Below are 142328 nucleotides of genomic sequence, written 5' to 3' on the forward strand. Positions count from 1 at the left end.
CTATGGGCAGGGAATGTTTTACTAGGGGGCGGGTGGTGTGTGCATCACTGTAAGCACACTGATCAGGATGGCTGTGCTGTGCACAGCCATCCCGAGCAGTGTGCCTGAGCTGACAGCGAGGAAGACTGTTTGATTTTGCGCCCCGGACCGCCATGTAGCAGTATATCTGCTGTACTGCTGCGGGAAAGTGGTTAAAGAATATACGCAACATTTCATATTTCTGATATGTACCTGCTGTACTATGTACTTGTATGAAAAAGTATCCTATTCTCTTTGTATTGCTTCCTTTGTGTAAAATCCCTGGTGTTCCTTTGCTTTCTTATTAAAAACTGACCACATCAGGCATAAGGGCAAAGCGTGATCAGTTCTCTGGCTGTGCTGGGAACTGAGCCTGTTCTTCTCCAATGATCAGACTTGTCCTGACACACACCCCTGTCCAGCCTCTCACTGGGAAATACATGAGCTGCTCTTTCTCCTCTCCTAGCTCTTATGCCGCTGAGGGAATGTGACCACTCATAAAAAATTAGAAAAAAAGGTGTTTATGATGTTTCTTATATCTACACATAAATGTTTTGCCTTTCATTTGTGGATGGATTGTTTTACAAGGCGAGGGTTTACAATCACTTTAACTATATTCTTACTATTTATGTGTATGTTCATCCTATCAGTGCATGCTATTAAGAAACCTTGTTTTAATGTATACAATAGAAATGCATATGTTCATGAAGCAGTCATAGTTGCTATTGTGTACAGTTACCTATAATCCATATTATTACTGCATAGCAATTTCAATTTACTCCTTTTATTACAATAAAGTGAAACACCGGGATAAAAGCTGAACACACAGTTAAAATACATATATGTTTACTGTTTTACCCACTAAAGGATTTGGAATTCTGTAAAGCCAGTCTTGTGATTCATGCACTTTGGCCACACTGCACAAACAGACAGTTGGCAACCCAATTTCCAACATCAACATTTCAGCTTCTTAGGAGAGAAATGCAGCATGGGATGGCAAGTGGAATTATCCTCCTGACAAATTTTAAATAACTAAAGGACACCAGCTTGGATTGATAATGGCCTTGTTTATTGACTTTCACAATCTTAACAAGCCAAAAATATAACTTTTTATTTTTCAAAAACCATAAATATTTTAAAATGCAGTAAACCACATCAGCCCAGTCATTAAGCTGTAATTTAATTTTTCGTTTTTATAACTAATCTTTTACCAGTCCTCTTTATGAAAGGGACTCACCACATAAACAGACCGCGACAAGGAAGGGAGGGTGGTGCGCTCCAAACTCCTCTGGCAACTAGCACAGAGCCCTCATTGACTCTCCCTTAAACAGGTTTAGGGGTTTCCAGAATGGTCTGGGGGGGGGGGTCAGGTGACCTTAATTGACCTATCCTCATTGAGCCCCCCAGAACTTCCAGAAGCTTCCCAGTCAGCTGACCTCTCCTGACCAATCATATAGCCTCCCATTGAATTCAATCAATAGAGGGCTAGAAGCTCGTCCATTACCATCCCATAAGGAAAAGGGGGGCCTGGAAACCGGCTACTCCCCCTTTTCCTTACATTCTCTTCCCATTCCAGCTGGCCATATATGGGCACAAATTTGGCTGGTTCTGCAGGAACCAGACGAATTTCGATCCATGTATGGACACTATGGTTGTACAGAAGTCGATCTACCTTTTGCCAATGAGGCACTTGATCAGAAAAATACAACCAGAACCTAGTAATAATGTGAAACTAAATCAGAAAGGAGGTACAAAACAAGCATGGTTTTAAAAAATGTAATTTGGAGTACAGGTTAACTTTCAAATAATCACAAACATATGAATTGTAAAAATACACATTTCACTTTAAATCACAGAAAACTATTTGGCTGGTATATGTTTCATTTCACTGCCTTTGAGTTGTCTAATGGATGGACCAGTTATTACAATAATCAAAAAGATCCTACAAAGTTCTGGCTGATTTAAAGAGAATCTATAATGTGCATGTGTTATTATTGTAAATTAATAATTCAGCTTTTACGTTTTTTATATGTATTCTCCATCAAATTTAATTTTTATAAGTAGAAACATGGAGCATTATAAAACATTCAGATCTGTAGCCTTTGACCTAGAGTAAGATCTGAAATAAACTGTGATCACCTAGCCTCTTTGAGTAACAAGTCTAAAGAAGAGATAACAGTCATAAAGGGAGTGCTCTATTTAAAGAGAATCAGACCCAGCAGAGAGTTAAATAGAGAAAAACCCTAAGGTGCACATAGGCAATAATGGACATTCAGAGGAGCAGTTATTCTCCAAATGCCCTTAGGCCCAGTGTCTACTAATTGTCATATAAATACAAATGCTACACTTGAATCATTGTATGTGTTTATAAGATGGCCATAGACAAGGTAGACATGCACAGACACTTCCAATGCCAGCTTATCTTTAAAGAGAACAGTAGAGATCAGACAAAGTATTCTAACATGCAATTGCTCTGAATCCCAAGAAGTGTCAGCTTGCTTTGTATGCACATAGAATTAGTTACATTTAGCTGATTATTCTCACATGAAACACTATAGTTTCCATTTTAATCAGGCAACAATCCTACTATTTTATTTAAAAATATATATATCATTGCATACAAAGTGCCCTAAGATCTTAATAATCCGGATGAGTTTACAGTCATAGCCATAAATAGGGTAATAATACACTAAAACTCAGTATAGTAAATTTCCTTTCACAGGTAAGGACATCATTTGTACATCATACATATTTTCTCAGTTGCTGTGCAAGATAAACTTTTTCTTTATGATTGTACTGAATAGACCAGGGGCGGACTGACAACTCATGGGGCCCCCAGGCAATAGGGGATCATGGGGCCCCTGTGTCCTTGCCCAAACTCAAAAAAGCCTATGAAAAAGGTACCAGGGGCATCTCATGGGGCCCCCTACTGACCCCGGGCCCTCGGGCAGCGCCCGAGTTTCCAAATGGTCAGTCCGCCCCTGAATAGAGATGAGTAAATGGGGTGTGGGAGCTTCCAGTTTGGAGGGATGTTACGTATTCTGCTTTCAATAGTTAACTTGTAGTGATTCGCTCAAATAACTGGGTATATCAGCAAATGCCAGTTATTTTTCCTCTGAAATGCTGGAGGCATTTACAGTGTGCCTAGCCCACTCTGCATCATATGCCTAAACGTAATGGCCACTTATAGTGACCGTTAACATTTAGGAAGACACCAGCACAAATGCCTTCATGCCTGATCACCCTCTAGTATATATGACCAAATTCAATCCTGCTGTGTTTTGTTTAGCTAGTGCTTTACAATTGTATTATGGGTTTTAGTAACCTCTTCTTTCAGTAATCCTGTACAGCAAACTGCAATGGATGTACAGTATACATATCTATTCTATATTCAACAAAAGGCTTGCTACATTATTACAGCATGTAAACCAAATGGTCAAGGTCGTGTTTTGGAATGTTGCAGTAGTGCTTCCGATAAACAGAGGGGGAACATTTATGAAACAATAAATCTCCCTTTAAAAATACACTGCTATCAGAGTTGTAAATTGTATCTGTATTTAAAACTAACTAAAAGATATACTAATTGAATAATCAGACATTCTGCTCTATTTTATTTTAAATTTTAAATTTGGATCTCTCTACCTGTTTGCTGGATATCAATGCCTTGCACACCTTTCTTTTAAATACAACCAAAATATTACTACATCTTCAGTGGAAATTCAATCAAATTCCTAGAATAAATTAACCGTTTTTAGAAATTTATAAACTTTTGCTATGGAAACAAAAAATTGGACATGAAAGTTACCAACATACAGGAAAGCAGATACAACCTAGAAAAAAAAATTTAAATTTTCTAAGACTGGAAGTAATAAATCACAGTATTTTTATATTGGTTTTCCCATAAACACTTACAGTTGTTGAACATTTGCCATACAATTGCACCAAAACTTCCTATACATCAGTCCTGGCCTCAGTATGTGCCCCTATATTTATAACACATAGGGAGTTATTTACTAAAACCAGAGCATGTAAAATTTGATGCATCTCTTCATAGAAACCAATCAGCTTCCACGTTTTATTGCCAAAGCTTAATTGAACAAGTTGAAGTTAGAAGCTGATAGGCTATCATGCACAGCTGCACCAGATTCTAAGTGCACTGGTTTTAGTAAATCTTCCCCAGAGACTGCCACTAATTGAATAATCAGACATTCTGTTCTATTCTATTCTATTCTGCCCTTTTAAATTTGGATCTCTCTACCTGTATACTGGATATCAATGCCTTGCACACCTTTCTTTTAAATACAACCAAAAAATTACTACATCTTCAGTGGAAATTCAATCAAATTCCTAGAATAAATTAACCATTTTTAGAAACTGATAAAACTTTTTAGAAACTGATAAAACTTTTGCAATGGAAACAAAAAATTGGACATGAAAATTACCAACATACAGGAAAGCAGATACAACCTAAAAAAAAATTAAATATTCTAAGGCTGTAAGTAATAAATCACAGTATTTTCATATTGGTTTTCCCATAAACACTTACAGTTGTTGAACATTTGCCGTACATTTGCACCAAAACTTCCTATACATCAGTCCTGGCCGGAGCATGCAAAATTTGATGCATCTCTTCATAGAAACCAATCAGCTTCCACGTTTTATTGCCAAAGCTTAATTGAACAAGTTGAAGTTAGAAGCTATCATGCACAGCTGCACCAGGTTCTAAGTGCACTGGTTTTAGTAAATCTTCCCCAGAAACTGTTACAGCCAACAGTCCCAATATACTTTTATATATTCACTGATGGACAGCACAGTGGCTCTGCCTACTTTATCAGCACTAGGCCTATCAGTTCCAATTACAACCACGGCACTACTTACCTGGAGTTTGCATGTTCTTCCTGTGGTTGCGTGGGTTTCTTCCAGGTTTGCTCTCACACTCCAAAGACATGCTGGTAGGTCAATTGGCTCCTGTCTAAATTGGCCCCCATGTGTATGAACGTGAGTTAGGGACCTTAAATTGTAAGCTCCTTGAGGCCAAGGACTGATGTGAATGCGTAAATTGTCAGCACTATATAAGTACCTGTAATAAATAATAAATAAATTGATTGAAGAGGGCAACTTTTGATTGTATCAGTAATTCACCTCGGGCATCCTATGCAGGACCTACTGTATCCACTCCCTTTCATTTCTATACTACTCTTTTGCCCCCACCCTTTGCCAGCAAATTTGCCCTAGTCAATAGGGAGGTGAAGAGAAAAGTAAGTGGTGGACTTTAAATCAACCATGAGACTTCTGGCTGTTTTTTTCATCTGGATGTTAAAACTAGTGTTGCATTTTCTGGGTAATTAAGGAATCATGTGCACTGCCTGCAGCTGAAGCTTCAGGTTGATTTTCATGGTAATAAATTTATAACACTTGCTCCAGACGTGTTATAGATGACCAAAAAATACCAGGCAAATTTCTGGCAAATGCAGCCAAATGTAGGCAGACCAAATGCATCCTCAGTCATCTGTATTTATAAATATGCCCTAGGTTGCTACCCCAATTTGTATCTTTTTTTAAGATATAGGTCCTACACTGGCTTTTTCATCCTTTCTTTGTTAAAAAGGAAGAAATTAAAATATATTTTATCATCTCTCTTCTTACAATATTTGAACTTTTACATATTTTGTGTCATTTCTAACTAAAAGGATTAAAGGCTAATCCCACTTTGATCAAACATGTTACACCTTATACTCATATTTAGGGTGTAACATAAAACATGCATTCCCCCCCCCCCTCCCTCATGCCTGAATTGCAATATTATTGTCATGCCCTGACCTGGCCACTACTGCGTACAACGACTCACTGTCAGCTGCCCTAGACTCCCTGGCACCCCTAACCACTCGTAACATCAGACCCCGACCGCTTCAATCCTGGCAGAATGAACATACAAAATGTCTCAAACGACGCAGTTGCGTGCTGGAGCGATTATGGCGCAAAACCAGATCCCCTCGAGCATTCTCCCTCTACAAATCCGCCTTCCTCACCTACACCACCTCCCTCCACGCCGCCAAGCAAGCCTATTTCGTAACCCTCATCAACACCCTCTCCACCTTTCCTCGCCGGCTCTTCTCCATTTTCAAATCCCTGCTCTTCCCCCCCCCCCCACCTCCACTCAGTACCTCACTCACCGCCCTCGAGATTGCCAATCATTTCCAAAACAAGATTGACGCAAACCGTAAGGACATTGTCAATTCACAATCTACCTCTCTACCTAGCCTCCCTCCCTCCATCACCCCCTCAACTCTCCCTTCCTCCGACCTCACAACCGCACTGCCCCCCACCATACCCAACGCCCCGCACACTATAACCTCGCCAACACTCCGCTCCTGCTACCACTGAGGAGGTCACTAAGGTCTTCACTGAAGCCTGCCTCACCACTTGCCCCCTGGACCCTATCCCCTCACAACTCCTCCAGTCACCCCCCTCCTCCATCATTCGCTCCCTCACCCACTTCTTCAATCTCTCCCTCTCTACTGGCGCATTCCCCTCCCCCCTAAAGCACGCACACATCACCCCCATACTCAAAAAACCCTCCCTTGACCCCACGGACCTAAACAACCTTAGACCCATCTCCCTGCTGCCATTCACTTCCAAGCTCCTTGAGCGCTTAGCCTACAATCGCCTAAGCGCCCACCTCACTGATAACAACCTCCTTGATCCACTACAGTCTGGCTTCCGTCCCCTACACTCCACCGAAACCACCCTACTTACAATCACTAACGACCTGCTAACTGCCAAAGCTAATGGCCACTACTCAGTCCTCCTGCTCCTCGACCTCTCCGCGGCCTTCGAAACAGTCGACCACCCCCTCCTCCTTACTAAACTGCACTCCTTTGGCATCAGGGACGCTGCTCTGTCCTGGTTCTCCTCCTACCTATCCCAACGCTCCTTCAGCATTACCTATAACGTTGCCACCTCCCCCCTCTCCCCCTCTCTGTCGATGTCCCCCAAGGCTCTGTCCTCGGACCCCTCCTCTTCTCTATCTACACCTCCTCCCTTGGCAAACTGATACATTCCCACGGCTTCAACTATCACCTCTATGCCGACGACACACAAATTTACCTTAAGATAACAACACATGCAGCGCTATAAATGGTTAATATAAAGTAACATATAAGGTAATACGTGATGGACTACTAGTGCTTAATGGTGATTGATAAGTGTCCTCATAACATAATGCAATAGTCCCAATAAACTGTGCAAAACGTGGTTGACTCCATGCTGAAAAGTGTCTAATATTATGCACTCACCAGAAAGCGCATAATATGCGCATTTGAGTTGTCAGACCACTCCTGGTCCCAGAAAGTTGAACCTGTATGGATCATCTGGCAAGCTGTCACTCTGATGAGAAAAAACTTTTCCTTGGCCAGCAGGGGGATTCCCGACATCCAGAGACCCTTATAGGACTGATCCAGGTTCCTTAACCAGGGCACTCATATGAAGTATCCACCTTAAGAGAGGGGGGGCTTGACCAAAAAGCCCACCCCAAAAAATACTGATAGTGTAGTATGTTTCAACAAAATCCTTTATTGTAGAGTAAAAAACACACAGGTCACTCACAGGGTTTCCCAGAGTCAAAGATGGCCGCCGGCCTCCACGAGGTACGGAACGGCGTGACGTCACCGGCTAGGCTCCACCCTGACGCGTTTCGTGCGGACGAGCACGTTATCAAAGGGCTTGCCCTTGCATATTATGCGCTTTCTGGTGAGTGCATAATATTAGACACTTTTCAGCACGGAGTCAACCACGTTTTGCACAGTTTATTGGGACTATTGCATTATGTTATGAGGACACTTATCAATCACCATTAAGCACTAGTAGTCCATCATGTATTACCTTATATGTTACTTTATATTAACCATTTATAGCGCTGCATGTGTTGTTATCTTAGTGTGAAGGTTTGAGGTTTGTGCCTTTCATGCCAGCTGCTTGTTATACATCTCCAAGCGCTCGTTAATTATTCTTTTTGCTGTTTACACAAATTTACCTCTCCACCCCTCAACTCACCCCTTCACTCTCCGCCCGCATCGCCCACCTCCTGAACGACATATCAGACTGGATGTCGCTCCATTTCCTCAAGTTAAACCGAGCTCCTAGTTTTCCCCCCAGCCCACGCCCCCCCCCATCCTCTCCATCACGACTAGCAACGCCACCATCAATCCCACCCCACACGCCAAAATCCTGGGTGTCACCCTGGACTCAAACCTTTCCTTCCAACCTCATGTCCAATCACTATCAAAGTCATGCAGGCTCCACCTTCGCAACATCTCCAAGATATGTACGTTCCTCACCCCAGACACTACTAAACAACTCGTACACTCCCTCATTATCTCACGCCTGGACTACTGCAACTCCCTTCTCACTGGCCTACCCCAACACAGGCTATCCCCACTCCAGTCTATCCTGAACTCAGCGGCTAGACTCATCCACCTCACCAACCGCTCCATTTCTGCCACCCCCCTCTGCCAATCTCTTCACTGGCTCCCGATTGCCCAACGCATTAAATTCAAACTACTAACTCTGACATACAAAGCCATTCACAACGCTGCCCCAAACTACCTAACCGACCTGATACCCAAATACCACCCTACCCGTGCCCTTCGCTCCTCACAGGACCTCCTACTCTCCAGCTCCCTAGTCTCCTCCTCCCACGCCCAACTGCAGGACTTCTCCAGGACTTCCCCCATCCTCTGGAACTCCCTACCCCAATCCATCAGACTGTCACCTACCCTTCTCACCTTCAGGTGCACCCTAAAAACCCATCTCTTCAGGGAAGCCTACCCCACCCTCACCTAACAACCGATCTCCTCCACTCCTCCTACCACTCCATCCCCTACAGCCACTTCCTCCTGTACCACTATCCCCTCCCTCCTAGATTGTAAGCTCGAAAGAGCAGGGCCCTCGAACCCCTCGTGTATTGTATTGTACTGTTTTGTCTCATTATCTGTCCCCCACGCTAATGTACAGCGCTGAGCAAACCCTTTGGCGCTATATAAACACTGTATAATAATAATAATAATAATAATTTTCCCAGACATCGTTTATTTTTATTTTCTTTTGTTGACACAAGTTTCACAAACACATCATTCATTCATAGATCCATTCACACGAAACTGTGAATGGAAGGACTACAAGTCCCATCTGCCATTGTGGCAGAGGAGCTCAGAGATATCAACAGAGCCGTAATGGCAAAGTACTTGTAGTCCGCGGGTTACTCTATGCAGCCTCATAATCAAAGCTCATTACTTCCATATGGATGTGGGGCTGGAGGCATATTCTGCGGTAGCAAGTGTATTTTTCCTGTGATGTGCTGTAATAAAGTTAATAAATGCACACATTTTTCTTTTCTTTTATTAATTTTTTTACAACAGGTGGAATATACCTTTAAGGTTAGAGGTTAGAGTTCTGCTACGTTGTATAGGTGCATTGAGCACACGGTGTTTCATGCTTTTATAGCATTTTACCATGCATGACTCCAACGCACTGGTGTGTATGGGCCCTAACTGAAATATGATTTTCTGGTGAATTAGCACTTAAAAAACTTGACTGTACATTATTAGTAATTCTTTTCTGAATGTAATGCACTTTGAAAAACATATAAAAAAAACAGGGAAAAAGGAGGTAGAGAATCAGGGAAAAGAGTAAATGCCTTCAAAAGCACTAAGATCTTTTGAAATGCATACATATATTACAAAGCAACATTCCACTAGATTTGTTGGAGTCTGTGCTGTTCTAGGCAGCTCTGATACACTGAAATGCTTTCCTTTATTTGAACACCTGCCAGTTCATTACATTTATGCAAATGTAGTTCCTGGAAAAGGAGTTTACAGGAATTTATTGTGTGATCCAGTCATGAGGATTACTAGTTTTGGGAAAACCTCCTTGATATTCAAAGATGGATTTTAATAAGTATCTCTAGTCAATGCTTATGTTTTCAGTTTTGGTGTGAGAGGTTAGAATCCCCGTCACCACAACAGCAGGTGTCCCAATAGGGAAAGCTGTTTTGGTAACTAGTCATGAACCAAACTGCACTAAGTTTGGCCAAACCCAAACCCCATTAAAATCAATGGTGGCCAAATCTGTCAAATTAAAAATGGCCATTTTCTTGGTTAATAGGCAGTTAGTTATGTATTGTGTGAACCCTTTGGAGGGGTCTGTGTGCTGCTTTTTTGTTGTAAAGCACATCCTACAGCAAGAATGACAAAAAAACATTTGCATAAAGCCCCCCTCCCTGGTACGCATACTAGATCCTTTGGGTTTATTTACTAAAGCTGGAGACTGCAAAATAAAGCTCACTTCTGCATAAAAACCAATCAGCTTTTAACCTCAGCTTTCTCTATTAAACTTTGGCAAAAAAAAACTAGAAGCTCTCCAGCTTTAGTGAATAAACCCCTTTGAGACTGACATGGTTTTTAAGAGGGAGTCCATGCAAAAACAAAAAATATGTGAGGTCCCTCTAAAAATCCATAGCAGACCGTTAATCTCAGCATGCACCCTGACTGGCCAGAAAAGGGAGGGACGAGCGTTTGCACCCCCCCCCCCCAAATCATACCAGGCCACATGCCCTCAACATGGCGGAGGAGGGTGCCTTGCCAGGGAGGAGGCCTATTGGAATCTGGAAGCCCTCATTAATAAGGTTCCCACCATTTGGCTTGCTTTTTCAGATGCTGCCGGCATTGAGTGGTGGTGCTAAGCAAGTGATACTAATGTAGCAAGTGAATGAATAAACCTCCCAGTAATGCAATTACTAGGCTGCAGCTAGGGGGAGCTCTAATGATTTGTAGTGTGACTGCAGGAGACTAAGAATCAACAAGCTCACATTAAACTTGGAATGAGCAAGTGAGCACATGTGTTTTATGTTCTCTTCTTGATACAGCTCAGTCACACTTGGTTTATGCTATTTTTGTTCACTTTTGTGCTTGTTCTGACATTCAGTTTCCCTGTTTAGTATCCTCTATGTTTGTAATAGTAACTCTCTAACACAAATTGATGCATTTTTCCATGTGACCTGCGCTGCCACTATAAAGAAAATAATTATCTGTATAGTGTAATTCATTTGTTTGTCATATTAAATTTGGAGTAAGCAAGTGAGCACATTTTCTGTTCTCCTCTTGATACAGATACTGCAGGTTGCATCTTTGTCATGCCTCACACTCAAATCACTGATAATCCTGTAACACTAAGAATAATGACATATTTATAAAAAATAAATAAATTGTGTTTATAAAATGAAATAATTGCCAGAAACCTCAACTGGATCTCCCACATTTAACACTTCTGCCTCGTAGCACTAGGGTCATCTGTTTAAATCCCAACTACAACATTACCTGCATGGAGTTTGCTTGTACTGCATACTGCAAAATTGTCGGTGCTATATAAATACCTATAATAAATAAAATTGCAGGAGCTGAACATGGAAGCAAGAGTAGTATAAATGGCAGGTGAACATAAACTCTGTTAGGGGATGGATAGAGAAGGCAGAAAGGAAATTTGGGTGAGATGAGCAAGAGTGATAACAAAAGAACTCAGAGGCCTAGTGCGTTACCACGTTAAACTTTATTGAAGAAAAAAAAAGTATAAAGTGCATACTCAAAAAAAGCAAAGGCTAATACACCATAATAGACCAGACCTGAGTGGTATGGTACACTCATGAGGTGATGTATCACCACAGCCCTGAGTTTAACTGACACCTAAGTTGTGGTGATACATTATCTCATGAGGGTACCCTGCCACTTCTCAGACATGCTTGGACAGTAGGCAAAACCCACCTGAGCTATCCCACCAAGAAGCTGTGAAGGCCAACAACCAATCATAAGCTGGCCAGAAACATGCAAGCAGAACAAAAGGGCTCAAAGGCCTAGTGTGTTTCCAGATAAACAGTATTGAAGAGAAAAAAATGTGTAAAGTGCATACTCACAAAAGCCAAAGGCTAATACAACATAATAGATCAGACCTGAGTAGCAAGGTGCCCTCATGAGATCACCACAACCCAGGTGTCAGCGAGACTCATCAGCAAATGTGTTACAAGGGACAGACCCTCTTCATCAGAGCCCTGATGCCCCCCCCCCCCCCCCAGCTCTGATGAAGGGGGTCTGTCCCTTGAAACACGTTAGCTGGCAAGTCTTGATAACACCAGCAGAACCCTGCCACTCAGGTCCGGTGTATTATGCTGTATTAGCCTTTGGCCTTTGTGAGTATGCACTTTACCCTTTTTTTCTCTTCAGTAAAGTTTATCTGGTAACACACTAGGCCTTTGAAGCCCTTTTGTTCTCTTTGCATGTTTATGGCTAGCTTATGATTGGTTGTTGGCCTTGACAGCGTCTTTGCTGGAAAGCTCAGGGGGGTTTGGTCTCATGTCTGAGGTCATCATTGATCAGGAGTAGACCAAGGAAAAACGATATCGGAGGCTGAGTTACTCCAGTCAAGATGGGTGAATCTGCTTGGGTTCAATTCCCCAAGGGTTTGGAGTATTCTTTTTGAAATTTGGTGAACCTAAACTTAGAGGAAGATCCCACTGAGATTTTTTTATTAAGCAACCATTCTTCATCATGTATCATTTAAATGATTCATATAGTACGGTGGTATCGATGGCTCCATTATTTCTGTACAGTGTCTCATTTATTATATATGAGCAGTCTATAAACTACAGAAATCAATCGCAATTCCTGATAAAGCTGATTTTGCTCATGTTATAAACTGGGAGTAGAGGCAGTCCCCGTGTTACAAACATATGACTTAGATACGACTTATACTTAGGAATGGAAGCAGTGTGACGTCAGGCTGGTCCCAGAAACCACCGGACGGCCACCTTGCTACTCACAACATGCTGCCACCTACTGTCCGGCGGACCAGTCAGCAATCCCACATCACTGTATGCCCAGTTAACCCTTCCCTATGCTAACAAAATTTTTTTTTAAATTTTGGCTAGAGTTACACTTACAAAATGTACCTGTTCCAACTTACATACAAATTCAAGAACTGGAACTTTATTCTCTCAATCAACAGTAAATATTTTGAATCCTAATACTGCTAGCCAGTGGCGTCCCTAGGCAGGTGCGGGGGTGCGGTCCACACCGGGTGACACCGACCGCACGGGGTGACACTGGACCCATGCCACAAAAAGATAAGTTGTAGAGCAAGCCGACGATCCCCGCAGGATGGATCCGATCCATCCTGCGGGGAGCGTCGGCTTGCTTTACAACTTACCTTTTCTTGGAGCCGATCCGGTGTCACCCCGTATAGGTAGCATGCCGACAATCCTGCGGGGATTGTCGGCATGCAACTTATACGGGGGTGACATCAGACCCACTCCAAGAAGAGGTAAGTTGCAAAAAAAGCAGACGATCCCTGCAGGATGGATCGGATCTGCGGATTGAGTATAATTGATCGAAGTCTGAACCATTATGCTCAAACTGCAGATCCGATCCATTCTGCGGGGATCATCGGAGGGGGTGTCACCAAGTGTTACCGCACTGGGTGACACCAACCCTAGGGACGCCTCTGCTACTAGCATTAGTAAATAGATAGAAAGGTAAGTCATATTTACTTATTTTAAACAGTTTTTTTACATAGTTACTGTACATAGTTCATTTACTTCCTGGTTTCCACTCCTAGGCAAATAATATCATACATCCCAGAAGTCTTCAGGAGGGGAGGAGGAGTTTTCTCAGCTAACCACACCCTCCCGCCTGCATGCCTGAGTTAAGGGGAGATGGATTCCAGGAAGTAAATGCTACAATCTGCGAGTCTTCTGCCCTTACTCAAGATGGCTAGAAATGCCGGGGGGGGGGGGGGGGTTTCTAAGTGATTTCTCAGCCAAATAAGGCATGGAGACATGGATGGATGGGGGTGTTTGCATTGAATATTAAGCCCTCATGCACAAAGGACATTTTTGCAGCCACTTTTAGGGGCATCAGGCGTTTTTTGGTTACTGCTTCCAAACGGTCTATGTTATCCTATGGATCCATGCACACAGATTTTTAGTAGCAGTAGCGTTTACCAGCAAGAAAAGAAAACCCAAGGCCAGTGTGTCCAGAAGCAGCAGCATTTTGGCAGAAAAAAAACGCTTTGCGTGTGTAAACGCTAGGCACGTTTTAGCACTTGAAAGCTAATTCATTTTCAATGGCCAGAATAACTTATTCTGGCCAAAGAAATGAATAATCCACTTGCCCTCCAGAGGATTTACCCCCCTTCCTGACCAGGCCATTTTTTGTGATCCACCGCTGTATTTAACTGACAATTGCGCGGTCATGCAACGCTGTACATAAGTTAAATTTATGTCATTTTTTCCCACAAATAGAGCTTTCTTTTGATGGTATTTGATCCCCTCTGCGTTTTTTTTATTTTTTGTGCTATAAATATTTTTTACTTTTTGCTATAAAACATATCAAATAAAAAAATTTCAAAATCACATTTGTTCATAAATTTAGGCCATAATGTATTCTATGTTTTTTGCTAAAAAAAAATCCCACTAAGTGTATATTATTTGGTTTACATGAAAGTTATAGCATCTACAAATGGCGGTATCTATACTGGAATTTTAAGGTTTTTTTTATACTAGTAATGGCGGCAATCAGAGACTTATAGCGGGACTGCGGGGGGCATTCTGACACTGGGTGGGAACTAACGGCCACTGACATCCCCAGTGACACTAATACAGTGATCAATGCTAATAAAAAGCACTGAAACTGTACTAATGACACTGGGCAGAAAGGGGTTAACATCTGGGGCGATCAAAGGGCTAACAGTGTGCTATGTTGTGTTTTACTAGGGAGACATGCTGTTTTGTATCTCTCTGCGTGCGCCCCCTGCCCGGTAATGCAAATCATGTATATTTACGTGATTTTGCGCATCGGTGCCGCCCTGTAGCAGTACTTCTGCTATAGGGCGGAGGGCAACTGGTTAAAGCCCAAAACACGTTAGACACTTTCACAAGCATCAGGCATTTTTTCATGCCAAAACACTGCTACCAAGAGGAGAAGCGTTTTTAACCAGTTGTCTACAGGGCACTTCTACCCCCTTCCTGTCCAGGCCAATTTTCAGCTTTCAGTGCTGTTGCACTTTGAACGACAGTTGCACAGTTGTGCAATACTGTACCCATGTGAAATTTTTATAATTTTCACACAAATAGAGCTTTCTTTTGGTGGTATTTAATCACCACTGGGGTTTTATTTTTTGCACTATAAACAAAAAATTAGCAAAATCTTTAACAAAAAGTTTTTCTTTGTTTCGATTATAAAATTTTGCAAACAGGTAATTGTTCTCCTTCATTGATGTGCGTTGATGAGGCTGCACTGATAGGCAGCACTGATGAGGTGGCATGGATAGGCTGCACTGATGAGGTGGCACTGGTGGGCATTGATGAGGAGGCACTGATGAGGAGGCACTGATAGGCAGCAATGATGGGCACTGATGAGGAGGCACTGATATGCAGCAACGACGGGCACTGATGAGGTGGCACTGGTGGGCACTGATAGGCAGCAATGAGGGGCACTGATGAGGAGGCACTGATAGGCAGCAATGAGGGGCACTGATGAGGAGGCACTGATAGGCAGCAATGAGGGGCACTGATGAGGAGGCAATGATAGGCAGCAATGATGGGCACTGATATGCAGCAACGATGGGCACTGATGAGGTGGCACTGGTGGGCATTGATGAGGAGGCACTGATAGGCAGCAATGATGGGCACTGATGAGGAGGCACTGATGAGGAGGCAATGATGGGTACTGATGAGGAGGCACTGATAGGCAGCAATGATGGGCACTGATAGGCAGCAATTATAGGCACTAATGAGGAGGCACTGATAGGCAGCAATTATAGGCACTAATGAGGAGGCACTGATAGGCACTGATGAGGAGGCACTGATATGCAGCAATGATGGGAACTGATAGGCGGCACTGACTGACGATCAAGGCACTGATTATCAGTGCAGATCTGCTCTGACATTTGCTGGTTGTAGTACGGTAGTAAAATGGATAAAACATCCGGAGTGCACAGGCCCTAACAATGAACACTAGTGTGTGTGGTTTGTGGTGCTCAGATACGGTGCAGCTCCGCTTTGAGAACAAACCTACAGAACCTATCCTGTTCATAACCTGGGGACTGCCTGGTATATATGGTGTGCCTGGGCCTTAGCCTTAGCCTTAGCCTCCAGAACGGTCTGTGGGGTCAGCTATTCTCGGACTAGGACAGGTAAACTAAGGCCCTCCTCAATCATCTTCTAGTGAAACATTTAAGCGGAGCCATTGTTAATAACCAGCCTGAGGCAGCTTTGGCCGTGAATAATTTACACCGCGCACGGAGCCCTGGCCGTGAACTTCTCCGAGCTCATGAGAAAAGTAAAGCCGACTTTTGATCAATCAATGGCCGGGCCTGAGGGGGGCGATTTATGAAGTGGAATCAGCTGGTGTGCATAGTGCCAGCAATCAGCTTTCCCGCTCCGACTGGAAGAACGAGTTCTCCATAGTTTAGTAATTAGGGTTACGCAGGGCGGCTGCTCTGTGAGAGAAGGAAGAGGACGAGCCGCTCGGGGGTGCTGAGCTTTGTACAGAGACCTGAGAGGAGGAGGGCAAGAGGAAAGAGAGAGAGGGAGAGCGCCAGCAGTGTGTATACGCAGGAGGAGTTCAGTCCTCGGGACACTCAGGAAATGGTGATCATGACAGAACCGTCCTGGCAGCCTGACGAGCCGAACAGGACCCCGAGAAAGGACTACAAAGGAGTGTCGTCTTTGTGAGTATAATACATAGAGGTGGGGGCGGACGGAAACGGTGGCTTTGTGTACTTTTAGGCCGGTCCTGTCCTCTGTACGGCGAAGTTTGTGTGCGGGGGAGTGGGCTCGCTGCTATACACTGCCATGTACTGTGCTGGGCTGCCATGTACTGTGCTGGGCTGCCATGTACTGTGCTGGACGGGGGCTCCTGCCTCTCTTCAGCCAGGTCTCCCGCCGGGCCGGACGGGGTCCCCTGCCCCCCTCTGCTCGGCCGGGTCCCCTGCCCCTCTGTTCGGCCATGTCTCCTACTGTGCTGTGGGGTGATATTAATCAAGGCAAACAGGCCGCTCGCTTTTAATGGGAATTTTTCTCCAGGGCTTGGTGGATGAGGTGAGGTGACGTTTCACCTCACAAAGCACACCCAATCACATACTAAGTAAAGTTTGTTTTTTGTTTTTTTCCTCTCACGTGATTGGATGATGGAAGTCAGCAGAGCTTCGCCTCATTCACTAAGCTGTAAGGAAAAACTTGCAAAGTGAATGGTTTTAGGCATTCCGTTTAAGTGTAGAAGTGTGGTGGGGGGGGGGGGGAGTAGTTAAAATTGCGCAGTTGTGCCTCCTTTTAATCGCCCCCTTAAGCAGCAGTAGGTGGGAGTATTTACTTGCTGCAGTTGTGATGCTTCTCTTTGTACCTGCAGCAAAATCTACCTGATGTAGCCCACTTAAAGCAACACATGGAAGCGCCATGAACACCACACAGTTGCACGATGGAGTTGAAGCGGGTGAAGAGCAGTGTTAGTTTCCATCTAAAATATTTTTGTTGATGAAATTAACAATTAATTAATACTAAAATACGACTAAAAATAAATGGCATTTTTGGTCAAAAGACCAAAAAAAACAAAATTTTGAAGTCAAGATGAAAGTGTTACTACACCCAGGGCCCTGCATTCACTATATCTGGTCTCCCACAGTACACACAACATGGAAATGCAATTATTTTAGTAAATATAAACTGCTAAATACCTTTTCTCACTAGTTAGAGCAGTCTTGTGACTTCTATCAGTGTTCAGCTGAGCACTGGTTACAGCTTGTAGTTTTTCTGCTCTAGGAGGATGCAGAACCCCTGACCTCTGTCTGGACAGTGCTGATTGCATGCACTCTCCCAAGAAAAAAAAAAAAAAAAACCTCTCTAGCAATACACACCAAACTGAGCATGTGCAGAGTGACTCCACATGATATCTTATCAGGAAATACAAGGGGGAGCACTGGAAGAAGGGGAGGATCAAAAAAGACAAGATCAAACAGCATTTTTACCCAATTTGAGGCATTAACCCCTTAGGTTCCACAGTGAATATAACAAGCATGCTTTACTGCATATACAGACCAGAGTGATTTTACTGTTGTGGGTTTAGTAACACTTTAAAGCGGTTGTAAAGGCTCAAGGTTTTTTACCTTCATGAGTGTGTAGAAGCCCTGTAACACCTGAGCCAGCGATGTCCATGAGAGCCTTGGTTCTCTGCAGACTCACTCCTGATTGGCTGAGGCAACAGTGGGAGCCATTGTCTCCTGCTGTCAATCACAGCCAGTGAGCTAATCGAGAGGGGGCGGGGCCAAGCCACGGCTGTGTATGAATGGAGACACAGCCATGTCTTGGAAGCTTGCCTGGTCAGGTGCCCCCATATCAACCTGTTTGTTATGGGGGCACCCATCAGGAGGGAGGGGCCAGGAGCACCGGGGTGGGGGACCCAAGGAGAGGAGGATCCGGGTTGTTTGTGCAAAACCACTGCACACAGTAGGTAAGTATAGACATGTTTATAAAAAACGTTATCGCTTTAAATAATTACAATTTGAAGTCAGAATTTAGTTGACTACAATACAACTAAAACAATTCAGATGACTAAAATACGACTAAAAATAAAATGGCATTTTAGTCAAGACTCCTCACGGTCTATCAGTCACCTCTGATGTGCAATCTGAACGTTTGGAGGAATAGGTAGATTTAGACACACAATGCTTATTGCCGGATTTAATCCTCCCCTGTGACTCCGGGTTGTGCAGCAATGTTTTCTATCAGTCCCTGCACACAGCCTCCTGGTGGTCTTTTGTAGCAGAACTAGGTTCTCAGAAATACTCCCCTTCACCTTTCAGGGATACAGTGGTTACATCCCTCATTGGTTGTAGTCATATTCTCTCCATCTACTTCTGGGTTGTCAGCGCCTTGATTGGCTGATGAAATGTCATCCTACGCATGCGCACAGTAGTCAGTCACTCTGGCCCAGTGGGAGTGCACGAGAATGAATGCTTAGGTGCACATTTGTAGCTCAATGTGTAGTCAACAGAAGACTGCAGACAAGGTAAGTGTTCTTTTTGTAGAAGAAACCTTGCATGTCTCTTCTGCAATAAAGCGCTGTCTGCTCACAGCTTTTCGGTTAAGTTCAGTTCCACTTGAAGTGAGCTTTAATGCCCACAAATAGGTGCAGCTTATCTACCGTGAATGCTGTGATTGGCTTTCACAGTGGTCGTGTGATCGGGAGCCCGCCCCTCTGTCTCCAAATCGGTAACCCGGAAAGGGAGTTCTCAAGGACAGCTCTTTTCAGTTTGCGTGATTGCGCTCTCAGGCTGCTGCAAACGTGTTGCGGATGAAAAGTTGTTAAAATATTGGACTGCGACTCCCCCAAGTTGTACAGTTTTTTCATTTTTTCTGTTATACTGGATTGTGATTGCAGTTTGTAAAGCAATATTTTCAGTCAGGGCCCATTCATACAGGTGTTTAGCTATGTACAGAATGAAGCTCGTTTTTTATTTTTTTTGTTGTACAACACTGAGCAGTATACAGAACTCTATATAAGGGCCGGTTCACAGCAGGTACAGTCCAGTGTGCGTTTTTTTTTTTCTCTGCATCAAAAACGCATGGAAAGTAGGTTATATGGTTTCCAATGGCATAGTTCACACCAATGCTGTCAGTTTCAGAAAAAAAATTGTAGAAAATGCTGCATTTTTTCTGTACTGGCCTGTACTGGAGCGTGATCAAAAGGCATAAAACACACTGGAATGCATCAAAAATGCGTCGGACCTCAGTAAAGTGGAAAAAAACGGATAAAACAATCTGCAAACTTGCCAAAAATGCACCGGAACACATAAAATGCGCATGCAGAAACGCATCCAGAACGGATCTGGAGTGTATTTTTTGGCAGGGATGGGTGAGCAGACCATGACACAGCCTCCAGGCCATGCACCTGTTCTCTGCATATCTGTCAGTCTCAGCCATGCGGATGAGTCCATACATGTGAAGTGCGTCTTCACTTATATAGGCTGCCTGCACGCAGCTCATTGCTGGTACAAATAAAATGAAGTTCTCTTCACACTGCACAGGGATGAGTACCTTGTAAATGAGCCCTTTTGCTGTGCTGTTACTCCAGGCTGTACAGCGATGCTTTCTGTCCAGCCAGACACTGACTCCAGCTTATCACTCCTTATAAAGGAATTGGGTCAGGTTGTTGGCATTCCTGGCATTACTGTGAGATGATCGTCTTTGGCGTTACTGCATGTACATTCCATGCCCGGGATTTCACCTATAAATAGTGTCATGTTGACTATTGTCTATGCGATAAATTTAGACTAATATTCCTCAGATTTTTTAGGGATCATGCACATGGACTTGTTCAAGCATACACCCCAAGGATTTGGCGTGTTTTCTTGCCCTGAAGTCACAGGTGTTGGCACAGAGTTGTGCCAACTAATTGTTAGGCTTTCAGATGCCATGGCTGTACACTTGGAACAGGGACAGCTGAGGGCTCCTCATTCCCTGTACATGTGCAATTACTGTGTGGATACAGCAGCAATGTCTAACAATCTGTAATTGGCTGCTGGCCATGGCTTTACACTGACACATTATTATTATTATTATTATTATTATTATTATTATTTTATCTAGAGCCAACACTTTCATCTTTCAAGCAACAAAGATTTTGTCACTCCCAGTTTCAGGTCTTTGTTCATTGGCCCTTACCAGCTTGTGAAGCAGTAAATCAGATCGATCTGTTTGATTTGTTGCTTTGGAGGGCAGAGGAGGAATTTTTTTTAAGTGTTAATTGTTTTAACATTTTGTATTTTTTTTTTTAAGTATAAAAGAGAAGCACAAGTGATCCTCCTTTTGCAGTGGGGTCCATGATATAAGGTGAGGAGATACCCATGAGGTGTGGTGAATGGCACGGTGGTGTTTATTCACGCTGAAGGAATTCGTATTGCTGTTCAGACACAAATTGATATATCGATTGAGGATTGCGGGAAGATTGGTTGGTGTATGGGACTCATATTGGACTACAGTTTTTATGCTTTAAAGCCGTAGAAAAAAAAAAAAGGTATAATGTGCCGGTATGCATCGCATACCGGCACATTATGTAAAACGTGCCTTAAAACAAAGCCCTCCAGCGGTGCTCTCACTGATGTAGAGGCTCCATCTTCACCCCATCTGTTTTCCGGGTTCGTGAGCTTTGGCCATCTGACTGGCTGAGCAGCAGTGATGTCACTCCCCTGCAAGCGCACGGGTCTCTGGACACGGCAGTGCTCTGAAGGAACGGCGCAGGTATGCCATTCTTTCAGTGCGCTTTTGCCGTCTGTGTAAAAAAAACAAAATACCTTCTAAACTGTGCATGTTTAGGAGAAATTAATTTTATCTGCAGGTAAACTTTATATATGCTTACCTGTAGGTAACAGTGCCTTTACTACCACTTTAAAAGTTATATATGTATCTTATACTGAATACTGGGGGGAAATGTTTAATAAAGGGTTATGGTATGAGGATATATATTTGATTTATTGTAAGTGTGTTTTTTTTTTCCTGAAAATTTGCATTTGATAAACAGCTGCACAAATATCGAGTGATGTAAAATATTGCAACAACCACTATTTTATTCTCCAGGGCTCTGCTCTCAGAATTTTGGGTGTTAAAATAAGCATTTTGTGTTAGAAAATTATTTAAGTGGTTAAAGCCGAATGCTAACTCGGTTTTCTAAAGCACATTGTATCAAACTTTAAAATTTATATTTATGGCTTTAACCTTTGTAGTATCTTGGTGTTGCTGATCCCCTGCAGCCTCTTTGCTGCCAGTTACAATCTACATGCATATACTCCAGCAGCTACATGGCATTTCTTGAGGTGGTTTTCCTCATGGTGACAACAGCCTATAGCTGTATGTGTACTAAAACAGCCACTTAGTCTCCATCTGAAATAATATATTTGTATTTATATTGAATATGATATTTGAGGCAGGGACAGAGCATTGTTGCCCTGTTCATGGCAATATCAGGGGCATTTTAATGGACGCTACAGATTTAAAAATATTGAAAATGACTAGTGGTGCCCCGAAATGAGAATTCTGGTGCCGAAACAGATTATAAATCTTGTATAATATGATATCGAAATTCAGGATGCATGTGGCCGAAAACTAAACCGAAACGTATGTGGGGAGTCTTCAATTTTTTTTTTAATTTTTTTTTTTTCTCTACTTTCGTGTATATTGTTTTTTTTTTTTTAACTTATGATTTAATTGCTATCACATAGGGGACCAATATGTGATAGCATATGAATGACAAGTCCTCTTTGTAGGGGGGAGGGGGTGGGGAGAGGGGCAGTGGAGGGGGCAGGAAAGGAGCAGTGTATACAGAGGCTCACTCCCTGGCTGTCACTATACGTCAGTGCTGATTTTTAAATGTAATTGCCGGCTTTTTTTTTCTTCACTATAGCTCACAGAATTGGCTGTCACTTTCCCAGGAGCTAAAGGAAACTGTTTCTTTTTATCTCCGGAAAGAGACTAAAAGGAAACATTGTTTTAACTAGGGAAATAAACTAAAAGGAAACTGTCTTTTAGCTGGGGGAGGGGGGGTAAGTGACAACTGATTAGCTGAGCTATAGTGAAGGGGAAAAAAGCCAGTAATTACATTTAAAAACCGACACTGACAGCCCATCACTGTATACACTGCTCCTCTCCTGCCTTTCGCCGCCTCCCTTCCCGTCTGCAGTACACACAGTCCCCTGTATCGGCTACATTTTTCTTATCGCCAAAATGCCGGTAGCGCTATTTTTGGCCGATATGTTAAAATGTAATTCCTAAAGTCATTTTTAGGGACCCACTGAAGCATAAGTAACAATGACTTGGGCTTTGAATTTGCATGTATTTTTTTTATTTTTTTTTATTTTTTTATTATGCCATCTCTTCCTGTTTTAGATTTTAAATCACTTGAAATGTGATGAATGTATCCAAACCCTTTCCAATTCTATAACAAAACTGAACAAAAATTAAATCTAGACACTGTTCCTAGGAGTACTATTGTGACCCTCTCCACTCTATCCAAAACTAATAGTTTTGGCTATAGATACTTTTACATGTACCACTTTATAACCGTAAATTATTGCCTTTATATTGTGTTCTGTGGTGTGGCAACTCTTAAAAACCGGTTGGTGCTGGCCTGACCTCAGCTGTGTACAGCCTCTGGTATATTTCAGGTATCCCCTAAGGGACCAATTCACTGTTGCAAGACATCACAATGTTTTACTTTTTGATTAAAGTGTCAAAATAAAAATGCATCCTGTTCTACTGCAGATTTCGCACAGCAGCTGAGGAGTTTTAGAGCTGGGTTGGAAGGGCCTATTTGGTTTTCAGCGACACTGGTTTCCAATCAGGTCTGCCCCCCTTTGATTGACAGGAGGCCATAGGCAGATGCATAGTCTGTAGACGGGATGCTATTGTCCATAGGACCCACCTGCTGTCAGTGAGTGGACCTGATGAGAAATACCTACGCTTCCACACCAAAAAAATAGGATGTGACCTGATGCACCAAGTGATGTGCTTCCATCCCTTAATATAGCCATACAGCCAATTTATTTGTCCTGGGACTTTAAATGAGGCGCAAGACCAACGAATAACTAGTTTCCAACATTCATTTGTACGAAGTAAACTTCTTATTGCTTACAAAAAAAGAATAAAATAAGCTGATTTGTAATCCATATTCATTTCATACATAATTTGGATAAACAATCCTGATGTCAATACATAATTACATTAAAATTGCATGTATAATATCTGCAAGGTAAAACATCAAGTATATAACAACCCAGTGGTATCTTGTAATATACAGTAGTTCCAATCTGAAGGGTCATGGGAGGGATCCTTATACTTGGAAATACTGGCATATGCATTTTTTAGCTGATTTGTAAGTGGCGATTGCCAGAGGGGGCTCACCCGGGAGCTGTGGAAGTATGACTCTGTGAGAACCCAAGGGGACAAGCCAGACGCAGATTCTAAGTGAGTGGGCAATCACGATGGCACCCAAAATACTGTGGAAAGAAATTTAAATATACATTACAGTAATGATGAAATCAAGATCAGATGAGCAACAAAAATAACTTGTAACGCTGGCTGCAGTATGTTATACTTGGGAGTTGGGAAAATAAAAAAAAAAGTGAACAGGCAGAAACGTTTATTACAGAAGTCATGCAATGTCTTTTACAATAAAATAAATGTACTTGCCTGTTTGCTATGGCATGTAGAATGTACACTATACATTCTGGCACACACTGCATGTGTGACCAGCACCCAGAAGAAGCCAGGGGGAAGGTGCCAAAGGGACCTTGCAGGGATTTGGCTGCTGGGACAGAGGATTAGAGCTAGTTTACGCTAGCATTGCTCTCATGTGATTCAGTTTCGGATTCCTTTTCAAGCATTCCAACAGGCGGTGAGCAGGCACTATGTTAACCGCTTGAGCCGCCCACTACCGTATCACCCCCATTCAGCAGGGATCTCTTTTGCTGGGCAATTCAAAGCAGCATGATATGGAGGGTGGTAAAATCATGGCTCAACCACATGGTTTTGTTTCTCCCCAACCACTAGTGTAAATGAGGCCTTACTGCCTTTAGTTACACTAAACTAAGTCTGCATGTTCCCTGTGTTGCTACTGGTACAGTCACCCTGTTTAGGCCTGTCTTTGTGAAGGGGCCCCCCCTTCCCACAACCCCCTGATAGTCTCCTTGCCGATGCTCCTTTCTCTTGTTGTTGGACACTAAGGTATGTGCCTAGTGATTGGCTGCTAGCCCCACAGTACTGTCACATGGGTGGAGGTTGCATGCCCTGCATACCTGAAGCAAATTGCTTTTGAACTTTGTGTAATGATCACTGTTCATGGCTGCTTGTGACTCTGGTAAATAACTGGACCGTAAACCTTGTTAAAGGCGTGAAGCCTTGTTAAAGGATTTGTATACATGCTAGCGCTTAGGCAAATGGATCTCTTGGGTTTTATCACTAAAGCTGGGTATGTACGTACCAAAAGTTGTCGGGGGGGGTTCCCTGCTGTCAGAATACAGTAGTACGGGTGAGATCCTTGTATCAGTATCACTTGTTTTGATGCAGGGATCTGTAAATTTTGGTTTGTGTATTTTATAATAATTAAAAAAAAACAAAACAAAACTGTCATTTACCTGCTCTGTGCAATGGTTTTGCACAGAGAGAACCTGAACCTCCTCTTCTCAGGTCCCCTGCTGGTGTTCCTGGCTTCTCCTTTTTGGTGGTACCCATAGGAAGCCCCTTCCTATGAAGTACGACCTGTGGGCTCATGAGCCTCGCTGCCTGCCCTCGCTTCCTCATCACAGTATTTGACAGAAGCGGGGAGCCAATGGCTCCTGCTGTCTCAGCAAAGCCTGTGAGATCAGAGAGATCTGCTGCAGATGGGCACAGCACTGGACTGAGTAGGGGCTTAGGGAAGTATAAAGGGTGGGGGGGTTGAGGCAGACTGCTACCTTAACATTTATTACTTTATTGCATGGAATTAAAGTATAACTAAAGGCAAACCTGTTTTTTCTAGTTTTAGGTAGAATGGAGATGGTTTAGAATCCCTGTCAGTTTTTATTTCAGTGTGTTCCTCGGTTAAGGAGATTCACCCTCTGTCCTGTTTACCAGTATCCTTTCAAGTGAAAGTAAAAAATCACATTTTGGGTTGTCCCTAGAAAAGTAATAGAGGGTAAATATTCCAATGAGAAATGGAGAGACACTAATGCAGGCCATACATAGTTTGATTTCTGAACTATTTTTTTTATCCGAAAATCAAAACTTTGTTCTGTAATTCGATGGTGCCACCAATGATTTTGAAAATCTGTCGTATTTCATGAATTTTTCAGCATGCCCGATAAACAAAATGGGGAGGAGCCACGAAAATTTGCCAATGCCATTGCCCTACTAACAAAGCGAAAATCAGCCGATTATTCTTAGGTCCGATTTTCAAACGAAAATCGTTTAGAATTCGAATCATGTATGGCCTGCATAATTCTGGCGACCTAGTGGTCCCCGAGGAATTCCTTTTTAATTTGTAGGGATTTTCTCTCACTTTCTGTTTGGCTGTGGGACAGGAAGTAAAGCTAAATCTCCAACGGCACACATATGGCGCAAAAAAATTAGTGGTTTCAATCCCACCCCCCTCCCCCTTTCCCTGCCACTTTTTAGAGGTCCCCACCCCCCTTGCTTTCAAGCTGCCCTCCATGTTATCCTATGTGTCCATGCACACAGACTTTTAGAGGCTTTTAGTAGAAGTGTTTACCAACAGGAAAAAAAACCTAGGGGCAGCAGCGTTTTGGCAGAAAAAACTCTTGATGCGTGTATACGCTTGTTAACACTAGGTGCGTTTTTAGTTCTTGACCATTCATTTCAGTGGCCAAAGTATTTTTCTGGACAACGAAATGAATTAACACCCAAGTACTTGACTCCTGTAAGCACGCCTACACGCTTGTAAAAGTCAAAAGGCTGCTGCCAAGAGGAGCTGCATTTTTAAAATGTCCTGTGTGCATGAGGCCTTAGTTTGCTCAATCTCTGTGTATCAAACTGCCATTTTTTTCTTTATTTTAAGAGAGACCTTGTTGGTTTGATATACATTCTTTGATATGTTTTTTCATGTTTGTTTCCTGAAATGTGTTTTAGGGAGCTTCAACTGTATAAAAAAAAATATCAAGTGAGGTTTGGCTTATTTGTGCGTGATTTACTTATGAAAGGTGCTGCATTTTTTGGTGGTCATTTGTATAGGAAATCAAAAAACATATTTGCCTCTTTAGGTGCTTCTAACATGGAATCTGACTTGTCATGTAATATTTGTTACAGAAGTGTAAAGTTCAACTGAGTTGAGTCTCATGTGATCCTTGTTCACCCACCCGCTTATACAGGTGAGACTCAACTCTGTTGAACTCTCCTGTCTTATCTTCAAACTTTCTTTGCTCTAGTGAACTTGTAACTGGTAAATATCTAGTCAGATTCCATACTATAAGCTTCTCAAGGACTTTTTTTTTCTTTTTTCTTCGTTGTTTTTGTTCAGCACTATACAGTGCATTGAGCAGTAATTGTGTAGTGAGTGCCCCGGGATAAATGCCTGGAAGTACCGCTTGGTGTACCATTCGGTTGCAGTAGCTATAAGCCTCTCATAGATTTTGACAAAGTATTTCATATCTGTATGTAACAGACTACTATAGTGAATTTCTGCATCCCCAGTCAGTGCGGATTCATCTGGATGCTGCTTGAGCAACTTGCTGTTTGTGCTGTACTTAGGGGCGCGCGCTCGGTACTTCTGCCTTCCAGAGACTGTAGTACCTTCATTACATGTGTTCTCCTGTGACTCAGAATCAGCCAACAGCAGGACAAAGTCACCTGTCTGCTGATGTCACAGAGCCACTCCATGCTCTGGAGGGATCGGGATTCACCCAGATGCCTGACCGGCAGCTGGCTCAGCCACGTGATCCGCTCCTGAGAGCCTGATCCAGTCACTTCTACAATTGGCTGGAGGGGCAGAGCAGAGAGTGTTGATTGACGGTCACTGCTCTATGCTCGCAACAGACCCGAGAACTGAGCCAACAGCTGCTAGGAGCTGGTGGGGGGCAGCAACAGCATCACAATGACCTGCATCTTCCCTTATGGGCCTCCAGCAAAAACTTTTTTGTCTGGATAGAATGGGGAAGGATTAGTACCTGTGGGTTTTAACTGCTGCCAAAGTCCTCATTTTAAAGTGGTTCTAAAGCAGTTCTTCACTGTAGCTGTTGACTTTTTTTTTAATACAGACACTCGCCTGTCCCAGGATCCAGCACCGTCCTCACCAGGGTTGGTTTTTTCACCGGTCTTTGGTCCACAGCGCCGGGATAGTCGCAACCGGCTGTGCATGCGTGAGCTGTGCTGCACTTTGTTTGGTTTTAGAAGGATGGGGGGGCAGGAACTTCTTCCTGGATTTCCTAGGCAATCAGAGCAGAAGTGGGAGCAGGTACATGTCAAAATCAGGTACCTACTCTGCCCCTCAAAAAATGTGCCAAATATATCCGAGTGGGAAGGAAGAAGAGCAGTACTTCCCCACTTGAAGTTCTACTTTATTGCATTCTCCGCATTAAGGTTAATAAACCTTTTAGTGTGCTGCCCTCCCCCTTATACATACATGAGCCTAATCTCTATCCAGTGATATGAACAGAGGCAGCAGCGGGAGCCATTGGCCCCTGCTGTTGTCAATCACAGGCAGCGAGGAGGCAGCAAGGGGGTGGCGTGGCCAAGCCGCGCTCTGTAAATGACCACATAGTCTACTCAGGAATGAGCACGTCCTAGTGCCCCCATAGCGGCTTGCTATGAGGGCACTCTGCAGGGGGGAGGAACACAGTGGGCGGCAGGGGACCCGAGAAGAGTTAGATTGGGGCTTATCTATGCAAAATCATTTGTTTAATAATAATTAAAAAAAGCTTTAATATCACTTAAACAGCATACGCTCAAGTCTGTATCATCAGAACCGAAATTGGGGGGCAAGTTAGGTAGGTCTTGGTGCATAAGCAGCAGCATTCTCTTAAAAGTATATCATCTGTTCTTGAGGCTCCATACACACTAGCATTTTTTTTTTTTTTTGCTCCTAGAAACTAAATAGTATTATCCTGTGTCCATGCACACCATTTCAGGCTAGTAGCATTTTTTTTTTCACGCTTCAGCGTTTAGGAGCAGAAAAAAAATTGTTTTGTAGGGTGTTTGGGAGCGTTTTTTCCGGCAGAAAAAAAATGCTAAGTGCTACTACCAGGATTTTTTTTGAGCTTAAAGGGGATTGGGGGGGGGGGGAATATTCAGCAGGGCTTCAGTAGACCTATGCTACTTATGCATAGTGTAATATACAGCATTAAATTGTTTAATTGCTACCGAAATGGCATGTACTGTACTTGAATGAGTCATGAATTTGCCAGGCTTACAAAACAGGTATGCATGTGAAAAATCAAGCTGGAACACAGTTAGTACATACTGTTTTCAGGTCCAGGGAGGCCAAGAGCATTGCGTTGGTGAATTTAGAAGTTTGGGTATGGTATTGCATGTAACACCCTGTTTTTTAAGCTCATTTGTTTAATCAATTGTAAGGCAAAATCTGTTATACCAGCAAACCTTGTTTTTCAGTGCCTAACTTTGCTATTGACTCTTAATTTGAGGAGTTATTACATTTATGTGGCACAAGTGGAATTTTATGTCCCTAAGCATTATTTACAACAGTGTTGTCCGTTTTATGTAAGCCTTTATTATGCGTTAGTTTGTACTGTATATTTAGTGTTTTCTAAAGATTCAAACTGATATACTAGTGGCTCTGAGGAAGAGGCAAGTCCTTGAAACACGTCAGAATATTGGATGTCTACACTCCTTATTGCGGACAGTCGCTTAGTGCAGTGTTGACCAAGCTGTTCCTTTATGACGTGACTTTTGACTTTACTGTTTGAGTACAACACCTACTTTTTATTTATTAAACATTTTTTATGATAATGCACTAGGCCCGTGCGCCCTCTGTTTGTTCTTTCATTATTCAGTACATTTGGATTTCCCCGGGCTATTGAGGGCAGCAAGGTGTGCATGTTCCAGGACATTCTTGATGTGGTTGTAGCCTGCATAGAGTCCATCCCCAAGGGCTGGAGCATTTGTGTTTGCTGGTTCTTTGATATACTTCCTGAACTACCCATAAAACGGTATAGAGATGTCAGGTCCTCTAGTGTAGTTGGGAACAAGAAGCGCAAATGAAAAGCGGGTTTCCATGTGCGTAGGAGAGTACGACTGACCATACACTACTCAATTTACAGCTGATCCCCCGTGGGTGGCCCTGCTGGCACCACCCAGCTCCTGAAACTGACTGAGGAGTTAATGGAGTCAGTCGGAAATGTCAGAACAGTATTCATACTGACAGCCATGGGCGCCAGCTGTCACAATACAATAGCTGGCAGCAGGAGAGTTGTCTTTCTATTTGGTTTTGGATTGATGGGCAAATGTATGGACTTCTCTTGTTCAGCCTGCTACTACGGTGTTTCCCCGAAAATAAGACATCCTCCGAAAATAAGACCTACTTACAGGTTTCCTTCTGGGTGAAATATAAGGCATCCCCCCGAAAATAAGGCCCCCCTAGGCTCTGTCTCGGAATGAAAATTAATTTACCGTAAACTGGTTGCTAGGGCCGCCCTGACTGGCGTCTAGCAACCAGTGACGTCACTGCTGTGTGGAGGTCGGAGTGAGCGGGAGAGAGATGCGTGTAGGAGAACAGGAGGATCAGAGCGGACTGGACGCGGCGAAGGTGGTGAATGCTGGTCTGTCTCTGGTGACACCGCCCTCATGATGACTGAAGGTTCTCAGTCAGTGGCAGACCCTGCTCCAGCCCAGGTCCAAGCCCCAGCCAGCCCAGTGACAGTCCCCAGGCAGGCCCCAGGGGGAAAATGTCTGATAAAGGGGTGGGGGGGATGTCTGGTTAAGGTGTTCAGTGGTACAGGGGTGGGGGGAGGGGTATCGCTTAAAATGACACAGGAGGATCAGAGGGGGCAATCAAAATGACACAGGAGGATCAGAGGGGGCAATCAAAATGACACAGGAGGATCAGAGGGGGCAATCAAAATGACACAGGAGGATCAGAGGGGGCAATCAAAATGGCACAGGAGGATCAGAGGGGGCAATCAAAATGGCACAGGAGGATCAGAGGGGGCAATCAAAATGGCACAGGAGGATCAGAGGGGGCAATCAAAATGGCACAGGAGGATCAGATGGGGCAATCAAAATGGCACAGGAGGATCAGATGGGGCAATCAAAATGGCACAGGAGGATCAGAGGGGGCAATCAAAATGACACAGGAGGATCAGAGGGGGCAATCAAAATGACACAGGAGGATCAGAGGGGGCAATCAAAATGACACAGGAGGATCAGAGGGGGCAATCAAAATGACACAGGAGGATCAGAGGGGGCAATCAAAATGACACAGGAGGATCAGAGGGGGCAATCAAAATGACACAGGAGGATCTAAAGGGGTTAATCAAAATGACACAGGAGGATCTAAAGGGGTTTCATGGAAAAATGACATCCCCTGAAAATAAGACCTAGCGCATCTTTGGGAGCAAAAATTAATATGACACTGTCTTATTTTTGGGGAAACACAGTAACAAAAGAAATCTTTACTTGTTTGGCTTAAACACCTGGTGGGCTTTGCTGCTGCTCTCCTAGTGACAGGCACCCTTGTCATATCTGTCCTGCAAGTGAGAAGTGGGGGTGGGAACCTGTCAACACAAAGTACACCCGCTCCGCCCTCAAAGACCCCGTTCACACCTGAGCGATTTTCTGCCCTTGTTCACATCTGAATGTGGTCACCTGTAGCAGAACACCTGTCACTTAGAAAAGTACATGAGCTTCTTTTAGGCAGTGTTTTTTGACCCATAGACTTCTATGGGAACGCCTGAAAAGCACATAATATGAGTGTTTTACAAGCCAAACCGCACCTCTTTACCCCCTAATCTCCTCCCCCTAATCTCCTCCCCCTAACGCTTGCTATTGGCTAAAATAAAAATACCTGAAGCTTAAATACACTTGTAAAATGCTTCTAAAACTTTTGTATGTTCTTACAAACTCTCAACACCTGAAAATCACTCTGCTCAGATGTGAATGAAACCTTAGGACAGTAAGACAGGTTTGAACACCTAGGTGCATTCTCCAGCCTTAACCTGGTTAAGAGGACTGATGTGAATTATTTGGGTGCCAGCAGCATCAAAACCACACTGACCTTCTAGCAACATAGTGAGCTGCTCTGTGGAAGAGATTAAGCTGCATCTACAGTGTTTCCCCGAAAGTAAGACCTAGCGGTACTTAACGTACTGCTGATATAAGCACTCCCCCCGAAAATAAGACCTACCTCCACCAGGGGTGGACTGACCATTCGCGCACTGCCCGAGTACCCAGGGTCACTGCAGGGCCCCATGAGAGGCTCAGCCCATCCCTGTATGTGCTGCTTCTGAAATGAGCAGACATTGAGGGGACGGACACTGAGGCAGGCACTTCGGATACCTCTCCTCCTCAGAGTTTCAGCAGAGGGGCGGGTCCACATCCCTGCCACAGGTGCTGAAGTTGGAGTTCTGGAGGGGAAGGCAGAGTATGCAGCAGGTAAGTATGTAATCCCCCAGCACTGCAGCTTCATGTAGTAGGTAGGGGGGAGAGCGAGGGGGGGGGAGAAAGAGGGCAGAGAGCGGGGGGGGGGGGCTTGCTTTAAAATGATCCTTTTTTGGAGCTGGTGGAGAGAAGTTAGGTTGCAAGCTGCCGATCCCCGCAGGATGGATCGGATCTGCGGATTGGGGAGGATAATGGATCGGACTCTGATCCATTAGGCTCAATCTGCAGATCCGTCCATCCATCCTGCGGGGATCGTCGGAGGGGGTGTCACCAAGTGAATGAAAATAAATAAGTCAATAAAAATAAGCCCTAAAATTTAATATAAGACACTCTTATTTTCAGGGAAACACAGTAACCGTTCAAACCTATGCATCCTCGTGAGATTTTGCACATCACATTTAGAGCGGCCCATTCATTTTAGTGAACTACTTCATGTCTGTTTTTTAAAATGGCACCACGCCATCCGCATGCTACTGCTGGACACCACTGTGAACTTGCAAAATGGATGTGTTTTTAATGCGCTGTGGGAATTTGCGCAATTTTGCAATGCACAAATGTGAACCTAGCCTAAAGTTTGTGGTTTTTTTTGTTTTGTCCCCCCATGTATTTTGCTCAAGAGCCTGCAAGACATTGTAGCTGCGATCAGTGGGAGTTCAATGTCCGGCTCCTGCAGATTGTGCCTCTGTTTGCGCTTTCATTTAGTAAGCTGGAGGATGTGTGAATGCGCTGATCTGCTCACTCGTAGTCCATTGAGAACTAAAAGCTGTCTGGGACAGTGGCAGATGGGAGTTGTAGATTGTGAAATCAAGGTGAACTTGGCCTAATTATGGATGGCTTTGTCCCTTATAGCCTCCTTTTTCTGGCAGTCTATCAGTTATAAAGGTCACAGCTGGTTGGCAAGCAATCTCTACACCTACATTTTCGGTTCTGTTTTTTCTGCAATCTAGCCTATAGCTCTTGATTGGGCTCAAGGCGTTAAGGCATGCTGTTCACTCACGGTTTTGACTTTTTTTTTTTTTTTTTTTTTTTTTTCAGCTTAGAGAATGTTAGACTGCTGTTAAATGTTCATGACCTGCCAAACTTAGTCCAACTAAGCCCAAGAACTTAAATATGTAAACCCAACATTTCATATTACTGATATGTGCCTGCTGTACTATGTACTTGTATGAAAAAGCATCCTGTTCTTTGTATTAGGGGTGAAAACACTAATCAGCATGATGGATTATGAGAATAGTTGTCAACTATTTTTATAGATTGGTTAGCCGCTTTCCCGCCGCCCTATAGCAGATATACTGTTATAGGCCGGCAGGGGTGCGCATAATCATGTGTATATACATGAGTTTGCATTTCCGCGTAGGGGGCATATGCGAGCCCTACCTGCGCCGCTGGCCAGTGACTACCTGGCCAGTGAGTACCGCGTGTCTCCGGGGAGAACGACTGTTTTTGTTTACTAATAGTTCTCCTCACTGTCGGCTCGGGCACTGCTCTGGATGGTTTTTTTTTTTTTTTTTTTTTTTTTTTTTATAGCACAAAAAATAACTGCACAGGAAATCAAATTCCACTGAAAGCTCAATTTGTGTGAAAAAGACGTAAATTTCATTTGGGTGCAGCATTGGATGATCGCGTAATTGTCAGTTAACACAGCGCCGTAACGCACAAAATGGCCTGGTCAGTAAATCCTCAGGAGGGCAAGTGGTTAGTTGGCCTTCATACAGAACACACTTGTTTACATATCAGGAATATACAGTGCAGCACACATACAGCTCAGTACACTATTCATACATGTCAGTATGTCAGTATGTGCCTGAGGACTTCTGAATGTGTGAGGAGCAATGCTGCATGGGACATGTAGACCTAAGCAGGACAAGTAAAAGATAAAGGCAGCAGTGTTTGGGGTTTTTTTTTTTTAACCTTGCTATAGGGGCACTCCCTACTAATACTTGCAGCTTATTTTAGGGACACTCTGAAAGCAGAAGAAGCCAGAAGCCCTGTTGGGGTACCCTAGAAGAGGAGAATCTGTGCTGCTATGTGCAAAACAATTAGAGTAGGCAAGTATTACAAGTTTATTAAAAGAGAAAAAAAAATTTACAATCCCTTTTAGGGGTTCTGTGCAGGGAAGATCAGCATCTGAACCTAGAGAAGCTGGACGCTGATAGGCAGGGATTAATATAAGGCATTACAATTAAATTTAAAAGTAAGTTTACCAGTATTGTGCATTATATTTAAAATGCAAAAAGCTCATTCTTTAGTACTATAATATAAAAGATTTGTGTTTCCCCCACCCTTCATGTAGCTTCTTGTCTGATTCCCAGCGAAAATACCCTTTATATCTTCTGGATATATTGATTATAATTAATATATAAATATATTTATTACACTGTGTGTATCACTGTTTCACAGTATAAATTAACCTCTTATAGTAGTGATTATCTGGTTTTTTTTTATTTTTTATAAAGAGCCATTTTTTTTAACCCTATCATGACGGGTCACCAAAAAGCATGCTCTTATGCTGGCCATACACGTATTGATTTTCAGGCGAAAATACTCGTAAGGATATTCGTATGAATGTTCAAAAACTTCCCTTGCTTTCAACATTAAATTTTAAATTGAATGTTGAGTGAAAACCACATACTGAAAATTGGTTCTATCAAAGTTTTCTATTCTTCTTTGAATTTTCCTGTCACTGTGGTAGAAAATAAACAACAATTTGACCCCACTAATGATTTGAAAATTGAATGAACGTTCTTGAAACCATTTTCAAACAAAACTCAGTGTATGGCCATCATAAATGACAGCAGGCATACACAGCTTGTATCAAGCTTCCTGCCTATGAAAGGGACTCCGTCATATATAATATATTACAATTCTCTCTTTAAAAAAAATGCAAAACCGTTTTTTTTTTTTTTTTTTTTTTTTTTTTTTAAATCCAGAATTTAGAAACATTTTTTCTCTTTACATAAGAATTTTGATCGGAGTCTGATATGTACCACATTCAAGCTCTAATAGTATGCAGTATACATCTTTTGTCATTCTCAGAGTTGATTAGTTTCTCTAACCATATAGTTGGTTATTAATCTTTACCACTGTATGTAAATATTCAAGAATCTGAATAATCTTCACAATCCGATAATGAATAGATTATGAAAATAGCAGCAGCAGCCCTGCTTTTATATTGCTTCCTTTTGTGTGAAATCCCTGGTGTTCCTTCCAGTCCCTCTGCTTTCCTAACAAAAATTGAGGACACTGAGGAGAATCTACTATGGTCCGATCTCTAGCTGTGGTGGGAACTGCTCTCCTCCAATGGTCAGACATCTGGTGACACACACCCCCCTCCCCTCACAACCATTCACTGTATATACAAATGTTTTGCCTTTCATTTCTATTTTAAACTGAGTGTGTTGACTTACAAGGTAAGAGTTTACATATTCTTTAAGTTTCTCAAAACAGTTGCATTCAAGGCAGGGGTTTAGTTCTGCTTTAGCAGTACAGCTGGGGCTGTTGATTTAATTTGGTTTGTGAATATTTCATGTATAATTTGCCAGGAGCATATACTTGTCTAGGATTAGTAAAGTGAGGATGACGATGGTGCACCAGAGCTTAGATTTTCAAATGAAATGGGCCTATTGGGTTCCCATTTACAGTGGTATGGAACTATGTGCAGTCTAAGTTTTTTGCTATTTTAGACCGAGGAGATGATTCTAAACGTTTTAAAATATAGTGAATAAAAATGCCATCCATTTATCTGAGAATACTATTCAAGCATGATATTTTGTTCCAACTTTCAGTGCGATTTATGTAATGCTACTTGAATGTAACTTTGATAAAGTTTGTATGTTCTATGGGGCCAGATTCACACTGGAATTTTACCAAAGTAGGACAGGAACCTTTTCCAAAATCTCTCCTAATGTGGTTTTCCATGTCATGCAATTCTGTGTAACTCAGGTCAAATCTGAAATCGCACTAGTGCCAACCAGACCTTAGTCTCCTTGCTAAATTAGTTTTGTGCTTTAGGATTATTGGTCCTTTTTATTGGCAGTCATAAATACATACGTAGATGTACTTTAACAGATGCCAGACTCCAGGTTGCTCTAGGTATAAAGTGATTGTAAACCTTGATATTTTTTTAATATGTCATACCTGCCTACTCTGTGCAATGGTTTTGCACAGAGCAGCTCCAATCCTCTTTTCGGGTCCCCTAGCGGTGCTGCTGGCTCCTCTTCTTGGTGTGCCACTATAGGACCCGCTTTTTATTGCGGTCACTCCTGAGCCAGCTGTGTCTATAAAATGCACAGAGTGCAGTTCAGCCCTGCCCCTGCTTCCTCACTGGCTGTGGTTGACAGCTGTGGGAGTCAATGGCTCCCGCTGCTGTCTGAGCCAATGAGGAGGGAAAGAGCAGAGAGCTTCTTCTGCTCTCATGCACATCGCTGGATCGAGATGGGGCACAGGTAAGTATGAGGGGGGGGGCAGCTGCATGCAGGTGTTTTTTTGTTTGTTTTTTGCCTTCATGCACAGAATGCATGAAGGTAAAAGCTTTCTGCTTTTACAACCACTTTAAGTCCTCTAATCATATGACATTTCGCCTTCGTGTGAATCGAGATCACAGCACAAAGTGGTAGACCAAGGAGGCATTGAGAAGACGTAAAATAGGCCTATTTCACAGAGGCTTCTGCTTTTAGAAGAGCAGTTTGAAAAGCAAGCTTTTACAAAGCATTTGCAGAGCTTTCAGCAAGTTTTTTTTTTTTTTTTTTTTTTTTTTTTTTTTTTTTTTCTTTTTTTCTTTAAACTGCCTTCAGCTCCTGTTTTTAAATGTTGAACACATCATAATGGGAGAGCCGTCTGCCTCTTTATAAAAGCTGCTAGTAGGCTTCAGCACTACTTGAATCTTGCTGGAAGCCTGCTGAGTTCTGCTAGTAACTTGTTTAAAGTGACAATCAGCACTCCCATTAGTTTCTGTATAATGTTTCCAAACAGGAGCTGAAGGGCACTTTAATGGCCTAGAGAAAGCTGCTCAGTTTTCTGAAAGCTTTGCAAACGTTTGCTGAAGCTGTTGTAAAACCCTGCTATTTACACTGCTTATACAAGCTGAAGCCCAAGTAAAACTGGTCTGAACATTACCCTTGTGTACAATACTCTGCAGGCTCTGTTTTTGTATACAAGTTTGCTTTCTTTCAGTTGCAAAAACATTATACAGAACGTGAATTTTGTTTTGGGTTTTTTTTAGGTTTTAATTTGGACTTTCATTAGCCTGCAGGCTGGGGAAATGTTTGTACATTACCTGCAGGGATATTCCTTTCTTCAGTTATAAACAAAGCTGCTTTTCCTTCTCGGCAGCATCCTTGGAGACTGGATATTGTCAAATATGGGCAGATGAGGCCAGTTTCTCAAAGTTTGTGAAGCTCCAGAAATTGAAGAACTGAGGATTGAGTTGACGGTGCCCCTGCTTGTTTGGGAACAAGGAACATCCATTTTAATTACATTTACACTTGTCTATTTGCTTTGTTGTTCAGTCATTCTGTTTTAGGGGAAGTTGTGGTCTGCCACCAACAGTAATATGGTACGTGACCCTATTTGAAGTCAAAATTTTAAGGGTTCATTACTTTTTTTTTTTTTTTTTTTTTTTTTTTTTACAGATACAATTTTTTCACTGAAAACCATGGGAAGCATGAAAATTGGCTTCAGCTCACATTGCATTATACTTTACATTGGTACATGTGAGCTTTCATAGACATGCATTCCCACTGATTCCATGAGAAATGCATCTGGCAAAAGCAGACAGATACTGTGGCTGAACATAATAGAAATACAACTGTATTTGTTTGCACAAACAGGTGTCTATCTCCCCTTATCAGAGTAGATAATTGATTGGGAAGGAGGCAGTTATTTGCATTCCATATGTGAGCCTATTTAAGATGTCATACAGGCTTTGATAACCTTAAGAGTAGTTTTATTGGCAGAGTAAATCCATTCAGATCTGTGGTGATTGCTGCAATTTTGTTTATATTTGTCTAGATAATGGCTGGGGCCATATCTTTTGTTAAGCACAGTGACTTGAATACCAAGAAACAATCCCAACTGAAAAGATTAAAGTGTTGTCCAAATCTGAAAAATATCTCAATTGTGGGTCAGTTTTCAAAACTGGAGCAGACAGAATCTAAAACAGTTATGCATGGCAACCAATCAGCTTCTATCTTCAACTGATGCAGTTGGGGCTCACTTACAAAAATGATCTGCAATGGATTGCATTTCACAGAACAGTGCAGACATCACTAATAGGTATTCAGGAAGCAATACTGCTGCCTCCTGGATGCCTTTTTTCTTTTTCTTTTCTTTTCTTTTTCTTTTTCTTTCTTTTTTTTTTTTTAACTCTTGTTTGACCACCAAGCAGGTTGGTGGACTGGGGAATACTGCACCAAAACCACAAGTCTAGCCTTTTTGTTTAAACAGCAAGAGAGGCTGATTGGTTATGCTGCTCTGGTTTTGGTAAATTCCCCTCAATAGGCTTAAACCCTGGTTCACACTGGTGCAATTTTGTCATGCGATATGACAGCTGAAAATTACATTACAAGTCACACCCCATTGCCGGCAATGGAACCATTTCAAATCGGTGCGACTTTGACTTTGCGGTGTGGCACAGATTTTGAGTAAGGTTTTTGGTGATTTCATGTCTGACTTGCACAGACATCAGTGCATGAAGTCGCACAGATGTCAGGTAAAGCTGCAAATGAAATCGCACTGATCAGCTGTCTTGAAATCTCGCTACTTCAAGTGAAGTAGCACGATTTCAAAGCCGCATTCGGTGAGAACCAGGGCTAAGGTCCCATTCACATCCTGGCAGTTGCATGGCAATCCACATTGTGTGAAGCTTGTTGGTCAAAGGAGTGGGAGCTTTTTTGGCAACCAGCTTCACTCGAAGGTGAGGTGTCATTAAAAATAAATGGCATACAAACACACGTGTTGTGCTTTGCCACGATTGCAGTGCGATTTGGAATCAGATTCCACCTGTGATCTGAAGTCGCCAGATGTGAACTGGACCTTATTCACATCCTGACATACCAGGATAAAGATCCATTTTTTTTCAGCAGAGTCGGATAATCTGGAAACTTGTCACTTGACTGAAATGAAGATCTACTTGTGTTAAAGCTTTATAAAACAAGCCTAATTTCTGTTACACGATTTGTAATGTGACTAAATTTAATAGAAAACTCATTCTTTGATATTCTGTAAAAGGGCAACCACAATTTACAATCTGCATATTTTGCCCCTGTAATATGTAGAAGCTGCAGGATAGATGCACAGACAGGTCTTGAGCATTTCCCAGTTATTTTTTTTTTTTTTTTTAACTTGTAGGTGTATACTAGCAATGTGGACAATCTTGAATGTCTTGCATTGAATGGTTACTTTGCTAGAATGAATAAGCATTTCCTATTCCCTTCAAACAAGATATATGTAGGCAGAATGTTACTTGTAAAATATGTCCGTGCTGTCGCACTAAATTTTCTTCCTTATCCGCCCATGCAATTCATTTTCATAACCTTGTATGTTTTTTTAGATTTTCTCACAATCTGACTTAAGACAATTTTTGTAAACACTCCTATTCCATGTGGTTACTGCTTACTAGACAATTTAATAAAATGAGTGTTAATGCTTACAGCAGTATTGAACACCACTTTTTAACTTTGCACTACAGTTAAAGCGGAGTTCCACTCACTCTGTACAAAATAAGTCAGCAGCTACAAAAACTGTTGCCGCTGACTTAAACAGCCACTCGCCTGTCCCATGATCCTGCGGTCGTCTTGTATTCCAGGTGCCAGCATCTTCAGTGTGGGCAGCCGGCTGTGACAGCTTGCGGCTTCACAACCCGGTGCCCACTGCGCATGCGCGAGCAGCACTGAGCTTCCTGAATGGCCCTGTAGTCTTCTGGGACCTGTCACGGCGATCGCAGTGGGAGCGGGTCCCCCCAGCCCCCCAAAGGTGCCAATCCTTAATGGGGAGTGGGGGACCTATCTTTAAAGTGGAACTCCACTTTAAGCTTAAAAGTCTTATCTGTAGGTACCTTGGAAACTATACAAAGCTGCGCCCTTTAGTAAATAGAGATGTCGGCTCTGGCTGAGGTCACTTGCGCATGCGCAGTTACCACTTCATTTGCAGTACATTTCTGGAGCAATGATGGTGGCTCTCATGCACATGTGTGGAAGTGACCTCATCATGGCCTGGCTACTCAAGCAGCTTGGGAGCCTGAGCCTGGAAGGAATACTGGATGAAGATGTAAGCAGCGACAGCTTGGCATTGGAGGGCCTCATCTAATGGCAAGTCAGTCATAATGTGCTAATATGCGGTGCATACTAGCACGTTATGGTATCAACCACCTGGGGCCCTTTTGGGGGGGGGGGGGGGGAGACAGCATTTTGAAAACCTCCAACCAAGCAGGATGCACTTTGCTGAAGTCATGCTATCATGCTATAAGGTTTTTTTGTTATGCATTGCAACATTTTAAAATTGACACATTTTGTCATTTTGTTAAACCCCTGCTAAGAAAACAAACTCCTTTTACTCTTCCAAGTCTAAAAGGCTTTGATTGTAAGAAGGGCACTAAAAGGGATCATGGGAAATATAGTCCTTGATCATGAGGCAACATAGCCATACGTATACTTTGCACTTTGGACTTAAAAGGAAAAAAAATGCAGTTGGGGTTTATTACTACTTTAAAGTCCTAAAGCCCTACTCCAGTTTGGGCAAAAGACCTACTGTGGGTTCCCCCGCTTTACAAAAAAAGGTGAAAAAAGCATTTCAAGCCCTTTGGTGCAAAGGGCTTTGATTTTCAGCAGTTAATCTTCAAGCTGTCATGGACTCAGGAGAATGTGGCAGACAGCCGCACAATCTCATTACATTGCACCACTCTCTGCAGCATGCATTTATTTATTAGATGTCTCTAACAGCCTGGGCTCACAGGAATTGGGTTTAATGATGCAGGGCATTCAGCTTTAAGGATGAGCAACAGCGGAACTTGAAGAGGGCTTTCTGTGAGGGACAATGTCAGGAGTCAGATTTTCCTGGTGGTCTTCTTATCTGGTTTTTCCTCCAGCGCCTTTTTTTTTTTTTTTTTTTGAGATTGATATGCTATTTAAGGGTCCATTCACACAGGTGTCAGTTCAGTTATGTTTTTTGCTGAAAAAAAACTGATTACAGATTCAGATTACATCTGAATTACAGGTTGTATCAGTTCCATCTTCAGCTTGGTTTATATTACTGTAGTTTGCAGTTTAGTTTACATCAGTATAAATCTTGTGTTTTTGTGTTCCATGCAGGTTTCCTGTTCGCACTTCCCCCTGCAGTCTACATGCAGGTGTCGATGTATTAATGGCACCCCAAACAGATCACAAAGGCAGTGTTTGTGGGCACCAAATTACATGGCAGTATCATTGGTACAGTGCATTTTTAAAAGTAGCACAAACCCTTTTTCCCATGGTCCATGCTTTTTGCAAACCATTTAAATGAATGTGCTGTCAGCACTGCAAAATGTGTTCTTTGACATAGCCCGCATCCTCTCCTCTTGCCCTCTTCACCTAGATCTAACTTCCAAATGAACCAATGCACTTCTGAACATCTTTTGGAAGCTGTCTCCTTTTCAGCTTTGTTCACACTACATTGGATGTAGTAAAAATCCAACCTGCTGTGTTTTTTCTGCAGTGCTGCTCATGGCTCAACTTATTTCCAGACAGTCATGTAAAGTATGATCTGAACGGTGCAGATAGCGCTTCATCTACAGTGTATTTACTCTTATTCTTTAGGGCTCATGTACACGGGGTGTTTGGAAAACGCTTCTGAACGATGGAAACTGACTGCTGGAAAACGTAGGTTAAAAAATGTCAGTTTAGCTGCATATGCATACCGCATTTATGTGCGTTTGGAAGCTTTTTTTTTTATAAGATAACCTCAGGAGACCTTCCCGAATGCATTGAAAAAGTTAAAAATTTACTATTGCAGACATTTTTATAAGAATAGAGAGCAGAAGCAGAGAGAACAGTATGTGTTGCAAATGCCTGCCTGTCTTTTCTGGTTGTATTCACTATGGATCCCATCATGAGCCTAATGGAGCACGTTCTATCATTTTTTCCTTCACTTCCTTGTACTAGGTCCGTTTGAATACATGGAAAACGCTTTGTATGCATTTCTGATGAAAAAAGGCTCTGGACATGGAACAGTTAAACTCTTATAAATGTGGTTAACAGTGATTACAAGAGTGTGGCGTTTGAAACGCCGGTAAAATCTACTCCTGAACGCAAGTTTGGTGCATTCAAAAAAAGACTGTAAATTCAACTACCTGTAAACGACTGTGTACATGGACACATAGGGAAAACAGTAGGGTGCGTTCAGGGGTTGCTGAAAAAACCGCTGAACAGCTCCTGAACGTCCGTTTAGGAGCTGCAGTGTACATGAGCCCTTAGCTGCAAAAAACAAACCTATTTGGACCAGTGTTTTGCAGAGTACAGATTTCAGGGGATTATAGATATAGGAGCATGTTACACATGGGGCATGTCATTGAGATGCTAAGATTTTTCCCTGAAAAGTTCAGAAAAATATCTTATGGGACATTTCTATTTTACAGGAAGCTAGAGGTAGAAAATATGGCTAGTAAGGTGTTGACTTATTGCTGCAGAAAAGGCACAGAAAAATCTCAACCTACCTATTGCAGTATACAGCTTAAACTTGTATAACTTGATTTGAATCAAAGTAACTGTAGACATAGCTGCCTTTATCCCCTTCAGTTCAGCCTTGGAACATGGCAGTATCTCTCCTTTGTATAATCAAATGATGAGGAAATGGTTTTACCCTAAGTGCCAGTTTCAAATGCCTTCATATACAATATTGTGACATCAAACCTGTGCCAACGTTTTCAAAATGGGAAAATCGTATGCCCTAGTGCTCAAGGCAGCTGAAATTGTATGAAAACCTCTACTGAAGGCTGTACTTGGCCTTGGCTCCTTCGCTCCCCTTTTGGCCTTTTAATAGTTTTGTTAACCAATAGGGAGGTATTTAAGTGTGGGGGTTTTTTTAGGGACGCTTGCAGGGAAAGGTAGTTTTGCTAATTCAGCAGCCTATATCTGAATCTAGTGATCCTTTTCCATCCCATTTGAAAGGTATCCTCTGTTTATCGCATGCTTAATTTTAATATCTCAGATTTGTAACTGCTTTACTTCTGGTATTCTGTGGTTTTAATTTTTCACAATGTGTGCAGAGCGTGGTGGTAGTAGTAGTAAATACAGGCCATGTATTAGAATAAAATGTGTGCACATGGTTTTGTTTGCTTTTTGAAATACTTGAGTATCTTTGAAGACTCCTTTTATCAAGCCCTACACAGCATTTTTTTCTCTTGGTTTGCCTATAGACTATTTTACGGGTAAAGAATTGCTTGTATTTTCTAAAGTGAAATGTATATTGAAAAAATACTCCAATTAACTGCTGTAGTGCTCCTTATTATGGCAAGTCATTGATCTATTAGCCTTGTTATGTGTAATTAGATTACTACAACTCCTTGGTATGAAGTAACCACAAAGCCTTAAGGTTTGTTACCTTACGCAGTTTTGAACTATACTACAGTTACTGGCTTGGAGTCCTGTGTCATGTTTGTTTGAACCATAAACAGACGCCAAGAATATCGGTGAGGTGTGTGGAAACTGGTTAAGAAATATACTTTGTTACATTGAACTTTTTTTTTTTTTTTTCCCATTACCTGTATGACAAGGAAACAAATGGACTTCCCTTTCAGGCCAGGTTCACAGTGATGCACTGAGGTTTGGGCACAGCGATATTGTAATTGTTTTTTATATTCAGTTTTAGGTGCAATCCCATTGACTTCTATTAGGTCATTCATTTTCATGAAAGCACATCAAAGATGCAAAATGCAGGATTTTGATGCACTTTCATGAACATGCACAATCTAATAGAAGTCAATGTGATTGTGCCTAAAACTGCTTGTAAAACGCAGCTACAATTGTGCTGCGCCCAAACCGCAGTGCACTGATGTGAACCTAGCTTTAAGCTGGCTATACATTCTACAATTAGATTTAAAGAAGTACAGCCAAAGCTAGTTTGGCTGTACATCTGTGGATCACAGAAGTGCAGTTCAGTCTGCACTCATGTGACCCATTTTCAGTTGACAGGCTAAAGTCCACCGTCGGCTAATGTCTCAGAGCCTGTCCAGGTTGGGGAAAGATCCACCCTGGAGCTTGGACTGGCACCTGGCTCGGCCTCTCAACAAGCTGCTGAGAGCCTGAGCCAGCTGCTACAGCCCACTGGACTCAGAGTGGCGAGGAGAACTGGGAAATCAGCGGTGTTTGATCATTCAGTTCTCACCCTTAGAGCCGGTGGGGGACAGGTGCAGCATCTGATTGATGCTGCGTCCACGTCCACCTAGGCAAGTAGAATAAAAAAAAAAGTGCTTCTCTTTTAACAAAACTATGTAATATGAGGACAAACCTAAACAATACATTCAATTTGTATCCAAAAAGGCAGGCCCTGACACTACATAGTTGATGAAAGATCTAGAGGAGATTGTATAATCAGATTGTATATTGTATGGCCAGGTTTACTTTAGTCAAATGAATTACTGATTATAGAGTGGATACAGCAGGACATTTCAGTTTGCACTGCATTTTTGTAGAAGCCAAAAGTGGTTTATTTAACATTGTAAAATCAGGATATCATTTCATTCATCACAACCAAGCAGAAGGAATGTGCTGGTTTAGAGCAGACTAATCAATAAGATTTGATTGCTTTTTGATACTGCACATGTTCCTTACCTATTGGTATTGATCGTGGTGATTGATGAAATTGTGGCTTTTTTGCAAACAAACCTGCACATCTGAATTCTTTTCACAGCCATTTTTTCCTGTTTTCAAAAGGAATGCTTAAAAACTACACTTTTCCTCTTACTACTAATCAAAGAAAAGGGGCAAGTCACAGCTAAGATGTTCTAGGTACCAAATAACCTGATTTGATGTATACAATTATTACAGAGCTGAAGCTGTTCAGGAATGAAAAAAACTCCATGTCATGCCAGCCAATGCAGGAACATGATGGGGCTACTCGCCCCCCCACCCTAGAACAGACAAGGTTCTGTTCCCATGCTGTTCTGTCAACTGATTAATTTTACAAAGTGTGTCTATTCAGCACAAACTGTCCCTGCAATGTTTTCATTAAACTTTTTTTTATATGTAACATACAGGGTAGCTTACATTTGTTGAGTGTCCAGCACACCTGACTGTCCTGACTATATTGTAATGTACTAGACATAATATTGTAGAGGTTCTGAGTTGAGTGCATCATGGGTTCAGTCTGTACTAGAGACCTACCTCTGTGTGCTAGACAGCATTTTTGTCAGGTGATTTACAAACACGTGAGGCTATTGGGGAAAAAAGGCGTTGGGATCTTGTGAGTCATGTACTGTAAGGCAACTTCCTCTTATGTCATCCCTTGTGGATATAGCTGACAGACAGCAGGTACTTCATTGCTGCATTTCTGTAAGGCGAGCCAAGCTGAAGGTAAGGCAGCAGCTGCTGCTTTATTCATTCTGGTGATCTTATTGTATTTAGCGGGCAGTCAGAACTTTTTTCCACTGTTAAGTGAAAGCAATTCTGAGCTTCTTATGTATGCATTTCTTAGATGGATGAAGCTTTTGTCTTTTAACTCTTCTGCTTTTGATCCTAACTAGACAGTACACACATTGTTAGCTGAATCTGAACTTGTCTTGCATGAAAGCAAAAACCAAAAATCACATCTGAAGTGCAGTTTTAAGATTTCCTTAGTAGTGTGTTTTTTTTATTTTTTAGATTTGGATTCATAGATGTTCTTTACTTTAGAACAGGTGTTGTATGTTGAACGTAGTGCAGGGCTGGTTTTGAATTTGTATGGGTTTCTTTTTTGGGATGGCTGAATGTTAGTAAAGGGTCTGTAGTTGAAATTTCCAAAAACCTGTAAATTTGTATTGGTGTCAGCTGTTCTGTGGAGCATATCAACCATCAGAACTTGCAACCTCTGCTTTACATGCTGCAAATGTGGAGTGATTCTAAGACTTCCACCAACACCCAGTGGGTAGATGCTGAAATACCTTGTCATAATTTGACTGTTGTGTCCTATTGGTTCTGTTGTCAGTAGCTCCCCCCTCCCCCCCTTGTTCATAGGCTTGCACTGCATCTGTACCTACAGTCTGTCACAGCTATTCTATGAACTGTAAGGTATGCAGATTCTAGAATCGGTGTTATAATGGAAAGCTACTATCAATGCTGCTAATGGTAAGGCTCCATTTCAAAGATAGGATCAAAGAACACTATAGTGTGGATAAGGGTTTGATGGTGTCGATCTTCTGATGGGATATGCATATCGCATAATGTTCTTGCTGGTAAACAAATTCCTGTCTTCAAGACCAGTGGACCTTAAGCAAGTTGTGTTGTTTTTGGGTTTTTTGTTTTTGTTTGTTTTTGTTTGTTTTTTGTTTTTGTTTGTTTTTTGTTTTTGTTTGTTTTTTGTTTGTTTTTTGTTTTTGTTTGTTTTTTGTTTTTGTTTGTTTTTTGTTTTTGTTTGTTTTTTGTTTTTGTTTGGTTTTTGTTTTTGTTTGGTTTTTGTTTTTGTTTGGTTTTTGTTTTTGTTTGGTTTTTGTTTTTGTTTGGTTTTTGTTTTTTTTTTTTGTTTTTGTTTGTTTTTTGTTTTTGTTTGGTTTTTGTTTGTTTTCTTGAATTGGTAGGCAAATTGGTGTTTTGGGGCCACTAGATTGTATCTTGATATGTATGTGGCCTATAGGAAATGGAGGTCTGAACCTCTGTCAAACGGCAACATCATGAGTAAAATGTAGATGTGTGTTTGTATGTGTGTAAATTCTATATGTCAACTGCATTTTTATGTACATGATTGGATGATGGAAGTCAGCAGAGGTTCACCTCATTCACTCTCGGGCAAATTCCTTACAAAGTGCAACTTCCCTTGCCTATTACCTTTTTAGTAAATCAACCACCTTGTCTCTGGCAACAGAAAAGAGACTGAAATCATTGATTTCACTGCTTCTTGGCTGGCACTGTTTTGTGCAGCCATCAAACAGATTCTTTACCTTCAAGAGAAGATATAGGTATTATAACGTAAAGAATAAATTTTGATTGCACAAACAGTGCTAGCCAACCAGTAGTGATGTCGGTGATTTTTGTCCCTTGACGTTTCAATTTTTACCTTTCCGTGCAGTCAGCAGTAGCAGTCTACATTTAAAACATAATGGGAAATTCTGTGATGTCTCAGTTGGGATTTACAACCCCAATTTTATGTGTCAGATTTAATTCTTGAAGTATTCCTGACTAGGATGGGTGTAAGAGCTATTCCATATTTCAGATATAAAATATTTTCACTCCGTAATAAGGAATTCGTCCAGATCATCCACTTTCATTATGCTGAGAGAAATACAGTGGCTCCTAAGAAACTTTTTGCTTGGCTGTCTGTGGCCCCAATTCTTTGACTTTCCTGACATTTACAGGTCAGTCACTCAGACTTTTCTACGTAGTTAGACTGGATTACTGACTCCTAGAATTGAATCTAGGCGATCAGCCTGGCAACTAGCACTTTACGTAAGAAGTGGTACCCTTCATACTAATCTTATGACAGGTTAGTCCTCATGCACACTGGGTGTTTTTAAACACACCAGTAGCGTTAGCTGTATGTCACATTAAAAAGGTTTTGTGTTTTTTTGCTTTAGCTTTTAACAGGTTTTTTTTTTTCACGTTAGTGTTTTTTTTACCAAAAAAATTAATTTTGGATAAAAAAAAACGCTGGTTTTCTAGCATTAGAATGTTTTTACAGCTAAAAAACTCCTCTAGAAAACCCACTAGTTCTGGGTGTTTTTTTTGTTTTTTTTTTTGTTTTTTACAGCCAAAAAATGCTGATTAAAGTCTGTGTGCATGAACACCTAGGATAACATGCTGGGGAGTTTACTGGCTGTAGAAAAAACCGCCAAAAGCCAAAAACAGCCGCTGTAAAAACATCCAGTGTGCATGAGGCCTTAGTGTCTGTGTAGCCACAATTTATTTTTTTTTTTTTTTTGTAGGAAACTGTTAAGCCTTGTCTGTCCATGTTTGGGGAGATTTCCTTTGCTTGTCAGATATGCAAGAGGAATTTGAAAGAATCTCTACAAAGTAGACTGTTGTCAGAAATGTCTCCCAACTGGAGGATAGTAATGGGAGGTCTACATTTTAGCCTCCCATCTGGAGGATAGTAATGGGAGGTCTACATTTTAGCCTCCCATCTGGAGGATAGTAATGGGAGGTCTACATTTTAGCCTCCCATCTGGAGGATCGTAATGGGAGGTCTACATTTTGTCACCAGAACAGAGGTAAGGTAATTACCGCCTTGTTCTGGTGACAGCTGCAAATATGGATACCCCATCACTTTTGTCTCTGTATTAATGGCCAAGACAATGTCTTTAGAAGGGACAAAACAACAAAAACCTGACATGGTTTCTAAACTTTGTATAGTAATATCCCCAAGCTGTCATATGGTCAAAGGCTAGGTTCACCTTTCTGAACATGTTACACTCATTTAGGGTGTAATATTTTCAGCATGCACCCCTGATCCCCCAGTGTTCACTGAATGGACTTCAAGTACCGTCCGCCATTCCGGCTGATGGCTTATAGTTCTCAATGAACTACAAGAACGCTGGTGAGCGCTTCTGTAATTCGTTGATCTTCCTGCTCTCAAGTAATTGCCTGCCCACACTGGAGTTAGTCAGATGGCTATCCTGGGAGTCTGCAGGAACCTGACATTGCTGATTGTGTTTCAGTGCTCCGTCGGCTTCTTAAGAGAAAAACCTGCACCCTTTTTCCTTTTCAGAAGGTCAACTTGGCCTTTAAGATTTCATATGTAATGGATCATTGCTTTGTTGTGTTGGTAACTAGACTGTCATTTTCAATTGTTTTGTAGCTCTGAAACGGAGAATGGGGCTGAGGAAAAGAAAGCTGCAAAGCCATATACCGGCCCTCAAGTCCTGATCAGTGAGGCTGAAGTTATTGAAATCCGGCAAAAACCCCCCTTGACCAGGTAAACTATTTGTTTTTTGTTTTTTCCTATTCTCTTGTAATTCTGTAATGACATTTATTAAAAGAAAAAGCTTTTCATGTTAGTTTAAGCATGGATTTGGATGCCAACCTGCTAGCATAACTACTAGCCACTTACCTTAATATACTTTGGTCAGAGTTATAAAAACTAGTAAAGTTGCCTTTGCAATACTATGAGGGACATTTGGTTTTGTTAGACAGGAAGGCAGTGCTAAACGGGAGCAGTGAGACAGATTTGTAATTGTACATCTTTATTCATCAAGGTGCTCTGGGCATACATCCCTGAGTGCAAAATGCCCTAAACACATGTAATACTCCATGCCTTGTTCCAGCTGCAGTGTATTTCAGCCGGTCACAGACTGATAGCCTGCAGGCAGCAGGTCTGAACACTTCAACTGAGCATGCCAGGCTCACAAATGCCAGAATTAACTTGGAGTGCATAGCCAAAGTGTTTGTTTTGTTTTTTTATAAAACAGGTCTCTCAACTCTGACTTGTCAGTCTGTCTATTGGCTGCCAGGGATTACAGGCACAAGGGTAGCAAATATACAAAATAGACTTCGGTTAAGGAGGCACTTTGATTCTAAGTTTGTCCCTAAGTTGCTTGATCAGTCACTCAAAAAGTTTGTCTTGCTGTTCAACGTGAACATCACCATACAATTGCTGTCAGGAACTCTTACATATGCATATTAAGATACTGGTTTGGAAAGTGTATGGGTGTTATGCTGTTCACACATGCTGTAGTTTGTGAGGAAAAAACTTGCATGATGTATGTTCTATACACTTATAGATTTTCGGACGAAAATATTGTATGAAAACTCACACAATATTCTGTATGAAAATTCTTTGACATTTTTGAAATGTCGTTCTGAAATTACATTCGTTTTAAAAATAATTTTCGAACGATAACCACACACTGGCCGAAAATTGGTTTGATCGAGAGGTTTTCCTTCCTGCCCCTTCGAATTTCACCAGCAGCACTGTCAAAAACGAACATTGACTTGACCCTTCTAACGATTATAAAATCAAACTAATATTTTTTAAATGAAAATTCTCAAATGAAAGTCCTATACATGTATGGCCAGCTTTAGAGTTCTGATTACACTCTCGAGGAATAGTTTGTAATGCCACTGTAATTCCAAGTAATTTTTAAGTTTAGCGTGGTGGTTTGACAATTAGTCATACAACACTGTATCCAAACTGACTTCTTTTTTGGATAGAACTTTCTCTTGGTGGCATTTTTTAAACTTTTTTTGTCATCTAAAGAAGAAAAAAATTTAAAAACCTGTTTTACATGTCTTATAACAAAATTGGGTAATAAAAAAATGCCAGATTAGTAAAATGCCCCCAAAATTACTCCTTTTTGGAAAGTAGACACTCCAAGGTAATTTTTATTTTTTTTTAAATAACATGCATATATTGAGAACTTGGCACTGCCACACTAGATGCAGCACATTATTAATGTACAGGTCATACACAGAAGGGAGTGAAGGTGTTAATGTACAGATCATAGACTGTATTGAGAGATGTGCAAAAGAGGTGGGTGAAAGGGAGAGAAAACATTCCACTTTCATTCTCTCAACATCAACCGGCTGGTAATCCCTTCATTTAATTATAATTATTATTATTATTATTATTACATTGAGTTTATATAGCGCCAAAGGGTTTGCTCAGCGCTGTACAATAGGGGGGACAATACATGGCACAGTACAACAAAAACAGACAGCGTACGAGGGGTAAGAGGGCCCTACTCTTTCAAGCTTACAATCTAGGAGGGAGGGGGCAGTGGAACAATAGGAAGTGGCTGAGGGGGATGAAGTGGTGGGAGGAATGAGGGAGAATGGCCGTTAGGTGAGACACCCTCACCTAACGGCCATTAATTATCTGCATTAATCCCCACTTCCTCTCTTCCCTTTATTGTGACAGGAAAATAGACTTTTAAACACTAAGGGATTGATTTACTAAAACTAGAGTGCAAAGATTGGTGCAGCTTTGCATTGTATCCAATCGGCTTCTAACCTGAAGGCTTTGGCAATAAAACATGGAAGGTCATTCGTTTCTATGCAGAGCTGCACCAGATTGCAACACCAATCACATGGTACAGAGCCGCTCCAATTGGTTCTGTACATTGCATCTGTGAACTGAGCTGTTCAAGGATGAACAGTTTATAAACACCGCTCCAAAAAGACATGGGCACCACTTTCTTTTAAAAGTGTGGCTATGGATAGTGAAGTGGATTATTGTACATCTGCAGTAAAGGATCACTTTTGAGAAGATCATGGTAGAACTTTCATTTTGTGTCCTTTGTCGCTAACCGATGCATTACTAGCATTTGAAATACCCAGGACTAATCTCCTTTTCCTTGTACTGTAGCAGAAAGTTGTATGTGTGTTGTACGCTTTGTTTCAAACTGGCCACATGGGGAAAAAATCTCGTTTGTGCTTTTTTTATAGCAGCTCATGGCAGAATGTATTTGCTTTGCTGAAAGCTTCAATATTTAAACTTGTTTTAAGTAACTATTTTAGCCCTATTGAACAAACTGACATTTCTTCCATTTGCTGCAGATCACAATCTAGTTAGATGAAAAATTGCATACCCTTTTGGATCTGCAGATCGCAAACATGTACAGTTGTCTTTTCAGCTTTCTCCAAAAGTAAGCACAATTGCACACTTGCATCCACATTCTGCACTGCTGTACAGGTAGTATATGCTGCTTGCCTCTCTGCACATCTGTACTTTATTGTTCAGGGCTGCTATGCTCTGTAATATGGACCTTTTTGTGTATTGGGGGGGAGGGGGGAACTTTTTGTATGGTTACAATTGGATTGGATTCCCCTTTTTTGTTAAAGCAAAATTAATAAAAAAACAAACGAAACACATGCATACAATTTCTTAAGGTCATAATGTAGCCTATGTCTCTAAGATGACCCTTTTGTCGCTAAATCTTTAGATAGACTACCCTTACTATGGTTGGCTGACTGGTGTGCTAGTTCTTGTCCTTGCCTAACCATCACATGTGGCGAGGTCAATAGTGTCTTAACTCTCATGTTCTTGAGCAAGACGAGCAAAATGTTGTTTTGCAGCCATTGTCTGCTGCATGTCTTTTAGTGTCAAGGAGTGAAACAATTTATTAAATCGCTGCCCACAAATCTCAGTTTTAAGAAAAAAAAAAAGGCAGGTGTCCCGTGGAAATTACTTTCAATTGTAAGCAAAGAAAGTCTCAAGTGGTGTCATCTTGCAAATCCATCCCCTCTGGGCCAGCTGTTTTCTAAATGGATCTCACTGGCCTGGTTAATATGCTGTAAAATCAACCTGTTTATGAAATGTTGATGGGCTTAAGGATGTGAATGTTTTCTGTTAAAGGTCAAAGACGTATGATTCCTCGTTAGCCCTCGATATGAAGAACGATATCAAACTTGAACGGAAAAAATCTACTTCAAACCAGGTAAGAAGACTTTGTTCTGGGAGAGATCTCCTCTCTCAGCAATGGACATATGTTGACACAATGGAAAGACTAATGGAAAAAGTTGTCAGATGACAAGAGCAAATGTTTGTCTTCTAATCTAGTTCAATGTTGGTTCCCCTCTTGTCAGATATGTTCTGCTGTGTTGTAAAGCTAAGCTTAATTTTAAAGATTTATCCTTTTGCTTCCCTTTGTCAGTGTTTGATCATGCCGTTTTACCATTGGTTTAAAGTCAGGAATGATTGCCAAATATAAACTAGTTGGTAAAAGTGCTGTTTGGCTTTTATCAAAAGCTGCTGAATGAATCTTGAAAGCGATGAGCCGCTGCTTTATGCATAGAGGTAGGAGTAAGGCTTTGTAAGCCAAAACGCATTGGCTTTCTGCTGTATATGGATCACTATATTATAAACTCTACAGACTGACTGGACACCAGCATTAAAGGAGAATTTCACCTTCTTAAAGAGAAAATTAATTTTTTTTTTTGCAGGTTAAAAAAATGCGCCTTTGATTTTTTTTTTTTTTTTTTTTTCTTTTTGTAAGAGCCTGTAAAGCACTGCACCAGCGATTAGCAGGTTGCTTGTACCATGCAGGACTCCTGCAGACTGTCGGTGTGAGCTATCTGCACAAACATTGTACAGGGAGGCAGTTTCATATTGAAGGGAAGCACCATGAGAACTAAAAGACATCCGCAAAGGATGTTGGTACTTGTAGTTGATTCATGCATACAGCTCTGTCAAAGAATGATGCGGTTGTGTGGGCGAGCCTGCACGGCTGTGCTCTTAAAGAAAAAAAAAAAGCTGCTTCTCCCCATACTGCTGTCATACAGAGCACTCGGATCACTGAGCTGCTGCAGGAGTAGGAACATGTTCCACTCTTAAAAAAAAAAAAAATAAATGGGAGGGGAGGAACATGTAACCTGTTCCAGAAACTGAATATATCATTTACCTTTTGAGCAATAAGTGGAAGGGGCTGACATTAGTAACAGAAAATAAGGTTGCATTTGCCCATTTTGATGCATTAATTTGCTGGTTTGTGCTTTTGAAATGAAGGAATAAGGAAGATCCTTATTCGATATTTTGTAAAGGATTTGAGAACCCCTGCTTGTTATAGAGATGCTTCCTATAAAAAACTGTATCTTAGTGTCAGTGCTATGAAGTTTTACAGTAAAGCTGACCATACATGGTTCAGTTTTCTGGCTGGATGGAAAAAAACTGAACAGGTTCCCCCATCCACACATCAGTTGATGGGGAATCCTCCCCACTGCACAATTGAATTTTGACAACATGGAATTCCCGGCTGTCACAATACACAAAGCAACGCTGCATCCTGTGTTCCTGATTGATTTCTGTTAACCTGTCCTCTTGGATAAAAGCCACTCAATCGGTAGGACGACTTCTGTTCAGCCACACTGAGCATGGAGCAAAATTTGTCCAGTGCAGAACCAACCAAATTTCAATCCATATATGGCCAGCGTTGGCACTGAAGTTCAAATCGATCTGGAAGCTTCAGTGTGATTACACAGCAGAGGAAATGCACTACTTTATGATTTCTGGATTTTGACAGGTGCCATGGATTATGCAAAAACTGGATTGTGGACTTTATTTTAGCACAGCTGTGTGTAACTAAGCATTAGTTGGTTCTACTTGATGCCTTGAATTGCGATTTTAATTTTTTAATTTTTCTTGAAACATTCTAAAAATTAGGCTATAATTTGACATGAATGCAGTTGCATATTGGAAAGAGTTGGGCAAATTTTTTGTTTTGGATAGTGGAGGGGGATTAGTGTCGGGTTTTATTGCAGTATGTGCCCCCCATTAGGGAAATTCACCCTGTGTCCTGTTTTACTTTCTGTGAAAACAAAGAAAAATCCCAAATTTTGGGCTGTCCGCAGAACAGTAATAGAGAGGAATCTTCCAGTGGGGACACTAGTTCTGGTGGCAACCACAGATTCCATAGTTTTGGAGGGATTTCCTCTCACTTCCTGCTTTGGCTAAGGGACAAGAAATGAAAGGAAATCTCCCCAGTGGGATAAAGATTGAAAACGGCTGACTGGTTAGAACCCTCCCTTCTGCTATCAAAATGGAGAAAGAATGTTGCCTTTTAGTTCTACTTTAATGTTTGCTAGAAATGACAAAAGGTTCTTATGACTGTGCCTTTATTTGAAAGCGTTATTGAACTAGTTGTGTCTCACAGGGTTGAGTTGGTTTGGGAATTAAGCAAATCTGTTAGTTTTTTTTTTTTTTCTTTCATTCTGAAATTAAAACATGTAGGATTCTGTATAAACTGGAAAAATGTCAGTCTAAATCACGATTTTGTGGGTTCCTAAATTTTGTACCTTTCTTGGAGAGAATCTGTATGGAAATAACTCCATTGTCCATGAGTGATTATCTTTACAACCATGCTCCTTCTATGCCTCATATTAACCTTTAAAGCTGAGGTTTAACCATAAAAAAAATCACATTAGTGGGCTAACCTACCTGTAATGAAGGGCGTCCCTTGTCATGCAGACCGCTAAACCTGGAGAAATCTTCACTCAGGGATAACCTATTTCTGATTTTCTGAGCTCCTAGCACTGCGGGGGTTAAATGGATTAGGTCATCTGTAGGGGAGAGGGGGGGTATATGCACAGGCTGTTGCCATGATGCTTTCCATAGTGGTGAAGCAAAAACTATACACCTTGTGTTCACTGGACAGTACTGGCAGGCTATTAAGTATATGTGGCATGGACTTTCAGGGGTTAAAACAGACAGCCAGGCATCTACTTAACTCTTCCTTACTGCCTGTCAATGCCCTCTGAAAAGACATCTACTGGTGATCACTCTTCAGAGAGGGATGCTATTGAAAATGAGTCTTAATGTGTCTTTATGTAACTGTGCACACAAGTGGAACATTCTGGTAATGAAACGTCATGTATACCAAAAGTAAAATTGACAAGAGTATCTGTCTTGGTGATTGTTCTTGTGACTCCCTTTCTGACTTTAGTTTAAGGCTTCTTTCACATGGGTGATCCGATCAGGTACACCTTTCAATTTCAGGTGAATCTGATTGGAAGGTCCATGCACTCCTATGGACAGGCGGGTTTAAACGCTCCGGTTTTGATCTGGTAAGCTGCAAAAAAAGGAGATGGAGATGGGGGGGGGGGGGGTGTTGTCCTTCATCTTCCATTTAGTCAGATGAGATTGGAGGTTAGTAGGGTGTAAACGGACAGTGGAGTCCATTTACTCAAGGCTAACCATAGAGCAGAGTTTTGTGTCTCAAACTCCACTCTGAATTGATTTTAATATCCTCTCCCTGTTCTGACTGGTTTTGTACTTATTTAAAATGAACGAAACTGGACAGCTGAGAAGCAAGGGCAATACCTTCTGTATGTGAGATGAAAGAAGCTGACAACTCATTCAAACCCCAATAAAAATTTTAAAAATGTATGTAATGTATAGATATGAGTGCCATAAAAAGGTTCACCAGCAATATTTGATCTAAGTAGATTTATTACATCTGTCAGAATACAATATCAGGTGGTCTTTTAAATCCTTTCCAGCCCCATAATAGTTAAATAACATCCTCCCAGATTATTATTATTATTTAGTATTTCTATAGCACTAACATTTTACAATACAAAGATAAGACCGTAAAGTTAGGAGGGCCCTGCTCATAAGAGCTTACAATCAAATAGGTGGGGAAAGGCATACAAAAGGTTAGAATTGTGGGGGGTGAGCTCATGGAAGAGATGAGTTGAGTTAGTGGATGCATGATAGGCTTCCCTGAAGACATGAGTTTTTGGGGATCGCCTAAAGGCATCCAGAGTAGGAGATGGCTGGACAGATGAAGGTAGAGGCGTTCCAGAGTTTGAGAGAGGCTCTGGCAAAGTCCTGGAGATGAACGTGGGATGAGGAGACAAGGGAGCTTGAGCAGGAGGTCATGAGAGGAGTAGAGGATGATTTGGGTGGTGATTGGAGACAAGATTGTTGATTTTAGCTCAGGGCAGTGGGTGGCTTTGTATGTTGCTATTATGAATTTAATTTGCTGGGAAATTGGAAGCCAGTGGAGGAATTGGCAGAGAGGGGTGGCGGACGCTGAGTGGAACCACCCTACCGCGGGGAGCCGACAAAATGATCGAGACGCTTGTGTTACAGGCAGAGCGGAGAGCAGGAGGTAGCATAGTGCTGGATGGAGCGCAGGGGCAGAAGCTGCTCAGTGATTGGTTGGTAGGCTGTCTTAGCAATCAATCACCAGCTTGGCAGCTCCTTCTCCTACCTTCCACCAGCACAGCTGTCTTCTGAACTCTGCTTTACACACGCTGACTGGTAGGAAGTGCTACCTGTGTGATGTGAAGGGGACACAGGAAACTCTGTAGGAGGGTTGGGGGGCTTAGTCTCCTGTGTCTCCCCTCCCACAGTATCTCCTGTGGGAGTTGGGGGACAGGGTAAACTACATTGGGCATTGTCTTGATGCGAAAGACAGGGGACACTGGGGGATGGGGAGGCAGAAGACACTGCTATGGGGCAGGGTAGAGGACACTACACAGTTGGGAGGGGGTGGGCTGATGTGAAGGGGAAAGAGGACACTACTGGGGGGGTTTCTTTAAGGGTGCCACCTAGAACCCCCCTCTCGGGGGATCTTTGCTTTACTCTGTTGTCCAGGTAGGCCTCAACCTCTGAAAGGTTTCCTGCCCCTGAGCTACAGCATCACTCAGATCTCTGGGAGTGCACTGCATTGACAACCCATGATCAAAACCAACCAAACCCTCTGCTGATTCGCACCTTACAACAGCTATGCAGAGAGCTCTGTGTGATGTCACATTAAAAAGGTGTAAGAAAAAAATGGGAAATATTTGAAGAATATAAAATACTCCATTTTGGTTCTTTTAGGTAAGACTGTTTTAGTTCAAATTTTTTTAAGTGAATCTTCTTTTTTTAAATCCTTTAAACTATGGCCACTGAAATACTTAAATTCCTTATTTGTAAAAATCTCAAATGTTTGCACTTATCGAACATCAGGGTGGATTTGATTTAAATCAAGTTGATTTAAATCACTAGTGAAAAGGCTCATTTTAAATCATAATTTTTAAAGAGCAGCTGTCACCTCACAGCAGCTCCTCCTTTGACCCGCTATTGACTCACAGTCCCATTCAGTTTTAATGGGACGGCTGGTGATGCGGCAGTTACACAAGGTGAGGGATGTGGCAGCAGTAGGTGAGTGGATGTCCGCTAATAGGCGCTGCCATGATGGATCAAAAATGACAGGTGCTCTTTAAATGTAAGGAATCGGACTCATTGTTGCTGGTAGCTAGAATCTTTAATGTTTGCAAACCAAATGGTTTCCTTTTTAGAATAAGCTGCCAGGTTAGTAAAATGGCGATATCCAATCCGATTTTAGGTTAATGGGTTCATCACACATAGTTGAACTACTCAAATTCTTTTTTTCATGGGTTTTTCTTTTTTTTTATCCACCCTGTCGAACATACTATATAAACAAATGTATCAAAACATATATATATTATGGTTCTCTTTCAAACAGGAGAAAATGTTATGAAAATAAATGGGACCAATATTACACAAAGTATACAGTAAAGCTAGAACTCTGTTTTACAACACACTATGTGGTGTAACACATGTGCATTGCCTTTGTGTGTTGACATGCTATCCAAAATGATTGGCAGCACAATGCGTCAACACACATAACATTCTTTGTGACCGCACATAGATATAAATCATCCTGTAAAAGTTTTGTCTGATCACAAAGGTTATGATTATCCCCTGAACATGAGTAAAAGGGTAACTCCACTTTTGAGGGGGTGAAAAAGGCAAAAATAATTAATAAATATATAATATACACATGCGCCCCAAGTCTTATTGTAATTGAATGTTATTTGAAATTACTTTTCCATTTCAATTTGCAGTGCTGTCATTTTCTGTAAAATGCAATCTGGCTACTCGGAGGCATTCTGTACACAGATGGTGTACAAAACGCCCTCTAGATGTAATTTCCTGCTTGCGTTATTGGCTCACTGAGTTTTCCCAGAAGTCTGCACTAAGATTCAAGTCAGATTTTGAGCATCACCTGCAACAAAGATCCTTTTTGGTGTTATACAAAGGGAAAATCCATCTAAAGGGATGCAGACTCTTCAGTTTTCTCATTAGAGCCCTGCAGGTGCAACGGATGATTTATAATTATAAAGTCACTCCCGTACAGATTCTCTCAGTACATGAGCACAGACAAATGGCTATTTCATCAGAGTAAAAAAGGTAGGAATCTGCAACAAAGTTTAAAATTCTGCAATGTACACAATTACCCAGAGGGGGAGATTATTTCTCAACAACAGTGTTGTTGTTCCTTCTCTGCCAGGTCCGTACATCGTACGGACCAGACAATGGGGGATTTCACACAGTGGCTGCAGCCACCGAGATTGTGTTTAAAACTGACTATCTGGATCCTGCCTGTCAGGTGGAAGCATTAAGGCAGCTTGGCTGCTGTCTGATTGCTTCCACACACCCCTGGTAACGGTGCCCCCCCCCCCCCCAGCACAGTGGGTGGAGGTGAGGGAGGAAGGAGAGTAGACAGACTTCCACTCTCCTCCCCTTCCTGTTGGTGACCTGGAAAGCGCCGTGTATGACGTTACTTTTGTCCCCGTATCACTTTGCTATGCTAGCTGGGGAGGAATGTATTGCAATACGATCTGCATTGCAATACATTCAAAGGAGACATTTAGACCCAGCATGTCTCATTAAAGAGAACTTAAAGAAAATCATCACATTGGAGACTCTGTTCCCTATGTGTTGAGAAAAAAGTTAAGCAAAAAAGATTACACTCAAGCACATAAAATCCCCCTCTCATGAAGGGCGTCTAAGCATGAAAACATCGATTGCAATACACATTGCATATCACCACGCACGCCGGAGTGGGCGATACTAGCACAAGACTACCTCTATAACTGTAAACTGATGACCTATAGGGGGCTTTTGAAGCTTTGCCTATAGAAAATATAGGGTACTAAAGTATGTCACCATTTCGCAAGTGCACACAAATTTAACCACTTGCCCTCAAGCATTTACCCCCCTTCCTGACCAGGCCATTTTTTTGATACAGCGCTGTTACTTGAACTGACAATTGCGCAGTCATGCAACGCTGTACATGAAATTTGTCCTTTTTCCCACAACTAGAGCTGAGGGTATTTGATCTCCTCTGCATTTTTTATTTTTTGCGCTATAAACAAAGGCCGACAATTTTGAATTAAAAAAATTAGACTTTTTGCTTTAAAACATATCCAGTAAACTTCAACTATGGCCAAGATGTATTCTGCTACATGTCTTTTTCTTAGAAAAAAAAAAAATCCCAGTACGTGTAAATTGGTTTACATGAAAGTAATAGCGTCTACAAATAGCGTATGTGTATTGGAATTTTTAGTTCGTTTTTTTTCATACTAGTAATGGCAGCATTCTGCACCTTATAGCGGGACTGCAGCTGGCATTCTGACACTGGGTGGGAACTAACTGCCACTGACATCCCCAGTGACACTAATACAGTGATCATTACTAATAAAAAGCACTGACACTGGACAGGAGTTAACATCTGGGGCGATCAAAGAGTTAACTGTGCTGTGTTTTACTAGGGAGACGTGCTGTTTTTTATCTCTGCTGTGCATGAGATGCAAAACGGCATGTCCATGCTGACGAGAGACCTGTTTACACACAGGTCTCCCCTGTCAGCTTTCCACCAATAATTGCCCAGTTCTGGCTGGGAATCGACGGCTGGGACTTTAGGGCGGCAGGCGAGTGGTTAAGGTTTGACATGTTTGGTATCTATTTACTCAGTACAACCTCCTCTTTATTGTGTTTGCACTAAAATTCACTTATTAGTATGATGGGGTTCCCCCCAAATTGTTTTTCTAGACCTTTGCAGTTATATAGTGACAAAAATTGGAACTACCACTATTTTATTCTCTAGGGTTTCTGCTTTAAAATTTTTAAACACGTGTAAAACAAAGGCTCTGGCAGCAAAAGGGTTAAATCACTTTAGTGGTAAGTGATGATAAAAAGAAACTGCATATATAGCCTGTAATCTGATTTCCCTTTTAGTTCATGAAGACAAATGCACATTTCCACAAGCTGTTCAAGGATGTTCCAAAGGATGAGCTATTGAAAGAAAGTAAGTAAACAACTCAAATGTAATCTTGTTTGCATGCAAAAATTGAGTACTTTAGATCTTGAAACTTAGTGTTACTAAACCAACAACCGTAAAATCAGTCTGTATATGCAGTAAAGCATGCTTGTTATACTCCCTGTGGAACCCAAGGGGTTAATCCTCTGCATTGTGTAAAAAGGCTGTTTGATCTGGTCTTCTGATCCTCCCCTTTTTTTGACAATCCCCAATCCATCTGCTGATAGAACCAATCCTTGGGGGCAAGCTGCACATGCTCAGTTTGGTGTATATTGCTAGTGTTTGGGAGATTTTTCTTGGGAGAGTGCATGTAATCAGCACAGGGAAAGTCAGCGCACTGTCCAGAGGGTCAGGGGTTCTGCAGCCTCTTGAAACAATCAAGGGAAAATGAAAACTCCAAGTTTTAACCAGTGCTCTGTTGGACACTGATAGGAGTCACACGACTGCTCTAACTGCTAATGAGAAAAGGTATTTAGCAGTTTATTTACTGTAATTGCATTTGTAATTGCATTTCCATGTTGTGTAGTATGGGAGACCAGATATAGTGAATGCAGGGTCATAGATTAACACTTTAAGGTTGGTTTGTAATCGAAAACCCAACAAACGCCTGGACAACCTTTTTTTTTTTTACTTTACGCTAGGTCTCTGTGCTTGGAGTAATTTTACAGATCGTTATTATGGGGAGGGGACCCTGGTGGATTTTAATGCAAGGTCTACGTTAAGATGTTGCTGTGTTTGATGGCAGCGGATGAAGGGGTTGTGTCCATTATCTAGGTAATTCAGGTCTATTTCTAGCACAAAAAGCAGTTTTAAGGGTTTTTTTCTTTCATAGAAAATACACCTTGGCAATTCTACCATCAAAACATTTTACTTTTTTCAGCACTGCTGCATCCTTTGGCATCCTGTTAAGTACTCCCCATGCATGGTTTTGTAACTTTTTTTTTTTTTTTTTTTTTTTTTTCTTGTCTGGAGTTTTTGATTTGCCCCTTTCTATTGTTAAAAGCGTATTTATAGGCGCAACTTTTTATTTCATACAGTGTAGGGAAAGGTTAAAACGAGTTTTTTAATTTTGGTATCTGTTTCCCATAAAACAAACTGTATTCATTTCAGGCTGCAAAACCGCAAAATGTAATTGTTTTTATAGGGGGTAATTATTTTCTATGCCCACTGTATGTTACAAATGTCTTAAACTGATCTTGCCTTTTGAAAAATATATCTGATTGCTACTAGTTTTTGCTCAGAAGTTTAGAAATATGCTTTGTAGTCAATTGTGAGTGAAACATCACGTTGAGTTTTTTTGCTGCTCATCATTGTTCTCTGTAATCTGTTTTAACCCCATAATGATGCAGTAACATGTATTTGCGGCGTCTAGGAGGTGAGCTTTAAACCTGGGCTCTGCATATATATGTTTGTGCTGGGAGCGAGCTCCCAGCACACAGACAATGGCTCTCGCCAAGAACTGGGACCAGGTACTCCCAGTTCCTGGTCACCTGATTGCTGTGATAGCTTCTGATTGGCTATCAGTATTTGTGCAGCCTGCCCATGTTTTTTTTTCTTGCTCTTCTAAATGGAGAGATGCTTTGCAATCTACAGCTTTCTCCCCTGGAAGGAGATAAACCAGTGTGTAAACAGCAAGTTCAAGGCTTGATCTAGGTCGGAGTCAGGGACAGTGTTAGGCTCAAAGGTAATCCAGTATATATTGGGTAGGATTTTTAAAAAAAAGCCATTTTTTTTAAAATCGGTATCAGGATGTCTTAGGTAAGATGAAACTGTTTCTGGGCCATAATTTACTATTCACCACCAAATGAGAGCCCAAATTTTTTTTTTTTTCTTCCCAAAACCAGATTGGGTCTGGACATTGGGGTTTGTTTTACCCTTGGTCATGAAGTAGTCAAAAAGGATTATAGGTGGTTTAAGATAGAATGCATTTAATGAAGCAAAAATGAGGTGATCTGAATGGCTTATGGTGTACAATGCAAGCTCCATATATGTAATTGCAGTATCTTTTTACCACTTGTGGACCGACGACGTACCTATATGCCTGGTACCATGTTTGAGAGCCGCTGGTCTGCTCTCCTATAAAAGCAATCCTAGTGGCTAACTAGCTGCTGGATTGCTTTTACAAGCAGCAGGAGGGGACCCTCCCCAAGAGTCCAGCTGAGACTTTGATCGGCCCTCCACTATGGTAACCCAGAATCCGTGACTTGACATCACTTCCGGTTTACCCGGATGTCAATGGCGCCAATTTGAAAAGAAAAAAACAGAGAAAACAGATCTTGACAGTAATAAGTGTTCCAAAAAAAATCGTGTTACTAAACCCAGGACCCTGCATTCACTAGATCTGGTCTCCCACAGTGTACATAATTTGTTGCCCTTGCACGGGCATGTGCAATTTTAACATGGTTGGTATCTACTCGGCGTAACTTATATATTTTTTTTTTCCAAACAAATTGGGATATTGTTTGCATTAAAATTAAAGTGTGTGTTTTTCCCAACAAATGGCATTTAAAAAACCGCTGCACAAATGCTGTGTGACATATTAAAAAAAAAAAAAAAAAAAAAAAAAAGTTTGGGGGTTCGTATGGTGTGTTTTTTTTTTTTTGTTTTTTTTACATGTAAACAAGTGCCTGGAGATCAAGTGGTTAAAGCAGGGGTGGCAAACTGACCCACGCACCCCTGTTTTTAATAACCTGTGGAGACAAAGCCCCATAGTAGCAGAGGAGGCAATGAACATGACTGTTGGGAATCATATTGGTGTGTCCATTTAAAGGGAATTGTTTACAAATGAAAGTAGCTTTTAACAAAACTTTTGCTACCAAGTTTGGCTATAGAACAATGACATTGAGGTTATTCTTTTGAGTGACGTTACTGCCCAAAATTAGTATACAGCTCAGGAGGTGGAGAAAGAATGCCATTTGACGCTTCTCACTTTGGTTCAAAAGGGCTCTGTCGCAAAGTAACAAACAAAAGTCTTTACTTTCTCCAGTATAGGACTGCTGGTGTTGGCAGATGACTCAACCATTATTCTTATTATACAGGATTTATATAGCACCAACAGTTTTCTCAGCGCTTTACAATATTAAGGGTGACCATACAGCAACAATACAGTTCAATACAAGAGGGTTAAGAGGGCCCTGCTCCTAGGAGCTTACAATCTAAGAGGGAGGGGCTGGTGGTACAAAAGGTAATAACTGTAGGAGATAGACTGGTAGGAGGAATAAAAGATTCCGTTATTAGCTGAAGCCAGGTAGGCTTCCCTGAAGAGGTTTTCAGAGATCACCTAAAAGTGGGCAGAGTAGGGGATAGTCCGATAGATTGGGGTAGAGAGTTCCAGAGGATGGGAGAGGCTCTGGAGAAGTCCTGGAGACTAGCATGGGAGGAGGAGACAAGGGAGCTAGAGAGGTCATGCGAGGAGCGGAGAGTACGGTTTGGGTGATATTTGGAGAAAAGGTTGGTGATGTAATTGGGGGCAGAGTGATTTAAGGTTTTGAATTTTATTTGTTTGCCAATCCCTCCACTGGCTTTCCATTGCCCGAGAGGGGTGGCAGATACGGAATGGCTAGTAAGGTGGATGAGTCTGGCAACAGCATTCATGATAGACTGAAGAGGGGATAGCCTGCGATGAGGTAGGAGGGAGACACAATTTAAAGTGGAGATGAGACAGCAGCATTGAACTAATATAAGAGAAATTCTAGCAGACAATCTTGCTCTGAAATATTACTGGATTTTTTTTCTCATTTTTAGGTTTTACGTGTGCATTACAGAAAGAGATTTTGTACCAAGGAAAGTTATACATTTCAGAAAACTGGATTTGCTTCCATTCAAAGGTGTTTGGGAAAGACACAAAGGTTGGTGGAAAATCAGCAATTTTTTACGACTTTCCTTTTAAACAGAACATTTTACTAGGAAGGAGTGTAGTTACTTAAATGGACCTTGCCATGAACTAGGTGTCAAAATGCCCTTTCTGCTCCTCCCGCTCCCTTTTCTAACATTTAAATTTTTTATATATTTTTTTTAATTTTAAGGCACTTTTGTGGTCCAGGCTAGAATGTTTTGTTTTCCCCTTCTGGATTCTGTACATGTGCTTATGTGCCACAGGGCTTTAGCTCACAAGTGAGCCCTGGGGCACATCTGCACATGTGGATTTCCTGGACATTGTGCGTGGATGGGGGGAACCACTCATATGTAATGATGGCAATTATGGTCCCAAAGCTTCGCTGCGTTTGTGTACGCATGGGGAAATCTCCGTGTGCACAGATGTCCCAAAGGATCTGCCAGGACTGGAAGGCTGGGCAGAACCCTTCTGTACATCTCTGCCCACTCCACAAATGTACAAATATATGCTGCACTGCTGTACAGTGCCATCTAGTTCTGTGCGCTGCGATAAAATGCAGCATATCTGTCCCTGCATGTGTGAATTGGCCCTTTTTGTAATTTCATGATCTCGACTATTCAATTTACTAGTGCTTTATAATCTGAAAAGAATGTTTAATTATTTTGCAGATTGTAATTCCAACAGTTGCGGTAACTGTGTTAAAGAAAACCAAAACTGCTTTACTTGTGCCAAATGCCCTTGTTATTGCTACTGTCACCGATCGAGTGAGTAAATCGCTGAAATCTTGGTGTCCTGTGTGATGCTTTGCACGCTTTTCTAATATGCATTCTTTAAATAAAAAAAACTGTGGCCTGTAATTTTATATCCATTTTGGTAGGAATACTTACAGCTTTTATTCATGTGGTGCGTCAAGTGACAAAAGCAGATCTCTAGCCACACTAGACACTGAAACGTATATAGGGTGTGAACAGTTGGGCCCCATTCACACAGCTGTAAAAAAAAAATTACAGGAGGTTTTAATTTATAAATCTGAATTCAGCTGCATTGTTTTCAATAGACATTCCCATAGATGTGTAAACATGCACTGCCTTAAGATCTGTACGACAGAATCCAAAGTTCCCCTCCTAAGGTATGCATACACACATCTACCTTTTGAATCCATAACGTTTTATGGCTATGTTACAGCCATGTGAATGTAGCCTTATTCCTGCCAAAGCCTTTAGAATTCCTTTGAGCTAGCTTCATATGCTGCTCATGATAGCTGCACTCCATACTCTGCCTGTGACATCACTGTTAAATATAAATGCAAGTGTTTTATACAGGTTTGTGTTTCTTTTAAAAACCTTTCTGTCTTCATACAGTTCATATTTGTGTCCTTATTATCACGGGATTCCACCTACAAGTTATTGAAGTCTGTCTGCAGCCACCTTGATGTAAGTATTCAGACAACAGTGTCTGTGTTTACTGCAACTGGTAAACACACAAAGGGCATATTTATAAAGTGGTGAATCTGACATTTATAATATTTACTGCTTGAAAGCGAAAAGGTTCTTGTCACCTTTATCTGTTGGCACTGTTTGGATCCATATCTAATGTTTGCCTTTTAGAATATGAGTTAGATTTCCATGGGGAGGTTTTGGTCACATGACTCTCTTCCCTTCAGGTTTTCCATTTGCTCTTGTGCTGCAGACAGGAAACTGCTTTTTGGTGTAAACCCATTTATTTCTGTTTTTATTGAAGGTGGTATATGGCTATGAATAAGAACCTCTGTTTTAAAATACAGAAACCAATTTTAAATGGGGTTTGAATAAACATATTTGGATATGTTTTGAACCACTTTTGGGAGTATGGCAATGCACAGACAGTTGGATTCTTTAAAGCAGTTGTAAACCGCAGCATTGAAAAGAAAAAAAAACCAATTCCCTGCAATACAATGCATACTAGCACATTATTAAAGACTTGCCTTAAAACAATGCCCTCCAGCAGCACGCTGTCCCCGCTGCTGAGACTTCCATCTTCACCAGGTCTTCCTTCCGGGTTCACAATCTCCGGCCGTCTGACTGGCATGCGTGCGGGATTCTCGGGCCATGGAACAGTGCTCTGAAGGATCAGCACTGGTATGCCATTCCTTCAGGACTCATGCATCGGCTATGAAGAGATTATCTCCTAGTTGGAGCATGTTTAGGAGATATTAATTTTACATATATAGGAAAGCTTTATTATAAGCTTACTTGTAGGAAAAAGATATAAAAGTGGTTTACTTCCACTTTAATTCTCAGACCTCTTTTGGGAACATTGTTTGGCACTTAGTTTTCTTGTGTATTTACCCTCGCCACTAAGTCTGTAGAAGATTAACTTCTTTTTAGAGGGATCAAATGGAGGCTGTGCTCAAAGGTTTTTTGGAGTTGAGCAATAGGACTGAAGCATAACATAGCAAAAACAGATGGACTTAAAACAGAGGTTAATAATCAAATCTGGAATGTGACACTACTTGGTTACTTGTCTTTGTGACTGCCGGTGACACTAAACTTGGCTTAAAAAAAAACTAATTTTTCTGGTTTGTATTAACTCAAAGCCTCTTCCAAACTTTTTTTTTTTTCACTATTTTACTGTTATCTGTGACCGCAACTACCATGCACTTCTTATTGTAGCAGTGGAGAACATTACAAGAGGAAACAAAAAAAACTCAGTAAAACTATTTCATGTAAAATATATTACAGGGCCATTGAGTAGTGGATGTGTATGGATTTTTGGTTGTACGGATGTAGTTTAGTGTCCCTGTTAAGTTCTCTTGTGCAGTTGCTTTCAGTTGAACATGTAGGCTAAGGCTGGATTTACACTTTCGCATAGCGGGAACACGCGTTCCTGGTCACGATTTTGGTTGAGTGATTTTCATGCGAGTTCACCTGTTGCACATAGGGCAGCCCATTCATTTCATGGGCTGCCATATGCACGTCTCTTGCCCGAAAAGCTCATGCTTCTTTTCGGGCGACAAGCTTCATATGGTTTTTAAAGACTTGTTTGCCTTGATTGATGTGCAACATTGTGCATAAATCGTGGCAGAAGTGCATTGCGTTTGTGGTGCTATCAAAGGATAATGGTGCCCAAGCGCTCGTTGTACACTGATTGCTGCGCAATTTGGAAATGTGGGCAAAATTGCGGCAACCCTGCCCACGATTACAAATCATGAAGTGTGAATGGAACCTTTAGAATAGGTGGATAGTACTCCTCATTGCTTTCAGCACTGAGGTCATGAATTCACTTTACATTAGCAACCCACCATTTATGAGCTCTAGCCAAGAGCCTTTAATCTCCCACTTCCATAGTTGATCTGGGAGTAAACAAAGTGGTGTTCAATGCAAAAGCCAACATTATATTGAAGCTTGGATGTGGTGGCTTCATTTCTTTTTTGTTTTTAGGTTTATTTTATGTTCACCTGGCAGTCTAACCAGTATGTCTGTAGATGTAGCAGAGGGTTGAGACAAACCATTTATCCTTACAATGATCAGATTTTTATACATTTTATGTAAAACCTTTATCCTAAAAGGAACAAACCCGTTGCTGTACCTGCTTATAAAGTGTCAGCTGGAGCTTGGCTTCATGTGCTTGTGCACCAACACTACCTTTTCCGACTGACAATGCTGCTGTACAATGGTGTCTCTTTGCTCCTTCATCTACAGTGTAAGCACCCTATTACAGGATGTGTTACTGGCCAGATCACCAAGTGAAAACAGAGTAGGAAAAAAGAAAACAAATACATCTATAGCTAATGATTGGTACACTGCAATAGATTACATTCCACTTTAATTGTCTTAACAATTTGACCATAGGATAGTGGTGCACAACCCTAATCCTTCAGGTCAGCAATTGTTGCATATTTTCCCAGCTATCTGATACAGTTGTATAAAAATTCTCCTGCGCTCAGAGACCCAGATAGGTGGTGGGTGGATGGAACAAAAACTTGAAAAACTCGACCACCAATGCATACAGGGTTGTGCAGCTCCAAACAAGGCTGGGGAAGCCCGACCAGTACTGCAAAACAAACGGCGCACCAACCAGGTTGGTGCGCCTTTTTTTTCGTTTTACAGTCAGTTGTGTTAGTAACCTACATAGGAGAATAATTATCTCACATTTTAATCTGAGGGGAGCTGAAAACGTGCACAGTTAGGGAAAGGTGGGAGGGGGGAACCTTAAAGTCTGATGCTCAGCTGCCCTAGATTGTTTGTACAGTTGTTTTAAGAACATTATTGTAATCTCCTTCAGAAACAGGGACTGATGTACTTTGTAAAGCTTTGTAGAATGTGCCAGCAAAACAAAATAACTAAGGTCTGATGTTGCAGTCATTCTGTGTTTGTTTGTTTGTTTTTTGTTTTTTTACTGTGACCGGCATAGTTTTTCATCTTACTGTGACCGGCATAGTTTGTTTTCATCTTACTGTGACTGTCATAGTTTGTTTTCATCTTATAGAACATAAGTGTTGGAAACAGTCCTAATCCTTCTGCAGATCACATTGACAGAGGCGAACATGCTACCTCATTTCCACTTGTAAGTGAAACACAAAATGTTCCAGTTTTTATATATGATTAGATATTCAGCACACTACATGTATCAAGTAAAAAAATATCAATGTATTGCTAGCCATAGTGTTCTGTTTGCTGTAATTTTCACATTTTGAGTAAAAACATTGGTGGTGTACAATTGTAAAACAAGTGCTTACAGGGGTTGTATACAAAATGGTTTTCTTTTATTTTGGGTCACCTGTTACAACCTGTTAGCGTGTACTTTGTACTTTTTATATGCAGGGTGTAGTGAGTCAGCAGGCTGGCCAAAAGGTAGGAAGGAGTTAGTTGGCAATTCCTGGGATATTTATGGTTTTGCTCCTTTTTGGTAGCCCATAAATTCAAGGGGAGGTAAACTTGGGAGAGGAGCAGGGGAGCTGGAGTCTTAAATTGCCTCCACATGGGAAGATGAGGAGTACTGTATGTGAACTCTAGGGGTGTCTTCTCTGCCCCTTGAAAGGGTACCCATTTGGGGTACTGAAGGGGCCTAAGGACTGTATGAACTTTGATGGCAGCCTGGATAGGAAAACTGCCTGAATAGGAGAGAGGGCAAAAAAAAGACTGTATCAACCTAATGCTTTTCAGTAAAAAGTTCAAAGTTAACTCAAGGTGCCTGGTCTAAAGTTCTTACAAAGGGGATGTATGTAATGGTGTATCAAAAGGGCTTGTACCAACTGGGGTTAAAAGAAGCAGGAGCTGCCATACAAGGGTTAATCGTGCAAGGAAGTTGGTGGGAGACTTATCTAACAGCTGGTTTCCTCCCTAGCGACTGGTACCCCATACATAGGGCAGACATCGTGGTAGGGGGAAACCTATGCACCTAGCTGGGACGTACCGGAAGGAGAGAGTAAGACCTGGCCTGCACTGTGTGTGGCAGGATACTCTTACTAGGAGTGAGGAAGCAATCCTGGCTGGGCTGGGGTTTGTGTGTTGTGTGTTTGTGTGTTTTTGTTTGTTTTTTTCCTTTTCGTTATACACTTATTAGTTTAGGACTGTAATAGTCATAAAGGCATCTTTTCCATTAAACTGAGTCCCTAAAAGCTTGATCAAATTAAGTGTTTAGAGATCCTAATATTTTGCTGGAAACACTAAAGTTATTTATTTTTGTCTCTAGGATTTCAGTGTAGACTTTTCAGAGATTGACGGTTTGGTACGCCACCGAAGAAAGGACATAGAAGAATACAGTAGCACAGGTTCTCAAACACCAGAATCTGAAAACTCTCAAGGTTAGCCCATGTTCTGTGTGTGTTTTTTCACTTAACTTCCCCCACCTGGCAATAGTTTTTACACTTTTTTTTTTTTTTTTCCCTGATGTATTTTTCCACTTCCTGTAATAGGGTGACAGTGATATTTGTTCTGCATTAAAATAAATTGGCAGTTGGCACACTGTAGTCTTATTTGGGCACGTAGTTTTAATAAGAATGTTTAAAGTGGAACTACACCCAAAAGGGGATCTTCTGCTTGTTTGTAATCTCCCCCTGGGAATTGGTACTTATTATGAGGGGTGGGGGGAGAGGAGGTACCTTGGTTTTGACAGGTAGCTGCTCCCACTTCCGATTGAATCGCCTTGGTGATCTGAGCGCGAGTTCGCCCCCCTTCCCCAGCAGTCTTCTGAGACGCATCACAGGTCCCTGAAGATACAGTAAGTCAGCAGCTACAAATACTGGAACTGCTGAATTTTGCTAAACAGAAACAAGCCCAGAGACTAGCATTGTCTTCACATGGGCCAGTTCTTCAATGATCTTCAGGTCCCTGGCACAGCCATGTTGACTGTGAAGCCAGCTGTGACTTCTGCGTTAGGAGATATTAATTGGAACTTTTTTTTTTTTTTTTTTCTGTGAAGTTCTGCTTTAAGTGACCATTTTTAAAGTGGTATTAAACCCAAAAGAAAACCTTTTATTAGGCTCCATGCCCACCGGGCATTTTAATAACGCTGGTAACGTTAGCTGTGTTAAGTCACATTAAAATAAGTTTTTAAGCATTTTTGCATTAGCGTTTAGCAGCGTTTTTTGCTTTTTAGTGGTTTTTTTTTTTGTTTGCTTCAAAAAAGTCCAAAAACACTAGTTTGCCACGTTTTACCATGTTTTCCTGCGTTTTTCAGCGTTGGAGCATTTTTACATCTAAAAAACTCTAGAAACTCACTGGTTCTGGGGTTTTTTTTCCAGCCAAAAAACGCCCCTGACAAAATGCTGACTACAGTCTGTGTGCATGGATACTAGGATAACATGCTGGGGAGTTTACTGGCTGTAGAAAAAAAAATGCCAAAAGCCAAAAACAGCAGCTGTAAAAACCTCCAGTGTGCATGAGGACTTGTAGTGCATCTTACCAATTAGATGAGATGGCTGCATTCATTTTTCTTTTAGAATTTTTTTTTTCAGTAAGTCTGTTTTTCAGCAGAACAAGCTCTCCTGTAAATGTAGCAGTTAGTGTTTAGATGTACCATTTACCACTGACGGGTGCGCACAATAATCTGCTTTTTATTTATGTGAAACTTTTATCCCAAAAGAAGGCAAAAAAAAATCCTGTAACGGCCTATAAAGTGTTCGCTGTTCAGCTTCAATATATTAGTGTACAGTATATAAATTTGCTAGTACTTTTAACACTATCCTCCTCTGACTGACAATGCTGCTGTTTAAAGGTACCTGTGTGCTCATTCATCCAAAGTGGGGGCCCTAATACAGGAGGTGTTACTGGCCAAATCACCAGGTGAAACCAGAGGGGGGGAAAGCCTAAAATAAAACTGAGCCACAACATCTGATTAAGCTGCAATATTACATTTTTGGGTTTAAAACTGCCTTTAAAGCCCAAGTCTGACAGATTTTTTTTTTTTCTTTTTATGTGTGTAAACCATGGCAGCAAAAGTTGTCGATTGTAAGCATACCTGGCAGAGTTTTATGGCTTGCCCCCAGCCTTTCCAACTAAAACTTTGTGTAGATTGGCCTTTTTAGATGAAATGGGAAAAATAATGTATCTACTAGCAGGAACAACAGAACTGTTAACGTGTGTAGGGGAAAATCAAAAACTGCTGTTAATGCTACTGACAGATTGCATCATATGTCGTCATTTATTTTGCCATTGTACTCCATTTAATTTACATTATCCCTACTTTCTGTATATGAATAATGGCACTGTAAATATTTTGAACATGTGACTAAAATAGAGTATTACAAGGAACAAATTAACATTCCATCTTACAAATTCGTGGAAAACATAACATTGTAGTAAAGTTAAATACTAGGAAGAGATAATACGGGCAGTAAACAATGGAAAGCTCAGATGTCATTGTAATTTAAAAAAAAAAAATCTAAGTACATTTTTCCTAATCGATATACAGCTGTCAAATGACCCAGCTCTTTCCTAGCCTGTCTGTAGGGAAACAGTGACAGGAGGAGCTTCTAGTCCTCTGCTGCTAGTCATATGTTCAAAATAAAAAGTCTATGGTGTAAAGAGTAAAAATAAATATCCTCAAACTGTTCTAAAACATTATTCAAATATATATTTGAAATGGTAACCTTTTTTTTACAATATCATAATGGATTTCTACCAGACACAGGCAGTGTCGCTCCCCTCCAGCATGTGTCTTAGAATAACGAGAAGGTGAAACCTCCATCAATCTACATGTAATATCACACCCCCATTGTGTCTAGCTGATTGGTGGGCATGGGGAAGGAAGGATGGAGTGGGCTGTCATTCACCTCTGTGTATACTCCTATACGTGTGTAGTCACATGGGCAGCTCAGATGTTATAGGGAGGAAATGCTCACTGAAAACTGAGCATATGCAGTAGCTGCCAACACTGCTCTGCAAAATCCCAAACTGCATTGGGGACATGGACAGAAGGGGGAGATGGAGAACAGTAGGATCAACCAGGTTTATATGCAGAATACAGAAAATAAATCCCATAGTGACTATGAACAGCATGTAATACAGCATTAATTGATAGTGTTTTATGATGTGGGTGACACTTTAATGTGCTAGAATATAACAGAAGTGGAATTTCCATTTGGTAAATGTTTTTGTTATTGCCATTGATTAACCATTTCAAATAACTTTAAGGCTGCTTTGACACTGATCTGTAATTGCTTTTAAAAAAAACCACAAAAACAAAGTGGAAGATACGCTTGATCATTAAATTCTATGTAACCCTTCACACTGCTGGTTTGTTGCGAGTCTATTGCATTTCTGCTTGCTGTATTTTTGGAGCAGTAAACTGCTCCAAACACACATCCCCTTTTTGAAATCCGTCAACTCGCCTGCAGTTGTATTTTTGGTGCATTTTTGAGTGATTTTTTTTTTTTTTCCACAAGTGCAAAATGCATTGGAAATGCGACCAAAAACGCATGTTTTTTGTTTTTACTGTGTTTTTGCAATGGAGCAGTGTGAAAGTATCCTAAATGAGCTTGCAGTCACAAATTAGGTATCAGTGGTACAACTAGATTGGTAAAACCCATCATTCTTCCTACCACATATGAATATTCTTATTTTGGAACTTTTTTCTGATCAATTTGCCCAATTAGAAGCTTTTTAAAAATACTAGAAAATTTTGTGAATAACCAGCATTGCAGTTGCAGGCCTTTGTTACTTAGTCTAGCTGAAAGACAAAAGTCCATCCAGTTCCGTCCAGTTGCTTCTGCTACTAATATAGTGGTGTTTGGTCCACTGAGAAGGTCAGTGGACGTTGTTCTAAACATTTGTTTTACATGTAGAATTCCAGGTTCAAGACAAAAACGTCATCACAAAGTCTCACAACCCTGTAGTTGTGGAGAGTCAGATGAAGAGCCCTGAAAGAAGTAAACTGATTCTGCAAACGTCAGGCAAGTATTTTCAAAAATGTTTTAATGCAAGCCGACATCTGAGCAAAGTATATTTACTGCATGTTCTTGTCTTACAGACCACAAAAGCTTGTTTAAGAGACTGAACGTTTCACAGATTACCTCCTTGAATGGTTTGCTTTTCTTCTATGCAATTCTGTAAGTTGACATTTTCATGGCATTCATTATATCAATGCTTGTTTAAGTTCTGGTCACAATGTAAGATGCCAAATATTCCCCCTGTAAATCTAACTTTTACATTCCTTTTATAATACTTCTACTGTGGCAAAAAATCATTTTAGTACTCCAGTTGAGGTTAAAAAAAAGTATTTATTGCACCATGCTTTACAGCAAAGTGCTTTATGCACTTTATAGCCAGTTTAGTCGGCCATCTTTCAACAAGCCAGTATATTGGGTGGGCTTTCCATTTTCTCGTCATGTCATAAATTACACCATGTGAGCACTGTGACGACCAATCACAAATGACTGCTGAGTATACAACGATCACCCGGCAGAGTGGCTACCAATCAGCTATATATCCAGATCTGTTGATAAACCTACAGCAGCACACAAGTGGTTAATGCCGAGTCTTCCGATTTTTGTTTTGCCTGTATAGGCCATGCTTGAGTGCTTATGGGGCAGCAGCATGCAACAGCCCCATAAACTATCCTTTGGGACTAAAACCAACCAGCAACTCAGATGTTGTCTAATTACTATTATTCGCAGCACCAGAACTATATGTGCAGCTCTCCTCTTGCTCCTTTTATTGTGCTGAACAAGAGTACTTGTGAAACTAGCCCAGAAACCCCAGACATCAAGCATTGCAAGTCTGACTGTTCATTCCTGTCTTTGGTCTGCTTTAATTGAGAAGCAGGCTTGTGTATTTTTTTTTTTCCTTTCCCAGATAATCTGATTAGAGCTATGTAATGAGCTTCACATGGTAGTAGCATAGTGGGGGGGGGGGAAACAATGCAGAATCTGTCACTGCTGAAATGTTCTCTGTTGGAAATTGTACTGTACAGTGTACATGTTTTATGATGCCTATCTCTTCACACAGTGTCTGTCTGCTGATAATCTCCACATTATATATGCAGTCAAGGATTGTGTATCTAGAGGAGCGGCTTTCCACACTTGGTTCTCTCCAGACTGGGTAAGTATTTTTTCTGGAGGGAAGGCTTCTGGTTAAGTGCCGGTTCACATGTATGCAGATTATATGCGGTTTGAACATGTGAAAAAAACATTACTTCCTATGGTGCCTGTTCACATGTCCAATGCACTGGTGGTGCGGATTCAGTGGGGTTTGAAAGAGTCCTGTACGTTTTCTGATCAGTGCCATCAGGTGCAGATTACAGGCTATTGACTTCTATGGGAACAGTTTCTTAAACTGCACATGTGTGAACAGGGTAAAATTCCGAGCTAATCCTGTCCTGAACTTAATGTAAACCTGAACTGGTGAACTACTGTATCAATTCGCTGTGAAACAGAGCTTCAATTCGCTCCGCACATGTGTGAATCAGCTCTAACCGTGCAATATCTTCAGATGACTTGGTAGCACTTACAAGTTCTGACACATTCTCATGCCTGACTATCTCCCCTCCTAAGTAGTTATGGTGCATCCTTACTTCTTAGGGATCGATATTGTGCTGTTTGCTTGTTTTTTTCTGGTCAGAGCAGAATTATGAGCTCTGTGTCAGACTGCAAGAACCTCCATAGTTGGATCTGTTAGCTGTCTGAGTTAAGGGATGATAGATTATCCTGTCCTGGCTACAGGAGGGAGGATTATTAAAGCCTTTAGCTTTTGTATTACTGACAGCACCTTTGTCATATAACAGTGTTTCGTTATGAGCACTTGAGTCTTGTAAACCTGCAATCTGCTCTGAGAAAAAACAATCAACCAAATCCTGAATGTCAGCATTTCCAGTTGTAGTATTCTGAAATATGAGCATTTCTGATGCTGGCACCAAATATTCTGGAAGTATATTGGATCTCCTTTTTTTACTGGACAGTGACCTGCAATTGCACAGTCTCATGAATCTTACAAATACTACAGTCACCGGTGCAATGCAATGGTTTATAATGTAGACTTGATTTAACTACCACTGCAAATAACCCTCCTACCAAAACTAAAGATGTTGAGGCTACTTCACAGGGGAGTGAGGGTGAGGTCCACTTTGCTCCTACAGAAACAATGCCAGGAAGTTTAGTCCCAGCAGGTGGTATTTTTGTAAATAAAGCAAAGGGAAACTAAGGTATATCTCTATGCATTCCAGTTGCCTCAACTTCTATGTTGGTAAATTGCTAACAATCCCTTTTTTTTTTTTTCAGGTGGTCGACAGAGCAAGGAATGAGCAGTTGGCATATTAACGCAAACCTATTATGTGAAGAATTAACTGCCAACCTGGAAAAACTTGACAAGGTAGTCTCCCATGTTGCTGTATGAAATCCATTAATGGGCGAACCCACCTCCTAACACATTTCATCTGATTTGGGGCTTGATAATAGAGACGTCTACGATTTAAGTCTCAAATCGGATGAAAGGAGTTTGAGGTGGGTGTAGGGGGTTCTCACATGGTTGGAGATTAGGCTTAAGCTAATTTGATACATTTGTGACTGGGGGTGTGGCTTAACTCAGTGGGGAGGTACCATTGTATTTTAGTCCTAGGATCAAGCTTGATGAACTTCTACCTTGCCAAGTCAGCACCTGGTAGCAAGCATTGAGTCTGCCGAAGTGGTACACTGGGTCATCAAGTGGTACTTTTTTTCCTTTTTTTCCTTAAGAACTTGGTGAACCCGGACTAAATAAATTTGAAGGTGTTAATTGTGGGAATTCTGTGGTATGCGAGTGCCTACTTAAATCCAATCCCTATGGAGATCCTAACTCGCATACAACAGAATTCCCACAATTCACACAGTGCCTGCTACCAGATGCTGGCTTGGTAAAATTAAAAATTTGTTAAGCTTGATCCTGGGACCACAAGAAAATGGCGCCTCCCCATATAGCTACTGTACACCACAAGTCACAAATGTGTCAAAGTAGCTTCGGCCTGATCTCCAACCATGGGAGAAGCCCCACCCTCAAACTCCTTTCATCTGATTTGAGACTTAATCGTAGAGGCCTCCATGATTAAGCCCCACGTCAGATTAAACACATTGGCCTAATCTCCAACCATGGTAGAACACCTCCCCAAAGCTACTTTGGTACGTTTTTAAGGTGGACCTGGCCTAAATTTTAACGTAAAGGCAGACATGTTTAATTGTGGGAAATCTGTGGTATGTGAGTTAGTATTTAAATCCATTCCCTATGGAGATCCTTGGCTCCCATGCTTAAGCTGTACACGTTGTCTTGCTTTGGTACATGTAGATATTAAGCCTAACCACTGGTCATTCTACAGTTAGGTCTCTACTGCCCCTTGACTTTCAACCTATGACAGCAGAATGGCAAGGTTCGAACAACCCTATCATAAGATAGTTCCTCAAACATACCAGTTAAAAAAAAAAAACAAAAAAAAAAACTGAATTCCTGTTGCCAGAATGCCACTCTGTTCAGTAGAAATTCTCATGACCTTTCAGGCATGCCAATCTCTATGGCCCTCCCCCACAGCTGTCACTAGTGTTTTATGCTGACCTCCATGTCATTACTGTGATCAGTATAGATATGGATATCTGAATGAGGAACCATCTACATCTAGAGGAGTGAGGAAAATGACATTTGCAGAACTAGCTAGAGGCTCAAAAACAAGCTTCCTGTGATTGTCCAATATTCAAGCACCTGTAATTTGAAGTGTTTTCAATGCCATACATATTTAAAGGGAACTTTTTTTTATTTAAATTTTTTTTCCCTCTATCTGTACGCATCCTGTGAGTTCTTGAATGTGTCTTGCAGATTCAGAGAAGCTTACAGAGGCTACTGGAAGATGCAGAATAAAGCGTATGTTTACATTGATGGTACACCAGTCTCTGCTGGACAGAGGAATTTTATTGCGGACTCATCACTGAACTGCGTGGAAAGCCAGAAATTTCATCTCAGGAAAGCTTTTTCTATTCCTTTCCACTTGTTTTTCCTCTAACGTGAACAATGTGATGGTTAAAGCCTTTTCACATTTCTTCTGACTCTTGAGAGAATTATTCTTACATTTCACTGTGAAAGACTGTTTTGCACATGTTCCTGTAAATGTATATTTGAAGCACTCCTCCCTTTTTACTGTCTTATTTATGTCAAAGTGCTTTGTTTGCTGGAACCATAAACCAGCCTGGTGGAGACTTAATGTTTGCAACATAATGCTGCCACTTTAAATCAAGTTACTGTGATAATGAGAATTGTATTGGGGTCTTCTAGCCTGTGAACTAATTAGCTCAGTGGCAATCTTAATGCCCATGTTGTCCACAATGTAATCAGGCACCATTCTAACCCTTGCCATTGATGACACAGAATACATTTTGTGCCATCGTACAGATGCATCCTATTCATCCTGAGATGTGCCTATAACAGGAGCCATCTCAGCATGATTTTGGGGGAGCTAAGAAGGTCTCTAATTGGTTTATGCAGTTATGGTTATAGCATTTATGTTTAAAATGAACCTGTCAGCCGATTGGCCATAACTTTATAGGCCTGAAAGTCCTTCTCTGCTCCTCTCAGATTAGGTTTTCTTTGTTCATTAAGGGCCTGAATTCTAGCCTAAACTTTACCCTCTACATTGTACCTTGTCCAGCATGCCATCTTGCATTGTCAAAGAAAAAAATGATACCTGACCAATGCTTAGGTGGGAAGACAGGCCTTTAGCAAAAAAGTGAAATGTGTATTCTGACAGCACGGAGCCTTCCCTGCCATCAGAATGCAATTATCCGTGTTGCCTACTATAGTTGGTGGATCTGATCATTTTGAGAAAAACTTGACAGGCTGTTGTACACAAGTCAATCGATAGATCATCTTGTGTACAACCAACCAGCCTGCCCATATGTGGATTGAAATTGGTCCCTGCTGAACTGGGCAAATTTTGATCATGCATGACCAGCTTAATTTTTCCAAGTCCCTTCCTTTTAATAGGATTACTTGACCTGATTGTGTCCACACTATACTTGGCCATATAAGCATTAGTATGGTCAGTGCTCCTGATACATAAATGCAAATAGATGTTCTGTTCCCATAAAGTTAACTAGGGAAGTGGCAATTTACTGTCAACCCTTCGTGATTGCACTGCTGCAAAAACACATGGGTAATTTAAATATTTCATTGTCAAACCCACATAAACTGTTTCATAATCTAATTCCCAAACATGAATGGACTCATACGTGATCATCCTTTGGCCAATGTATGGGCAGACAAAATTTATAAAATTATTAAATGAATGGTATACAGGCTTTCATATCCTCAATTTTGTTCATATCATAGACTTAATACAATGAGTGTTTTAGCATTTCATTTAAGGCACTGTTGCTCCTTTATTTAAATCCACTTGGCTAATGAGGTCTATTGTGTGGATTTTACTTTGTGGGAGGGTTAATACTTTGAACTGGTCACTAACACTTTGTTTTCCTGATATTGGCCAGGATTTTGTAAAGAGCAGAGCTGGACCAAAGAGTACTTCTGGAATAATTTGCAGTCGATGTCTTTGTAGCAATTCCACTTTGGCTGGCATTTTTTTGCTTTTGTCGTGTACCTATGCTTGAAAGTCTTTGCTCTTTACTGAATTTCAGTCAGTGTTTTCAGGACTTCTATGAGAAATTCAATACCTGGAAAATGTTGTGGGTTTATTTGTATAATGCATCAGTTACGCCATAACCTTTAACACTAGTCTTACAAAACGGGTTGGATTATTCCTGGATACCTGACCTGTTCTGAATCTAATGTTTATATGGTATAACTATGTGTTAACTGTAGTTTTTAATCATTTCTATGAAATGTTTGTCATATTGATAAAATATTAAATAAACTTATACCTTGCACATGGAGGGAAATGTTTTGTCTTCCTTTGAACTGAAAAGTAAAATGGTAAATGCATTTTGGAGGAAAAACCCTTCAATTGAAAGGGTTAGGTTGCTTTTTTTTTTTTTTTTTTTTTTTTTTTTTTTTTTTTTTTTTCTTTGAATTGCCTTGTGGTCACATTGCCCCCTGTATGGATGGGAAAATTTGTTCAGATGCCAAAAATGCTAAGTATACAAATGTTCCTAGGAATGTGCCATGACAGTCTCCTAGGCTTTTGCTGTCAGGCCCAGGTAGTCTGAATGTGTTGTCTAAGATGTCAGAGTATAGTAAACGCTATTCTATAGTAACCAGACATGATTGGTAGCTTTAAGCCCAAACCTTATGCACAGGTTTTGCTAGCATCCATGACTGGTTTTTTTCCATCACTGTCATGTCTTGTCTGTAGTTTTTATTTTTAAAACCCGATCTGTGGTTTACAGAACAAAAGCATTCATATTTAAACCACTTTAGTGTACATCTTTTAAGCCGCAATGCAAATCTTAAGGATTGTTTAGACTCTGACTTCAGGATGTTTGTTCAGCAGGATACTTCATCCTTTTTATGCACTGAGCAGTAATATTTGCTTTGCATTAACCATATAGCATGCTGAAGCTGTAATTTTTACTGGTAAAGTCCGTATAAAGTTTATGGATTAAGTGGTGCATCTAAGTTAATCGCCGTTATTGTATAACATGCTATTCTGCAGAACTGAAAGCTATAAACATTACAGGAAAAAATATTACACATGCCACACCTTTTCAGGTAAAGCCATAGCATCAAGAAATGAAACGCAACTGGTTCTTAAACAAAGCAAACCACTTCCAACAGGACATTCTTCTGGTGTCTACACCCATTCTTAAAATGACACATGTCACGGATGTTTGCTAGTAGTGGCTTTTTACTGATTTTTTTAAAAGCACTAATCAATGTTTCAGAAAATTTGTAATACAAGCCTGGCATGCTTTCAAAACATTTTCTACATTATATGTTTTAAAGTAGACCTTTCCATCACTGGATTGCATCAGAGGACAAACCTGTATGCTCTTGTTTACTTGATATGTTGTACAGGATTTACAGCTGTGTAAAACTGTGGCTGCTACAGAATGTTAAAAATGTGTCCGTGCTAGTAATTAAAAAAAAAAAAAAAAAAAAAAAAAAAGGTACTGTTGAACATGTGCTGTTTCTCTCTCCCCCTAGTTATAATGCTTGCTTTAAAAATGTAGGTGCGTACTAATTACAAAGCTGAATTATTTTACTTTTGTTTAGTTTTTTTTGGGGGTTTTTTTTTTCTGCTTGGATTTCAGCTATAACCCTTTTACTGCTACCAACATATTCCATATGTTTGGGAAAGGGTTACACTTTGTAAATCTGACAAGTCTGCTGTACAGTTGCTGTACGCTTCCACACAGCTCCATTAATGTGCCCCCTGTACGCGCCCACTGATGTACCCAGGAACTATTGCGGTGGGTGCCGCAGACTATGAGGGGAGGGAGATCAGCAAACATCCATTCCTTGATTCCTGTTACTGATCCGGGAGCGACATATAAATACTTCAGTTCAGGGTCCTGGTGTTGCTTTTCCCACGCACTTAATGTAAATGCATTCATCGTGGGCACCTACACACAAGTTCTAATGCTCTACTTATGTTACATATCATTGTGCAGGCTAGAGTGAGATCAATAATTCTAGGCCCATTATTTACAGGTAAAATATACCCAGTGGATTGACTGGCCTCAGGTGATGCACATGAAACCTCTTTCTACCGAAGTTGTACCTGTCTTTCTGCAGCCCTCTCATCTATATGCCTTTAAAGTTTGTCTGCGAACTCACGGGAAAAAAAGTAGGGGGGAGTTGCAGAGAACTGAAGTTACACATTGCAGAGCTCGGTGAGGAGAGCTCTGAGAGTGGATCGGAGGTAAGAGGCATACCCCCCCACCACACAGCTCATAGGAACAGAGCCGAGGCTGTCAATCTGTTGGAGGTCCCTCTCCATCACCATTTTTCTCAGATTTGCATCCATCCATGTGGGATTACCATCGAAGTCCTGTGAGGCACCTAAGTGCTATATGACCTTAATGGCTCGGTCATAAATTCCAGGTGAGAGCACATCCAGTGGACATTTTTAAACGTAATTATACATGGCACTATAGAGGTGGTGGCATCCATATCAGTCGATACTGATTTTCTTGCACACAGATGATTGAAAGTGGACATTTCTGTTTACATTTTTGGAGCATTTTATTTTTTGTAATTGTATAGTTTTATGTAATAGTGGATAGAAGTGAAGCGCGGCCCTGCATGAAATAGTTTTGGTTATGTCCCATACTGGATATGAGTATTAGAGCGTGTGATGCAATGATGTGTTAATTTTGCACATAGCAGCTCACAATGTTTTGGTATGAACAGCACAAACTTATGTTATCACTTGCACACTGTGCTCATCCTCATCTTATTACTTGAGCTATATGGACTTGTGCCTTTTTTTTTTTCTCCAACCAGACTGTCGCATGTAAACAAGTTTTTATTGGACACATACAGTATACTCTGGTTTCTACTGACCACATCAAAAACGCCTGAAAATACGCCTGACATATTTGCAATTGTGCTAAAAAAAAAAAAAGCTAAATGCCTGAAAACGGTCAGCTCAAGTGTGAATGTAGCCTTAGGGTCCTTTCACACTGGAGTTCCATATGTTCATTTTTCATCTGTTCATTGGCATTAACAGACCAAAGCCCTATTTTTCTTCTGTTAGAAAAATTAGTTTATCCTCCTTTTTTTTTTTTTTTTTTACTTTTTTTTTTTTTCTGTTTTTCCATTGGTTAGGCATGTCCTAACAACCAGTGACTTATTTCTGTTGTCAATGGGGATTCCTACTGACAGCTGAAAGTAAATGAAAGGAAAAAACTTGTGCGTCCGTTTTTCATCCATTCTGTTTTTTTTAACAGAACAAAAATAGGGCTTTGATCCGTTTTATATAAAAAAAAAAAAAAAAAAAACACTGATGTTGGTGGATGTAAATGGATAGTCCATCTTTCCATAGACATGCATTGATGTGTGTTTTGTTTTTTTTGTTTTTTTATATCCCTCATTGTGTGAAAGGGGCCTAATATGTTTACCACCGCTGGCTCCATGTTGCATCGGTGCTGCTTCCCTGAACCTTGGTAGTGGAGAGCACACACTGTATGCATACAACGCAGGCTCTAGCTGCTAACTACTCATATGGAGAGAGGATCTGGAGAGGGTGTTCGGCCACACAGTATAGTTAAAACACAGGTAGCCGGAGCACGCACACGGGTGGCTCCATTGTCAGAGAAAACCAACCTGCAACCAGAAATGGGGTTAGCGATTGGTGTCAAGTATTGAACTGGATGAAGGGCAGTGTTTCCTATTTTTAAGACTTACTTGGTATTGCCTCTTCCTGAAAAGCATGAAAGTGTTACTAAACCCACAAAAGTAAAATCAGTCTGTATATGCAGTAAAGCATGCTTGTTATACTCGTGGTGGAACCTAAGGGGTTAATTTCTGCATTGTGTAAAAATTTTTGGACATTTTTTTGGACACTTTTTGGTTTTTTGGACTTTTGTGATTTTTATTGAACACTTTGTTTTAATTTAGTTTATTTTATTTATTGTAATATATCACAGAAAGGTTATATATAGTATTGCACTTTCTAGGGAGGAAGTATGACTTTTTGAGGGGTGTAAAGGAGGAGGGTATATATTCAGTTGTGTAAAAAATCAGTTTGATCCCGTCTTCTCTGCTCCTCTTCAAATGTCCAAGCCTTATCTCCTGATAAGACAGGTTAAACCATAGCCATTCTGCCCGTGCTCAGTTTAGTGTGTATTGCATTGCTAGAGAGGGTTTTTTTTCTTGGGAGAGTGCATGTGATTAGCAAAGGGCCAATCAGCACTTTCCAGACCGAGGTCAGGGGTTTTGTATCTACTAGAGCAGAAAGAAAACTCCTCTACAAACTTTAACCAGTGCTCTGCTCAAGTCACAAGACTGCTCTAACTGCTGATGAGAAAAGGTATTTAGCTGTTTATATTTACTAAAATAATTGCATTTCCATGTTCTGTGTACTGTGGGGGACCAGATATAGTGAAGCAGGGTTTTGGGTTTGGCAATGCTTTAAATTAATAGTAAAGCCTCCTATTTTAAACCGCCCTACTCAAAATCACTAATGACCTGCTAACCGCCAAAGCTAATGGCCACTACTCAGTCCTCCTACGCCTTGACCTTTCCGCGTCCTTCGATACAGTTGACCACCCCCTCCTCCTTGATCTACACTCCCTTGGCATCAGAGACTCCGCTCTCTCCTGGCTCTCCTATCTATCCCAACGCTCCTTCAGCATTACCTACAACGCTACCACCTCCCCCTCTCTCCCCCTCTTTGTTGGGGTCCCCCAAGGCTCTGTCCTCGGGCCCCTTCTCCATCTACACCTCCTCCCTCACAAACTGACACACTCCCACGGCTTCAACTATCACCTCTACTTACCACTCCACCCCTCACCTCACCCCTTCAGTCTCCGCCCATATCACCCACCTACTGAACGACATATCAGACTAGATGTCGCTCCATTTCCTCAAATTGAACCTTTCCAAAACCGAGCTCCTAATTTTCTCCCCAGCCCGTGCCCCCCCCCCCCCCCCATCCTCTCCATCACGACCAACAACGCCACAATCAGTCCCACCTCGCAAGCCAAAGTCCTAGGTGTCACTCTAGACTCTAACCTGTCCTTCCAACCCCATGTCCAATCGTTGGCAAACTCATGCAGGCTCCACCTCTGCAACCTCTCCAAAATACGTACGTTCCTAACCCCAGACGCTACTAAACTCGTTCACTCCCTTATCTCACATCTGGACTACTGCAACTCCCTTCTCACCGGCCTACCCCATCACAGACTGTCCCCGCTTCAGTCTATCCTGAGCTCAGCGGCCAGACCCATCCACCTTACCAACCGCTCCGCTTCTGCCTCCTCCCTCTGTCATTCCCTCCACTGGCTTCCGATTGCCCAACACATTAAATTCAAACTACTAACATTGACATACAAAGCCATTCATAACGCTGCCCCAAACTACCTCACCGACCTGATACCCAAATACCTCCCAACCCGTACTCTTCGCTCCTCACAAGACCTCGTACTTTCTAGCTCCCTGGTCTCCTCCCACGCCCGACTGCAGGACTTCTCCACGACTTCCCCCATCCTCTGGAACTCGCTACCCCAATCCATCAGATTGTCACCTACCCTCCTCACCTTTAGGCGCACCCTGAAAACCCATCTCTTTAGGGAAGCCTACCCCACCCTCACCTAACAGCCGATCTCCTCCTACCACTCCATCCCCCAAAGCCACTTCCTCCTGTATCGCTATCCCCTGCCTCCTAGATTGTAAGCTCGAAAGAGCAGGGCCCTCGAATCCCTCGTGTATTGTCTTGTTACTGTATTGTCTCATGTACTGTCCCCCACTATAATGTACAGCGCTGAGCAAACCTTTTGGAGCTATATAAATACTGTATTATAATAATAATTTCAATCCATTTCAAGCTGAACTCCAGGTAAACAGCCAAAAACAGAGTTTTTACCTGTCAGAGGATTTGTATTTCTGTTCATTTAGTTCTGATATGCGCATTGCTATGCACCACATAACAGCCCTGTCTGAAATGGCAGCAGACCTGATTTACCTCTGCAGTCAAGTTGCACTTGCAGGTCCTGCTTTTCCCCCCAGCTTGTCACTGAGCAGTGTAAAAAAAAAAAAAAAAAAAAAAAAAAAAAATCAGTCACCCTGCACTTGACTCTTTTCTGTATGTGCTCCTTACTAGTATATAAGCACTGCAGTACAATTGACTCCTAGTGCTGTTTCCTCTCCCAGTCAGAGCTCTGATGTACAAGGATTTGTAAGGAGTCGATACCAGGTCAAATTCAGATGTTTGCTTCTGTAATTATACATTTAATTTTAAGAATGAGATGCATTCATTTGTACATTTTTATATATGCCTTGAGTTTAGTTTTAAGGCAGTGCACCAGCTGCACAGTAAACATTTGTTGTAAAATGGAGATCAGAGAAGGGACTTTACTCCTTCTCTATTCACCTTTTCAAATGATTGTATGCTGGGGGACTTTCATGGAGTTTAATCTGGGTATAAACGTGGCTTGGGCAGATAAAAAGCCTGGCTTGGGCAGATAAAAAGCCTAACACCATTGGGCTGATTTACTGAAAGCAAATTGGCTGTTCACTTTCCAAGGGAATTTATCCCAGAGCAAAACGTACCCAATTATGTGCAAGGATAATATAAACACTGCATTGATTTGTATGGTGTAAGTCAGCAGAGCTTCACCTCATTCACTAAAACTGGGGAGAATCCTTTGCAAAGTGGACAGTCTATTTGACTTTTGCAAACCAAGCCCCCATTAGTCCTGGCTGGAATATTTTGGCAATGAAGTGTCTTTCCACTCATGCAATCAAATTTTGAGAACCCCCACTATGTGATCCCAGTTTTTTTTTTTTTTTTTTTTTTATTTCTGTATCTGTCCCAAGTCTGTCTTCATTGCCATACAATGCAAGAAGCCTTGCACCTAAACGTTTAACCATTTGTTATGTAACTAGATTTGAACCCAATTTGCCTGTCATAATGAAGGTCTGCCATATTTATCCCTGCCTGTACTGTGCAGGCAATCAGCCCCTCATAAATGGAAAGAGCTTTGTAGAATTTTCCTTGCCAGATTGTCCAGAATGAAGCATCTAAAACTGTAATCTGCCATTTTTTTTTTAAATGCTATGTGAATGGGGACACAACAAATCTATAGTAGGGGTTATCCCAGTTTGGCTGTAAGAGTGGAAATACACTTTAAAGTTGAGCTCCAGTCGAAATGTAAAAAAAAAAAGTCAGCCTCTACAAAACTGACTTTAAAGAAAAACACTTGCTTGTCCCTCGATCTAGAGGTCTTCACCGGCTGTCCTCTCTCCTCAGTGCTGGCACCTTAAGTGTGGGCACCCGGCTGTGACAGCCTGCGGCTTCATGGCCAGGGGCTCACTGTGCCTTGTGAATTGGCCCGTAGTCTTGTGGGACCTGTCACGTGTCCCAGAAAACTATGGGGAGGACCACTTCCGATCACCTAGGTTTTTGCAGCAGAAGTAGGAGCTGGTACTTGTCAAAATAGTGTACCCGATCTCCCAAGGTGTCAGTCCTTAACGAGGAGTGGGGGACATGGCCTTAAAATGAAACCTCCTCTTTTTGGTGAAGCTCTGCTTTAAGATGTATTAAAGCATGCTGTCATCTCCTGCGCTAATAATCCAGTTACTGAAATGGTTAAGTTCATCATGGCCATTGTGGGCAAATTCTGCATAGGCAAACAAAACCAACTCTTGTACCCTCAGATTTCTACATACGTTTAAGAATTTTTCATGAGGATTTTGTCCTGGCAAGGATTGCTAAATATACCCCCAATTATCCTTCTGAATATTTTCAGGGTAATGCGATGGTAGGAACTTTCATGTCTGGTGGACCTGCCCGGTAGCCCAAGCCTTTTGGGCCGAAGTCTTCATGTTATCCCTTTTCTTTGAAAAATCAATACCACCAGACCTAACTGTAGCCCTCTTAAATTTACACCCTCCCAACATCTCCAAGTCTCAGTTTAAACTCCTCTTGCAAGTTACCACAACAGCTAATCAGATTCTAGCCAAATCATGGAAGTCTCCGTCTGTGTATTCTAGCACTTAGGAACAAGGTTACACAGGCTATGATTCACGCTAAAGTGGAAGCCACCATCCTAGACACACTTCCTAGGTTTCTGTCGATTTGGACCTCATGAGTGGAACGGTTCCTCCCTCCGAACTTTGGCAACTCATTGCTCCTTCCTTGACATTTCCTAATCTCAAATTGTGGCTACCCTATATGTCAAGCTATACACTGATATGGTCTCGAGATTCTCTTCTGGAAGTCGCACGACTTTCCTTTCCCTACTCCTTTTTCGGTCTTTCCTACTTTTCCCCCTCTTTTCTGCTCCCCCCTGTCTCACCCACTTTGTTTCATATGAAGCCCTCATATGGTTTCTGGGAGCAGAGCTCCCTATCTGATGCATATCCAGTTCCTACTTTCCTTTATACCAGTGTATCCCTCCATGTTTTTATAATGGTTCCATGTAACGTGCTTTTGTTATTGCCCCGTTTCTGCTGGACAATGTTTTTGCCTGTTCTTTTTTTGGATCCATATGTGCACATGGATTGTCCTAAGTTTGTCTCTTTGTTTCTGATAAAAAGGTTTGAACAAGAGAATTTTTTCATGAGGATACAGAGAAGCAACCAGTATCATGAGAAAGGAGGACAGGTTGAACAGTGGTAACATATAATCTAGGTGTACATCTCAATGCATAGTGTGAAGCCAGTTTAATCCATGAAGAGAACCTGGGAACGCCACATAGCACTAAATTTGTCTGTCATGTACTTGGGCTATAAAGCATTCACACATAAGATGACATAGCTTCTGAAACAATTACCCATTAGAAGGGGCCATTGAATTTGTAAGCTGCTTTCAATGCAGAAAGATGAGGGCAAACCAAACTGTTCCATCTTTTGGGTGAAGATCCTGGTATCATGGATACACTGGTTCTAGAGTGTTTCGGATTATTTCATGTTAACCTGGCAGTGCACTTTACCTATTCCCAAAAAGGTTTAATGCCTGGAAAACTTGGCCACACATGAAGTGCTACAGTGAAGGAAATAAGTATTTGATCCCTTGCTGATTTTGAATGTTTGCCCACTCACAAAGAAATGATGAGTCTAAAATTCGAATGTAACACGGACAATAGCAACAAAAAATTCAAAAGAAATGCATGTCTAACTAATTATGCACTGATTTGCATGTTCCTGAGGGAAATAAATATTTGATCCCCTTCACAAAACATGACTTAGTACTTGGTGGCAAATCCCTTGTTGGCAATCACAGAGGTGAGATGTTTCCTGTAGTTGGCCACCAGGTTTGCACACATCTCAGGTGGTTTTTGGCCCACTCCTCTTGGCAGATCCTTTCCAAGTCATTAAGGTTTGGTGGCTGATGTTTGGCAACTTGAACTTTCAGCTCCCTCCACAGATTTTCAGTTGGATTAAGGTCTGGAGACTGGCTAGGCCACCCCAGGATCTTAATGTGCTTCTTCTTGAGCCACTCCTTTGTTGCCTTGGCCATGTGTTTTGGGTCATTGTCATGCTGGAACATCCATCCACAACCCATTTTCAATGCCCTGGCTGAGGGAAGAAGGTTCTCACCCAAGATTTGATGGTACATTGCCCCATCCATCGTCCCTTTGATGCGGTGCAGTTGTCCTGTCCCCTTAGCAGAAAAACACCCCCAAAGCAGAATGTTTCCACCACCATGTTTGACAGTTGGGATGGTGTTCTTGGGGTCATAGGCAGCATTCCTCCTCCTCCAAACACGGTGAGTTGAGTTGATTCCAAAGAGCTCGATTTTGGTCTCATCTGACCACAACACTTTCAACCAGTCGTCCTCTGCATCATTCAGATGTTCAGTGGCAAACTTCAAACATTGTACAGGGACCCTTGTATAATGTTGGGAGGGATGCTTCTTTGCATCCCTCCCAACATTATAATGCACCCCGACAGGACAGGCGCAGTCTCCAGCTCTGCTTGGTCCAGTCTGTCAGTCTATGGCAGGCTGCGGTTGAATGCTGTACTGAGTGCTACCCACACTTATGCAGGCCATAGATGGTTCATTTATCGGCCGATTTTTCGTCCAAAAAATGATTAGTTCTGTAAACCGATGTTGCCACCAATGATTGCAAAAATCGTCCGTTTTTTATGAATTTTCCAGCATGACCGATAAACGAAATGAGGAAGAACTGCAAAAATCGGCCGATTCTTTCGGATGAAAAATCAGCCGATAAACAAACGATCTATGGCCTGCATAAAGGACTATGATTCCAGGGACAAATGTCCATGATGCAGGTCTTCTGTGTTCTGAGCATTTGTTCCTAACTGAAACTACCATACAGTATTCAGCTGAAGACTGCCAAAGACTTTAACAGGCTGCAGGCAGCTGAACTGAAAACTGAATCTGTCCCACCTGATTGCACTGTAGCTAGACAGCCCTGTGTGCAAGGGGCCTTAGTCATAATGAATATTTAAAAAAAAAAAAAAAAAGTTACAGCACTACCATAAATAAATGAGCGAGTAAAACATGAAAACAATTCATGAAATCGTATAAATAATCCAAAATCCAATATGTCCTTCAATTATGCGCACCACACACGAGCACCATGCCATCTTTATTTATACTAGCCTACATTCAGGTTTGATTCGATCTACTAAAAAAAAATGGAAGGGGACCCGTCCTCTTCTGTTTGATCAGATCATAGTTTGGTGTAAGCGGATAGTGGAGTCCATTTACTCCCAGCAGCCCATAGAGCAGAGTGGGCTCGAAGTCTGCCCTGCATAAACTGAGTGGACAAAGATATGCCATCCACCTGCTCTGATCAGCAGGGGATATGTGAGCAGATCCCTTGCTGATCAGAATTAAATCTTCCCTGTGTGAAAGAGGCCTTGGTAAAAATGAGCCATGTTTGCATAAACATAAGAGAAGGTTGCTTATACCTCCCTAATCTCTTGTTTTTAATAGAGCAAGGGGAAGTTATTTACAAGTGAAATAAAGCTTTTTTATTTATTTATTTATTTAAAAGACGACAAATGTAGGAAAACGGTTTACAAAAAAACCCTTAAGTTCACAAAGTTTAAAAAAAAAAAAAAGCGACACAAAGGCGTTTAAATAGGAACAGCTTTCAATAAAGAGAGTCTGGTTTCCAAGGCAGAGTGCCCAAAATAGACACTCTGCATAGCATGTAAAGAACTGGACAATGGGTGTATAAACCGGACTGTCCAGCTCAAAACTGGATCAGCCATACCAGCCTTTCCCCCCTCATCCTCATAAAACTCAAACAGGAAAACTAAACACATGCAAACTGTTTCTGTATTTTTGTTTGTGTGTTTTTTTTTTTAAACTTTGTATGACAGCTAAGGGATTGTACACAGCAAGTGTCTGTTAGTGGTGACTTTGTGATCTCTTTAAATATGACAGCTCGTTACCCACTATCAACTGCCCACCATGGCTCATATGTCCTTACTAACTCTAAGGCCCCATTCACACTTGAGCGTTTTTGAGCTTCAAGTTACAAGCTACAAAGCGCTCAACAAACAAAAACCTGTCTTTCTATAGCCCTTGTTCACATCTGAACGTTCTAGCAAAACGCCTGTTGCACAAAAAAATGAATGAGCTTTTCAGACAGGTTTGAACATTTTTGTCCCTAGACTTCAAAGGAAACATCTGAAAAGCATGGCATGAGTGTTTACAAATGTTTTTTTTCAAGCATTTTGTGTCATGTTTTTCGTTTAAACAGCAGCTTTCCATTGGTCATATGAAATCTAGTTGAAAACATGCCTGACAAAAACATGCAAATTCTGCTCCAAAAATGCTCAAAAACACTTAACAAACCGCATGAAAACGCGACGCTTAGGTGTGAATGTAGCCTGAGTCTGTGTTCATCTTGTGCACATGCAAAATTGCACACTTTGCTGCAGTGCACAAAAATGAACAGCCCTTTAGCAGACAAAGATCACGGGTTCTGCATCCTCCTAGGGGAGAAAGAAAACTCCTTCTATAAGCTTTAGCTAGTGCTGGGCTGGACACAAGTCACAAGACTGCTATATACTGCTGATGAGAAAAGGTATTTAGCAGTTTATATTTACTAAAATAATTGCATTTCCATGTTGTGCGTACTGTGGGAGACCAGATATAGTGAATGCAGGGTCCTGGGTTTAGTAACCCTTTAACGGCATGTCCACGCATTTTTTTTAATGTGAATGCATTCACACGTGCCAGAACACGGTGTGATGCACTTTGTTAAAAAGTGTCAGGGAATTCACCTGTGTGTCTCTCATTCATAGGGAAGCCCATTGAAATTAATAGGCTGCCTTAGACGCAACGTGCGGAAACGTGTATGCTCCAATATGCATGGTGTGAACGTAGCCTAAAGAGAATCTGGCATTAGAAAAAAACTGATGCAGGCTATCTAGGGTGCACATACTACCAGCAGCCTCTAATATGGGATGGGATTAATCTCTTGGAGGTGTTGGAGCTTTGCCTGTCTTTGGTTATAAAAACAGGGTCTTGGGGGATGCTGCAGGTATGCTGCAGTTTTTTTGGACAGGGTTGGACAAGAGCACCCTTCCCAAATTATTCTTTATAGTAAGAAAATGAGCACAGTGGCTTAATAGCAGTACTAGGGTCGCTGATTTGAAACCCAACCACAACACCACCTGCCTGGAGTTTGCATGTTCTCCCTGTGCCTGCGTGGGTTTCCTCCAAGTAATCCGGTTTCTTCCCACACTCCTAAGACATGCTGGTAGGTAAATTGGCTCCTGTCTAAATTGGCCCTAGTATGTGTATGTCTGAATGTGAGTTAGGGACTTTAGATTGTATGCTCCTTGAGGGTTAGGGACTGATGTGAATGTACAATATACAGGTGAAACTTGAAAAATTTGAATATCGTGCAAAAGTTCATTTATTTCACAATGCAACTTAAAAAGTGAAACTAATATATGAGATAGACTTATTACATGCAAAGCATGTATTTCAAGCCGTGATTTGTCATAATTGTGATGATTATGGTTTACAGCTCATGAAAACCCCAAATCCACAATCTCAGAAAATGAGAATATTGTGAAAAGGTGCAATATTCTAGGCTCAAAGTGTCCCACTCTAATCAGCTAATTAAGCCATAACACCTGCAAAGGGTTCCTGAGCCTTTAAATGGTCTCTGTCTGGTTCAGTAGGAATCACAATCATGGGAAAGACTGCTGACCTGACACTTGTGCAGAAAACCATTATTGACACCTTCCATAAGGAGGGAAAGCCTCAAAAGGTAATTGCAAAAGAAGCTGAATGTTCCCAAAGTGCTGTATCAAAGCACATTAATAGAAAGTTATGTGGAAGGAAAAAGTGTGAAATAAAAAGGTGCACAAGCAGCAGGAATGACCGCAGCCTGGAGAGGATTGTCAGGAAAAGGCCATTCAAAGGTGTTGGGGACTTTCACAAGGAGTGGACTGAGGCTGGAGTCAGTGCATCAAGAGCCACCACACACAGACGGATCCTAGACATGGGCTTCAAATGTAGTATTCATCTTGTCAAGCCGCTCCTGAACAACAAACAATGTCAGAAGGGCTAAAGAAAAACAGACCTGGTTTGTTGCTCAGTGGTCCAAAGTCCTCTTTTCTGATGAGAGTAACTTTTGCATCTCATTTGGAAACCAAGTACCCAGAGTATGGAGGAAGAATGGAGAGGCACACACTGCAAGATGCTTGAAGTCCAGTGTGAAGTTTCCACAGTCTGTGTTGATTTGGGGATCCATGTCATCTGCTGGTGTTGGTCCACTGTGCTTTAAGTCCAGGGTCAATGCAGCCGTCTACCAGGAGATTTTGGAGCACTTCATGCTTCCTTCCACCGACGAGCTTTATGGGGATGTTGACTTCATTTTCCAGCAGGACTTGGCACCTGCCCACACTGCCAAAAGCACCAAAACCTGGTTCAATGACCGTAGGATTAATGTGCTTGAGTGGCCAACAAACTCGCTTAACCCGACCCCATAGAGAATCTATGGGGCATTGCCACGAGAAAGATGAGACATGAGAATGAACAATGCAGAAGAGCTGAAGGCCGCTATTGAAGCATCCTGGTCTTCCATACCACCTCAGCAGTGCCGCAGGCTGATAGTTTCCATGCCACGCCGCATTGAGGCAGTAATTGCTGCAAAAGGGGCCCAAACTGAGTACATATGCATGCTTATACTTTTCAGAGGTCCGATATTGTTCTATGTACAATCCTTGTTTTATTGATTGCATGTAATATTCTCATTTTCTGAGATTGTGGATTTGGGGTTTTCATGAGCTGTAAGCCATAATCATCACAATTATGACAAATCACGTCTTGAACTATCTTGCTTTGCATGTAATGAGTCTATCTCATATATTAGTTTCACCTTTAAAGTTGCATTACTGAAATAAATGAACTTTGCACGATATTCCAATTTTACGAGTTACACCTGTAAGTATGTAAAGCGCTGCATAAATAGATGGTGCTATATAAGTTCCTGAAAAAAATTTAAAAAACAAACACTTTTTTCAGGATAGTGGTAAATCTCTATTGTGTAGGTCCTCTCTGTGTTCTAAACTAACCACTAAAGAGTCACATCTCTTGCAGCTTGTGAGTTTTCCTAGAACTAAGACAGAGCAACTACAGATTTCATTTTCCCTCTGCTGGTGAAAGCTGGCATTGCAAGTGTCAACAAACAACAATGGTTCTCTGTTCATGCCATGGAATATAATTTGTCAGAATCCAATTTACTAACTAAATGCATGTGAGCACTGCTGTTATTTATGAAAGGAGCTGACAACCGAACCCTTTTTCAAGTTATTATATTTAAAAAAAATGGGGATTTTTGCCTCACATGGACTTATTCTACAATGCCATGTACAAATCACATGTTTCTGTCTAGAGAACAAACATTACAGCTTAAACTCTGTTTCAATGGGAAAACAACAATGGTGCAGTAGATCCATGTCGCCTTGTTTTGGTATTGTTGGTATTCAGACAGTTTGCATATCTAAGGTTTATTCCTTCCTTATTAACACTGAACAGATCTCATAAAATAGCTGGTTGTGGTCATAATCTGCTCACTATGTAGAAGACAAAACATGGAATTTCGACTACAAAGAGAAATATAGTGTGAACATACCATAAGGTCAAAAATCACAAGAGGCTTTAATAAACTGAAACAGTTCCTGCATTCTTGCAAGGATGTGCACAACTAAATAAATATGAACTATCACCCCCTTCTTAAAGCTACATTCCTATCTAAACAAAAAATTAAACTTTGAGATGGAATTCAGTGTAGTCCCACAGTATTTTATCTTTTCATCCAGGCATTGCTGTTGTGCACCAGTCCCTTTATTTGGTGAGGAAATCCCACCATTGTAGCTATCTTTCCCATAGAAAAACAATGGTAAAAAGTATCTCACAGCCTCAACTAGATTTAAAGCTAAAGTTTAGGCACGGCGATTTTTACAAAGTTACATTGGTCCAGCATGGACTAATGTAAGTATGTGCCATACCTGTGGGATCACTGTGGAAGCTGGCCACAGTCCGTTCAGTAGCACAACTATTACATTGATCACTGCTAGCTTCCTGGTTCACTGTCGAGTGGCTGCCCTAATACATTGTGAACAGAGAATACAAATTAATTTTTTAACTCATTCTAAAAAACAGCCAACACATTTCGGGGGGTCAGAAAAACTCCCACTTCATCAGGGATCTTGACTGCTCACGCAGATACTGCTGTTGTGTAACACTCTTGATCCATCAATTAGCTGTCATGCATAAATTCATATAGGAAAGCTCTAATTTGAGTCCATTCAAGACTCCTATTGTAACTGCATCCCTTAAGAAGGGGGTGTTTGTTTGACCCCCCCCCCAAAAAAAAAAAAACACATTGGCTTTTTTTTTTTCAATACAAATGAAGAAATTAATATGGACGCTTGTCTTTTGATCTGGTGCTCCTTCCATTTGTGCATGTTTTTTTTTTTCTGGTAACCTGTTAGGGTACCCACTGGAGCGAAGCCTAGTCTGTTAGGAGCAGCCTAACCTGAGCTAGTGAGCTCTTTAAATATTTTTGTCCTCTTAATACTTTGTATATGAACTCACATCAAAGTCCCAGTGCCTCTTGGATGGATGTTTTTTCCTTCTGAACACAGAAGGTTGCCCGTTCTGCACTGGTGCCATTCAGGGAACACTTTGCATCTTCTGAATGCACTGCCTCTTCAGCTCCAAGCTGGACCTCTGTAATTATGTAAAAATTGCCACTTCTAAACCAGTTAAATATGATTGGGTGATACAGGAGGTAGGAGAGAGGATATACCACAGCACTTCCTCAGGACTATCCCAGTGATATTGTTAGTCCTCATGCACACCGGATGTTTTTACAGCTGCTGTTTTTGGATTTCGACGTTTTTTTCTACAGCTAGTAAACCCCTCAGCATGTTATCCCGTGTGTCCATGCACACATAGACTGCAATCAACATTTTCTGTTTGGAAAAAAACCCAGGACTAGTGGGTTTCTAGAGGAGTTCTCTATCTATAAAAACACTCCAACGCTGAAAAATGTGGTAAAACGCCACAAACTGGTGCTTTTTTTGAGGTTTTTTTTTTTACCAAAAAAAAAATTTTTTTTGTGGTAAAAAAAAATGCTAAAAAACGCAAAGGAGGCAAAATGGCACTGAACGCTAATGCAAAAATGGTGAAAAACCCAAGTTTTTAACATGACTTTACACAACTAACGTTACCAACGTTATCAAAACACCCCGTGTGCATGGAGCCTTAGGTGCTCTCTGGATTCTGGCCACAGTGAAGAAAGCAAAACTCGGATTAAAGTAATTAGACTGATCATTCAGGTTTTGTTACAGCAACACTGTTTAGATTTAGCATTAGTATTCTTTTGCTTTGAGGAATTTGTTTTCTAATCCTTTAAGAAAGACATTTTGAGCATACCTAGTTGTTTTCACATAATGCATATACAATACAAGGATTGTCAGATGTGATTACAATATTGTTCTATTAGCTGATCATTATTTATTTACTTTCCATCTGTTGTAATTAAAATGATTTTTCATACAGATTATCATAAGTAATCAAACTGACTTGCCAACTTTAAGCTGAATGCTTTGGTTATTGTCTATGAGTAAGCAGTTATAACCAGGGACAAAAAATAGGCCTGGACATTTTAGACTGAACAGCCAATTTCCGGGGGGGGGGGGGGGGGGGGGGTGATGCAAGGGCATTTGCGGGGGCAGTTGGTGACAGAATATTCACACAGTCGGTCCTCCGCACTGTAATGGAAAGGGGACTGCACTGTAAAGAAGCACTGTATTGATTACAGTGCCCCTTTACAGCACAGTGCCCCCTATATATTCAAAGAGCTGGCCCAATCCAGCAAAGAGACAACCCCATCCAGCAAAGAGACAATCTACAAAGAGACAGGATGTCTCTTTGCTGTAAGGGGATGTCCCTTCTTGGACTGTTCTGTCTCTTTGCTGGATTGGGATGTCTCTTTGCTGGACCCAACTGAACAAAGAGACAGCCCCTTCCAGCAAGGAAACAACTAAAACAGCAAAGAGACAGCCCATGCAGCAAAGGGACAGCTCAACCAGCAAAGAAACAGCCCATCTACAAAGAGACAGCCCGTCCAGCAGAGAGACAACCTGTCCAGCAGAGTGCCAGCCCATCCAGCAAAGAGACAACCCATCTAGCAAAAAGACAGCCTGTCTAGCAAGGAGACAGCTCAACCAACAAAGAGACAGCTCGTCCAGCAAAGAGCCCAATCCACCGCCACTACAGACCTGTCACAGTGTGCCCGCCAGTGAAGGAGAGAGGCCGCAGTTGACCCTTCAGTGCGGCTGTGTGCAGCGGCTGACCAAGAAGGTACTTGTGTGTCCTCGGCGGCTGCTTCACTGGAGCTGTCACTGCCGCTCCTCCTGTCTGCCCTGCTTTAAGCATAGCCGCATAGCGGGAGGTGAGCAGCGGTCGCGTTCTATGTTAGTTCTGTCCAGACCATGGTCGTCGTTTACTTAGTGCTGTGCGCTCGGTCATCAGCAAGCCACTCTTCTAAAGCCCGGCGGCCCTGGCCCACCGGGCAAATTCCTGGTGTGCCCTATGGCCAGTCTGGGCCTGGTTATAACTACACAGACTTGTCCTCATTTTTAGCTTGCAAGTTATTGCAGTACAGAGGTCACAATCTGTCATAACAGGTACACAAGGGCAGAAGAGGAAGTGCACAGCATTATGGGCATAACTCTGGACCTGGACTCAAGTAAGGCAATGGTATAGTCCAATGAAAGGTAAAGAAGCCAGGTCAGCAGTCTTAAGTGTGCCAGGTCGATCCAGTTAACTGCCACAAAGTGATCAGATGCCCCTTACACCAAGGTGCCTGGGAACCTCTTCTGAATTATAAAACAGAAATCATATCTCTCAAAATCTCTAAATTACCTGCATCCAAACAGCCTGAGCTGGCAGAAGCAAAATTGAGCAGGGCTGTGTAAAGATTCATGCCAAGAAAACTTTTCAGACATTTCTCTCTTGTGCCCATCTCTATTGCAATCAAGTCCTCCATCTTGTTGATCTCTTGTACTTTCGACAACCACACTGGGGGTGCATGTTGTTGTTTCCAGAAATTAGGGATGCAGTTCTTTGCTGCACTCACAAGTAGTAGTACAATGGAGCATCTGTAGGTCTTCCCATGAATATCGTGGTCATGAAGTAAGAAGAAGGCCAGATCCCAAGGGGATTAGTAAATTTAATATGTCTATGTTCGGTCCGAAAGTCTTGAAATTTATGGCACAATGAAAAATGTGTAGTGTACTGGTCTCTTCTCCACATCTCCAACACTTTTCTTGGAGGCATTTTTAAAGCACTTGACAAGCTTTGTGTAAATGTTTTGTATCAAGCTTTGGACATTTGTTCCCTAGGCTGGACAAGGGGGGGGGGGAGCAGTTGTAGAGTACAGGCACTCCTTTTACATTCTATGGAACCAAAATTGTCTGATTATACTCAAAAATAGCTTGTGTACATGTTTGAGTGTTGGGTGCCCAGTGATTGAGCATTAAAAAGTGAACAGAAAATAGGTGAGTGAGGGGCAACAAAAAAAGTCTCCAATTCTCTGGAAAGAATTCTCAATGAAACCTGGAATTATGGTATTCTTTTAATTGATACTGACTATCCTACAATGTATCAATGCAAAATAAAAAAAAACCACATTTCATACATCCCTGCAATATAAGCACATTTATCCCTTTAAACACATTGCAAGTACAAAACAATAAAATTTGTCGTGCCATTCCTGCACTGACCTTTTACAACAAGGTGTATTTTTGGCTCTGAATTCCAAACTGTGGTGTCAGCCCTGCCTACTTCATTTTTGATGCATTACAAAAAATACCTACCTCTCCTCATTCCCCCGCCCCCCCATAACACCTTCTTGTGCACACTAAGAGGAAAATATCAACTTACAAGATTTCTGGCAGATCTACAGGTATTTTTGAGCTTATGAAACAGATATAACAAAACCCTTTCCATGGTAATATTTAACATACCAAAAGAGAGCTGAACCAGCCAGACTTGATCCATTTTTGGCCAGTTTTTGCTTGTACTCCATTTTAAATGTTTAGAAATGAAGGTTGTGATCGAGAGAACGCATTGCAAGAAGTGTGCTATTAGTTCTATTGGCTAAAAGTGATTCTTCAATTTCCCTTTCTAGCCCAGCTTCATTTTTTCCTCTTGGTGTCTGACTTTCTTGACCCAAAGTGGAAGAACTAACCAAGCTTAAAACTGTTCCCACCTAGAGATGTGCACAACAGAAACATTTGTTGTGTTATGTTTTGTTTCCGATTTGTTTATTGAGTTAATACTGTTGTTTTATCATTTTGTCATATTCATTTTGTTAGAATGGTTTGTATATTCGGATTCATTTGATATATTCATTATTTTTTAATCGATTGGTAATTCGGATTTCGGAAGACAGCTATATTCTTTCTATTTTATTCTATCTGAATTTCAAATTTCGGAAGATGGCTATATTCTTTCTATTTTACTCTATTCTATTCAAAATTCAAATTTCTAAATTCAAATTTCAGAAGACGACTATATTCTTTTTACTTTGTCCTATTTTATTTGAATTTTGGAAGACGGCTATATTCTATTCTTTTATTTTCTATTCTATTATTTTCTGTTGTATTTTACATTCAAATTCATTTTCAAATTCTAATTAATTTTATTTGAATTCTGATAATTCATTTATTTTACATGTCTACTCCCACCCCCTTCTAACCACCCTGTAGAAGGATGATGCTTATACTTACCTATTCTTAGGGCAATCTGAGCCAGTCACATGATCTCCCCAGCGGCCAGCTTCAGGGGAGAGGAGAGACAGCCAAAAATGGATGGAATGCCTGGGTGTTGATGTCACCAATAGCCTTACTATGGGGCACCCATTGTCGGCTGTCCCTTCTCTCCACTAAGCCAAACTCTGGGAGCTGATCATGTGACCAGAGAGGAGTGCCCTAAACATAGGTAAGTATAAGCGTTTTCCTTCTGCAGGGTAGTTAGTAAAGGAGTTAGAAGGTGGGTGGTAGCAGTTTTAAGCTTAGTTCTAGCCTGAACATTAATTGCAAAGCTTCATTAAAGTGTTACTAAATGCAGGACCCTGAATTACTATATCTGGTATCCCACAGTACACAGAACATGGAAATGCAATTATTTTAGTAAATATAAACTGCTAAATAACTTTTCTCATCAGCAGTTAGAGCAGTCTTGTGACTTCTATCAGTGTCCAGCAGGGCACATGTTAAAGCTTATAGGAGGAGTTTTCATTTTGCTCTAGGAGGATGCAGAACCCCTGACCTCTCTCTGGACAGTGCTGATTGGCCCTGTGGTGATCACATACACTCTCCCAAGATAAAAAAAAAACTCTCTAGCAATACATACCAAACTGAGCATGTGCGAGCAACTGCATAGATATCTTATCAGGTGATAGAAGGGGAGAAACAGAGAACTCAGGAACAAACAGCCTTTTTACACAATGCAGAGGATTAACCCCTTAGGTTCCACAGTGAGCATAACAAGCATGCTTTACTGCATATACAGACTGATTTTACTGTTGTGGGTTTAATAACACTTTCGTTGCTGTAACCTAGTCTAATAAGAGAGCCTTTTTTGGCCACTGAGGGGATGGTGCCAGTTATACTACAAATCAGTTCACAATGAAACTATGTCAGAGATGGCACAGAAGAGGTTTTTCTGGCTAATACAAGTAATAGTAGGCATCTTCTGGCATGTGCTCTTTTTCTGGGCTTTAGGCTAGGTGCACATTGTGTGGATCCTGGGTGCCGCATTTGCCCAGGAACAGCAGTTCATTCATTTGAATGGGCTGCTGTACTTACAGGGAAAAATGCCCCTACCCTTTTTTCAAAATACAGCCACCATGCGTTTTTGAGCACCCAAAACTACAAACGCAATTTCCAATGCATTGGACCCCCATTCATCTGCTAAAGAGCTGCACATTTTGCCTGTCAACCTAGCCTTAAAGTAGGCTGATGTCACCCAGCCAGGCTAGGCTGGCGAAAGATCCTGACTTTAAAGCCGGGATCCATCCAGATTGCTGCACCACCCCCACCCTTGACGGGTGGGGGTGGGGGGCAGAGCACACAGCAGTGACTGACAGTCTCTGCTCATAGCAGCAGGGAGTTCTGAGAGATCAGCGGTGTCTGATCATTCAGTTCTCACTCTTAGAGTCAATGGGGAACAGATGCAGGATCAGATCGATGCTGCAGCCACCTAGGTAAGTATAATTTTTTTAAAAAAAAGACCCATACTTCTCTTTTAAGGTGACTAGATTTTCAAAATGAGGGACTTCCTGTTGACCATGCTTTCAAAGGGGGTGGGACTTGTAGTGATGGATGGTGGTTGTGGCCAAATTGTGCTAACAGTGGGAGGGACTTAAAAGAGCAAAACCTGAGTCTGTTCTTGGTCAGCTGTACATAATGCACAGAGTGTAGAGGTCAAATGCAAGAAGTGCTGAACAGGCGCAGACTGACAACTCATGGGTCCTCCGGGCAATAGGGGATCATGGGGCCCCTGTGTCCTTGCCCAAACTCAAAGATAAACTGAAGATAACAGTAAGTAATGCAGAGCTCAGAGGTCAGTAATATGTAGTGCAGAGTGCAGGGGTCAGTGGTAAGTGATACAGAGGGTAAAGGTCAGTAGTAAGTGGTGCACAGTTCAGGGGTCAGCAGCCAGTAAAACAAAGTGCAGCAGCCATTAATAACAAAGAGTGTGAGCATGATGCACTACAGGTAGTAGTGTTTCCCCCTCTCTCTACCTCTGGTTACTGAACACATGCACAATAAAGTTAGTAACCTCTGTACACTGCAAAGTGGAATATCCTCACCTCCTACTGGTCACCAAGCCATGAGGGCAGGTGCTGGTGACTTTTATGTATTTATTTCAGGTACTTACAGTCAGGTCCATAAATATTGGGACATCGACACAATTCTAACATTTTTGGCTCTATACACCACCACAATGGATTTGAAATGAAACGAACAAGATGTGCTTTAACTGCAGACTGTCAGCTTTAATTTGAGGGTATTTACATCCAAATCAGGTGAACAGTGTAGGAATTACAACAGTTTGCATATGTGCCTCCCACTTGTTAAGGGACCAAACGTAATGGGATAGAATAATAATCATACTTTCACTTTTTAATACTTGGTTGCAAATCCTTTGCAGTCAATTACAGCCTGAAGTCTGGAACGCATAGACATCACAAGATGCTGGGTTTCATCCCTGGTGATGCTCTGCCAGGCCTCTACTGCAACTGTCTTCAGTTCTTGCTTGTTCTTGGGGCATTTTCCCTTAAGTTTTGTCTTCAGCAAGTGAAATGCATGCTCAATCGGATTCAGGTCAGGTGATTGACTTGGCCATTGCATAACATTCCACTTCTTTCCCTTAAAAACTCTTTGGTTGCTTTTGCAGTATGCTTTGGGTCATTGTCCATCTGCACTGTGAAGCGGCGTCCAATGAGTTCTGAAACATTTGGCTGAATATGAGCAGATAATATTGCCCGAAACACTTCAGAATTCATCCGGCTGCTTTTGTCAGCAGTCACATCATCAATAAATACAAGAGAACCAGTTCCATTGGCAGCCATACATGCCCACGCCATGACACTACCACCACCATGCTTCACTGATGAGGTGGTATGCTTAGGATCATGAGCAGTTCTTTCCTTCTCCATACTCTTCTCTTCCCATCACTCTGGTACAAGTTGATCTTGGTCTCATCTGTCCATAGGATGTTGTTCCAGAACCGTGAAGGCTTTTTTAGATGTCGTTTGGCAAACTACGCCTAATGTTTTTGCTATCTCTCTGATGGGTTTGTTTTGTTTTTTCAGCCTAATGATGGCTTGCTTCACTGATAGTGACAGCTCTTTGGATCTCATCTTGAGAGTTGACAGCAACAGATTCCAAATGCAAATAGCACACTTGAAATGAACTCTGGACCTTTTATCTGCTCATTGTAATTGGGATAATGAGGGAATAACACACACCTGGCCATGGAACAGCTGAGAAGCCAATTGTCCCATTACTTTTGGTCCCATAACAAGTGGGAGGCACATATGCAAACTGTTGTAATTCCTACACCGTTCACCTGATTTGGATGTAAATACCCTCAAATTAAAGCTGACAGTCTGCAGTTAAAGCACATCTTGTTTGTTTCATTTCAAATCCATTGTGGTGGTGTACAGAGCCAAAAATGTTAGAATTGTGTTGATGTCCCAATATTTATGGACCTGACTGTATATAGCGCTGTCAATTTTACACAGTGCTTTACATACAGTATACTGTATATTGTACATTCATCAGTCCCTAACCCTCAAGAGGTGTACAGTCTAAGGTCCCTAACTTACATTTATACATACACACACTAGGGCCAATTTAGACAAGAGCCAATAAACCTACCAGCATGTCTTTGAAGACCGGGAAGAATCTGGAGGGAAAACCACGCAGGCACAGGGAGAACATGCAAACTCCAGGCAGGTGGTGCTGTGGCCGGAATTTGAACTAACAACCCTAGTACTGCCAGGCAGAAGTGCTAACCATTTAGAGATCATCAGACCCAGCTACAGTAGGGAGCTGGAAGCTCACTTAGACCCCCTCCCTCTCCCTCCTTCTCCAGACACAGTCAGCCAAAAAGAAAAATCAGCCAGTAAGAAAAATCTTTCCAGGTAGATGTCAGGAATCGCGGCGACGAGCGGGTCTGCGCATGCGCAGAGCGCTGATCCATACTAGCTGGTGGGCACTAGGACCTGGGCGGTGGTTGCGGCTGCCGCGCATGCGCACTCACGATCGCTCACCTGGCACCAAGGGCAGGGCAGGGCGCACTATTTAAACCTGCCCTGCACATACACTCATTGCCGTATGGTCTATTGTTCCTGTGTTCCTGTATTCCTGCTATTGTGATTTGTTGCTGACTTTGCCTGATCCTGACCTCTGCTGACTTCTCCTGCCCTGACCCCCTGGCTAGTTTGACCTCTCTTTTGGATATCCCTCAATCTGGTCTTAACTACTGTTACCGACCCCGGCGAGTGACCTGACTACTCTTCTGCCTGCTGCCTTGTACTACGCTGATCCCACTGTTACCGACCCGGCCCGTTTGACCACGCTTACTACTCTGCCATCCATCCATCCTGCACGGATCCAGCCAATCCCGTCTCCAGCCTTCCGCCTCTTTACGTCAGGCTCTCTACCTGTAGATACCTCTGGCGGATCCCTCTACCACAGGCAGGTGTACTCAGGGGCCGCGACCTGGTTCCTGTCTGCTCCAAGTCCATCCCCACCATCAAGGGCTCTGGTGAACAAGCAGACTGGGGATTAGACTCTGCGCTCTGGGGAATCCTGTCCTGTGGACTGCTAGAGGCACCGCCAGGCGGTTGTTAACAGTAGATTACTGTAAGCTACCTGGAAAAGTTTCTCTTACAGGCTAATTTTTGCTCTGCAGCCTATGGGATAAATATGCAATTGGAGAAGCAGGGACAAATTTGGGCATGGGGACAGACTCCTGAAATCAGGGACTGTCCTCGATAACTGGGAACATCTTGTCACCCAAGCCTAAATCAAGGACAGGTAGCAGGAGAAATGTCCATACACTACTAGGGACCGTGCTGTGGATAACAGTTTTATTTGTAGTCGTAATAATAATAACTATAATGAAATCAGCTGTCCTATAAGGTTTTAGCAGAGGAGAGACTCTGGACATTTTCCCTGAATTGGGCATACAGATTTATTTCAGTCTGTAGCAGGAGTTCAGAGGGCAATAAATTGGCACAGATAAGGCAGCTAAGGAAAAACCTTTTACTGCACAAGGGTCACTAGCAATGATCATGAGGTCTAACTTCAGCCCTTCTACACTGAGGTTTCACAGCTCAGAAATGCCTAACAGCCTTCTTAATAGGCCCCCTTCTACCCCAGGCCACATAGCAGATGCATGGGCTGCAATGACTATTGGTACACCATTTCATGGTTGTGTTCAATGCGTGGGCAGAGGAATGTGAGTTATCTGCCAGGTTATGGGAAACAGTTGACATCCTGTATAACAGGTCTAATCAGTTTTGTATACTGAAAACTGGCATGATCCCTTTGTTATTAGGCACAGAACCTGCTCCTGTTTCATTTTGATTCTGAAAAAGAAATTGGCATAGGTGGTTGGTTATCTATTTGCTTTGCTAATGTGGCACAATTTAGTTACGTCAGTTTCCTGCACCACTATAATGTTACAGGAAGCCTTGTTAATTGCCACCATAAACTAGATCTGCCTAATCCTACCCTCATTTGACCCCAGTAGGACACACCAGGTAAAATTCCATCAAGCCTGTTAACAAAGGAAACAGAGCAAGGCACCAGATTAGTGTATGGTTAAAAACAACACTTTACTTTCATTTCTCACTTACATCTGAAAGACCTGTAGACTGCTCCAGGTGTCGGACTGGTGGATGCGATATGACAGCTCACATCAATCTGGATGAACTGATAGGACTGCAGGGCACAAGCAGGGACCGGCTGCAAGGTGACAGTTCAGTGACGTCTCTCCTCTCAGTCACGGCACTAACAGGAAGGCAGGCAGGAGAACGTGACAGGCTGTGGGGGGTGGGGTCTGCAACGCGTTTCCGAGGCCCATCTCCTTTTCAGCTTGAATATCGCACCTCCACTTTGACACCTGGGACAGTCTACAGGTCTCTCAGATGTAAGTGAGAAATGGAATTTAAGTGTTGTTTTTAAATATATAATAACCCCTTGGCACCAGCGCCTCCCGGCCTTTTAACGGTTTCAGAAGCCGGGAGGCAGGGCGGGGTTTTAGGGTCATGTAACCGCCGTGATTTGCCGTCACAGCGATCACATGATCGGGAAAGGTCCGATCGAAAGAGGAGATCGGGACCTTTTCATGAGTACCGGACATATGTGCTAGGAGCATGCAGGGCGCGCGCTCTCAGCACATATGTTTTTCTTAATTGCACACAAATGTGCGGCCACTCAGCATCTAGGCCCAGAAGAGGTTAATCTGGCGCCCTGCTCTGTTTCCTTTGCATGCTCATGAGGGGCTATCCAGATCCACTGGCTATGAGCTGCCAGACAGAGTGTGTTTCTCTTATCCACCTTTCCAGCCATCTATCCACCTTCTTTATGTACGACGGGGATTATTCACTATGGACTTGAGCGCTAATTGTGCTTGTTTAATCCCTTCGCACCGACGTCACACAAATATGTGGCCTCACAAAACTGGGCTGTTTTCCGTGGGGCCGCATATTTGCGTACCTGTCTTTGTGCTGGGAACGTGCTGCACAATGCGTTTCCAGCACAAAGACCGAGGTGTCACTGAGAGCCTAACGATCGGGACCTGGGACTCCTGATTCTGGGCCACATGATCGCTGTGATAGCCTCTGATTGGCTATCACAGAGATCAGACACTGTATGGCCCGCCCCCCTTGGTTTTTTTTTTTGTTTTTTTGAATGGAGGAGAGAGATGCATTATATCTCTCTAACTCCTGGCATAGAGAAAAAAATGTTTAACAAAAAAAAAGATACATAAATATTATTATTATTATACAGTATTTATAAAGCGCCAACAGTTCGCTCAGCGCCGTACATTACAAAGGGAGACAGAACATACGACAGTACAATAACAATACAATGTGATACACGAGGAGGAGGAGAGGACTTCGGCAATTAGCAGGGGGTGGGGTAGGCTTCCCTGAAGAGGTGGATTTTCAGGGTGCGCCTAAAGGAGAGGAGAGTAGGTGTTAGTCTGATGGGTTGGGGCAGGGAGTTCCAGAGGATGGGTGACACCCTGGAGAAGTCCTGGAGGCAGGCATGGGAGGAGGAGACCAGGGAACTAGAGAGAAGGAGGTCTTCTGAGGAGCGGAGTGTGCGTGTTGGGTGGTACTTGCATATTAGGTCGGTGATGTAGTTCGGGGCAGTATGATGGACAGTTTGTACGTCAGTGTTATGATTTTGAATTTGATCCGTTGTGCAATCGGAAGCCAGTGGGGGGATTGGCAGAGGGGGGTGGCGGAAACGGAGTGGTTGGTAAGGTGAATGAGTCTGGCTGCCGTATTCAGGGTTGACTGAAGCGGGGATAGCCTGTGGCGAGGCAGGCCAGTGAGGAGGGAGTTGCAATAGTCCAGTCGTGATATGATGAGGGAGTGGATGAGCTGTTTAGTGGTTTCTGGGGTTAGGAACGTGCAGATTTTGGCGATGTTGCGGAGATGGAGTCTGCATGAGTTTGTTAGTGATTGGACTTGGGGCTGGAAGGAAAGGTTGGGGTCCAGAAAGACACCAAGTACTCTGGCCTGCGGGGCGGGCCTGGTGGTGGCATTGTTGAACGTGATGGAGAAGTCAGTGGGGAATGGTGTGTGGGCTGGGGGGAAAACTAGGAGCTAGGTTTTGGAGAGGTTCAGTTTAAGGAAGTGGAGCGACATCCAGTCTGATATGTCGTTTAGTAGGTTTGGGATTCAGGCGGAAACTGAGGGGGTGAGGCGAGGGGTTGAGAGATAGATTTGTGTGTCCTCGGCATAATGGTAGTAGTTGAAGCCGTGAGAGTGTATGAACTGGCCAAGGGAGGAGATGTAGATGGAGAAGAGAAGGGGCCCGAGGACGGAGCCTTGAGGGACCCCAACAGAGAGGGGGAGTGAGGGGGAGGTGGTAGCGTTATAGGTAACACTGAAGGAGCATTGTGATAGGTAGGACGAGAGCCAGGAGAGAGTGAAATCTCTGAGGCTGAGGGAGTGTAGTTTTTTGAGGAGGAGGGGGTGGTCGACTGTGTCGAAGGCCACAGAGAGGTCGAGGAGTAGGAGCACTGAATAGTGGCCATTAGCTTTGGCGGTTAGAGGGTCGTTGGAGAGTTTGAGTAAGGCAGTTTTGGTGGAGTGTAGGGGACGGAAGCCGGACTGTAGGGGATCGAGGAGGTTGTTGTCGTTGAGGTGGGAGCTTAGGCAATTGTAGACTAAGCACTCGAGGAGTTTGGATGTGAATGGGAGCAGGGAGATGGGTCTGAGGTTTTTCGGGTCATTGGGGTCCAGGGAGGGCTTTTTAAGTATGGGAGTGATGTGCACGTGCTTCAGAGGGGAGGGGAATGCGCCAGAAGAGAGGGAGATATTAAAGATGTGGGTGAGGGAGCGTAGGATGGAGGGGGAGGGAGGTCGTAGGAGTTGTGAAGGGATAGGGTCGAGGGGGCAGGTGGTGAGGCGAGCATCAGAGAAGACCTTGGTGACCTCCTCGATGGTAGTAAGGTCGAAGGTGTGGAGTGTCCAGGGAGCTTCAGTGTGAGGAATGTTAGGTGGGGTGGAGGTCAGAGCAGTGGTGAGGCCACTGCTCTGACCTCCGAGGGAGAGGGGTGATGAGGGAGAGGGGTGATGAGGGGGTAGCTGTGTGAGAAGTGACGGGTTTGGAGGGAGTTTGAGCAGCGGCGATGTCCCTGTGAATTGTGTCAATCTTGTTTTTGAAGTGATTGGCAATCTCATGGGCGGTGAGTGAGGTGCTGGGTGGAGGTGGGGGCGGAGAGAGCATAGAGTTAAAGGTGGAGAAGAGTCGTCAAGGATTGGAGGAGAGGGTCTTGATGAGGGTCAGGAAGTAGGCTTGTTTGGCAGCGTGGAGGGAGGAGGTGTAGGTGTGGAAGGCAGATTTATAGCAGGTGAAGTCTTGTTGGGATCTGGTTTTGCGCCATAGTCGCTCCAGGGCACGACTGTGTCAGTTGAGAGTTTTGGTGTGATCAGTCTGCCAGGGCTGGGGCGGTCGGGGTCTGATGTTTTGTGTGGTTAAAGGCGCTAGTGAGTCAAGGGCGGTTGACAGTGAGTTGTTATAGGCAGTCATAGCCAGGTCGGGGCAGGACAGGGGGAGGATGCTGTCATGGAGTTGATCAGCTGCAGAGTGGACGGAGGCAGGCTTCATGTTGCGGAGGTTTCGGCTGGTAGTAGTATGACATTTGGAGGGATAGGCGTTAGAGGACGAGGAGACAGAGAAGGTAATAAGGTTTTGGTCAGCGAGAGGCAAGGAGGTGTTTGTGAGGTTGTGGGGAGCGCAGAGGTGGGACAAGACAAGGTCCAGGATATTTCCGTCGGAGTGGGTGGTGGATTGTATGCACTGTGTGAGTGCAAAGGAGGAGGTTAAGTGGAGGAATTGGGATGTGGCCGGGTTGTCGATGTTGACAGGGATGTTGAAATGCCCAAGGATGATGGTGAGTAGCTCAGAGGAGAGAAAGAAGGGTAGCCAGGCTGAAAAGTCATCAAGGAAGCGGGATACGGGTCCAAGGTTTGATCTAGTTCAGTGCCAAGGTAAGTGTTTAGGTCAGGGTCAAAGGTCAAGATCAAAAGGTCAGGGTCAAAGGTCAGGATTCATTTTTTTTTTTAAATTGGTATCAGGGTCAGTTAGTGTCAGTGTGTTTTAGGGGGGGGAAAAAAACAAAAAAAAAATGCGCACTATTGTTTCTGGGCTGTTCTATGGGTAAAACAACAAATAACATACACATATATGGTATCGCTGTGATCATCAACAGCTGGAAAATGTATTTTGGGTTGCTCTTTTTTTTACTATTTTGGGTCAGTTTTCCTTTGATAAAAAAAAATCAGAAGATATCCATTACTATTTACCACCAAATGAAGCCCAATTTGTCCTGAAACAAGGTATAATTCACCTGGATGTACAAAGTAGATGTGACAATATGTACGGTTTTACTAACACATGTCAATGTTGCAAAATTGTGCTTAGGCATTAAGATTTATTTTACCCTTAGGCATGAAGGGGTTAATCACAAATTGTACTGATCAAACCTCTTAAGCCTGCAATAGACATTTCAAACCATGTATGGGGAGGCTGAAAGTACCGAAGTTGATCAATTGATCAACTTGGGTACAACCAGCCTGTCGGATTTTACATACAATTATTGCTAGCGGCTAATATAGCCACTAGCAGTAATCTCTGTGTTCTGTCAAGGACGGATCCCCCCGCCAGAAGAACATAATGACTCCGTGGGAGGGATTCCCTCATCAACACCTACTGTGTTGATGGGGGAATCAAGTTATTTGCTCCTAGATTGTAAGCTCGAAAGAGCAGGGTCCTCGAACCCCTCGTGTATCACATTGTATTGGTATTGTTCTGTCACATGTTCTGTCCCCCTTTGTAATGTACAGCGCTGAGCGAACTATTGGCGCTTTATAAATACTGTATAATAATAATAATAATTTTCTTTCCTGCAACTTGTGGTTGCAGGAAAGAAAATCTCTCTGTCTGTGGCCGGCTTGAAAATTGCAATAGCTGGGAGGTGTGGTTTTGTTTTGAAAGAGACCTAAACTGCAAATTGAACTAAACAACTGATAATATCACAGCTGCAAAAAAACTTTAGTCTTAGTGGCCGCAATATATGCAATTCATAAGTCATATCTATAAAATCCTCCTCTTGTTTTTCATGAAGGCAGATACCCTCAACTGCACATATTGAAACTTACATTTTTAATCTATTTTGTGAATTGGCTGGGAATTTTTGTTTCCACATAACATTCTTGGAATGATTTCAAACATATGTGAAAAGTTAAATACAGAAATAAGGAACTATACAGCTAGAACAGACAGTTATACAACAAGAAGAGACAGTAACAGGATTTTTCAGAGGGCAAGGAACAAAGTATGAATATATACATCTGTCATAAGAGGAATATAGGGGCTGCCATTGCTGGCCTCCTTTTAAAAATGCTAGTTGCCCTGTAGTTATACTGTCCCTGTTAAATAAAGAAAAAACATTTCTAATATGTGGTAAACACATCAATACACCAGTATACTTTAAATTCTGTATGTGTCCATATGCAATACCATCAAAGACAACTCTACACCAGTGTCACAAAACTGAATTGTAACCGAATATTGTCCAGACAAACAATGTGTTTCTAAAGTGTCCATTGGTATCCGCTCATGATATCTACATGTCCACACATGTCCACAAATTGTTCACCAATCCACTTTTGACTCTTCTCCAAGTGATCAAACAGGAGTACTCCCAGTGTAATACCAATCCCTTTAGGATGATACTCATCTTCTGAAAATGACCTATACCAACATACATCAGATAGGTCACAAAAGCTTAGCTCCCATCTGGTTTATAAACACATCAGTTTAGATATAATTCCTAAAGATGTTTCATCCGTACTCAGAATAAAAGAGCAGTCACACATGGCCTAAAACCTCACTTTTATAAAATCAATTTATAAAAGACTACTCTGGATCTTTTCCTAAAAGCATCAGAGTGATCAGCAGCCATTACACAGATTCTGGATGTACCACACAGAGGCTGCTCTCTATGGGGTACATCCAGGGGCGGACTGACCATTTGGGAACTCAGGCACTGCCCGAGGGCCTGGGGTCAGAAGGGGGCCCCATGAGATGCCCCTGGTACCTTTCTTAGGCTTTTTTTGGTGTGGTTTTAGTGTGGGCAAGGACACAGGGGCCCCATGATCCCCTATTGCCCGGGGGCCCCATGAGTTGTCAGTCTGCCCCTGGGTACATCCCTTCTGACTTCATCAGGAGCTCGTTCCAAAAATCTTTTGCTAATTGTTTGAAGGCTTCTTAAAAAGTTTTTTTTTATTTTGTAGGTGTGGCTACAAAAGGGGGCATAATGTATTGCTGTAGGTTAAGCTATGCAAGGTTAGTAGTGTTTTTTGAAAAAATCTGATAACCTTAAGCTACAAGGGGTCCAGAAATGGCAACATCATACTTCTGATGGCTAGTAGGTATTTTAAAGTCAGGGGAAATTCTCTTCATATTCAGGGAAATTTCTTATTACTGTACTTGTTTTTTGGTCAGTTGAAAAATAAAGCCAAACAGCATGAAAGCTGAGACACTAGCATTTTCATTTATATAATTAACAAGCAGTAAAAAGAAGTTTAAAACAAGCCATTTCTGACCTCTCTAGCTGTGTGTACTGCAAAAAAAGGTCACAAAAAATACCTTAGGGGCTTGTTCAGAACAGCAGAGTGCACTACAGTATCGCCACCTTTTCTCTAGAACGTCAATAAAACAACACAAATTAACATTTCATTTCTATTTCTAATTCTATTGGCTACGGCTTGTTGTGCTGTATTGCTTCACACCATGCTGATCTTAACAAAAAAAGTACTGCATCCCGTGAAATGCCATTATAGAGAACAAGGCTATTTGCATTGTATATGTATTGGGACTGCATTGCACAAGGAAATTGTTGAGATCAATTTCTATGTTGAGACCTTTTGGTAGACAGTCTAACTCATTTCATTCTGATTTTGACAGGAAAATGCTTTTTATTTTCTTGCGTGGATTTACACTATGGAGGTGCATTTTATTTTGAGCAATTACCTGGCTGCAAATTGGAAACAAGGTGGGGTAAGTGGAATTCCGGTTATGTCCAAAAGTGGGATAAATGGAGGGGAGTGGTGGTATGATTGCCAAACATGCTCTTGTAACCTACTTTGATGTAAAAGAGGCCAACAATTTCCAGTGATCCTTTATATATACTATTGCTGGCTTAAAGATCTACTAATTTTGAATGAGTTTTGACTCACTTTGCAAAAGAAGGAGGTCAAGAACTTTTGCAGAAGGAGAATGTAGTGAATAATTGGTATAGGATCCATTTAGGTGGGAAAGAAGAGCGGTACTTCATGTTGTGCACACATAACCCTTTGGGGAAAAAACACTCTTGACCTTAGAACTAAGTGATCAATATATTAATAATATTAATTATTATTATATATTATTTTAATATTAATATCAATATATTCTGGTGAGCCTCCAGGTTGTCGTAAACACATTGAATGTGTGGTGAAAGAATTGGGACTTGATGTTATAGGACTTTCATGTCACTGATAGCATTTTAATATCTTAATTCAGAAAATTAATTATTGCCACTTTATAAGAATTTGACCATATTACATTTATTGTAGCAAATGTATATAGAAGCTAGGGATGTATATTGTTTTGTGTTATTGAGGAGCACTGGGGAGTGTGATTTGTATTAGCTGCTGGCTATATTGGTTATAGGGTTATTTAGGGTAGTCACAGCACGGTTTACTACAATAATTTGTTTTTTAATGGCTGTAAACATGCCACACCATTTTTAACTTGGGTTACAGAGCTTGACAAGTGGCACTATATATCAAATTCACCTCCTTGCCACCTGTCAAATGCACCCTGAAAAGCATTCTGAACTTCTATCATACTCCAGAAGGCACCACAAGTGTGAAAGTGTTAGAGATTCTATATATATAGCCCTACAGAACAGACAGTACAGAGTCCACATATGCTTTATTTGCTTCTCTGCAAACAGGAAAGTTTATTTTTCAGAGTTTTACCATAGATGCAGCTACAAACTTATGAGCACTGCCATTTATTGGTTGAAGAATATATCTCTACTGAATACTGATGTAGTTGTACAGAATACATGAACACTGGATTCCAACACCCCACTCAGATCTCAGTTCTATAAATCAATTTCTTGTTAGCCGTTTTGTCAAAGCATCTGCAATCATGTTTTTAGTTTCACAATTTATAAGCACAATTACGTTTTGTTCAACCAGATCATAAATGTAATGATGTCTGACATCAATATGCTTTGTTCTTGGATTGATTTTCTCATTTGTGGCAAGTTTGACACATCCTTGATTGCCCTCATAAAAGATTGTAGACTGGGACATTTATTTTCCAAGATCTTCAAGCAATAGACATAACCACACAGCTTCTTGAGTAGATGGGCAATGTACTCTGCCTCTGCAGAGGACAAAGCTACTGAGATCTGCTTCTTGCTGGACCAAAATATAGGACTGTTTCCTAATTTGAACAAGTACCCACTTGTGGATTTGTGAGTCCACATATCTTATGAGGTTCAAATCACCACCTGCAGACAGCTTCAGACCCAAGTCTTTTGTTTGAGATATCTTATGACTCGATTGATTGATTGATGTCCAGTCTCTTTTATGTGATTCATTCATGCATCTTCAAAGAAGTGCCATGGCAGCTGCAATGTCTAGACATGTATTGGTTGCAATATATACCCCCACTGCTTGTCTGTACTGATCATAAGTAGGAAAAAGATCCTCATCCCCTTCCGTTTTTAGGTATGCTGTGTTCATGGGAGTACTGTCTTCAGTCATGCCAAACTGCTGAAGCACTGCCTCAGTTTTAGATTTCTAATTTAACAGGAAGCTGTCATCTTCTTTATGCTGTACATTAATTCCTAGGTAGTACGTCACATCCCCAAGATCTTTACTCTCAAAATGCTGGTTAAGCACTGCAGTCAACTTTGCGACTTCCACATCCTTTTTGTGAGCAACAATCAAGTCATCCACATAGAGTAAAATATACATATATTCACAATCTACACATTTTGAGAACAGACATGGGTCAGCTCTGCTTCGTATAAATCCTCTGTTTGGTAAGACTTTGTTTATGTTTAAATTCCGTACTCAAGTGATTGCTTGAGTCTGTAAAAAGATTTCTGCAACTTGCACACAAGATGATCATTTTTCACGTATCCTGGCTGTGTCATATATATTTCCTCTTCGATATCACTATAAGAAAGGCTATTGTGATATCATGGTGCTTCACAACCATTTTCCGAGAAATCTCTGATTGCTACTTAAGGAGCATAGGACAGACGTTTGGCTAGGATGCCTTTATTGCTTCTGGTGGAATTCCTGATTGAATCCCCTTGATGTCCTGGTTTCTTCTTTTACAGTTTTTGAATTGTCTGCATTAAGTTCTATTTCTGTGTCACTTTGTTGCTTATCTTCATGTGACACTGATATAGAATTTCCTTCTGTTTTAAGTGTTTGTATTAGTTCATGAAATTTTGAACATACTGAAGTTTCAGCGACAATTACACTTGTTTGTGTCTTGGTGTATTATTCTGTATCCTTTTTGAGATTCACTGTACCCCACAAGTAAAACCTTCCTTTGTGCAAGCATTCCGTTTTGTACGTTTAGTTTGTTTGTGCATTCTAGCTTTCCAGATTCTCCAATCTGCTTTTAAATGGCCGTGTTTCTTGCAAACAAAGCATTCACATGTTTCTTGTTGCATGTTATTGTTTTTATACCTATTTTTCGTCTTTAACCAATTCACACCCAGCCACTGTACATAAATGGCCAGGTGAGACAAGTGCCGTTCTGACTGGACATACCAGTGCATCCCATTAGAACCTGGTGCCACACAGTGGCTCAATCCTTTGTTGGCTGTTGCCCTTGGACACAGCACATCACAGATTGGGATATGGGCTCTCTGACTGGCCCTTCCAATCATATGATGTCCAATCACAGCTATCACACAATGTAAACAGAGGCATGTGCCTCAATGTTGGCTCTCCTCCTATGCTCAGTGAGAGCTCAGTAAGATGTGGATTGCTGCAGCTTGTCAACAATCTGTGTGTAGCTGATTATTTTACTGTTCAGCTACACACAGATCACACAGACTGCAGATATCCCACACCAGTGCACCAAGCACCACCTGTCCCTGTCAACAGTGCACATCAACATCTGTACCAGTGTCCCATAAACATTTGTCACAGTGTACAGTGCACAAAAAATCTGTCACAGTGTACCAGTGTACCATCAACATCTGTCAGTGTCCCATTGCAACACCAACATTTGTCCGTGTCCCTAGTGGACCCTCAACATCTTTCAGTATCGGCTGGTGGATGATCATCTGTCACAGTGTACAAGTGCACAAAAACATCTGTCAGTGTACAAGTGTCCCATCAACATTGGTCACAGTATACCAGTGTCCCATCAACATCTGTCACAGTGTACCAGTGTTTCATCCACATCAACATCTGTTTACATTTAAAGAAACAGTGTAAAATAAATAAATACAAATAAATACAAATGAAAGTGCCCCCCCCCCCCCCCATGCTCTCATGCAAAGGCGAATACCCGCGTTGGTCCCATACACATACATAAATGGTGAGCACCACACATGTGAGGTATTGCCACAATGTCAGAGAGAGAGCAATAAGTCTAGCACCAGACCTCCCCTGTAACTCTAAACTGGTAACCTATGAAGGATTATAATGCATTGCCTATGGAGATTTTGATATACAGAGTTTGGCCCCATTCCAAAAGCATGTGCAATTTTACAGTGTGACATGTTTGGTATCTATTTACTCAGAGCAACACCATATTTTTAATTTTGCAAAAAAATTGGGTATTATGTTGTATATTGTTATAACAGTGGTCAATAGTAGTCAGGGCAGTGTACAGGGGTCAATAGTATGTAGGGCAGAGTACAGAGGTTAGTAGGATGTAGGTCAGTGTACAGAGATCAGTAGCATGTAGGGCAGTGTACAGAGGTCAGTAGTAGGTACGGAAGTGAACAGAGTTCAGTAGCATTTAGAGCAGTGTACAGAGGTCATTAGTATGTAGGGTTGGGGTCAGGAGGGCATGATAATTGGGGGATCGGGAGGGCTGGGGTGTCAATAATAAAGTACTGGGAGTCAGGAGGACATGGTACAAGGGGTCAGGAGGGCATGGTGCTGGGGTCAAAATGGCATGTGGCTGGGGGTCAGGAGGACATGGTGCTGGGGGTCAGGAGGGCATGGTGCTGGGGCATCAGGAGGGCTGCAGTGTTCGGAGGGCACAGACGTTGTTGTTTTTTTAATGCAGAGTGGTGCATGCAAGGTGCAATGGCAAACCCACATGTACTAACTCTGATGCATACAGGCAATCCTATCTGGTCTTCCCACCTGGTATCACCCACAAGACCCTTGGATCAAGGAGGAGGGCCAGTGGGGAAGAAGAACAACTGGGACATTTTCGGAGATGAGCCCAAACCCGCCTGAGCTATTCCAGAGGCTTCCTTGCCCTGCAGTTGCACGTATGCAGGGGGTGAGGGCTGTCTCTGCACCCTAGGATTGGGTGAGCGTGTGCCTGCACTGAGTAGAAGACCAGGTCGTAAACACTGGGACCTGTTTGCTATCTACCCATCACCTGTCAGCGGACAATGAGTAGCTTATGATCAATGGGTTGCTGACCCCTGCCCTAGTCCATCTCAGGAGTGTGAAAGAATGGGTGGTGACTACACTCCTTTCTTACAGTGGAACCATGGAGGATGAATGTAGCCAACCTCTAACAGAAATTTGGATCACAGCAGCAAAAAAAGAGAGATTTGGAGGAGGCTGAGAGTAATAGAATACACTTTTTGAGTTAAGAATACATTCTTGAATAAAATATATTTTTTAAAACCAAAGTTTAATGTAAGCACGTGAGTGTAATGGTGAAGCAACAATGATGGATTGCACCAGATGACTCCTGGTTTAAAAGTGTAGTCCTATAGGGCGCATGCGCGGCCGGCTCTGATGGACGCGGCTTAAGATCCGCTCCGTCCACCCGCCAGCTGAAACCCGGCACTCACCGGCCCCGGGGGAAATAAGTTACCCCACGTCACTGCCAACACCTGCCCGCACCTCAACAGCCATGCCCCGCAGGCGCAGAGCCCCGGATCACCCCGGGAAACTCACTAAATTCTTCCCTGCTCTGGGAAGCCAAGATGGCGGCCGCAACAGCACAGTGGAGGGAGATGGCAGGCACGAGGAGGAGGACTACAGAGCCCAGCACAGGGACCCGAGGCCCCAGGAATCGCTGTATCCAGGGGACCCTGGTGAGTTATCACCCCCCCTGTCCCCCACTACCAGCAGCCCTGCCAAATCCAGACCTCGTCTGGACCATGACCCGGACCCTCCATACCAAGCCATAACTCTCCTGCCTCCACCCCCTAATGCAGACCTCCCTGACATAGCCGCATTCCCTGCAGCCGATCAACCGCTCACAGAGGTGACGATGAAACACATGCTGACGTCCCTGCGCCAATCCCTGCTAAATGACGTATTCACATCCTTAAACCAAATATGTAATGTAGTACAACACCAAGAACGCAGAATAAACCATATTGAAAACAGCTTGGGTGACATAATAACAGCGCACAATGATTTGATTGACGCGCACGCGGATCATGTGTCCGACATCGAACAAATCAACCTAAAACTGGCTGACTTAGAGGACCGCTCCCGACGCAATAACATCAAAATTAGAGGGATCCCTGAATCTGTAACGAATGAGAATCTGCTTCCCTACATACAACAATACGTCAAAATACTTCTCCCAGCACTTCCGGACATAGAGCTTGCGATTGACCGGGCCCACCGCTTGCCCAAGCCAGCATTTTTGTCAGCTTCAATCCCAAGAGATGTACTAATTAGAGTACACTTTTACCACGTAAAGGAAAAAATTATGACGGCGGTCAGAAACATGCCACCTCTCCCGCCATCACACGCAAATCTCCGCCTCTATGCGGACCTTTCCAAAGCTACGCTCCTCAATAGGAAGAAAATTATTTCCATCACAAAGGCCCTCAGAAATCATGGTATAGCCTACCAATGGGGCTTTCCAAATAAACTAATAGTGCGGCGACAAGGCAGAATATTTACCGTTAAAAACCTGGAAGCAGTCATTGATCTGCTTAAAACCTGGAACATCATCCCTGCAGATACACAAGACACTACTCCTAACTCAGCCCAACATATGGAAACAACATGAGCGGTTGCATGAAGCATTCCAGGTGCAGACATATGTCCTGCCCCCCTAGGGACCTATTCTAAATGTCCAAATGTCTGGCGATCGGCCCTTATTTGAAGATGTTTGTTCTACATGTTTTTTGTTGGCATGATCCTCCCCGGGGTCAAAGCCCATCAATACCCCTCAGTTCTAAAGTAGCGAAGTTGGCTACTTGGCCTACCTGCTTTTTCTGCGGGAATGTTTTTACTACCCTGTTTGTCTCCACCCCCCTTCTTCTAAGGCACTATCGAACACTCCTCATTACTTCTACTCCTGCATTCCTACAGTCCACATGGCACAATAACTCTACAACCTCCATCCGAGCCACACTGGTACCACAAGAACACACCCATTCCCTATTTCTAGGAGATTACCGAGTCTTGTCTCTCTTAAACAGCCACCCGACACTGTACTATCAACGCATATTTCCTTACCAATGATTACTATAACATCTCTCAACGTTAGAGGCCTAAACTCCCCATTTAAGAGATCACTACTCTTTAAAGAAACCAGGAACTCCCAAGCCGACATTTTTTTCATACAGGAATCCCATTTTGCCACTGGAAAAGAGCCCAAGCTACACCTCCACCACTTTTCACAAATTTTTATGTCTACCAACCCCAAGAAGAAAAATGGAGTCATCACAGCCATCAGCGATTCTCTCCCTTTCCGCCTCATCTTAAAAATAGCTGATCCACTTGGACGCTTTCACATCCTTATTTGTCAGATCAATGACATAACCCATACATTGGTGAATGTATATGGCCCGAATAACAACCAATTGCAATTTTATCGGAAACTCTACAAGACCATCTCTACCCATAAACAAGGCAGACTCATAATTGGCGGAGACCTCAACGTTATGAGCAACCCACTTGTGGATTCATCATCCAAGAAGAAAACTAATAAATATGCCTTTAATCGATTTCTACACGACCATGACCTATATGACATATGGAGATGCCACCATGGCTCCGAGAGAGACTACACTTACTACTCCCCCGCACATCTTTCCTACTCGAGGATAGATATGTTTATTACAGATAAATGGACATTGCAACAAGCGACCTCATCGAACATTGGCACTATATCTTGGTCAGATCACGCACCAATCAGTTTATCCTTAGATGATGATCGACGTTCGGCGCTCACGCCGATCTGGAGACTCAATTCCTCACTCCTTTCATTCCCGGACAATCAGAAGCATATCTTGAAAGCACATAATTTATTTTTTGCTACTAACACCACACCGGATATCTCAATCACCACACTCTGGCAAACATACAAAGCATACATGAGAGGTATCCTCATACAATTAAATTCGCGTATAAAAAGACAGAGGTCCCAACAAATCGACCAACTCCTAACCTCCATTAACCTAAATGAAGAACTCAACAAAAAAAACCCTAACCCCTCCACCTCCGCGACACTAAATCAAGAAAGAAATAAGTTACGTACCCTACTACTCCATTCATATGACACCAATCTCCAAAAAACGAAGACCAAATTGTATGCACTAGGAAATAAAGCAAGTTCTCTTCTCGCTAAGATCATTAAACATAAACGACTTAAGACCAAAATATCTATGATACAACACCCAACCACGCGTTCGCCTCTTTCGAACCCGCAAGATATAGCCAATGCTTTTGCTATATAATATAAAAGATGACCCTAATACAACCCAACCTACGACTCCTACCATTGAAAGCTTCCTGCATAACTCCAAGCTCTCCCACATCTCCCCCTCTCAACTTGAATCTTTATCGGCGCCAATCTCATCAATAGAAATTGAAAAAGTTATCTCTACTCTACCCTTAAATAAATCCCCAGGGAATGATGGATTCACTAATGAATTCTATAAAACGTTTGCATCCGACCTTAAATCACACTTATCTGCCCTCTATAACCACGCAGCTTCTACCGGTAAATTCCCTTCTGACATGTTGCAGTCGATAATCACTACTATTCTAAAACCGGGTAAAGACCCACAATCTACTCAAAATTACAGACCAATCTCGTTAATCAATACGGACATAAAAGTGTAGTCCTCTTTTGGGGGGGAGTTATGAGAAATGGACCTCCTCAAACAGGATAATGCACTAAACCTATAGGTAAATAACAGAACCAGGACCTTTTCTAAGTGGAAGATTGGGTTTGATAATAAAGTTGTCAGAGCATCCACCCAGGACAGGGCCTCTGTGAACAGAGGGGATTCCCTTCCTAGGAAATTAATACCCCGGGTTATTAGTAAAAAATACCTCCAAATTAATGTTCCAGCAAAGGGGTCCCTGAGGGTGATTGTTATGCTGTATTCGTCTTGGTTTCAGGGACCTGAAGACAATGTCAGCAGTGTTGGGTAGATCCCCCAACTACCCTGGAATGGAGTTTTTTACCAACGGAAGCCATGATGTGGCACTGGACCTCAGAGTCAGACCAGAAGGGACAAGGTTATTTAAAATAACAAGAGCTGCATATAAGCTCTATTGCAATAAACTGGTTCACCTGCAAATAAACCGGAATGTGACCACTACACACATACAGTAGCACAAACCTAGCTATCTGGCACTGTGCATGTGAGATAATAAGAATAAGACAGAGATAAATCTGTCACAAAGTTTTATTTAGGTGCACATTTAAGAAGCTATGCTCAGCTGCAGTTAAACTACACTGCTCAAACAAATTAAAGGAACACTTTGAAAACACATCAGATCTCAATGGGGAAGAATATCATGCTGGATATCTATACTGATATGGACTGGGTAATGTGTTAGGAACTTAAGGATGCCCCATCTTTTGATGGATATCCCCCTACAGTGGACTGAATTCAAAGACATCCCAAAAATCAAAGTGAAAAAATGATGCAGCAGGCTAGTCCATTTTGCTGAAATTTCATTGCAGCAACTCAAAATAGTACTCGGTAGTTTGTATGGCCCCCATGTGCTTGTATGCATGCCTGACAATGTCAGGGAATGCTCCTAATGAGACGATGGATGGTGTCCTGGGGTATTTCCTCCCAGATCTGGACCACAGCATCACTGAGCTCCTGGACAGCCTAAGGTGCAACCTGGCAGCGTCAGATGGACCGAAACATAATATCCTAGAGGTGTTCTATTGGATTTAGGTCAGGTGAGCGTGGGGGCCATTAAATGGTATCAATTCCTTCATCCTCCAGGAACTGCCAGCATACTCTCGCCACTTGAGGCCAGGCAATGTCATGCACCAGGAGGAGCCCAGGACCCACTGCTCAGCATAGGGTTTGACAATGGGTCAAAGGATTGCATCCCGATATCTAATGGCAGTCAGGGTGCCATTGTCTAGCCTGTAGAGGTCTGTGCATCCCTCCATGGATATGCCACCCCAGACCATCACTGACCCACCACCAAAACAGTCATGCTGAACAATGTTACAGGCAACATAACATTCTCCACGTCTTCTCCAGACCCTTTCACGTCTGTCACATGTGCTCAGGGTGAATCTGCTCTCATCTGTGAAAAGCACATTGCACCAGTGGCGGACCTGCCAATTCTGGTGTTCAATGGCAAATGCCAATCGAGCTATATGGTGCTGGGCAGTGAGCTCAGGGCCCACTAGAGGACGTCGGGCCCTCAGGCCACCCTCATGAAGTCTGTTTCTGATTGTTTGGTCAAAGACATTCACACCAGTGGCCTGCTGGAGGTCATTTTGTAGGGCTCTGGCAGTGCTCATCCTGTTACTCCTTGCACAAAGGAGCAGAAACTGGTCCTGCTCATGAGTTAAATACCTTCTACGGTTCTGTCAAGCTCTCCTAGAGTAACTGCCTGTCTCCTGGAATCTCCTCCATGCTCTTGAGACTGTGCTGGGAGACACAGCAAACCTTCTAGCAATGGCATTTACTGATGTGACATCTTGGAGAAGTTGGACTGTCTGTGCAATACTGTAGGGACCAGGTAACACCTCATGCTACCAGTAGTGACACTGACTCTAGCCAAATGCAAAAGTAGTGAAAAACAGTCAGAAAAGATGGGCAGTGTTTTGGGGGTTGTCTCATTGTTGCCCATCTAGTGCTCCTATTGTTAATTTCATTATCACCAAAGCAGTTGAAACTGATTAACAACCCCCTCTGCCACTTAACTGACCAGATCAATATCCCAGGAGTTTAATTGACTTGATGCTATAATCTGATTAAAAAGTGTTTCTTTAATTTTTCGAGCTGTGTATCAGAAAATAGGGATACTTGCATAATAGTCTTTGTTTCTGGTCTGGGTGAAAATAGAGCAGCCTTAGCAGCCTCTGGGCGTTTAAGGTCATCATGTTGCTCAGTTCTCTGTCTCTCTCGCTACTTCCGCCTTCTGAGGTTTTTGACCCAGACACACAGAGACAGGATAATATTTGTGAACATAAAGAGCAGAGCCACTAACAGACAGCAGATGGCAGCAGATCCCTACAGAAGCATGAATACTATACCCCCATGTTCACTACTGCTGCACCAAAGAGAGCAAACATACAAACCAGTACATAACAGTATACCCATATTATCTGCTGGACCATTCATAGAATGTCTCCTTGCACTATATTCCATATGTAAGATAAGTGAAACCAGATGGCTCAGCAAGTCTACCACTGTAAGTAGGCAAGAATCTTTGCTTCACAAATTCGCCCCTTGGTATATACTGGGTAACCACAAATTATGTACAAATTTACAGATCTTAAAATATCTGCTTACTTATAGTGTTATAACAGTCAAGCTTATTCCAATTTCCACTATTTGCCACTATCAGGCCAAACGTTTATGTATGTTGCAACAACAATAATGCAAAGTTAAAATCATTGTATCCCTAACTTACTATAAGTGGTGTTAAAATGCAGTGGAAATACCTTTTCTTTGATCTGCTCAGGTATTGTCTCAAGCTCCAGCTCCCCTGTATCAAAGAGCAGCGGCTGGAGGGGCGGGGAGGGAGACCAACAATTGGAGGGCAATGAGAGATGGTGGGTGACACCATGGCTTTCGGAATTAAGAGCCATTGCAAAGCTCTCACTGACTCAGGGGAACCAAAGTTTTTCAATCACATAACCACAAGGTATTTCCACCGATCTCTGTTATAAAGATGCAGCATAGTAGGAGGAGGCGGGGTGGGAATGTTTTTATACCACTTATAGTTAGCCTTCACTTCCCTTTTAAAAATGCCGTGCATTCTGTATATAGCAAAAAATGTCACATATATAATGAAAGTATTTATTTATTTCAGGTACTTATATAGCGCCATCAATTTACGCAGCACTTTACATATATATTGTACTTTCACATCAGTCCCTAACCCTCAAGGGGTATACAATCTAAGGTCCCTAACTCACATTCATACATACACATACTAGGGCCAATTTAGACAGAAGGCAAGGCAACCACTCAGCGGTATCTGGAGTCGCAGTATCTACTACAGCAATTTCCAGCTTCCACAGGAATGGTATATGGATAGTTACATGTAAATTTTCCATGCCAGGAATTCTTTAAAGAAGTATTAAACCCAAAAATTAAAAATACATTTTTTACAACTCATTCATCCTTAAAGTTGAAGTATGACCAAACCTCTTTTTGCCATACTTTTCCTCTGGAACAAAGGAATGTACTTAGTTCTGCACTCCTGTGAACCACATTCAGCCAGCAGCAGGTTTAGAGGCAGCCGGGGACAGCTGCAGCTCGGACTGATGCTGCATCCACATAGGTGGCATGTGTTTGTTTTTTTCCAATCCCATACTTCTCTTTTAAATGTGATAACTGCATTAGTTTTCTTTTGTTTCAGTCTTCCTTCCTTTAATTTCACCCTCCAATTCCTTCTGTATTGAACTGTATTGTAATTGTACTGTCCCGCTTATAATGTATGTGCTGCGTAAACTGTTTGCGCTGTATTATTATTACACAGGATTTATATAGCGCCTACAGTTTGCTCAGCGCTTTACAATATAAAGGGAGACAATACAGCAACAATACAGTTCAATACAAGAGGGATAGGAGGGCTATGGGAGATGTGGGGGATGGACTGGTTGGAAGAGTAGAAGATTCCATTATTAGCTGAAGGCAGGATAGGCTTCCCTGAAGGTTTTCAGAGATCGCCTAAAAGTGAGCAGAATAGGCGATAGTCTGATAAATTGGGGTAGAGAGTTCCAGGGGATGGGGGAGGCTCTGTAGAAGTCCTGGAGACTAGCATGGGAGGAGGAGACAAGGGAGCTAGAGAGGAGGTCATGCAAGGAGCGGAGAGTACCGTTTGGGTGATATTTGGAGACAAGGTTGGTGATGTAATTGGGGGCAGAGTGATTTAAGGTTTTGAATTTTATTTGTTGGGCAATGGGAAGCCAGTGGAGGGATTGGCAAAGAGGGATGGCAGATACGGAATGGCTAGTAAGGTGGATGAGTGGAGTTCCATATAGAGAGTTCTATATAAATCCTTTATAATAATAATAATAGTAATCTGGCCAGTTATTTTTCTTTTACAATGGATTTTATTATAGGTTAGACAGCATCAGAGAAACAATTATAGACAAGATCACTGACATACAAAAAAAAAACATACAGATTTTCTGATGAAGAGTACAATAAATGCACTGAAGTATAGACAAAGAAATGAACTGAGTACACTAGCACAGTACATGAAGAGATAAAATAAAACATAATAATTTGCAGAAATGGCAGACAATTAGAGACCAATGAAGTAGTAAACAAAGGCCAAACATTATCACAAAATCCTCATACAGAAGGCAGAAGAAATGCCTCCCTGGATACACACTGGCACTCCACACCCAGGACTCCCGGGCCAGTTATTTTTCAGTTCATTTAATAGACCAAGCTGTCCAGTAAAAAACCTAAGAGGGTTAAAACAGAAACTTAGAAAAATGTGGGTTTTTTTTCAGTTTTTTGGTATGTTTTTCATTTATATACCAAAGAAAAACAGTGGTGACTAAATACCACCAAAAGAAAGCTCTATCTGTCTCAAAAAATGATAAAATGTAATTTAGGTACAGTGTTGCATGACTGTCATTCAAAGTGCGCACATCCCCGAAAGCTGCAATTTGGCCTGGGCAGGAAGTGGGTAAAGTGTCTCCCAGTGAAGTTGTTGATAGCACTTTAGGCCTTGTCTCCTTTGGATGTTGGAGTGAAAGGGTCCTTCTTCAGGTGCCAATATCACTGCCTGGTAAGGTGGACACTTTGGACCCATCGGTGGGGTCTTCCGAGGGTCCTAAAGACCCCAGTGGGAGAGTAGCGGTTTGTGTCAGGTCTGAACTATAGCAGTTGGATCACTCCCCAGAAGCCTGCCACAAAGGGTTGCATGGGTTGTAGGGAAGGAGTGGAGTGGATGGGAGGGCATAGGGGGCTTTAAAGATGAAGTCCGCATTGTTATTTTAATATACCTGTATTCAAATGTTAACACAAATTGTTTCTTGCAATGGTTAAAGTAAAAAAGGAGTAAAATTCTTAACTTTGAGTAAAATTTTGCTTCTGGTTCCCTCTTGTGCCAGTTATATATTTACATATCTAGGAATTTGGACATATGATCTATGTTGCAATAGAGGATCAAAGTTCAGATTGACTGATCCTCCCTTTCACTAGTAATCATATGACTACACCTAGACTATTAGTTACATGAACAGGACTAGAATTACCTGCAATAACATTTTCCCTTAAAGTGGACCGCCACTCCCTTGAGTAATTTAAAGCGGTTCTAAGTCCTCCTATCCTTTACATCCTTGACGCCTGACCTGTAGCCCGAGGGATACATGTGGCCTTTTGCTATATGATGCGCAGCCCTCAAACCTCAGCAGTCTGTAGTGGAAACATTGATTAGGGTAATAGCAGTGATCTCGACTAACCTCTTTTAATATGTTCATATTTAACAGTTTCATATTGTCTTCTGCAGAATATCCCCAGCCAAAAAATGTTGCATGTCTGCACTCGCGGACCCTCATTTCCTCTATTAGGTCTGCAGTTTCTGACAGTCCTCTCAAGCATTGCATATATTGAACATTATGTACTGACCTTTGATGATGTCAGAGGCTGCATGCAAGGTTCTTTTTAGCTCATGAAAGCTCAACTTGACAACCACTGCTTTACATACTAGGAAGCTGCTATCTTAGCCCCTAGTTGATCTGCAGTTGTCATTGTGCTGCACATGTGATCAACAATGACACCAGCCATTTCTTGGCTTGACAGTTCACTTGAGAGCTCACATAAGCATGCTTTAGAGTAATTAACATTTACCATTCAAGGCATGCCTTGAATGTACTGAAAGAGAGCAAAATAGGACGCACTCTCCTCATACATTATGTGATTAAAAAGGATTTATTGAAAATGACAAAAGTATATACTCACAAACCAAGAGTCATGTAAACAAAGAACTCTAAGGAAGGGAGTTTGTCTCCCGAAACGCATTAGCAAGACCATCATTTGCTGAGACTGTCACTTTGGTTCCTTGTTTGTTTGCATGACTCTTGGTTTGTGAGTATATACTTTTGTCATTTTCAATAAATCCTTTTTTATCACAGTAATGCACGAGGAGAGTGCACCCTTTTTTGCTTTCTTCCAGTAGTATCAAGATTCCCCAATCTTTTGAGGGCTGCACCTCACCGAGTGACTGTTACTATGTTCCAGGGATGCTTATAGACCTGAGTGCTGGTTTTGCTTTTTTCTCTTGATGTCATGCCTTGAATGTAACTGTTTGTGGAAAAAGTTATCTACACTCACCAGCCACTTTATTAGGTACATCTGTTCAATTGCTTGGTTACACAAATTGCTAATCAGCCAAGCGTATGGCAGCAACTCAAACTCATTTAGGCATCTTAGATGTCTAGATCATCATTAGATGACATCATGGTGCTGATGACTTGCTAAAGATCAAACCAAACATCAGAATGGGAAAGAAAGGGGATTTAAGTGACTTTAAACGTGGCATGGTTGTTGGTGCCACACGGGCTGGTCTGAGTATTTCAAAAACTGCTGATCTACTGGGATTTTCACATAGAACCATCTCTAGGGTTTAAATAGAATGGTTAGAAAAAGAGAAAATATCCAGTGAGCGGCAGTTGTGTGGGCGAAAAAACCTTGTTGATGTCAGAGGTCAGAGGAGAATAGGCAGACATGATCTACCAAGCAACAAAATGTTTCCACCGCCTGTACTAATTCCAAACTCACCAGTTACATGACCCTACTATCACTTTGATGGAACACTCCTTTCTCGGGTATACACCACAAGTGTATAATGGGTTACTTTGTATAGGACCTTTGTTGCCTATGAATATATTTTATTTTTCACTGTCATTATGTAGTGGGCCTCACAAATGTTTGTTCACACACCACAACATTCAGAAGAAGTTATAATTTGGTTGTGGGTGGAGCTGTTCTGCCTACTTACATTTTAATAGGTGCACAGTGGCTTAGAGTACAAGGGAGGTGTGTTGCCCATGGATATACACTGCTCAAAAAATTAAAGGAACACTTTGAAAACACATCAGATCTCAATGGGGAAAAATATCATGCTGGATATCTATACTGATATGGACTGGTTGATATGTTAGGAACGTGCGGATGCCCCATCATTTGATGAAAATGATCAACCTAAAGAGAATTGAATTCAAACACACCCCAAAAGTTTTGTAGTTTGTGTGGGCCCCATGTGCTGCATGCCTGACAATGTCAGGGCAAGCTCCTAATGAGATGACGGATGATGCCCTGGGGTATTTCCTCCCAGATCTGGACCAGGGCATCACTGAGCTCCTGGACAATCTGAGGTGCAACCTGGTGGCATTGGATGGACAGAAACATGATATCCCAGAGGTGTTCTATTGGATTAAGGTCAGGTGAGCGTGGGGATCATTCAATGGTATCAATTCCTTCATCCTCCAGAAACTGCCTGCATACTTTCGCCACATGAAGCCGGGCATTGTCCTGCACCAGGGGGAACCCAGGACCCACTGCACTAGCGTAGGGTACCACAATGGGTCCAAGGATTTCATCCCGATATCTAATGGCAGTCAGGGTGCCATTGTCTAGTCTGTAGAGGTCTGTGTGTCCCTCCATGGATATGCCTCTACATCACAGTCCCCTTTTCAAAGAAGTCCCACAGTGTCCTCAGTTCCCCTTCACATCACTGCCCCCCTTTACATCACAGCACCCCTTAACAAAATACAGCCTCTCCCAACACAACACCCCTAACAGAACACAGCAGCCCTAACAAAACACAGCGCTCCTAAAACACACAGCACCCCTAACAACACAGTGCCTTTTAACACAACACAGCACCTCCTAACACAACATAGTGTCCCTAACATAACAGCACCCCTAAAACACATAGCACACCTAACACAACATAGCACCCCTAAAACAGCACCCCTAACACAACACAGCACCTCCTAACACAACATAGTGTCCCTAACATAACAGCACCCCTAAAACACACAGCACACCTAACACAACATAGCACCCCTAAAAAAGCACCCCTAACACAACACAGCGCCCCTAACACAACACAGCACCTCCTAACACAACATAGTGCCCCTAACATAACACAGCACCCCTAAAACACACAGCACACCTAACACAACATAGCACCCCTAACACAACACAGCGCCCCTAACACAACACAGCACCTCCTAACACAACATAGTGCCCCTAACATAACACAGCACCCCTAAAACACACAGCACACCTAACACAACATAGCACCCCTAACACAATGTCCCTAACACAACACAGCACCTCTAACACAACATAGTGCCCCTAACATAACACAGCACCCCTAAAACACACAGCACACCTAACACAACATAGCACCCCTAACACAGCACCCCTAACACAACACAGCGCCCCTAACACAACACAGTACCTCTTAACACAACATAGTGCCCCTAACATAACAAAGCACCCCTAAAACACACAGCACACCTAACACAACATAGCACCCCTAACACAATGTCCCTAGCACAACAAAGCGCCCCTAACACAATACAGTGCCCCGAACACAACACAAAGCCTCTTTTAATTCAAGCCTTCCCCTTTACCTTAGGCAGGGCGGAGACACTAATCCTTCTGGGGTGTCTTCTCTTGGGCCTCCAGTGTCATCCTCAAGGTGGGCTAGGTGTGGAGGGTCCTGTCCAGACCTTGGCCGTTGCGCTGGGTGTCCTCCTCCGGCCTCCCGTCTTGCTGCCAGTGTTGTCCACGTAGTGGGTGGGGTGTGGAGGGCTGCGGGTCAGGACTGGGGGGGCGGAAGCTGGTGATTGCCCGGCTTGTTAGTGAGTGGGGACTTCCGCTCTCTGCAGGAGTTTTTTCACGTTGGCGGGCCGGCCCACTTGTTGACATGGTGACTTGGGCAGCTCCTTGCACCCTGCCCACTGTGGGGATGGCCTTGGTGGCTGGGCAGGGGGCTTGAGGGAGGGCACCCGGCGGTGCTGTGGCCGTGGTCCAGACAGGACTGTCCCTCGGTCCAGTTCCAGCTGCGGTCCGCCATTTATTTACCACTGCTCTAATTGTTATTTTGTATGTTTCTAAAATACCGTCAGCAAACACCTGGTGATGAATAACAAATGTGTGTGTTATTTAATTAATTGACTTTAATGATTTATTTCATGTTTTTTTGCGGTATTTATCTCACTATTTAACAAACGAGGGGTATTTACCACACATTCAATATTTTAATTTGATTATCTTATATTATCTCATCATCTTATATTATCTCATGCAATATTTCTGAAAAATGAGTCACATGACCCTCATATTGCATACGGTAACCTTTAGTGAATTAACCCCCATTGTTCTCTTTTGGCCCTTGAAGAGAGCTGCATTTTTCTTATACAAAGCAATGCAACTCTCTGTTTTAGTGTGAACTGGCCCTAACCAAATGAAAGTCACCTATCAGCTTAGAAAAGACTAGACAGTAACAATGTTTCCTGTTGCATCAATAATTTAATGGAGAAAAACCTCTATGATAAAAACCTTTTAAAAAATCAAATATTCAAATAAAATGTTAAGCTTGAAGGAATGGCAGGCCATGTGTACTGTACTGTAGGATGCAGGGGCGGACTGACCATTTGGAAACTCGGGCACTGTCCGAGGGCCCGGGGTCAGTAGGGGGCCCCATGAGATGCCCCGGTATCTTTTTCATATGCTTTTTTGAGTTTGGGCAAGGACACAGGGGCCCCATGATCCCCTATTGCCCTGGGGCCCCATGAGTTGTCAGTCCGCCCCTGGTAGGATGTGTAACCGTACCACAGAGCCATGATATATACATACCAAAAAGAAACAGAGAAACAAATGAGTACCACTCATATACAGTATATCAAATAACACATACAGAATAAAAGTACTCTCTGCTTTAATTTTTATTGTGCCCCTAAAAAATGTTTACCATGGTAAAAACGTGTTTAAAAACATATATTGCATGTCCTTGGTGTGGTGCAGGATCTCTGAGGTAGCTTCTGCACTGGTGGGTGCCCCGGTACATCTAACTATGCAGTCCTGCCTATTGGGAGCTCGTATCCCGGGGGTTCAGACTGATGTTATGAGGCTAATCCATACTATTTGTATATCCACTCTGTGGGCTATCGCCCTACACTGGGAATCTATCACAGTACCATTGGCCTCTGTTCTACATAGAGTTGATGCTGTGATGCTCATGGAACAAATTCATTATACCTTACTGAACAAGATGCACTCATCTGATAGAAAATGGGAAACTTGGAAGACTCATAGACATTTACTACATGACTAGGGGCATTCCATGTGAGGGTTAATTGACTTATACTGTTGGTAGATGTATAACTCTGCCTACCTCTTTATTTATATTTCTCATGTACTTAAACTCTATTCTCTCTTCTTCTTTTCTCTTTATTTTTACTTTATTCTATATGATTTTGCCTTTTTGATATGTACAATTCAGTTGTGCCTTGTTACTATTTTACACATTGAAGCTGTAATGTTATTTTACAGACTATTTCTTGAAAAATAAAATTGTTTGTAAACAAAAAAAAACATATATCGCAAGCAAATAATAAGGGTGTCAGCCCTAGGACGACATCAGATTTATCATATGGTGTGTAACCACATTGTACCACGGAACACTACCCATAAAATACCAATATACAAACATATTAGTCATCTAATGATACATCCTTTAACGTCATGTCATAGGCTGTTTCAACCCTGGGGTAGGAAATTGTAGCTCTTCAACACATTTCACAGGTTTACACCTGTTTCATCCGGAAGCTGTGGAACTTTAACAATGTATAAGATTTGAATATGCGAATGTATATCCCAGTAGGACAAGAAACCACAGGCATTCTACCTGCTCATGGGGTGCAGCGGAGGATCAACCGCCTCTTTGCATCAAGGAAAGAAGAAGTGGTGGGGCCAATGAGGAACAATCTTCAGACTTATGCCAGACAACAGTCACACCACATTTCCCTCTTGATAGGGATGTCCTTAAGAGACATGTTACTCTGCTAAAACACAGTTATCCACAGAAAGTTTTATAGCTATTTTTTTTAGCCTCTGTTTCTGTGAAAGAGACTTTGAGGATGCGATTAGATACAGATGACTCAAGTAACAAGATGACAAAGTTCCAGAAGATAATTTCATTTTCAGATGAAAACAGTCTGTTTTGTGTACCCCATTGTTTTGCTGAACATTCGTTTATACAGTATGCAAAAGAGTGGAAATTCCCACATTAAAAGTATGGTATTAAAGAATAACTAAAGCCAACACTTTTTTTTAGTTTTGGATAGAGTGGAGAGGGATTAGAACACCTGCCAGGCTTTTATTGCTGTCTGTGAAACAAAATGCCAATTATGATCTCCTGATAAGAGGGTGCTATCTTCATTCTCCATTGTCCCACTGTATGTAGAAACCTAGCCAGCTTCTCTTGCACACCCCAAGAAGCACTAGGAACTATGGATTATGGGATTTGTAGTGTGCATAGAGCAGTGCTCATTCCAGCAACTAGTGCACACTGCTCATTCCAAACAAACAGAAGTTAACGGGACAATAGGAGGTTCAGGAGCTCAAAGAGGACATTACAAGGAGGCAGAAAATCACAGTAAGAAACTGTTTCATGAAAAATAGATTACAGGGCCATTAAAGTGGAATTCCACCTGAGAAAAAAAACAAATCAGCAGCTACAAAAATTGTAGCTGCTGACTTTTAAAATACAGACACTTACCTGTCCCTCGGTCCAGCGGTGTCCTCACCACTGCTGTTTGCACTGGCCGTCTCCCCCTGGCGCCGGCAATCTTCAGCGTGGGCACCTGGCTGTGACAGCTTGCGGCTTCACAGCCGGGTACCCACTGCACATGCGTGAGAAGTGCTGCGCTTTGTGAATGGCGCCGTAGTCTTCTGGGACTTGTCACGTGTCCCAGAAGACTACGGGGAGGGAGGGAGGACAACTTCCTCTTCCAATCATCTAGGCCAGGGGTCCTCAAACTACGGCCCGCTGAGGACATTTATCTGGCCCTCCGGCAGGGGCGTATTTGCCACAAGGAAGGGACATTAAGTACAGCGGCGGTCAGGGGGCTGCTGTACCTTACCTGGCTCCGTGTCCCACCACGATCCAGCCCAGGAAGCGCTGCTCCTTCATTCACTCCGGCCACTCCCTCACTCGATGTTCGCACTGCAGCTCGGCTCCGCCTCCTCACCGGTGATTGGGCACCAGAACTGTAGGTCAGGAAAGGCACACAGGCGGCCAATCACCTGCGAGGAGGCAGAGCTGAGCAGCCCCACAAACATCGAGTGAGGGAGAGGCCGGAGTGAAGAAGGACAGCTGACAGGTAAGTGTGCCATGCTGATGGTGCTGCTGCAACCAGGTATGCTGGCTGCAGCAGCACCATGCTGGAACAGGGGTCAGCAAGTTAAGTGTCATTGGTGTCAGTGGGAGGAATAGTGCTGGGTCATTGGAGTCACTGATACTAATGATGGGGCATTATTCCTCCCACTGACACCAATGATGGGACACTATTCCTCCCCCCACTGACACCAATGATGGGGCATTATTCCTCCTCCCACTGACACCAACGATGGGGCACTATTCCACCCCCCACTGACACCAACGATGGAACACTATTCCTTCCCCCACTGACACCAATGATAGGGTACTATTCCTCCCACTGACACCAATGTTGGGACACTATCCCCCCCCACTGACACCAATGACAGGCACTATTCCCCCCCCCCCCACTGACACCAATGACGTACTATTCTTCCCTCTGACACCAATGATGGGACACTATTCCTCCCACTGACACCAATGATGGGACACTATTCCTCCCACTGACACCAATGTTGGGACACTATCCCCTTCCCCCACTGACACCAGTGATGGTACACTATTCCCCCCCCACACTGACACCAACGATAGGGCACTATTCCTCCCCCCATGGACACCAACAATGGGGCACTATTCCTCCCCCGACTGACACTAATGATGGGGCACTATTCCTCCCACTGACACCAATGATGGGGCACTATTCCTCCCACTGACACCAATGATGGGGCACGATTCTTCCCACTGACACCAATGATGGGGCACGATACTTCTCACTGACACCAATGATGGGGCATGATTCCTCCCACTGACACCAATGATGGGGCACGTTTCTTCCCACTGACACCAATGATGGGGCACTATTCCTCCCACTGACACCAATGATGGGGCACTATTCCTCCCACTGACACTAATAATGGGGCACGATTCTTCCCACTGACACCAATGATGGGGCACTATTCCTCCCAGTGACACCAATGATGGGGCACATTTCTTCCCACTGACACCAATGATGGGGCACTATTTCGCTCCATAAGACACACTTGGGGGGAAATGTCTGTGCGTCTTATGGAGCGGCTGCCGTTGTATGTCCGCAGTCTCTGGTCATCTCCTGTACTGTGTCCGCAGTCTCTGGTCATCTCCTGTACTGTGTCCGCAGTCTCTGGTCATCTCCTGTACTGTGTCAGCAGTCTCTGGTCATCTCCTGTACTGTGTCCGCAGTCTCTGGTCATCCCCTGTACTGTGTCCGCAGTCTCTGGTCATCCCCTGTACTGTGTCCGCAGTCTCTGGTCATCTCCTGTACTGTGTCCGCAGTCTCTGGTCATCTCCTGTACTGTGTCCGCAGTCTCTGGTCATCTCCTGTACTATATCTGCAGTCTCTGGTCATTCCCTGTACTGTGTCCGCAGTCTCTGGTTATCTCCTGTACTGTGTCCGCAGTCTCTGGTCATCTCTTGTACTATATCTGCAGTCTCTGGTCATCCCTGTACTGTGTACGCAGTCTCTGGTCATCTCCTGTACTGTGTCCGCATTTGTTCATAGGTTTTTTTTTTTAAAACTATAGTCCGGCCCTTAAATGGTCTGAGGGACACTGAACTGGCCCCGTTTAAAAAGTTTGAGAACCCCTGGTCTAGGTGATCACAGCGGTGCCAATCCTTAATGGGGAGCGGGGACACCGGCAGCTTAAAGCAGAACTTCCCCTTTTGGGTGGAGCTCCACTTTAAGTAGTGGATGTGTATTTTTGGATAATAAGGATATGGCTAAGTGTCACTTTACGTGTCATTACTTGTACAAACAGACAACTGGCATGCAAGTGAATAACAGTGTTGGAGTCTGTTATTTTGCACTCAGAGTTGTATTGTTAATGGAAAGTTCAACAAATTAATTATAGAATAATTGAGTTTAACATGCCATTAGCAGTACAACTATGGGTGCAAAATGGTACAATATATGTTCATCCCCAATGCATGTATTATAGACCTCAGATCAGCCCCACCGCTAACACTTCACACCTCAGATCAACTCCAATTCCTTTAATGAATACAGACCATCACTGTAGACATTGTAACAGGAAGAACACGCAGACCTCAGCTGCTGACATGCTTTTAGTGACTTCAAGGAGGTTGGTGGTCCAGGCTTTTAACAGCACTGGATGTCGGTACAAACTGCATGACATATGTAATACCTCAACAACCCTTAGGGAAGCTGTATTTGCTATTTTTTGTTGTTGGCTAGAGCACTTTGTTCATTAAACCAGTAGTCCCTGTCCTTTCCATTTGACTGTGTCACTTTTCATATAACACCTCAAATTCTTGAAGAAGCTATATCTGCTTTTATTATAGTGGCCAGGCTACTTCATCTATTAAATCAGCAACCATATGTTGAGTGATTTCCTGTTAGTGTTTTAGGACTCCAAGGTTAAGATTCTCCTGATTCAATGAAGCGCACTCTAACCCCCAATTGGGAAAAGAGCACTCTGGAAACTTACCTGTACAAGTTATGTCAGGCTCTTCTTACTTCCATTCACACCTGGCAATTGTTTTTGGAAGAAATCCCACACAGTTCTGAGGTTTTGCCTACAGGAACTCCAGTTCCATGTGTAGTGGACAGTCTGCCCTCCAAAACAATTTTCAGCTAAACCTTTCAGACCAAGGCAATTTTTCTCATCAGGCAATTTTTGGCATCGTGGACAATATTTTTGTGAATCTCAGTGGTGATCACCCCTTTCATCTGGGCAACTGGATCCAAGCACCGATAGCAGTTTCTAACATTGGGGGGCTCATTGCTCATAAAGATGGAAAAGGCAAATGGCCAGGTTCACTGCCTCAAAATACCAACATCTTGGAGCAATGTGCAGCACTCAGGGATTGATATCTTTTTAGGATCCATGTCAGAAATCATGACAAGTATGGAGAAACCCAGAGCCACTCTCCTCTCAGAGAAACAGACAAGAATTCTCAGCTGGACAGAGGTGAATTTAGGGAATTTTGGGTAGTGTATGATGCAAGTGTGTGATAGAGGGTCTTCTGAGCTGCCATTTCGCTTCATGTACGTCTTCACCACTTTCCCTCCAATTATGAAGAATATACAGAAGATTCAGCAAAAAGGAAGTTTTTGCAATAGCTATTTCTTTTACTTCTGGCCTCTTAGGCCTTAGCTTCTTCCCTATTGAAAAATTAGTTTGGGGCCACCAATTCCTCTCTCCCATAGGGAGAATATTTTAGCAAATAGATCTTTGTCACCAGCTTGTAGAAGCTTTATTTGATGGCATAGATATTATGTACCAGATGTGAGAATATATGCAGTTTTCTTATGGTAAAGAAGGGCTTCCACAGCAGAACATCTTAAAAACATCTATTTTTTAGAAATGGGAATTGACACATGTTCAAATCCCTGCATGACCAAATATTGGCCAGGAGCAAGGAAATGTAACTCCCTTTACCTGTTTCCTGTTCTGGCAGTCTTGCCGCTGGTTACATTGTTACCTGACCCCGCTCTACCTGGTTCCCCCAATTTCCCCCTCTCCCTCCTGTTTACCATTTGTACACTTGCATGCATGGATTACCAGGTTATATATAGGTTGTTTGCTTCATGTCACTTTTTCGCTGTGTGCTCCATCATAAAACATTTTACTGCACTTATCTTCAAGTCTGATCTCCCCAGTTTATATTTTACAGATCTGGTCACACTAGCACTGCAGGATACTAACAGGTGGCATCCCAACAAGAACTCTATTTCCTTGTAAGCCGTTATCCTTGGCAGCACTCATATGGATTCACATTGAGTGCGAGAACATCAAGCTGTGATTTCACAACCTATTTCCTGCTTTTTTTTCCCTCATAATATTTTTATTGAAGTTTTTAAACACACATGGCAAATAAAAAGGTTCAGTGTAACAAGAAACCATTTCATACAGATTTCCTCCTTTTCAGAAGGCCACGTTTTCTATGCTATTTCTCAAAGTTTTGTCCCAAAGGCTTTCAGAAAAAAAATGACCAACTGGCAGGAGGGATATGCAAGCCTGTCACAATGCTCACATATGTGGCAAGGGCACTTGGAGCCTCAACATATAACATGCAAATAGCAATCAGAGAAAACATGGAGAAGGAGCAGCTATAAAAAGGTGTCCATGTGCTTAGGATCTCAACAGAGTTTGTCATAGAAGATACTAATGATGTAATCAAATGTGCTGCTAGATTCATAGTAGTCAGCTATGGCCCAAGCAGACTTTGGACTGAACCATGGGTAGCGGATCCTAGCTCAAAACAGAATTGAAGCAAGATAATTGCACACTCTTTTTGGCGAAAGGTTAGTTATCAACTGAATCAGAGTCGGCAAATAAGGCCTTCAGTCAACTGTGACAATAGTAATGCAACTAGGCTCAATGAGTTTCAGGCAGCTAGAGGAGACCAAGTCACTGTAGGCAGGCAGTGGAAACACACCAGAGATCCACCTGCTGCTTTAGAAGCAGCAGTGATATTGTGCTTCCTCCAGGCTGAATGGTGGGAAGAGTGCAGGGCACTTGCTGCTCCACCCAGTGGATGACATCAGCAGTTGGTCCCTCAGCCTTAACCCTTACAGATCAATAACCAGTGGTGGTTGTAAATTTGAAGGAGCCTAAAAGGTGCAAAAAGTGGCATAGTTCCTAGTGCTCAGGGGCGGACTGACCATTCGAGAACTCAGCACTGCCCGAGGGCCTGGGGTCAGTAGGGGGCCCCATGAAATTTCCCTGGTACCTTTTTATAGGCTTTTTTTGAGTGTGGGCAAGGACACAGGGGCCCCATGATCCCTTATTGCCCGGAGGCCCCATGAGTTGTCAGTCCGCCCCTGCTAGTGCTTAAGCCCGATTGGCTTTAATCACAAAGTCAGCAAATATACAACACCAAAGTTCAACTACAGGTTCAGCTTCTAGTGAATGAGAACTGGTGCTCTGGCTCTAGTGTTCAAATGATCAGATCCATTGTAACATCAAGCTAGCAACTCGGTATAGTCCATAAAATCATAACAACACTCCCCCACCACAACTGACTGTAGGCAAGACACATTTGCCTTTGTATTCCTCACCTGGTTGCCGCCACACACTCTTGACACCATCTGAACCAAATAAGTTTATCTTGGTCTCATCAGACAACAGGCCATGGTTCTAGTAATGTGTCCTTAGTCTGCTTGTCTTCAGCAGACTGTTTGCAGGCTTTCTTGTGCATCATCTTTAGAAGAGGCTTCCTTCTGGGACGACAGCCATGCAGACCAATTTAATGCAGCATGTGGCATATGGTCTGAGCACTGACAGGCTGACCCCCACCCCTTCAACCTCCGAAGCAATGCTGGCAGCACTCATATCTATTTCCCAAAGACAACCTCTGGATATGACGCTGAGCACGTGCACTCAACTTCATTGGTCGACCATGGTGAGGCCTGTTCTGAGTGGAACCTGTCCTGTTAAACCGCTGTAGGCTCTTGGCCACCGTGCTGCAGCTCAGTTTCAGGGTCTTGGCAATCTTCTTATAGCCTAGGCCATCTTTATGTAGAGCAACAATTTTTTTTTTTCAGATCCTCAGAGAGTTCTTTGCCATGAGGTGCCATGTTGAACTTCTAGTGACCAGTAGGAGAGTGAGAATAATAACACAAAATTTAAACACACCTCCTTCCCATACACACCTGAGACCTTGTAACACTGAGTCACATGACATCAGGGAGGGAAAATGGCTAATTGGGCCCAATTTGGACATTTTCACTTAGAAGTTTATTCACTTTTGTTGCCAGCGGTTTAGACATTAATGGCTGTGGGTTGAGTTATTTTAAGTGGACAGCAAATGTACACTCAAATATAAAATATAAAAATAATGTCCAAAAGTCCCACCGTGTCCAAAAAACAAAAATAAATAAAAATAAGTTTTTTTTATTTTTTCTTTTACTTTTATTTTTATTTATTTTTGTTTTTTGGACACGGTTGGACATTATTTTTATATTTGATTATAATTTTTGGGTTTGATTTGATGTATTTGTTCATAGAAAAGTTACACATATATAGCAAATGTACACTGTTATACAAGCTGTACACTCACTACTTTACATTGTAGCAAAGTGTCATTTTTTTTTTTTTAAGTGTGGTCACATGAAAAGGTAAAATAAAAAGGTTTACAAAAATGTGAGGGGTGTACATCTTTGAGATACTGTATGTAAAAGCAATATTGGCCCTCAAATGAGTTGATATCCAAACTTTTTTTTTTTTTTTTAAATATTTAAGATATGCTCTATATAATACAACTTTTACAATTTTTTTTTTTACTATTTCACCATGTAAAAAAGGGGGACAATAATTAGTTGATCCCTGCAGAATTTGTAAGTTTAGCCACTTACAAAGAAATGAAGCGTCTATCATTTAAAATACACCTATGATTTAAAAAAATAAATAAATAATATAGACAGAAAATCAACCAAAAATCCAGAAAAATCATATAATACTTTTAAATTGAGTTGCAGTTCAGTGAGTAAAAAAGTATTTGATTCCCAAGCAGAACATGACTTTGTACTAGGTGGAATCCTTGGTGGAAAGCACAGAGGTAAGATGTTTCTTCCATGGCAGCATATTAAGTTACCAATGGTTTGTTTGGTGACTGTGGTCCCAACTGCCTTGAGATTATTCCCCCGTGTAGTTCTGGGCTGATCCCTCACTTTTCTCATGATCATCCTTACCCCATGATATATCTTGCATGGAGCTCCAGACCGAGGGCGATTGATAGTTATTTTGGATTTCTTTCATTTGCGAATATTAGCTCCAACTGTTGTCTCCTTCTCACCAAGCTTTTTTCTGATGTTCTTGTAGTCCATTCCAGCTGCAAGTTTGCAAGTCTACAATCTCATCCCTGATGTCCTGATAACGCATTGGTCTTACTTATGATGGTGAGGTTTGAATGGAAGAAAGATTCTGTGGACAGGTGTCTTTAATACACATAACGAGCTGTCATTAGGAGCACCTTCTTAAATTGGCAGGACTAATCTGTGTACCACATGAGCACATAGCCAGTCTGTGGGAGCCAGAATTATTGTTGGTTGGTAGAGGATCATATACTTATTTTACTCACTGAACTGCAACTCAATTTATAACATTTGTATCATGTTTTTACTGAATTTTTGGTTGACATTTTGTCTCTATCATTTAAAATACACTTACAATACAAAATTACACACCCTTCATTTCTTTGTAGGATGGCAAAAGGGATCAAATAATTATTTTTGCCACTATATTCATAGGAAATATAATTTTGTACATAAAGTGTAGCTATAGACATTTTGCAATATACACTCATGTCCAAAAATATTGGCACCCTTGCATTTGTCAGATAATACGCCAGTTCACCCAGAAAATTGTTGCAATTGCAAATTTTTAGACGCTCATGTTAATCCACTTTTTTGTGTCATACCAATGCAAACAAAAAGCCAAATCTGACACATTCCACCAAAAACTACAAAAATGGACTGGAAAAAATTATTGGCATCTCAATTTAATAGCACACCCCTTGGAAAAAAAAAAAAAACTGAAATCAAATCGCTTCCTGTCACCATCAATGAGTTGCTCACACCTATCTACTGGAATTTGGGACCACTCTTCTTTTGCCAACTGCTCTAGGTCTCTCTGATTGGAAGGGTTCCTTTTCCCAACTGCTGTTTTGAGATCTCTCCCCAGGTGCTCTATGAGATTGAGATCTAGACTCATTGCTGAACCAGTTCAGCACTCTCAAGCTTTTTGTCTGAAACCATTTCTGGGTGCTTTTTGCCAGGTGCTTTGGGTCATCGTCCTGCTGTAAGACCCATGACCTCTGATGGAGAACCAGCTTTCTGACACTGGGCCCTACATTGCACCCCAGAATTATTTGGTAGTCATGAATGTGTGCATGGCTTTATGAAATCTAAAGACATACAGTGAGAAGCAGCAAAAACCCCAAACAATCAGTGAACCTCCATCATTGACTGTACTCTTCTTTAAAGGCCTCATCTCTTTTGCTGAAAACAGCAGAATAATGGACTTTGTCCAAAGCACACATTCTCTCAAATGGTTTTAGGCTTCCTCAGGTACGTTTTTGGCAGACTGAACAAAATTACAGGTTTTTGGAAAACTCCAATCTGGCTTTTTTTAGGTTTCTGTGTCAGCAGTGGAGTCCTCCTAGGTCTCCTACCATAGCGTCCCTTTTCATTCCGATTGGGACATATAGTGCGAGCAGAGACCATTGTACCCTGTGCCTGAAAGGCAGCTTGAAAATTTGTCTGGAAGTTGATCGACGTTCTTAATCAAAGATTGCAACAAAGGATTGTTCAAATTATGGATAAAGTTTTTCGCTTTCATCCACATCCAGGAGATTAGCTACAGTGTCATGGGCTCTAAACGTCTTGACAAATGTTGTGCACAGTGGACACAGGAACATTAAGATCTGCCAATTCATACAGGCAAGTTTAATTACAAAATACAGGAGCATCACAAACTTGGAGTGCGATTCTGTTACAATTTTGAGAAGGTACCAATAATTTTGTCCAGTCCATTTTTGGAGTTTTGCGTGGAATGTGTCACATTTGGCTTTTTGTATCTCCACTTATTTGTGTCATACCAACACAAACCAAAAAGAAATAAACATGAGAATGCCTAAACATTTGTAATTGCAACACTTTTCTGGGCGAAGTGGTACATTATCTGACAGAAATGCAGGGGTG

General features: G+C 42.1%; 1 protein-coding gene across 1 annotated transcript; it reads left to right on the plus strand.

Moving 5' to 3' along the window:
• Positions 1–16559: 16559 nt before the first annotated feature.
• GRAMD2B (GRAM domain containing 2B) lies at positions 16560–80068 on the plus strand. Its single transcript, XM_089675983.1, has 14 exons — positions 16560–16791; positions 49163–49279; positions 52658–52739; positions 60833–60902; positions 64659–64762; positions 65418–65513; positions 66111–66182; positions 69217–69294; positions 70423–70534; positions 74015–74122; positions 74200–74278; positions 75177–75269; positions 76445–76535; positions 78003–80068. The coding sequence occupies exons 1-14, from the start codon at positions 16709–16711 to the stop codon at positions 78042–78044; spliced, it is 1227 nt and encodes a 408-aa protein (XP_089532109.1). The 5' UTR covers positions 16560–16708; the 3' UTR covers positions 78045–80068.
• Positions 80069–142328: the final 62260 nt, after the last annotated feature.

Source organism: Staurois parvus, unplaced genomic scaffold (genome assembly GCF_062004578.1).
Source record: "Staurois parvus isolate SC_StPar_1 unplaced genomic scaffold, SC_StPar_1.0 ptg000004l, whole genome shotgun sequence".
Taxonomy (NCBI): Eukaryota; Metazoa; Chordata; class Amphibia; order Anura; family Ranidae; genus Staurois; species Staurois parvus.

What these genes read in the sequence shown, in the direction of transcription:
- GRAMD2B (XM_089675983.1), top strand. Translation starts at nt 16,709, where the DNA reads ATGGTGATCATGACAGAACCGTCCTGGCAGCCTGACGAGCCGAACAGG. An exon ending in TGTTTGGGAAAGACACAAAG is followed by an intron (nt 64,763 to 65,417) that starts GTTGGTGGAAAA and finishes ATTATTTTGCAG; the next exon opens with ATTGTAATTCCAACAGTTGC. An exon ending in CTGTCTGCAGCCACCTTGAT is followed by an intron (nt 66,183 to 69,216) that starts GTAAGTATTCAG and finishes TTCATCTTATAG; the next exon opens with AACATAAGTGTTGGAAACAG.